This window comes from Apteryx mantelli, chromosome 28 (assembly GCF_036417845.1).
Source record: "Apteryx mantelli isolate bAptMan1 chromosome 28, bAptMan1.hap1, whole genome shotgun sequence".
Taxonomy (NCBI): Eukaryota; Metazoa; Chordata; class Aves; order Apterygiformes; family Apterygidae; genus Apteryx; species Apteryx mantelli.
The window spans coordinates 2,379,096-2,492,225 of record NC_090005.1 but is presented as its reverse complement, the minus strand read 5'-3'; the positions used below and the strand labels follow the sequence as shown (position 1 = coordinate 2,492,225).

At 68.3% G+C, this 113,130-nt stretch overlaps 12 protein-coding genes across 16 annotated transcripts; 6 read left to right on the top strand and 6 right to left on the bottom strand.

Moving 5' to 3' along the window:
* Nucleotides 1-6,852: 6,852 nt before the first annotated feature.
* Nucleotides 6,853-11,926, bottom strand: CDK5RAP3 (CDK5 regulatory subunit associated protein 3). Its single transcript, XM_067312095.1, has 14 exons — nucleotides 11,887-11,926; nucleotides 11,566-11,611; nucleotides 10,961-11,092; nucleotides 10,605-10,705; nucleotides 10,473-10,521; nucleotides 9,980-10,158; nucleotides 9,498-9,634; nucleotides 9,168-9,312; nucleotides 8,524-8,640; nucleotides 8,344-8,419; nucleotides 7,991-8,079; nucleotides 7,640-7,845; nucleotides 7,251-7,422; nucleotides 6,853-7,094 (listed from the first exon to the last, which is right to left on the bottom strand). Exons 1-14 carry the CDS (start codon nucleotides 11,890-11,892, stop codon nucleotides 7,029-7,031), a joined length of 1,521 nt encoding a protein of 506 aa, XP_067168196.1. The 5' UTR covers nucleotides 11,893-11,926; the 3' UTR covers nucleotides 6,853-7,028.
* A 708-nt stretch (nucleotides 11,927-12,634) lies between these two features.
* Nucleotides 12,635-16,200, top strand: PRR15L (proline rich 15 like). The gene is made up of 2 exons (XM_067312094.1): nucleotides 12,635-13,000; nucleotides 14,670-16,200. The coding sequence occupies exon 2, from the start codon at nucleotides 14,709-14,711 to the stop codon at nucleotides 14,997-14,999; it is 291 nt and encodes a 96-aa protein (XP_067168195.1). The 5' UTR covers nucleotides 12,635-13,000; nucleotides 14,670-14,708; the 3' UTR covers nucleotides 15,000-16,200.
* Nucleotides 16,201-19,863: 3,663 nt separating this feature from the next.
* On the bottom strand, nucleotides 19,864-22,929 carry PNPO (pyridoxamine 5'-phosphate oxidase). The gene is made up of 7 exons (XM_067312093.1): nucleotides 22,802-22,929; nucleotides 22,405-22,529; nucleotides 21,896-21,995; nucleotides 21,382-21,435; nucleotides 20,903-21,031; nucleotides 20,676-20,746; nucleotides 19,864-20,434 (listed from the first exon to the last, which is right to left on the bottom strand). The coding sequence occupies exons 1-7, from the start codon at nucleotides 22,844-22,846 to the stop codon at nucleotides 20,269-20,271; spliced, it is 690 nt and encodes a 229-aa protein (XP_067168194.1). The 5' UTR covers nucleotides 22,847-22,929; the 3' UTR covers nucleotides 19,864-20,268.
* Nucleotides 22,930-22,981: 52 nt separating this feature from the next.
* On the top strand, nucleotides 22,982-26,437 carry LOC136994397 (uncharacterized). 2 transcript variants are annotated; one of them, XM_067312091.1, is made up of 7 exons: nucleotides 22,982-23,145; nucleotides 24,023-24,194; nucleotides 24,299-24,762; nucleotides 24,898-24,968; nucleotides 25,050-25,289; nucleotides 25,709-25,955; nucleotides 26,244-26,437. In XM_067312091.1, the coding sequence occupies exons 1-7, from the start codon at nucleotides 23,031-23,033 to the stop codon at nucleotides 26,351-26,353; spliced, it is 1,419 nt and encodes a 472-aa protein (XP_067168192.1). In that variant the 5' UTR covers nucleotides 22,982-23,030; the 3' UTR covers nucleotides 26,354-26,437. The 2 variants fall into 2 exon arrangements, with proteins under 2 accessions (XP_067168192.1, XP_067168193.1); XM_067312092.1 differs by lacking the exon at nucleotides 22,982-23,145 and having other exon boundaries at nucleotides 23,988-24,194.
* Nucleotides 26,438-27,390: 953 nt separating this feature from the next.
* Nucleotides 27,391-41,620, bottom strand: SP2 (Sp2 transcription factor). Of its 4 annotated transcripts, XM_067312088.1 has the most exons (8): nucleotides 41,559-41,608; nucleotides 38,314-38,478; nucleotides 34,006-34,082; nucleotides 32,522-33,475; nucleotides 31,600-31,900; nucleotides 29,262-29,436; nucleotides 28,974-29,167; nucleotides 27,391-28,516 (listed from the first exon to the last, which is right to left on the bottom strand). In XM_067312088.1, the coding sequence occupies exons 3-8, from the start codon at nucleotides 34,066-34,068 to the stop codon at nucleotides 28,416-28,418; spliced, it is 1,788 nt and encodes a 595-aa protein (XP_067168189.1). In that variant the 5' UTR covers nucleotides 34,069-34,082; nucleotides 38,314-38,478; nucleotides 41,559-41,608; the 3' UTR covers nucleotides 27,391-28,415. The 4 variants fall into 4 exon arrangements, with proteins under 4 accessions (XP_067168189.1, XP_067168188.1, XP_067168190.1 ...); XM_067312087.1 differs by lacking the exon at nucleotides 38,314-38,478 and having other exon boundaries at nucleotides 41,559-41,620; XM_067312089.1 differs by lacking the exons at nucleotides 38,314-38,478; nucleotides 41,559-41,608 and adding an exon at nucleotides 41,216-41,239.
* Nucleotides 41,621-51,835: 10,215 nt separating this feature from the next.
* SP6 (Sp6 transcription factor) lies at nucleotides 51,836-52,928 on the top strand. Its single transcript, XM_067312151.1, has one exon. The coding sequence runs from the start codon at nucleotides 51,836-51,838 to the stop codon at nucleotides 52,910-52,912; it is 1,077 nt and encodes a 358-aa protein (XP_067168252.1). The 3' UTR covers nucleotides 52,913-52,928.
* A 4,814-nt stretch (nucleotides 52,929-57,742) lies between these two features.
* Nucleotides 57,743-60,834, top strand: SCRN2 (secernin 2). The gene is made up of 9 exons (XM_067312133.1): nucleotides 57,743-57,775; nucleotides 58,118-58,283; nucleotides 58,401-58,582; nucleotides 58,667-58,866; nucleotides 59,094-59,309; nucleotides 59,448-59,613; nucleotides 59,786-59,963; nucleotides 60,128-60,297; nucleotides 60,390-60,834. Exons 2-8 carry the CDS (start codon nucleotides 58,119-58,121, stop codon nucleotides 60,284-60,286), a joined length of 1,266 nt encoding a protein of 421 aa, XP_067168234.1. The 5' UTR covers nucleotides 57,743-57,775; nucleotide 58,118; the 3' UTR covers nucleotides 60,287-60,297; nucleotides 60,390-60,834.
* Nucleotides 60,810-64,608, bottom strand: LRRC46 (leucine rich repeat containing 46). The gene is made up of 8 exons (XM_013940135.2): nucleotides 64,462-64,608; nucleotides 64,238-64,334; nucleotides 64,027-64,135; nucleotides 63,287-63,333; nucleotides 62,753-62,862; nucleotides 61,866-61,935; nucleotides 61,384-61,562; nucleotides 60,810-61,268 (listed from the first exon to the last, which is right to left on the bottom strand). The coding sequence occupies exons 1-8, from the start codon at nucleotides 64,490-64,492 to the stop codon at nucleotides 60,877-60,879; spliced, it is 1,035 nt and encodes a 344-aa protein (XP_013795589.2). The 5' UTR covers nucleotides 64,493-64,608; the 3' UTR covers nucleotides 60,810-60,876.
* A 424-nt stretch (nucleotides 64,609-65,032) lies between these two features.
* Nucleotides 65,033-67,682, top strand: MRPL10 (mitochondrial ribosomal protein L10). Its single transcript, XM_067311971.1, has 5 exons — nucleotides 65,033-65,110; nucleotides 65,424-65,593; nucleotides 66,062-66,226; nucleotides 66,350-66,494; nucleotides 66,846-67,682. Exons 1-5 carry the CDS (start codon nucleotides 65,074-65,076, stop codon nucleotides 67,115-67,117), a joined length of 789 nt encoding a protein of 262 aa, XP_067168072.1. The 5' UTR covers nucleotides 65,033-65,073; the 3' UTR covers nucleotides 67,118-67,682.
* Nucleotides 67,683-70,773: 3,091 nt separating this feature from the next.
* On the top strand, nucleotides 70,774-77,021 carry OSBPL7 (oxysterol binding protein like 7). The gene is made up of 22 exons (XM_067311870.1): nucleotides 70,774-70,941; nucleotides 71,158-71,280; nucleotides 71,444-71,497; nucleotides 71,626-71,739; nucleotides 71,845-71,970; nucleotides 72,069-72,189; nucleotides 72,275-72,378; nucleotides 72,461-72,553; nucleotides 72,666-72,795; nucleotides 72,895-73,019; nucleotides 73,256-73,363; nucleotides 73,445-73,576; nucleotides 74,188-74,259; nucleotides 74,339-74,638; nucleotides 74,952-75,089; nucleotides 75,194-75,257; nucleotides 75,337-75,415; nucleotides 75,495-75,639; nucleotides 76,040-76,184; nucleotides 76,282-76,408; nucleotides 76,524-76,646; nucleotides 76,751-77,021. The coding sequence occupies exons 1-22, from the start codon at nucleotides 70,849-70,851 to the stop codon at nucleotides 76,857-76,859; spliced, it is 2,625 nt and encodes an 874-aa protein (XP_067167971.1). The 5' UTR covers nucleotides 70,774-70,848; the 3' UTR covers nucleotides 76,860-77,021.
* An 880-nt stretch (nucleotides 77,022-77,901) lies between these two features.
* On the bottom strand, nucleotides 77,902-86,623 carry TBX21 (T-box transcription factor 21). The gene is made up of 6 exons (XM_067311788.1): nucleotides 86,115-86,623; nucleotides 79,810-79,964; nucleotides 79,539-79,660; nucleotides 79,264-79,422; nucleotides 78,668-78,729; nucleotides 77,902-78,568 (listed from the first exon to the last, which is right to left on the bottom strand). The coding sequence occupies exons 1-6, from the start codon at nucleotides 86,621-86,623 to the stop codon at nucleotides 77,902-77,904; spliced, it is 1,674 nt and encodes a 557-aa protein (XP_067167889.1).
* A 16,031-nt stretch (nucleotides 86,624-102,654) lies between these two features.
* TBKBP1 (TBK1 binding protein 1) lies at nucleotides 102,655-112,678 on the bottom strand. The gene is made up of 9 exons (XM_067312035.1): nucleotides 112,457-112,678; nucleotides 112,253-112,375; nucleotides 112,057-112,161; nucleotides 111,713-111,866; nucleotides 111,078-111,247; nucleotides 110,891-110,940; nucleotides 104,056-104,174; nucleotides 103,063-103,850; nucleotides 102,655-102,828 (listed from the first exon to the last, which is right to left on the bottom strand). The coding sequence occupies exons 1-9, from the start codon at nucleotides 112,676-112,678 to the stop codon at nucleotides 102,700-102,702; spliced, it is 1,860 nt and encodes a 619-aa protein (XP_067168136.1). The 3' UTR covers nucleotides 102,655-102,699.
* Between the last annotated feature and the right edge of the window lie 452 nt (nucleotides 112,679-113,130).

Genomic DNA, 113,130 nt, shown 5'->3' with positions numbered 1-113,130 from the left:
CTGGGCACCCCCGGACCCTGCCCATCCTGGTGATCCCCCCACCTGGGCACCCCCGGACCCTCCCCACCGTGGGGACCCCCCACCTGGGCACCCCCAGACCGTCCCCACCGTGGGGACCCCCCCCCCACACACCTGGGCACCCCCGGACCCTCCCCACCGTGGGGACCCTCACACACACACCTGGGGACCCCCGGACACTGCCCACCCTGGGGACACCCCCCCCCATCTGGAGACCCCAGGTTGGGACCCCCCCCCCAGACCCTCCCCACCATAGCTGCTACCCTGGGACCCCCCCCCCCACATCCCGTCTTGGGACCCTCCCTTTGCCCTAGTAACCCCCAGCTCTGGGACCCTCCCCACCTTAGGGACCCCCAAAACCTTGGGATGCCCCATCCTAGGGATCCCCTCCCCAGATCCTCCACACCATAAGGAACCCACCCCCCCCCCCCATGCTGGGACACCCCCCCACACACACATCCCACCCTGGGATCCCCCCTCAACCTAGTAACCCTCCAGCTTTGGGACCCTCCCCACCATCGCCCCCCCCCCCCCCGGGACCCCCTCCACCTATAGCTCTCACCCAGGGATCCCTGCCAGCCTGGGACCCCCACCTGGGGGCAGCCTACCCCAGGGACCCCCCCCCCACCCAACACACCCCCTTCCTCACGGCGCTCCTGGCTGCCCCCCCCCGCCCCCTTCCCCTAAAATACCCTTCCCCTGCCCCAGCCTTTTCCCCAATTGCCCCAGCCCCTCCCTGCCTCGCTCCCCTGCCCCATGGCACTGGGACCCTGGCGTCACCCCGCTCTGCCCCACGGCCTGTCCCGGCACTGGGGACCCCAGTGTCACCCTGCTCTGCCCCATGGCCTGTCCCGGCACTGGGGACCCCAGTGTCACCCTGCTCTGCCCCATGGCCTGTCCCGGCACTGGGGACCCCAGTGTCACCCTGCTCTGCCCCATGGCCTGTCCCGGCACCAGGACCCTGGTGCCACCCTTCTGCCCCACAGCAGGTCCCTGCCGTGGGTCCCCCAAGGGGTGCAGACATGGGGGACCCGGGCCCATCCGGCAGGACGGGGGGCAGGACGCACCTCCCACCATCCCCAAACCCTCCTGGCAGCGAGCAGCGGCCAGGGGAACCCAGCAAAGCCCCTGGCATCGCTGGCCGCAGAAGTGGTGGCAGCTCGGGGCCACTGCCATGGTGGCGGGTGGCAGCCTGATGCCCCCGAGCTGCAAGTGCCCTGGCTGCACCCAAACTGCTCAGGGGTGCAGGGATTTGGGGGGGGGGCTGCAGCCTGGTCCCCTCGGAGGGGCCGGCTGGGAGAGTAGCTGGCAGAGCCACCCCGGGGACCCTGGCACTGGGGGGTGGCCAGGGCAGAGGTCCCCATGCAGGGGACACCCCGATGTTGTCCCCACGGCCACCTGCCCGGCTCCGGGTCCCCGAAACCCCTCGGCAGCCCTGGGGAGGCAGGGCAAAGCCCCAGGCAGGTGCCTGGATCCCCCCCCCCCCGGGACCCCACAGCATCCCCCGTCTGGCCCAGCTGCAGCCAGGGGGGGTCGGGGAGCCCCGGGGGGGGCCGGGGTCCTTCTAGCTCCGGGCGTCCCCGCGGCGGGGATCGGCGCTGGCCAAGCCAGGTGCCGGCACGGGAGGTGTCGGGATGCGGGGACTGGCCGGCCCCAGGAAAGCGGGAGAGGAGAACAAAGAGGAGGAGGAGGAGGAGGAGGAGGAGAAGGAGGAAGGCAGCGTGAAGGGGCCCAGCCAGTTCTGCTGACAGCCGGTGCCCCCCCAGGGTGACATGGGGACAAAGGCGTCACTGCAGCCCAGTGGCCCCAGGGCTGGGGGGGCAAAGGGGCATCGTCCCTGGGGGACAGCAGGGCCGAGAGGGGCCACCGAGCTGTCACTCAGGCGGGCGCCGGGGGGGGGGGGATGGGACGGGAGGGGACCGGGCACGAGGGGCTGCTGCTGCGCCGCTGGCGGGGCTGGGGGCCGCCAGGGCAGCCCGGCCCCACATCCACGCCAGCCCCGCACCGACTGCACCTCCACGCCGCCCCGAATCCACGGGGGATGGCGGCCAGCATCCCCGGCAGCCCCAACCCCACGGCAGCCTGCAGCCCTGAGACCCCTCCACCTCCCCCAGTCCCACGGTGGCCTCGGGCCAGGCCGCCCCACAACCTCGCCAGCCCCTCACCACGCTGCCCCCACGTCTGTGCAACCCAGACCCACGGCGCCTTGCACCCTCGTCATGCTGCACCCTCGCCAGCCTGCACCCACGGCACCTTGCACCCACGGCACCTTGCACCCATGTCACCTTGCACCCATGTCACCTTGCACTTATGTCACCTTGCACCCGTGTCACCTTGCACCCATGGCACCTTGCACCCGTGTCACCTTGCACCCGCGGCACCTTGCACCCGCGGCACCTTGCACCCGCGGCACCCTGGCAGCGGTGGGGGCTGCCAGGCCGGGGCCGGGGGGCTCAGCGCTGCCGAGGGCCGGGAAAGGGCTTCATTAGCGCCGGGGAGAGGTGGTTCCAGCGGGCGCCTTGATTGATGGCCTGGCCTCCATCTTGTCAGGCTGGTTTTGTCTCCTGGCTGGGGGGGAGGAAGAAAAGAGAAAGGGAAAGAAAAAAAAAAAAAGCAGGGGGGGGGACGGGGGGGAGCAGCAAAGCGTCGGGGCTGCTAATGGGAGCGGGGCCGTTTGCGCCTCTCCCCGGGCTGTCGCCGGTGATGGATGGCCGGGGCTGGCGCTGGCCGCCGGGGCCGGCTGCTCCTCCGCCGCATCCTCGGCGCGGGGCCAGGGCCCCCGGCCTCCCGGAGGGGAGGGTTTGGGGGAGCAGGTCGCCCCCAACAGCAGCCGGGGTGTGGGGGGGTGATGGGGGTGCGATAGCCCCCACGGGTGCATCGAGGCTTTGCAGGTCTCTGGCACACCATCAGCTGGCAGGCAGACCAAAGGGTTGGCTGAGCCCCGTCCAACTCGTGACACCTGTGGAGCAGCAGGGAGGCTCTGGCCGCAGTGCCGTGGGGCTCCCGCAGCCTCTGCAGGGCTGGGGGCGGCTGGGGGCTCCCGGTGCCGCGCGGCTGGGCTGCACCGCATGCATCCCTCGGTGCCGCGGGGCAGCTGCCGCTCCGTTATGGATCACTTTAAGGGGAGGATTTAGAGCTCTTCCGCCAGCTGCCCCGGAGAAAGCGGAGCCGGAGCGAACGTTTCCATGAGGGCTCCACGAGCAGGGCTGGGGCGAGGGGGAGCAGGACGGGCGCCAGCCGCAGCCAAGGCGCCAGCGCAGCCCTGCTGCCCTCCCGAGGGCCCGGAAAGCTCGGCCCCGGCCTCCTCCCTGCCGTGCCGGCGGCTGGGAGAGGGGATGGGGAGATGGGCAGAGCACCTTGCGCAGCGGAGAGGGGACAGAGGGATGCAGGGATGATGGAGGGCTGCAAAGACAGAGGGTGGAAGGGTGCAGGGATGCAGGGATGGAAGGATGCAGGGACAGAAGGATGGAGGGACAGAGGGACAGAGAGGTATAGGGATGGAAGGATGGAGGGACATAGAGATGGAGAGACTGAGGGATGCAGGGACAATGGAGGGATGCAGGGACACAGGGACAGGGGGATGGAGGATGGAGGGGCGTAGGGATGGAGGGACAGAGCGATGCGGGGACGGAGCGATGCGGGGACGGAGGGACGCGTGGGGCAGGCGGCGACAGGGATGGTGGCAGGATGGGCAGCGAGGCGGAGGCGGCGGCGGCGGCGGGCCGGGCACCCAGATGGTCCGGTGCCCCCGCGCCGCCTCCTGCTGCGCTTAGCAGCTAATTGAGCGAAATGGTTGTCAGCGATGTAATTAAAGGGGAGCGGGAGCTTTCGGGCAGGCCTCAAACAGATGGAAGGGCCTTTAATTGGTAATTAAATTCCTGGCTGGCAGGTGAGCTGGAGCAGCAGCCGGGGCCCCGCAAGGCCGCCGGCAGCCGAGCCCCCGCGGCCGCGAGGGGGGAGGCAGAGCCAGTCCCAGGCCTCCCCGGCGGAGCCGCAGGGACGCTCGGGGGCCGGGGACACCGGGAAGGGGTGGCGAGCCCGGGCATCCCCGCGGGTGCCGGGCTGCTGCCGGGGGGTTTCCCAGCTGATACAGCAGCCTGGAGCTCATCGGGGGCCGCGGCGGACAGTTGCCCCACACGAGCTGGGGGCCGGGGTGGGGATGCGGTCCCAGGGTCCGGCGTCTCCTTGGGCACCTGCCCACGAGGGTGCCCGGAGCAACGGGGTGCCCGGCGGAGTGTCGCGGGGGCACAGACGGTGCTGGGGCCCCCGGTGGGGTCCTGAATGCAGGACACCTCTGTCCACATGTCCCCTCTGGCCACATGTCCCCTGATCCACGTGTCCCCTCCAACCACGTGGTCTCCTCCAGCCACACGTCCCTCTGATCCATGTCCCCTCTGGCCACATGTCTTCCCAACCCGTCTACGTGGTCCCCTCCATCCACATGTCCCCTGCATTCACATGTCCCCTTTAACCACGTGCTCTCCTCCAACCACACATCCCCCCGATCCATGTGTTCCCTCCTTCCATACATCCCCCCAACCCACATGTCCCCTTGACCTGCATGTCCCCTCCATCTACATGGTCCCCTCCATTCACACGTCCCCCCAATCCATGCGTCTCCTCCATCCATACATCCCCTCCACCCACACGTCCCCCTGATCCATGTGTCCCTCCGTCTACGTGGTCCCCTGTATCCACACGTCCCCTTCACCCCACGTCTCCCGAGGTGGCCCCGAGGCGAGCGGGGCCGGGGCTGCGCGGGCGCCAGGCCGCTGTGGAGCTGGCGGAGGGCGGGAGGGACGAAGGCAGCCGGGTCGCCCGCTCCCATCTGGCCGCCGCTCGCCCCTGTCCCCGCGGTCCCCGCTGGCGCGGTGGCCGCTGCCGCCCCCCCGGCCCGCCATGCTAATTACGGCGGGCTGGGGAAGGGGCTTATTTTATTTTTCTGTCATTATCGCCTGGTAATGTTGGAGATAATGGGAACAGCGATCGGCGTCGGAGGCCAATATTTCATGCGCGACCAGATCTCGGGGACGGTGCCCAGACAGTGATATTAATAACAGAACCGACCGGCGGGCTAATAAAGCATCGCGCGCCGCCTCGCCTCCCCTCTCCGGGCCGCCGAGGGCTGGTGCCGAACGGGACGGATTGAATTATAGCGGCGGGCGGGCTGCGGCGGAGGGGGCAGGAGGCGAGCGGCTCTGTCCCCCCCTCGCCCGCCGCCGCGCGAGCCCGGCCCGCCGCCGGCTCGTTTAATTCCCCATTAAAGGCGGCGCGGTGCCGCCGTGACCCCGGCGGGGCGCCGGCCTCTGCCCCAGCCCCCGGCAGGGCCCGCGCCGCCTCCGGGCCGCCCGCCGCGGATAAAGGGGCCGTTATTGAGCGGGGCAGGGGGAACATCCCCCTCCCGGCGGCGCCGGATGCCTTCCCCGCTGCTCGCTATGGAGACGGGGACGGCTGCCCCCGCTCGGTGCCTCGGTTTCCCCCGCAGCTGCCAGGCGGGAACGGGGCGAGGGGGCAGGAGACTCCCCGGGATCCCCCAGCCCGGAGCGGGGACCTCCGCCGTTGCTGGGCTGGTTCCCCGGGGAGCAGAGTTACAGGCCCGGGCAGAGCGCTGCCACCGCGGCCGCCCAGTTGGACCAGTTGGAGGTGCGGGATCCCCCAGGGCCCCAGGCCTGGCGCCCATGGGGATGAGATCCCCCCCAAGCCCAGCGGGAAGGGGATCCCCTATGGCCCCATGCCTGGCCCTGGTGGGAACAGGGGGTGGGATCCCCCCAGGCCCCATGGGGACAGGATCCCCCAGGGCCCCGCACCGGTGCCGGAGGTGGGGGACAGGATTCCCCCAAGCCCCGTGGGGCTGGGATCCCGCAGGGCCCCACGCCTGGCCCTGGTGGGGCCGGGATCCCCCCCCAGGCAGGATCCCCCACGTGGCCCCGGGGGAGGGGGGGGGGAATCCCCCCTAGAGCCCTACGTCACACCCCACCCTCGGGGGGGCGGGCCCAAGGCAGAGCCAAGCCAATGAGCTACCGCAAAGCAGCAGGAGGCGGGACAAGAGAGGCACAGGGACCAATGGCTTGCCCTGTGGGCGTGGCCAAAGCGTGACGTAGATGAAGGCAGTGGGTGTGGCAGGGACCTCCCAGGAGGCGCCAAGGGGGGGGCGGGGGGGGGCTGCAGCCTGGCCCAGCCCCTGCGGCCCAGTGCGGCCCAGTGCAGCCCAGTCCGGGCTCTCCCCTCCCGGCCCGGAGCCGCCGGCTGACGGGAATTGATGGGGGCAGCCGGCGCCTTATCTGGGCGCTGCTGGGGGGGGCGCGCGGCCGCGGCGGTGATTAATGGGGGCCATCGCTCACTGTCCGGCGGGGGGAGGCCCGGCCCCCCCCGCGCCGCGATAACAAGCAGCAGGAATAATGAGCGGTGTCACTCCACTTTTCATTGTGATGGAAAGTCATTACAGGAGTCACCGGCGGCGACAACGAGCCATGAATCAACTGCTCTGCTATGAAATTAAAATCGAATCGCCCTCCTCCCACCCCCCCCGCCCCCCCCACCCCCACCCCGCCACAGAGGGAGCCGGGCTGGGCCTGGAAGGGACGGCTCTGCCCGCCAGCGAGGCTGCGGGGCCCACGCCGAGGAAGGGTCACCAGGGAGGAGGGGAGGCCTCCAGCGTCCCCGGGTGTCCCCCTGCCACCCAAAACCCGTGGGACTGACAGCGGCAGGTTCAGGGGCTCCTGCCTCCTCTCCCCAAGCCAACACTGAGGCTGCATTAACATCCTGCAGGGGAGCAGTGAGAGCCAATGCTCGGGAGCATCTGTCCCAAGCTCCGAGCGGGACACGGAGAAGATCTCTGCACGGCAGAAGGGCCTCGGCTTTATTCAACAATGCCAAACCCACAGCGGGGCCACGGCTGCATTACCAGCTCCTGCCGGGCTCGGCTTGCAGCGAAGCAGGTTGTCCCGGGGAGCAGGGCTGCAGCGGGCCCCTCTCCATGGTGTCCCGTCCTCGTGGCATCCAGGAGCGGCTCACAGAGAGACACCCATCAGGTTCACCGGTCGCCCGCTGTAGCGCTTGGAGACATCCGCTTCAATCTAGAAGACAGAGCCACAAGATCAGGGGGTGCATGGATGCAGCCTGGAGGCAGCAGCAGATGCCAGGGAGGGTGACCTGGCTCCAAGGATCATGCCAAAGGGGAGGCCCCAGGGTTAGCAAACTCCATCCCAGGACAGTCCATCTCTGTCCCTCACCAGCTTCCGGAGCTCCTTCGTCTTCTCCAGCAGGCGGTCAAGTTTGGGCTCCAAGGCGCCCTGCTCTGCCAGTGCCTCCTGCCGCTTCTGGCTCATCACCTCCTTCTTCACCACCAGCAGCTCTGCCTGCTTCAGCTTCTGCCGGAGCAGCTCACTCACGCGGTCCACGTACCTGTGGCAGGAGAGCCAGGACCTCCGTCACTCCCAGGGCCAACGTTCCCATTGCCCATCAGGGTGTCACCCCTGCCCCGGGATATCCGGCACCTCCATCCCAGCTCCCAGGAGAGCCAGGACCTCCAGATGTGCCCCCCAGAGCCCCAGGGTCCCCCCAGCCCCCATGCCATCCCTCACCCAGCCCTGACCCCCCTGTCCCCACCAGCAGCCCCAACCTGGGGGACGCGAGGATCATGAAGAGGTGCTGCATGCGGCGGGTGCTGAGCTGGCCGATAAGGGCCTGGGTGGCGGCCAGCAGGGAGCCCACGCGGGCGCTGGTCTGGCCCTGCAGCATGGCAGGGGCCAGCTGGAACTGGCTCACGGCCAGGACGTCGGCCTCCTCGCCCATCTCCACCAGGCGCTGCGACAGGAACAGCTCCAGCTGCAGGGACAGGGGCAGGGAGTCAGCGGGATGCTCCAGGTACCGGATGTCCCCTGCATGGGGCCCCGGGGGTGAGGGCATGGAGGGACACAGGTATCAGGACTCCTGGTGTGAGCCAAGGGGACCAGGGCCGAGCCGCACTCACCTCCATGAGCTCGTCGACGAACTGGCTCCGGGTCTCGGCATTCTCCAGGAGCGTCAGGGCATCAGAGCCACAGGCGACCCCCTCCGGCACTGGGGGACAAGCCAGGGGTGAGGGGGGCAGGAAAGCAGCAGGGAAGGGATCTCTGCAGCTGGGACAAACACCAGTCTGGATCCCCTGGGCACCCGACTAGCACCCTCGCGGCCTTTCACTCCAGGCCCAGCTAGGCCTCCTTGCACAGCCAGGGCACCCAGGGTCACTGGAAGCATGGAAGGGGGTGTAAAGGCAGGGAGGGTGCTGCCTGCTGGTCCCTGTGCCCATCGGGATCCCCTGTGCCCCTCCGCGGCCATGCTCACCCTCGGTGCCAGCCTCCAGCACTGTGATCTGCACCCCATCGCTTTCGCCATCTCCCCAGTCGATGCCATCATCCTGCTGCAAAAGGAGGGTGTCCTGTGAGACGGGGGTGCCTTTGACACCCCCGTGTCCCCAGCCCAGGCCTGGAGCAGCTCCAGGGTGTGCAGCTGGCGGTGACGCACCTGCGGGCTGGGCTCCAGCGCGATCCCCCAGTCGATCTCCTCACCCTGGGCTCCCCCGTCTGCAGCGGCACCGTCACTGCCTGGGGTTGGCTCCAGTGTGAGGTCTCCCCAGTCAATCTGCAGCGAGAAGAGCAAAGAGACCCCGAAATAGCCTTGGCCACATCCTGGGGCTGCAATGCCCGTCCCCAGCTGGAAACCTCGGCCATTTCCTCTCCAGCTCTGGAGGACGCTGCCTCAACATTCCCACTGTCCCCTGGCCACAAGCTGCCCGTGGTCTCAAGAGGCCTTTGCTTTGCTGCACAAACGGACACTGCAGAAAGGCAGTGAGACCTCCCAAGAGAGACAAATCCCCACCAAAAGATGCAGCTACCTCTGGGCTGCAGCACACGCCCACTGCCCTAACACTCCAGAGCCAGCTGGGGCAGAGAGAAATTGCCTTTTGGGGGTCCTCCACACCCAGGTGACTCCCAAGGCCCCTCCTTGGCCTGGGAAGGATCAGAGCTGAAAAGCAAACCCAGGAATCAGTGTATGCAGCTTGCTGGGCAAGGTCAGGCCCTTCACTGCTGGTTCCCCAGCCCCTGTATTCCAGCTCTCCCAGATGCCACCCCAGCAGCACTGCTCTGCGCCAGCTGGCCAGCACGTACCGCGTCCTCCTTTGGCTGCTCCGGCACCTCCTCCACCTCCGGCCGCTCCACCCGCGTGGGCTCGAGCCCTGTCCTCCACTCGTAGACGGTCGTGTTGCCTCGCTTCACCACGTGCCGCAGCAGGGGCACCACCTGCTCTGCAGAGCTGGGAGACACCACGAGGACATGGGTGCCGGGCCCGGAGCAGGGAGCCCCCAGCACCCTCAGGGTGCCTCTGGGAGAGCCCGAGCCCGGGCACAGCTGGGAAACCTCCCAGCCAAACCTGCTATCACAACACGTGGGGAAAGATCGGGGCCTGCCCCTGCGGCTCGGCACCCAGCCCGTGCCCACCTCTCGCACACGAACTCCACGCAGGCCTGGTACAGCTCGATGGCCTCGGAGAGCGCACTGGCTCCCGCCCCGATCTCGGCTAGCAGCGACGGCAGGTCCTTCACCAAGGCCAGCAGCTCCTGGCGCACGTTGTCCCCCTGCGGAGCAAGAGCAGGGACAGGTCAGGGTGGCAAGTGGGGAAGCCCGGGGCGGGGGGCACCCCCTGGAGCAGCCTGTGAAAAGGGAAAGCGGGCTCTGGGGTCTCCCTGCAAACCCCAGCTCTTCCCACAGGTAACAAGGCACCGTGGGGACATTCTCCGGGACAGGGGGTCCTGCAACAGGGCTGGGCTCTGCTGGGACCCTTGCAGGTCGGAGCAGACGACAGGGGGCTGCCTCGGGGAGCTGCGTGCCAGGAGAGGGTTTGGTGCCCGAGCGGGGAGGTGGCACAGCAGGGGCACCCCCACAGCAGGGCTCGTCCGGGTCGGGAGGCCACAGGAACTCACGGTGATGCCGTACTGCTTGCAGGAGGCGTAGAAACGCTCCCGCAGCTCGGCCACCCCCAGCTGACACTCCTCCTCGCGGCGGGCGAAGTCCTGCTGGGCCTGCTGGCACCGGCTGATCTGCTTCCTCAGCGAGGGGATCTCGTAGCTGACGCTGCGCACCAGGAGGCTGGCGAGCTCGGCTGCAGGAGGGGCAGCGAGGGCCCTGAGACGCCGCCGCCGCGGCCCCCCCGTGAGCTCCCCAGCCGCCTCGGGCGCTCTGCTGGCTGCACACAGCCCGGGGCGAGCGGAGGAGGGAGCTGGCAGCCGTAAGGCAGAGCTGGTTTGTGGTGCTCACTCTGGAGCAGCCGGTGGGACTTCTCAGCCCGTCGGGGGCTGCCCACCCCCATCCTCATCCCAGCTGCGAGACCAAAGGCCACCCACACCCTGCAGACACCCCCAAGGGGCTTTCCAGAGCCCACTGGGGAAAGCCGGAGCGGCGAGGGAGCTGCCTTACCCAGGTAGGTGTTCTCCTTCTCGTAGAGGGACACAATCTCCTGCCAGTCCTGGGGAGGAGGAAGCAGGGAGTGGGTGAGGCTGCGAACACACCGGCCGCTGGCAGACACACGGCCCCCAGACCCTCGCTCACCTTCATGCGCTGGGACGAATAGCGCCCAAAGAGGTTCTTGGTGGAGGCCTCAGTGCCTTTGAGGATCTCCACAATCCTCAGGCAGTGGAAGTAGTGGATGTCTGCGGTGGAGGGAAAGATGCGGTCACTGCAGAGCCAGCGATGCCTGTCCGGGTCCTGCCTTGCTCCCAGCCCGGCCCAGGGAGTGCAGGCCTGGGAAAGGGCCGTGCTGCTGGCTCTCCGTCTCCTCCTCGCCCCGGGAAGCTTATTGTAAGAGAAGCCCTTGGGAAAAGGCTCCAGGTCCAACAGCTACCACTGCTGCCCGTGTCCCCAGCTCTCCAGGGCACCCCAGCCCCCCCAAACCACGCTCTACTCACAGGACCCTGAGAGCAGCTCCTTTATCTCCTCGTTCTCCGGCATGTCTTGCATGGCCCCATTGATCTTCTCGCGGATCGCCAGCACCTGGCTCTGCCATTTCAGGTTGCAGTGTCTCCTGTCCACCAGCCAGTCTGCAGGCGGGAGGGAGACGGGGTCCTGCGGGGGGCTGCACACAGCCAGCAGGGGGGTCACCCCCCCCTCCCCAGGGCAGCACTACAGCCCCAGATGTGGAACACGGAGATAAACTTCCCAAACCTGGGAAGGGCCTGACGGGGGGGAAGGGGGGTCTCACCCCGCTCCTGCCTGGGCAGGGGCAGCGGAGGTGCCAGCGCGGTGCCGAGAGGGGCAGCGCCACCACGCACCGCACTGCACAGAGGGGTGACAAACCCATCAGGAGAGCAGGACACGAGTGACACAGCGCCCAGGAAGGGCCCGGCTCCCCCGACGCCCCGTCCCGCACGCCAGGGTGTCCCGGCACGGTGATCCCCCGCCTCCACCCCACACCTCGGGGTGCCCCTGCCCAGGGAACCCCCTCCCCGGTGCCAGCCTAGGAACCCCCCCCCCCGCCCCGGGGGACCCCTGCCCGGTCGGGGGGGCGCCGTACCCAGGAGCTTGCTGGTCTGGATGTCGATGGGCAGGTTCTGGTAGTCCTGGGAGAGAGCGGCAGGGTGAGGAGGGCACGGACGTGGCACGACGCGGCGGGGCGAGCCCTGGCCCTGGCTCCGGCCCCCCCTGCCTTAGCCTGGCCCCACTGCCCGGGCCGGGCCTGGCCTGATTCCCCCCCTTCCCGGGCCTGGGCCTCACCCCAAGCCCCCTGCTTGGGCCTGGCCTGATCCACCCCCCTCACCCGGGCCTGGCCTCATCCCCCGGGCCCGGCCCCGTTACCGCCCCCCCGCCCCGGGCCTGACCCCACTCCCACCCCCACCTGCATGCCGCCCCGCCGGCCGCTCCGCTTCCGCTTCCCTCCCCCCCCCCGGCCCTTCCATCCGCGCCTCGGCCCCGCCTCCCGCCCCGCCCCCACCGCCAATCCCCGCGCGCGGCCCCCGCTCCCCGGCCAATCGGAGCGCGCCCTCCCGCGCCCTCGCTCCGCCGCCGCCAATCAAAAAGAAGTGAGGGGAGCTGGGGGAGGGGCGAGGGAAGGAAGAAACAAAGCCACGTGCCGGCGCTTCGATTGGCCGGCGGGAGTCCGGGGGAAGGAGAAAGGCCAGCCAATCAGGGTGGGCCCCGACGGGCCGCGCATGCGCGGTGCGGAGTCCCCGGGAGCCCGGCCCCGGCGCAGCGGCGGGTCCGGCACGTGGCACCGGCGTCACCCGCGTCGCCCGCTCCCGCGGCCCCCCCCCCCCCCCGCCCCGCCTCGGGCAGGGCCGCGAACCGGAGCTGGAGCCGGCGGCGGATGGGCCGACGCGGGGGGCTGCGGCGGGCCGGTGCCTGCGGGACCCCGGGGAGGGGGGACAGAGGCCTCCGACCGCCCCCGGGGCCCGGCCGGGAGAAGCCCGGGGGAGGGGGGCAAAGGGAGCGGGAGGGAGAAGCGGGAGCGAGGGAACCGGTCCGGCGACAAGCTGAGCCAGGCTCCGGTTTCGCCTAATCCCTCACAGCCGGAACGGTGCGATCCCCCCCTCCCCCCCCCGGAACGCGGTCCCAACCGGGGCCCCTCGGTGCTGCCCCCCACGGCGTGGGGAGCGGGGGCGAAACGCCGCCGGGGACCTGCCCCCGCCAGCCCGCGGGCGCCGGCGGCGAACCAGCGCGGTGGCGGCGAGCGGAGCTGCCGCGGGCCCGGCAGCAGCCGTCGGGGCTCGGTTATGATTTGCCCCGTCATGAATATTCAGCGCTGCCCTGGCCCGGCCCCCGCTGTTTGCTCAGGCAGGAGCGGTTTGATCTCGGGTTAACCTTGACTCAGAGCAAACAGGGCAGCGACAGGTACGCGGCACCTGCCCGCCCGCGCGCCTGAGACGGGGGGCTGCGGCGCCCCGGCCCTCCCCGCGGCCCCCCACCGTCCCTCGGGGCCGGCAAGCCGAGCGGCGAGGGGTCCGGAGACGCAGGTACGCTGCCGGGGTGCTGCCGGCGCGGGGAGACCCGGGCGTCGCGGCTCGGCACCTCCGCCAACGTTGCATCGACGGCTCCCGTCTGGGTCCGGAGAGCGAGGAGGGGGCAACCGGGGCCTGGGGTGGCCCTGACCTGGTGGGTCTGGCCACACCAAGCTGGGCAGCCCGGCTCTCGGGGACGGGGAGCACCGGCTGCGGCCCAGCGTGTCTCGCCGTGGCTTTTAACGGTTTTCCCCGAGCTTTAGCTGCAGCCAGGGGTGCCGGCGCTGCCCCCGGGGCTGCACCGATGCGGTGGCCCTCCAGCCCCGGCAGGCCGAGAGCGATGCAGGCACCCCTCTCCGCCGAAGACGCTCCCCGCGAGAGCGGGGCCCGCGTGTTGGCAGGGATCAGCGAGGCAGGGGATGGGGAAGGGGGTCCGGCCGCCCGGATCTGCAGGGTCAGTCACTGGCACCGCATGGGCACGGAGCCGAGTTGCCCCCTTGCTACCAGGGCAGGGATCGGAGCGCTGGAAATCCCCTCCCTCCCCGCTCCTGGGGAAATGTTTAACTCTGTGGAGCGCCTGGGAGCTGCCTTCCCCGTCCCTGCCCTGGAGCGACGCTCGACGCTCAGCACAAAGCCCTTTCCCAGCTACAATCGCGCAGCGACAGCGGCCGGGGCCCTGCCAGCTCCCGGGAGCGCCGGCGCTCCTTCCCTTCCCTTCCCTGCAGCAGGAGCAGGGTTGGGCGAGTGGAAAACACCAAGCTCCGGGCTGCAGCATTACCGCTGCCACGCGGGAGGACCTACATGACAACCGGGCAGGGAACTTGAGCACCTCCCTGGTTCTCCCTTGACTCCCAGCCCCGTTCCCGGCTCCCGTTTGCTTACTGGGATCATTGGGTACAAGAGCATCGTCTCCCCCGATACCTCCCAGGTCCCGCTGCCCTGACCCCGCAGCCAAGGACTCTCGCGCCGGGCGGATCGGCAGCTCCGGGACCACAGGCCAGGCTGGAGCCCGCGGCAGGAGCTGGAGGGAGCTCGGGGTCCACTCCCAGCCCCACAGCAAAGCACATCCCACCCTGCCTCAGTTTCCCCAGCGGTAAACGGGGAGGGGGAGAACAAGGCCTGAGTGCAGACGGAATCGGGCCCAGGAGTCCTGGCGGGGCCGTTCCCCGCACCAGGTACCCAAGGGAAGACACAGGTTAGGGCTACCTCGCTCAAGACGAGCAGCACCAACGCGTGCCGCAGGGCAGGAAGCAGCGAAGCCCAAGGGACCGGCGGCGGCACCGACCGGAGCAGCGGCCCCGCGCTGCCAGCAGTGCCAGGAGGTGCCGCCTGCCTCGCGGCAAACTGACGCAGGCACGAGGGGAACCGCGGGCCCAAGGGCATCAGGGCAGATCTGGGCCGGTTTTGCTCACGGCCGACGGGAATTCCCAAGCGATGGGAAGGCAACAGCTCGGGAAGCTGGCTAGGGAAATGCTGCAGGGCTTTGTGCACACGGGGGCTGTAAAAGGAAGACTGTGCCCTGCCAAAGCGGACAGGGAGCTTGTCACTTGTCCCTGCTCCAGGGCACGTCCCCATAAGCTCTGGGGCCAGGGGGACGCATCAGAGAGGAACCACCCCGGGAAGGTGACTAGGAGGGAGAGCAAACCCGAGAAAGGCTCGAGTAACATCTCCATCTTCCTTTTAGACGCGAGCTCTTTCTGCCGGCGGCCGTGGAGGGGCAGAGATGGCAGAGAACCACAGCTGGTGGAAGCTGACCTTCCTGAGGAAGCGCAAATCCATGCCCAAGGTGCTCTACGAGAGCCCGGACATCTACGCCAGCGAGACCCAGGAGGGCTCGGGCAGCGAAGGGCCGCCCGACTTCGCCGCCCGCCTGGAGAAGATTGTGGATAAGAACAGCAAGGGCAAACACGTAAAGGTCTCCAACTCGGGCCGCTTCAAGGAGAAGAAGAAAGTGCGGGCCACGCTGGCCGAGAACCCCAACCTCTGTGCGGCCGGCGAGCGGGAGGAGAAATGAGGCTGCGAAAGGGGTTGTGGAAGGGGGCAAAGACCCAGAGGACCGATGCCCTCCTGCCACAACCACGGACTCCCAAACCCAGCTTGACTCTGACCCATCTGCGGACGATGGACCAAGCGGGGCAGGGGCTCGCGCTGCAGGGCTGGCAGGCCTCACCCCGCCGGGCACTTAGGAAGGAAAAAAGGACTTGGATTGGATTTTATTTAAGGAAATAATAATCCTATTTAAACTCAGCCCCACGGGGTGATCACTGTGGGCTCACAGCACTACAAGGGCAAATGGACAGGGCGGAGGGATGCGGCTTCTCGCGGCGCAGGGAATCCCTGTGCCGGGAACGAGGAGAAAGAGCCGGTTGCAGCAGGCAGCCGCGCTGCAACGGGCCGAGCAGGGGAGCAGAGCCAGGGAGCAGCCGGGCAGGTGCCCATGGCTCGAGCTGGGGCTTTGCCTCCGCGTGCCTGAGCAGAACAGACGCAGGTGACAAATTCTCTAGGGCAGGACAGTCTAACCGGTTCCAACTGGGATGAGGACACTAGTCCCAGTTTGGCCGCTTGCTGCGTACCACCACAGCCCATCACTCCCCAGCTCCGCCCAGGTCCCCCCACCCTGAACGCAACGGCCCCGGTTCCTCTCCTGCCTTTCACTCCTGCGGAGGTGAGACCCCCGGGAAACCCGCTGCTCGTCTCCAGCCAAGGTCACTGCTTTAGCGGCCATCTGCGTGCGCTTGGGCTCCGAGGAGCACTCGCGGAGTCACCGACGCCACGTCCTCCGGGGCGGTCGCACCCAGAACGGGCCTGTTTGCACGGATCTTTGCACTGCTGAATTCAGCCTGTTCCCAAGAGACGCCCCAGACCCGACGCTGCACGTGCCACTTCCCTCGCCTTGAGGAAATAACTGCAGCTGGCAAACGTCCCCAGGAGCCGCTCTGCTGCAGTGACTTCAGAGGGCTCTCGTCTTCCCGGGAGGTGCCGTATTCCCCCTCGTAACCAGCTCTAGGAGCAGGCTGCTAAGCCGGGAATCGCCCTCTGCTCCCAGAAGGGGAGAGCTGATCGCTAAGTGCGGCAGTGGAGACGGACCCAGCCTGGGAGGGCTGCAGGGAGCCGCGAAGGCTCATCTCACAAGCCCCTATTTTTAGTAGTTTCTTGGAAGCCAAGTCTTTTGTAAGCTCTCGCTACTGTTCTTTGTTAATAAACCAGGTCTGGAAACAAAGGGAGCTCAGTGTCTGCTCCGTGCGGTCGCCCCGGGCACAGCACAGATGGGAGAGCTTTGCCGGGGGAGATGGAGGAATCCCAGCCAGTCTCTCCCGCCCTGTCTCCGTGCCGACCTCCCGGCCTGGTAGGGGACTGTGACGGCCCGCAGCAAGCAAGCACAGCTCCCCGGCTTCAGTGCCGCCTCGCCGGCGGCTCCGTGTTGTCATTGGAGGGCCGGCTCCGGAGCCAGCTCGGCCCAGGCCAGGCTGCTCTCCTTACAGGATCTCCAGAAAAGGAGCAGCTTTGGAGACAGGCTGTGGGTCTGCACCGCGATCGGCACGGGGATCGGTGCCAGCTACCGCCAACGCATTCATGCAGGGAATCCCCGACCGCGCTGCAGCACACACACACACAACATGCACCGACCTGGCGCTCTCCTCCCGCGCCCGGCGCTGCCTTCTCCTCCCGCCAGGAACTGGGGGCAGGAGGGGACAGGCAGGGACAAGAGGGAGGTGGCTGTCACCAGCACCCCCAGCCCGGGGACAGGCCTGCACCAGGAGCCCCCCCCAGCTCGCTCTCTCTCTCCGGAGCAGGGTGCGGCCGCACCTGAAGTCAACAGAAAAAGCAGCAACTTTCCAGCTATTATAAAAGCTGAATTGTGCCAAGTGCTGTGATTCAAACCCCTCTTCCCCGGGCACAAACCCTGCGCCAGGGCAAGCCGCGGCTGCCGGGCTTCCCAGCAGCCCCCGCCCTCGGCTCTGTTTGCTCACCAAACACCGGCGGGTTCACAAGCTGCTCTTTGTCCCGCGCTGGCAACGCCAGAGGGTTCCTGCCCGAAAGGGAAGGGAGGAAGAGGGGGAGGAGGAGGAGAAAGTTGAGTGCTCTGAGCCGTCGGACAAGGAGGAAGTGCAGCAGGCGCCAAACCGCTCATTTACATCCGTCCCGGTGGCATCTGGGCTCCGGTCATGCTCCTAAAGCCGCGGGGGTGTCGGAGACCCCAGGCTCTGCGACGGGGCCGGGCTGCCCTCACCCACCACAGCGGGTTACGGACGGAGCTGAACCAGCCCTGGAAAAGCCCCCAGCGCCTTAACGGGACGTCGCGCTGCCGGTCCCAGCAAGCTCCCCGAAGGCAGCACAGTCCCGACGCGCGGCCCGGGGACGGGGACGGCCACCTCTGAAGCAGTGCTCGAGCTGCCCTGGCACGGACTCTCCCCACCAGCACCAGCCCCACGGCCTCCACCCCGGGCTCCTGCAACGCAGCCGGTGCCCAGAGCCTCTCGGGGCTGCAGGGAAACCCCGCGAGGCCAGAGCCGTGGGGCGGGACGCGGTCAGCTCCTCCGGGCCCCACGGGGTTACCCCGGGCGCGAAGGACCATCGCTGCACAGGGACCCAGCTTTTCCTGCTCCCCCCGGCAACAGAAAGTTTGGTTAAAGAAGAAAGATAACTACAGCGTTTCCTGCTGCACGCTCCTGAGGAGGTTCTCTGCTGTCTAATACCATGGCTGAGCTCACGCTCTTGCTTTTCTCCAGCGAGACACTAACTTGTGACCACTACTGCCCTGCCAGAACGCAGCTAAAACCAGCCGGGGGCTTCGGCAGCCACGGGCAGGGAGGGAAGCGAGCACCCTCCGGCTTCTCTGACTGCAAATTGTGTTTCGATAAGGGACCAAGCTAAAAAGACCATGGCGCAGCCCTCGCCTAGGCTGATTCGTGGTGACCAGCATGACAGAAGCGGAGGACAGGCGCAGAGCGCTGCTTTCTATCCGAACCTCACGCTGTAATCTCGACGTGACGCCTCCCAGCGTCCCCACGGCGCCCCTCCTGTCCCACCCCAGGCCATCGAGCGCTAGGGCAGCTCTTAGCGAGGGATGAACACAGCGGGGAAGGACCAAGGTCGCCGAGTGAGTCAGCGTGACAGTGGCACATAGGGCAGGCGAAGACGCCAGGGCAAGGTCAGCTGGCTTCCCGGAGCCAGGGAGCCACCTCGGGAAGGCACCGTGTCACACATGATGCCTCCAGCCACGGCAGGGGACACGCCACTGCAGTCGAGGGAACGGGCCCTCGTCACACGAAGGGAGTGACGGGCCATGGGGGCGGCCGATGGCAGGCTAACCCGGACCTCCTCCGGGCACAAAGAGCCACACGGCTCCCCTGTTTGGGGTCTCTCCCTGTCACCACTCGCTGTCACCCGCCGCAGGGGTTTGCCATTCCTGCCGAGTTTGGCAGAGACTAGGTGGGTTTCCGGCTATGGGACGCCGCAGGTGAAGGGCACAACGGCGCAGGCCTTGCTCCCAGAGAGCGAGCTAAGCCCAGACGCGCTGAGCTGAGCCCATCCGGCTACCGGCTTCGTTTGCCTCATGGACAGGGGCCACGCAAATCCAGCGCAGCCAAAGCTACCTCTTCCTGCACACCCAGGCCCCACACGCCTGCGGAGACACGGAGCAGCCCTGGCCCCTGCACTGCCCACCTGGGCCTGGCCCAGCAGGGAAACCACCGACGGGGCAGGAAAGGTGCTGGGTGCCAGGAGAGCCGTCCTGCGCAGGGCGCTGGGGCAATCCCCTTCGACCTGCCTGGCGCTAGCACGGTCCTAGACAAGGGGGGTTTGAGCAAAGCCTTTCCTGGGCACAGAGTCGGGATCCCAGAGGCCTGCTGCGAGGGAATATGTCCGTGTCCCCTCCGAGGAGGCCAGAGGGGGAACAGCACCACCTGCGAAAAGATGAGGAACACAGAGGTGCAAAACTTCCCACAAAACCAGCGCTCGCCTCCCCTCCTTGCCATCCCAGCAGCGGGAGGTGCCGCCTCTGCTCACCTCCCAGCGCGGCTGGCTGCACCCTGGCAGGAAACCTGGGTCCCGGACGCAGCAAGGGATCCAGCCCTCCGCAGCGGGAGCGGAGCGGGGGCGCTGCGTTCCCTGTCACATCAGAGGGGAGGGAACGGTCTTTGCCCGCTGCGAGGTGGCCCGACACGTTCGCACGCGCACCCTGGGGCTGCGCACATTAGGAGGACGCGGCCGGGAGGCAGCAGGGCCTTTCTCGCCGCGAAGGAGAGCCCCAGGCTACGGGAAACCCGTGCCAATATCGCGAGAGTCAGACAGGTCCGGGGATCCCGCGGGCCCAGCCTGGCAGCAGCCAGGCTCCGCCACAGCCAGCGAAGGCCAGAGTGCAATCCTGCCCCGAGAGCAAGCGATTGAGAGTGTAAACATGTGCGCGGAGCTGGGGGAGGACAAAGGTTATCAGGGCCCAGTTTCACTGGGACATGACCCAAGAGAGCGAGGAAAGGCAGCCAGCGGCTCCCACCGGAGTCCGCGGCGGCAAGCTGGGCCGCCAGCACCCTCTGCCGGGGTTTACCGGGCCCGGATCCCCGTCCCAGCGCCGCCGCAGGCAGCCGGCTCCCTCTGCCGGAGAGCGCAGCCCGGCCGTTCCCGGAGCCGGCTCGGCACACGCAGGTTAACATTAACCCAAACCCAGCACACAGCTCCGCTCCGATCGGGCTTTATTTTTTCCAAGCTCATACACTTAGCCGGGGAGGACAAAGAGCAGCGCCCAGCCCGCAGGCACCGGTCTGCCGCCGGCCCCGCCGGTACAACCAGGCCGAGGACTGGGGTCCCACCGCCCTGCGGAGATGGGGCGCACCAGCGACAACACGCACAGCCAGCCGCGAACACCAGCAAGGCAGCGGTGACGTTAAAGCCACAATTAAATACGTTATTGCACAGAATGAACAAATCACATGATTCTAGCTAAAAAAAGTGAGACGCGATATGGTCCCAGTAGCAGGGCATGACAGGGGGACAGATGGTTCCCTGACAGAGGATTTTCTGGGGTCTCTCATGATACCTCCACAATCATTAACATGATTAATTAACTGCCAGCCGCACTGGGAGCTATCGCTCCCCTCATGCTGGCGGGGGGAAGCCCACCTCAGGGAGACGAGGATCCTTGGGGCTGGACTTGACATGAATTTCCCGAGGAAGGGCAGAGCGAGGCCAACCTCCTTCCCCAGGGCACGGAGGGCGGCACGCAGGCAGGGGCGGCACAGGTAACGCTCCCGATCGGGCTAAAACATCCGGAGACCCCCGCGGGCTCACGGGGAGAAACGCTCAAACACCCAGCCGCCCTCCCCCCGGTGCGTCATGTGTCCCAGGGGGGCCGAGCCGTCCCGCAGGCGCCGGAAGACGATACGGTCGTGCAAGCGGTTGGTTTGGCCCTGCCAGAACTCCACAACGTCTGGTTGCAGGATGTAGCCCCCCCTGGGAGAGAAACACAGGCCGTTAAAGAGGCCCCGCAGGCGGCCTCGGGACGGACCGTCCGCACAACGATCGGCGCAAGGCAGAGGGGGAGAAGCGCGAGGAGGTTGCCAGGGGCAGGACAGAAGCTCCCGGCCTCTCCTGGCCCCCAGGGCGGCCTCCAGCCAGAGGACACGCTCCGGATTTTGAGAGCGAGGCAAACCCCCAGCCCCCACGATTAGCGACGACACGACTCATGACTCACCAGTACGCCGGCTTCGGCACTGCCGTCTCCCTGTACTGCTCCTCCAGCTCCGCGTTCTTCTTCCTTAGATACTGCAGGGGAAAAGGATACGTGGTGAAGCCCCAGAGCACCAAGCACGGCAGGGAGGGAGCCCTTGGCCCTGCCGGTCCCCTTCACACATGATCGCTGGGGAAAGCTCGGCCATGGGGAGAAACCGGCGCCAGTCCCGCTGCCCTGGCGCTCCTCACCTCCCTGTCCGGAATGACGGTGCTCTGCCGGCTCACAACAGCCCCAATCTGGCTGCTCTTGGGGCGGGAGTGGAAGTACTGCTCCGATTCCTCCTCTGACAGCCGCTTCACCGAGCCCTCGATCCGCACCTACGTGGGCAGGGTCAGACAGGCTACGGCTACCAGGCTCTGAAGAACCACGCGAGCTCCCAAGAGAAGCATTGCTCTGTTCCCCAACTCTCCTCCCAGGAACAACATTCCCTGTCCTGTCTCATCCCCAGAGCCCTGCATTTCTGCCACAGCACAAGGAAGGGAAGGGCAAAAGGGAGCCAGGACTCATCCAGTGTCCAAAGCCCCCACCTGAATACACGGACCCTGAAATCCCACCCTGTGTGGGGTTGGCCGTGGCCGTGTAACACTGCGCCAAGGAATTGATTTGTTCCCTCTGCTGCCTCCCTGGTCCCCCAAGCACCCTGCCAGCACCAGGGGAAACTACACACCTGCCGGTTGAGAGGCTCCCAGTAAAAGACGACTGAAGCAAAGGGATTGGAGTCCTGAGGTGCAGAGCAGGGAGAGGGAAGGAAAAAAAACAAGGGAGTATCAGCAAACAAGCAGCACTTCAGACTTTAAAAACCTAGAAAACTCATCTAATTTGCCTAGGCCAGGCCTGCCACGTGCTCCGGGCCACAGAGCAAGGCAGAAAGGAGCAAGGCAGGTCCAGCCCACGGTGGGAGGTAGAGCCTTGATCAAAGCGGGGGCTAACAGAGGCGCGTCCAGCCCGCTCCACGGCACTGAGGCAGCCCCAGCCCTCAGTGCAGAGGGGGCTGGAAAGCTGCTGTCATGGCCCTCAGCCGAGTTAAGTCTCCAGCACACACAGAGCGCGGCTCGGTGACTCGCCTGCACCCGTTCCCAGCAGCGCTTGCTCCCTGGCATGGCTCCGACCAGTGCGCGACCCCACTGTGACCCCCCAGGCCCTGCCCTGCGGGGTCCGGAGGCCGCAGCGGCACCACTCACCAGCTCCTTTCCCTTACGGCTCTCGTGGTTGGTGAAGAAGCGGAAGCCGTCCTGCCCAAAGCCCTTCAGCAGCACCATGCGGGCCGAGGGCTTCCCATCCCTGCGGCACGAAGGAGGCAACGCTGAGAGCGAGCACAGCCCAAACGTCACCCCAGGCCACAGCCAAGGGAACCCCCCGGCTGCTCAGTGGCAAATCCCACTGCCGTGGGGCAGCTTTGCCCCTTTCACGCTCCCCCGTGAGCCATCACCTGGGGGAAACGCGTCTCCAGCCAAGGCCACTCGAGACCTGCCACAGTCACAGGCAGCAAAGAAGCTGGTGAGGCCAAGGCTGAAGGCGCCGCAGGCCACGACCAGGCCAGCCTCCGATGGCCCGGGCAGTGCTGGGGAGCTTCAGGGCACCTCCTGACGCTTTAGAGAGGTGCCAACATGCCCGGGGTGTCACAGACCCCCCCTTCGGAGCAGCCCAGCCCCGCGGGAGGAGGGAGCGCACGGAGCCTCGCCAGCCTCACCCGGTGCAGGTGGCCAAGCACATGGCGTTCGCCTCCCCGACGTCCGGGCACTGCACGGCCTCCTCGAACCAGGCCCTGAACTGCTCGATGGGGTCGCGGGAGGCCAGGTGCTGCTCCTCGAAGGCCTGGGGACACAGCCAGCACCGGGGGTGGTGGTGTCACCCTGGTGCCCGGGGACACAGCCAGCACCGGGGGGGGGGAGGGGGGGTCACCCTGGTGCCCGGGACACAGCGAGTGCGGGGGGGGGGGGGTGTCACCTCTGCCCGGGGACACAGTCAGGGCCGGGGGGGCCTTAACCCCGGTCACCCCCGAGCCGGGCCCGTCCCCCCCCCCAGTGTCGCGGCTGGGCCCCCCCTCCCGTGTCCCCCCCCTCTCCAGCCGCCCCCGGCGCCGCCACCTCCTCATCCCCCCGGTAGCTCTTCCTCAGCGCCCCCAGGTCCATGCCGGAAGTGCCCCCCGCGCCCCGCGGCCGCCGACGGGTGCCGAACAGGGCCAAGCTGCGCAGCCCCCTCCCCACGGCGGCCGCCGGCATCGCCCCGCCCCTCCAGGGGGTGAGGCCACGCCCTCGGCCACGCCCCCGCCGCCTCTCCTCGGCAGCCAATAGGGGGCGGCGAGCGGGCCCCCCAATGGGGAGGAGGCCGAAGCGCGCCCCCAGCCAATGGGAGAGGCGGCGGGGGCGGTGCCCGGAGACCAGGAAATGGTGTCAGGGCTGTAAACAGGCACATGGAGGGGCCCTTAAAGGTACAGTGTCCCCGGGGGGGCGGACGGGGCTGGGGCTGGAACCGGGGACCGGGGCAGCGGGGGGTTGGGGGCAGGGGATGGGGGGGCACTGGGGGGACAAGGGCTGGGGTTGGGGACAGGGGCTGGGGACAAGGGGACACTGCGGGGACAGAGATGGGGTTGGGGACGGGGGACACGGGGGGATGGGGTGGCGACAGGGGCTGGGAGGCCCCTGGGGGGACAGGGATGGGTTTGGGGACAGGGGGACACTGGGGGGACAAGGGCTGGAGTTGGGGACAGGGCTGGGGAACAGGGCAACACTGGAGGGGTTGGGGGGACAGGGCTGTGGTTGGGGGCAGGGGGACACTGGGGATGGGGTGGGGAAAGGGGCTGGGGGGACACTGGGAGGGACAGTGATGGGGTTGGGGACGGGGGGCACTGGGGGGACAGGGCTGGGGTTGGGTATGGGGGACACTGGGGGCTGGGGTTGGGGACAGGGGCTGGGGGGAACAAGGGCTGAGTTTGGGGACAGGGGGACACTGGGGGGACAAGGGCTGGGTTTGGACACAGGGGCTGGGGACCAGGGGACACTGGGGGGACAGGGATGGGGTTGGGGACAGGGGCTGGGGGACAAGGCAACCCTGGAGGGGTTGGGGGGACACTGGGGGGGGGGAACTGGTGAGGACTGGGCCAGCCAGGCAGGGGGCGGCAGGGGACCTGCTGGGGGACACCGGGGGCACGGAGGGGCACAGCAGGGTGGCCGGGGGCTGGCAGGGGACAGCAGCGGTGGGGGGGGGGGGGAGGAGGACAGGCAGGGCGGCCTGGGGGGCAAACCCCGGGACCGGGGTCCCTGGCGGCCGGCGTCTCCCCGCCAGGTCGCCCTGTCCGCTGCCGGCAGGACGGCCGTGCCTCGGCCGCGCTCCAGAGGGATCCCGCGCCCTGACGCCCATGGCCGACGGCGGGGCCGAGCCGGGGGCTGCCCGGGACCCCCAGCCCGAGGGGAGGCGCCCGGGCGGCCGCTCCCGCTACCCCCGCGCCCAGGACCCCGCGCCCGGCCCGGGACATGGCAGGTACGAGGCCGCTTCGACGGTGGCACCGCAGGCGTCCCCGAGCCGGGGACGGCGGCCGTGCCCCGAATCCCGCGCGCGGGCTGATGCCTCCGCACCCCCCCCAGGACCCCGCTGCGCCCCGAGGACGCCGCCGGCCGCAAGAGAGCCCGGCTGTGCCCCGGCGCCCGGGCCAGCCCCAGCCGCCCGCGGGTGCCCGACAGCCCCCGGGAGCCACCGTGGCCCGGCCCGCAGCCCCTGGTGGCATCGGTGTCAGCGACGACCGCCAGCCCCGGGGCCGGCGCGGAGGGCTGGACGCCGCGGGGCGCCCGGCTGGCGGGGCTCTACGCCGAGCTGCTGCGGGAGCTCGAGGCCCAGGCGGCCGAGCTGCGGCAGGCGCTGGCCTTGCGGGACGAGGCCGCCGCGCGCCGCGACCGCCGCCTCCGCGAGCTGGAGCTGGAGAACCGGCAGCTCAAGAGCCACATCCGCCGCCTGGAGGAGGAGAACGACCTGCTGTCGGCTGGCGCCGGCCCTGGGGCGCCCGCCGCCGCCACCCCCAGGACCCTGCTGGCCTCGGGCTCCAGCTGCATCGGTAACGGCACCGGCACCGGCACCGGGGGGGAAGTGCGCAGGGATGGGGTGGCAGCAGGAGGGAGCGGGGATGGAGAGACGGAGGGGAGCAGCCGGGGTCCCCGTGCCGCGGCTCAGCCCCGTCGTGTCCCCGCAGGCGTCAGCGACAGCAACGTCCAGTTCCTCAAGGGCCTCGTGGGGCTGCTGGAGAGCGGCGCCGCGGCGCAGGTGGGTCCCGGCCGGCGGCGGGGCGACGGGTGCCCCCCGCCGGTCCCCTTCACCCCGGCCGACCCCTCGCTGTCCCCGCAGGTCGGGGGGCTCCAGCCCTTCTCCGGCCCCTGGGAGCAAGGCTGCGCCCCGGCCAACGTGCCGCGGAGCCCCCCGGCCCGGCGGCTGCGGGCAGGGCTGCCCGGCGGCTTCGCCCCCTGCCTGGGCACCGAGGAGGGCGCCGGGAGCCCGGCGGCGCTCACCGACACCGCCTGCCTCTGGGAGGAGGGCGGCAGGGACACGCTGCCCGACGGCACCCCGCTCTGGGCCTCGCCGGTGGAGGTGCGCGGGGACCTGCCGGGGCTCCTGGGGTCCCTGGAGGGTCCGGGAGCTGGAGGGGGGTCCAGGTACCCAGGGCGAGGCCCAGGGATGGAGGGGGGTCCCTGGGGGGTCCGGGAGCTGGAGGGGGGTCCAGCTACCCCGTGGGAGGCCCAGGGATGGAGGAGGGTCCCTGGGGGGTCCGGGAGCTGGAGGGGGGTCCAGGTACCCCGGGGGAGGCCCAGGGATGGAGGGGGGTCCCTGGGGGGTCCGGGAGCTGGAGGGGGGTCCAGGTACCCAGGGGGAGGCCCAGGGATGGAGGAGGGTCCCTGGGGGGTCCGGGAGCTGGAGGGGGGTCCAGGTACCCCGTGGGAGGCCTAGGGATGGAGGGGGGTCCCCAGGCTGCGGCCGGGCCCCCGACGAGAGCTCTCCCCTCGCCGCAGGAGAACGGGAGGCCCAAACTGGAGCTGGTGCCCAACTCGGGCGTCTACATCACCCACCCGCAGCTGGACGACCTCTCGCAGGTCTCCACGGACAAGCCCAAGCTCATGACGCGGCGGCTCCTCGACTACTTCTTCTCCCGGGAGACGCTGGCCCGCTCCTCGGCCACGGGGCAGCGCATCGCCCACAACAACACCACCATGGAGCGGCCCCTCCGCCTCCCAGTCGCCGTGGTCAACGCCATCAAAGGTAGGGACCAGAGAGGGGACAGGCAGTGGGATGAGGTCCTCGTCCCCTCCCAGTGCCCAAGGGGATGTCGGGGCAGAGCACGAGCCAGGGGTCAGCTCGGCACTCACCGGGGTGGCTTAGCCGGGGTGGCCGCAGGATGGGGCAGAAAGTCCTGGAGAGCATCACGGTGTCATAGGTCCAGGGCAGAAAGTCTTGGAGGGCGTCACGGTGCCGTGGGGCTGGAGTCACCATCTCCGGCTGCCTCCCCCCGGGGCCGCGGGTGAGCACCGGTCCCCGTCCGCCTTGCAGAGTATGTCACCAAGATGTGCGGCCGGGGCTGCAACTTCAACGCCGTCATCAACAGCAAGTGCGGCACGTCCCGGCGGGCCGTCAAGAAGATGGGCGTGAAGATGGACTGAGCCAGGACCGTGGGACGGCCACGGCCCTTCGGCCAGCTCAGCCGTCAGGAGGGACGAGTCCTCCGGCGCAGCTGCTGCGGACAGGGGACGGGGAGGGACGTGCTCTCCCTCTGCTGGTACATGCCGGCGACGAGGGAATCAAGCAGACGGCTCCAACCACGGCTATTGCTGAGTGTCACCAGTCTGGATGGAGGATTCACCCCTCTGCTACCGCGCCGGGGACCGGCGGCTCACACAGTGCCAGCACGGGGCACCCTTCCCACCCTCCGCCCAGCAGAAACCACAGCGAGCGACGTCTCCCCAGCTGGCCCAGCCCCACGTCCCCATCGCCGAGGGATCCGGATCCAGGTGCCAGCGGCGCATCCTGCTCCGTCGTCTGTGGGGAGCAGGGGCTGGCAGGGCTGGAGGGCGCTCGGAGCAGGGCGCTCCTGGGCTCCCGCGTCTTACCAGCTGGGGACGGAGGCGGTGTCCTGCCACTGGAGCGAGCGGTGTGCCCTGGAGCACGGAAGCAGAGCCGGGGTCCAGGCAGCGGAGCTGATCCTGGCTTGCTGGAGCTCCCCGCATTCAGCCACGGCCCGGGACTGTTTTCTTGTAAAGAAGTTGGGTTCCAACGACTCTTTGGTTTCTTGTAAATAAATCTCCCTTTCTCTCTCTCCCGGTACCGCCGTCAGCTCTGTCCTTGCAGCCCTCGCGCCTGCCCAGCGTTTCGGTTTTGGCTCTCGGCCGCCACGGGGCTGGGCTTTGCTGCGCGTCCCGCAGCCAGGACGGCCCCGATCGCGGCTGCGCGGGGGCTGCCCGGCCTCGAGCCCAGCTCCCCGGCCGGGGGGTGCTGCCCCGTTGGGCTGCGGTAGCCGAGGGAGAGCACGTGGGGCGGGGAGACGCGGGGGCAGCACCGTGCCGGCTCCGCAGGGTTACGCTGGCCACGGTCGCCCGCGCCGGTCACTCGCTCTGGTGCGGGAGCCTCAGCTCGTCCCGCGGCTGCTCCGCGGGCACCGCGCTCGGGAGAAAGGACCCCAGGTGGCACACGCGGCACTGGATTTGCCTCTGGTGACTAAATTTATTTAGCAAGAAAAACTCTTGGCTGACTCCACACTGGCCGGCCATTTACAGATAATAAAGTATAACAGATCTGTCACGTAATCCAGAAAACAACCTTGGGCAGTTACAACTAAAAAATAAAGTGGATTTGTTTAATTTAAAAGCTCAAAAATAACAAGCCATATGTTTTTAAACATGTAGTAAACACAAAAGCAATATAGTCTATGATACAATGTACACTATACACAGTGGGGATGGCGGGCAGCACACGGGGAAGGAAAGGGGGGGGGGGTTAAAGTCCCAAGATTCAAAAGGAAACGCCACATCACTTGGAAACAGAAAGGGGGAAAGAAAGAAATCACTGGAGAGAGAGAGAGAGAAAAAAAAAAGAAAAACTTCATTATTGGAAAAGAAACGTTAGGAGAAAAGGGGCAATGGGATGGGCAGCATCTTAAAAGGGAGCAATTAAATAAAGATTAAAAAAAAAAGCACTCACAATACACAGTGTTCATAATCAGGAGCGGGGAGCATAAGGCAACGATCTCCATAGAAAAAAGGGACCTTCCAAAGGGGTTTATATAGATATTTATAGCTATTTATAGATTTTAAATATAAAGTAGGAATGTGCTGTGGAGCCTCTCCTGGCCTGTCCGCACCGAAGTGCCCTGTCGCCTCCGTGCCTGACTCCTGTGTGCCCACGAGGACGTTTCGCCGGCTCCGGGCCACGGCCAGGCCCTTCTGCGGAGGTCGCCTGGGGCGCTCTGCCCCACGGCCCCTGGGGATCCGTAAAGACGTTCGGCCCCTTGTGCCCTTCAGAAAGGGCTTCTCCTGTGTTGGGGCCCGGTGGTGGCGGAGGAAGGGAAGGAGGACGTCCCCGAGGGCTGTGCTGGCGGGGGCACGGCCCCTCTCCGGGGGCGCGGGGACGCCGGAGTGCTGCGAGGGCCGTGGAGTCCCAGGCTGGCGCCCGGGCGACCCTCGCGGGGCCTGTCTGCACGGCCAGGGAGCCGCGGGGCAGCTGCCGGCCCTACAAGTTCTTGGTGACCAGGTGGGTTTTATAGTGCTTCGTCAGGTGGTCACTCCGCATGAAGCGTTTCTGGCACTGCGCGCACTCGAATCGCTTGTCACCTGCGGGAAGAGCAGCAGCGGTCAGGGCTGGACAGCCGGCGCGCCTCGGCACGGAGGACACCCCCGCGCTCCCAGCCCCACTTTCGTCCCTGCATTCCCCTAACCGGCTGTGGTCACAACTGCGGGGACCTCCCAGGGCTGCAGTGACGTGCCCATGCCGGGTCCTTTCTGCAGCTGCTCACCCTGGCCCTTCCACAACACCTCTGTCACCACCTTCACCCGGAGCAGCCTAAAGGCAGCAGAGACCCCCCCCTTGCTTCCCGATCCCTCCCCAGTAATTCAGCCAAATGGCAAGGACAATATTGCGGTGGCCGAGTTCATCCCAGTCCTCGGCTCAGCACGTCCCTTCGGCTCTGACGGGGCCCAGGGCCTCGCACGGGCTGAGCCCTGAGGCCGCCCAGGGTGGAGGCAGGGGGCCGCGCGCCGGTGCCGAGCCGTGCCCCGCGGGGCCGCAGACCTGTGTGCGTGCGGGCATGCCGCTGCAGCTCGTCGCTGCGCGTGAAGCGCTTCCCGCAGAAGACCCAGTTGCAGACGAAGGGGCGCTCGCCCGTGTGCAAGCGCACGTGGGCGCGCAGCAGCGAGGTCTTGCGGAAGGTCCGCCCGCACTCGGGGATGTGGCAGATGTGCTTCTTCTTCCCTTGGTCCCCCGGCCTGCGGTGGGGCAAAGCAACAGGGCGGGCGTTAGCCTCGGGGACGGCCGCGCTCGCCCGCGGGACCTGCCCTCTCCCCTCCGCGAGCCGCTCACCTCTTCTCCCCGTCCTTGCAGTTGGGGCAGGTGCACGCCATCCGCCGCCTCTTCTCCCCTGGCTGCATCTCCCCGGACAGGGCTTGCTCCATCTGGAGCTGGATCTGGGTCGGGCTCAGCCCGCTGATGGTCAGGTTGTTGCCAGACACGTTCTGCACCGTCAGCTGCTGCTGGCCTGCGGGTGAAAAGGGGGGGTTGAGGCTCTGCCCGGGGCCTTGAGGCGGCCTCGGCTCCCGCGGGGCCGCGCGGCGCCCTGCCTGCTGCAGCCGTGCACATTCATCCATGCTCCTCGCGCGGCTCCGGCTGAAACCCTTTGGAGGCGGCTGGCCAAAGGGCCCTAGCGCGGGGTGGGACCGACCCCCGGCAGACACCCCAGGTCTCGACACCCCCAGCCCCGCATGCAGCACTGCCACGGCCCCTCTGCCCCGCCACGTGCTGGCCCCCAAGCGGGGCAGGTAAGTCCCTTTTTTCTGAATATACTGTGCGGTTTTTCAAAGTTTTCGGTTCGACCCTTCGGGGTGGGGAAATGACCAAAGAGGAAACAAAAAAGAAACTTTGAAAAAACGTGCAATATATTGACCAAAAAAATGGGACTTACCCCGGACCCTAAGGGCCGCTCCACGCTCGGGCGCTCACAGACGCGGCGGCCTGGGCCATGCCAGGGCCTTGCACAGCACCCGGCAGCCGTGATGGGGGCTGGAAAGAAGAAGACGGGGTCAGCAAGCGGGATCGCTGCTCTCGGGGCAGTGGGGAAAGAGGAGAAGTGGGACCTGATGGCTGAGCAGAGAAAGGGTCACTGCAAAGAGGGAGCTGTGGATAGTGGGCAGGGGCAGAGCAAAGGTGCTTCCACATCCACCAGGAGGAAAGGCACTAAGCGGAGGGTGTGGGCAGCTCTTTACCAAACACGCTTTCAGGAGGTGGACGCATCCCGGGTAAAACCAGGCTGAGATCTGCCTCAACTCATTTCATTCATGGAGCAGCAGCAGCCAGCAAGTCCTACGAGTCCCCTTCCCAGGCCAGGGCTGAAGCAAGGCCCCAGCCAGCTCTGCGGCACGTTGCAGGGAACGGCGCAGGCAGCAGCAGCATCTGCCTGTGGCATCTCCTCGACACTCATCGCAGGCCCCAGATTTACACACAAAGCAGCAATTAAAAACCCCCTTAAAAGCAACCCCAGCAATGACGGCAGCCCGCTGCGGAGCATTAAACCACACCGGCCCGTATTTTATGCTGACACGGTTTAGTCAAGCAAGAAAGAACAGCTTCCGACTGCAAAACCGAGCTGGGACTCCTGCCGGTTCTTGCTGAGAGAGAAACCACTGAACACCAGCAGGTCTTTCTGGATCAGAAAGCAGATAAACTTCCCCCAGACACGACTTCCTTCCCTCGGCTCCCTGCAGCAAATGCCACCAGGTGTGGGCTGGGGATCGCTGAGCGGGGACAAGGAAGGTTTGCCAGGGCCAGGAGGGGACGGAGCAGCCGTAGAGACGTGCCATTCCCTGTACAGGAGCTGTCTGGGGCTCGCAGACAGCTCCAAGCGCAGGCCAGGGGGTGCGTCTGGCTATTTTCTGCAAGAGCTGAAGGGACACGCTTGTCCCACAGAGGAGGCACAGGGCTGGGTTCACTCTGAGCAAACGGCGATCCCTCGCTAGCTGTTACAGAGCTTGGAGGAACACAGAGGTTGTGAGGGCACCTCTCCTGGCCTGGCTATCAGAAACCCACCGCCAACAGCCTCATCCACCTGGCAACACAGCGGATGCAAGGAGGAATGTCCCAGCCCCGGAGCTGGACTCCAGCGTCCCGCAGGACTCACTGCTGGTGTCAGCACGATTTGCAGCAGAGAGGCTGAAGGAGGGAAACCCCCTGGAGCACCGTGCCCCCAGCCCGGCTGGGTCCCAGCTCTCCCAAAGACACACATCTCACCCCGCAGGCCTGGCTATAGCTCAGCCTTCATCCGCTCACAGAGCTCAGGAGCGAACGGAGCTAGTCCAAGCCCTCAGAGATGTCCTGCAGTTCAGCACGACCACAGCCTGACTCCGAAGGTGAGCTGTCTCTGTTACCTGCCCTTGCTGACAAAGCTTACCAGGACGGGCTTGGGAACACCCAGCAGAGCCACCAGAGCCACCCTACGAAATGCTCGGGGCCTCCTGGAGCGAAGGGAGCCAGAGAAACCGATGGCGTTTAACACTCAGCCTCGGGTTGCCAGGGATCTGCTTACGAAGCGGCAATATCCCAGCTGCAAAGCACAGCTAGCAGGGGCTTTCTGTCCTCCGGACCGGGGAGCTCCCCATGTCCTGCTGCCCTGCCCGCCCGCCCCGCCGCAGCGCAGCGCGCAGCCCACCTCCGGTGTTGGTGATGGTGACGGGCACGCCCTGGACCTGCACGCCGTTGATGTTGATGGTCTGCATGGCCTGTGCTGCAGCCGCCAGCTGAGCCGTGTTCAAACTGATGATGCCTCCGGCGGGGGCGATCTTTGGCAGAGTGCGCTCCTTGCGCGTGGCTGGTTTCTTGCTGCTGCCCGCCGTGCCGGAGCTGCGGGACACGGGGCTGCTGCAAGAGGTCCCAGATGGAGCCACCGTCATGGCCGGGGCTTCCTGGAGCAGCACTGTCTGCAGCTCACCCGAGGGCGTTTTGAAGTAGACCTGATGGGAGGAGAGGAATCAGACCAGCCACCGTCACCAGGGGAAAACGTCTCCTTCCATTGCGACAGTCACCCTCCCTACGCAACCCAGAAATCTGGGCCTGCAACAAGCCAAAGAAAAGCAGAAGTCGCCCAAGCATCTGAAAATACTGGGCCTCCTGCAGAAAGGTCCTGGCCGTGCACGGCAGCAAAGGACTGCTTTGCCCTTGTAGCCAGGTTTCCGAAGGCAACACCGGTTACGCAGTCCAGCAGCATAAGCCCTGCTCCCCCCCCCACCCACCATTTCCCAAGAGCTTCTGAACCAGCTGCCTAATCCCAACCCGACCTGGAAGCACAGCAGAGGTTTCAGGGACACTCCATTCCTACAAGTCCTAGAAAAACAGGCAGCCAGCAAGAGAGAGAGATTTAATAAAGCCCCACTGAAGGAATGGCGACATTCCCAACCCTTCTTAGACAGCAGGGAATCCACACAGCCACTCTGGAGGGCTAAACTGGGTGCTAGGTAGGGATGGTTTGGCAGCTCACAAGCCCCCTAGGCTTTTTAAAGCCTGGGTCAGGGCTTGATGATGGAACAGGGCAGAGGAGGAACCTCGCAGAGGAGGAAGGGCTCAGGACATGGTACCTGGGTGGGGGCGGGCTCTGTTGTCTGGATCTGGAAGTTCTGGTTGGATTTTTGGGGGACGGTGGGGAGCGTGGCGGAGGCCGCCTGGACAACGCGCAGGGCCTGCTGCGGGATCTGCACCACCTGCGGCTCCTGCTTGGGCTGCACCACCTGCACCTGCTGCACCACGGCCGGCTGGCCGGAGCCCGGGCTCTGCACGATGAGCAGGTTGTTCCCTGCCTGGATGATGTTCTCCGCCGTGGTCTCTATTAACACCGTCTCCACTTGCTCAGCCACGGCCATGGCAGCAGGCTGGGCTGGCGACATGGCTTTCTTTCGAGGCTTTTTGCTGGGCTTCGAAGGGCTCTCTGCAATGATCTGGGCCGGCGTGCTGGGCTCAGCAGCGTTCACCAGGTTGTTCACAGGCAGGGTAAGAGTCACGTTGCTGCCGCTGGTTAGCTTGACAACGTTGCCTGCGCCCTGCACTGGAGAAGCTCCCCCTTTCTGTGCCGGAGCCGGCTTGATGGGCACAGGCTTGTGAGAAGAAGAGGAAGGCGTGAGGATCGCTTGATTCGTGCCTGGAATAATCTGGATCTGGTTGGTGAGGTTGGGCTGGACTTGGATAGTCTGTCCTCCCGCAGCCTGGATCTGGGGCACGGCCTGGTACTGGATGTTCGCGGACGAGCGGGTCCCTTTGTTGATCACAGCTGGGTTCTGAATGGCAAAAACCAGCTGCCCTCCGGGGTAGGAGGTGCCAACCTGAGAGCCCTGGATCTGGAAGAGGTTCCCTTTCGACGACAGGATCCCAAAGCTGTTCTTTCCAGAGCCCAGAGGGAGCGGAGCAGGTTTGATGGGGACGAGTTTGCGAGGTGTTGGCTGAGGAGGGGCAGGAGGAGTCACGGCGGCTTCCACTGCTGGGGGACCGATTTTGCTACATGTCGCTGCGAGGAGGGCTAGCGGAGACGGCTGGGAGTCCTAGGGAACCGGGAGGGAGACGGACGCGTTAGAGACGAGGCTTGTGCCAAACAGATCTGGAGATCAAGGCAGTGAAGGAAAGGGTGCACGCTATCAAAAGTAATCCAGTCCATGCCAATGAGGCACCTCATACTAAAGGAGCTACATAATTACCCACATCATGTGTGTCTTTAGCTCACTCTTCTACGCATGTTGCTCTTTACTCGCATTACACACACCCTGGAGTGTTTCATGCACTTTTAATCCAGAGATCCTCTTGTGATATCAACTGCTAACGTGACCCAAGAGGTCCCTAAAGAAAACGTGGCAGGAGGAGGAGAAACAACTCTCCACAGTCTCAGAAAGAGCCAGCATTGGGGCTGGGAACAAATCCAGACTACGGCTCCCCAGTCCATCTTGCAGCCACCCCTCCTCCTGACACAGCAACACAACCAAAACGACGCACCATTCGCAATTCCGCACCCTGCAACATGTCCCTCTGCCCTCGGCACGGCGGGGAGCCGTGAGCTCGCCGATGCCCCAGCGCTCACCTGGGCGGTGGAGGCGGCAGGCTGCAGGTATTCACTGGGGCTGACGGCAGCAGTCGCAGCCATACTGTCCTCTTGATCTGCGAGGAGGAAGCACAGAGACGGAGGGGTAAGGCCAGCAGCGAGAACAGAGACCGCAGCTCCTTGGTGCGCCCAGCCCGAGGCCCCGATGCCCAAGGGACTCTCCCAGCGTCTCCCTAGACCAACCAGAACATTGAACCTCACCCTGCGCCTTCAGCACGGGGTTAATAAGGGGCTAGAGAAATCTCACCATTTCATCACCTCCTCCCCAAACACCCTTTGACCTTTGTTCGCCACCACAGAGAAACGCCAGCTACTGTGGGCAGCCGACCACAGGGCCGGGGCGCCTGGCTGGAGCCCTCCGTCTTTGCCCGTGTTTCAGTACGGGGCTGAGTTGAAGCCGTGGCCTCCCCGGGCAGACAGAGACCATCGCTGCTTGCAGAGCCCCGCGGCAGCCCGGCAGCGGAGACGGCCTCCCGGTTCCCTGCCCCGCGCGCCGGCCACAGCCCACACTGTCTCCTAGCCGCCGCTTGTTTTTCTAACTTTGGGGATTTCAGAGGACAGAGTTTTGGTACAGAATCATGTTTTTTCAAAGCTGCAAAAACATTGTTTCAATTATTTTGGTATGTTGTTGGTGCTGAATGTTTGTAAGTCGTTATGTAATTAAAAGGTCACTTCAGGGAATAAAAGGCCGCTGGAGCTCGCTGGCAGCAGGGTCCGGGGAGGCTGAGAAAAGCTGCTGGTGAGCAGGGAGGAGAGAAGAGCAGCAGCACAGGAGGGCCCAGAAGGGAGAGGAGGCATCCGCAGGAGCCAGAGCCGAGGCTGCAGAGCCTGCAGCATTTGAACCAGAATTGTGCACCGGGGAGACAAACTCGGGGAAAGGATGAGGGCAAAATTACAACTGAGAAGCCACGTTGTTCAAAGGCCCTGGCAGGCCCACGCCAGGCTGGGAGGAACCAGCTCGAGCAGCTGCAGCTCCTGGAGAACCAGGCGGGTCGTGCGGCAGGAGCCAGGCGCGAGGCAGCGCCGCGATGGGGGGCATCCCGGCGGAGAGCTGCAACGAGGGGGCGACTAACTACCTGTACGGCATTCGCTGCCTTCTCATCCACAACTGTCCTTGGGGAGGTGGAGCAAGTTTGCAGCCTCCGACACTTCTCTTCTACTGCCCTGCATGCCGCCGAGCAAAAATACCAGGGATGAGGCTGTGCCTGCCACTGGGACAGCTAGAATGATTTCTTTTTAAAGGCTTAATACAGCGAAGCCAGGGAGAGAGACTCCTAAATCCTCACAATTTGCTAAATCTTTTGTGCCAGACAAGAAAGACATTTCATCCGTGACATTTCCTTTGGCAAATTCCCCAGTTACCCCCATCTAGCATTTGCTGTATGGCTCAATAGCTTGATAATATTTGCCTAGACAAGGTGCCAGGGAGAACTTGTCTGAGCTCGAACTCTCTTTATTACCACTGCTGACAATGTCCTGGTTTCAAACGGGGAATTACGGCCATCTGAGGAATACGGATGTTTGAGGTTTTCTTAGGGCGTCTCTGAAATACAGCTCCAGCTCTGGCGAGCCGACGGGAGGTGAGTGCTGTGGTATTTGCAAAGATGCCTGGCTTGCAGGAGTGATGAGAAGCACTGGCAGAGCACGATCAAGATACGAAGCCCCATATGGCTTATAACACAATGTACCAGCCAAAACAATAACTGTTGCATAAGCACAGCAAGTGGCTTTTTGCTGCTCAGCAGGGACCAGGCAAAAGCCGCGTCTCGGGACTGCTGCGGAGGGCTGTTTTCTGGGTTCCACGCAGGTGGAACGAAGATCTGGCACAGGCAGAGCCTCCGCTCAACAACCTCGCGCTCCTGCCCGGAGAGCTGCAGGAGGCCCTGGGTAAGAAGAGGGGCTAAGCAGATGGTGGAACAAACACATTTGGGGAAAAATAAAGGCAGGTTTTGTTCCAAAGTTGAGAAAGGCGGAGAGGCGTCAAGGGAGCAAACTCCACGCTCCAGAGCCCGCTGCGGCAAAGGCTCGTCGGCATCACTTGCAGGAAAGGCAAGTGGCATCGGTACAGGCTGGGTGCGAGTTGTCAGAGCCAGCACTCAGCCTCGACAAGGCAGACTCGAACCTCGCTTAAAGAAGCGTCCACTGTCAGCATGTGGCTGCGGGAGCCCCAGCCAAAAACACATCTGCGTTAGGAAAATGAGGATTTTCTGTTGTTTTGAAACTATGCTGGCTAACAGGCGGGAAATGCCTAACGCGGCCAAGGTTGTGAGCTGTCTCCCATATATCTGACCTGAGTGGGATGCATGGTTTAGCTCGACTAGCTGAATACGCACAGATACAGCCCTTGTCTCAGGCACGCAGGGTACCAACGCACTGTGAAAACATCCTCCTGCCCCACGAGGACTAGACACGCGCCTGGGAGGAGGCAAGTCTTTGCTGACACGGCAGCGGGCAGTTTTGCAATCCAGTCCACTGGTGTGAGCGAAGGCAAGCGCTGGCAATTGAGGAAGAGAAGGGTGCCCACGGCACGGCCCAAGGCGAGCTCGGCAGGGCAGGCAGGACGGGAGGTCAGGGCAGCAGCACGCATCCAGGCACCGCATTCGCGCCCCCAGTGCAGAGCCTGAACCTCGAGGCGCACGCCAAGGCGCAGCGGTCGCGCAACGCCAGAACAGCATCCGATACCCCCCGCGGGGTATACGGGAGGCACCGAGACTGCGGAGAGACATCTGGGAGGGTCAGTGTGTCCACACAGCGCCGGGCACAGCGGGGCCGAGCCTGCGCGCAGCACTCCCCGCAGCGCCAGCGAGGCAAACACCACCCCACAGCAATTAACCAAACGGCCTCAAAAGTGCATCAGCTTCGCCGGACGAAGCGGTGCTGCGTTTCATTCCGTGCACGGACAACGCAGGAGCCGTATGCGTTTCTGTCCAGTGCAAGAGCCAGTCATCAGATCTTAATGCAGCCTAGGGCTGGCAGAAAAGCTATTTAGGCATTTTAGATACAATCAATGCTAACAAAAATGGAGTTTCAGCAATGTCAATGCCCTCAGCTCCCTCCTGTGCCACCTTGGCTGTCCTGTATGGCACTAACTGGTCTACAAAAATAACGTGGGTCATCAGAGAGACAGACAGCTCCTCCCTGGGAACGCAAAGCCTTTTGCCAAACAGAAAGTGGCTAAGAAACAGAGCGATCGGGCCACAGGCCAAGTCACCAAGGAGCCCGCTTCCCAAAGGCAGGCAGTTCCCACCAGGCAGCGGACTCCACGGCTTCTCTCAAGGCAACGCGAAGGCTCTTTCACAGCCTGTCGCGACCAAGCGCATAAATCCCCAGAAAGAGTCAGCTCAGGGTTCCCGGCGCCTGGGACAGCACTGCATGGAAATTACTTGCGCCGTTTTTCAGAAAAGGGCATCCATTCCCTCTGAGCCACTCACTCTCACTCACTGTGGCAACCTCTTGGAGACTAAAGCATCAGACATTTGCAGCCGGCTAGCTGGCCTGCGCTAAAAGGACGCATTCTTCCCAGAAAGCCAGGAGCTTGTACGGCTGCCCAAGCTACACGGCTGCACCCTCCCTTTCAGCAGAATTAAGACACTGTTAAGGATTAACAGCCCTGACTACAAATAAGAGCAATGCTGACCTGGTCAAAAAGAGAGAGACGTATCGCAGAGATCCTATTAGCCCACACAAATAAATTAGGGTAATGACTGGGGGAGAAGCCCTGTCTCTCCACAGATGCAGTGTAATCCCTGAGCTACACATTTATTCACCCCATGGAGAATTTGCTCAGCAATTCAGGTCCAGTTTGCCCCTCTGTAAACCCCCAGCCAAACACCAAACGGCACAGAACAGCCCCTTTAGGTGATTAAAGAGCACTGACTCACAAAATTCATTCATTCTCATTTTTCATGGCCACCCTCTTCTGCTTTTTCTCTGCTTGTCACAAGCCCATTTTTGTATGAAAACCATCTCACTACAGAGTGGAAACAACAGCTGCCTCATCCCTTCCCTTCATCCCCTGTAAAAGGGCAAAGCAACCAACATCTCAAAGATTTCTGGCTTGAGATCTGTTTCTTTTAGCATGTTACGCAAACAAATGTAATCAGGACTTGTTCCTGCCCCAGAAGATGCAGGCCGAGCGCCTCACGTACTAGCTAACCGCCCAGACACTCTGGCTTCTGCTCGATGGCTCTTCGAGGAGCTCTCAAAGCCAGTTGTGAGTTCACGGCACGTGTGAGAAGTGCACAGGGCTGGACTCGAATGATCAAGCCGTAGGAGGAGAAAACTTACCAATCGCGCCAGCCTATGAGACCCCATGTCCAGCCGGTGAAACGCCCGCTAGCAGCCAGCTGGAGTGCTCACACCAGCACGATTGGTAGGTTTGCTCAGAGGCGGCTCCTTCACTTCTCACAAGAATTTATTTACTTTGGAAACTGTGCCATTATCTTCAATATTCTACAAGAGATATAAAGGGAAGAGATATTTTTTTTCTTCCTAACCAGAACAAGCCTTTTCCCTCAGGGAGCTGCCCGGCTCCACTGCTGGACAATCCTCTTTAAGGATCTGCAACTTCTAGCTCAATGGAAGGAGCCTAGGACAGCAGGGCAAATGGTGACACAAAATACCTGTCAGTCCTCACAACCATTATCCCCGTCCTGCAGCCTGAACAGCGCAGGCACTTTTACACAGCTACAGAGCTCCCTTTCAGGAGCTTCTGCACAAATTTGTATGTTTGAGACTGCAATTTCAAGTCCCATCACCACAATATCCTTGTTATCTTTAACTACCTGCTCTCACAACCCCCCCTCTGACACAGGGAACACTGCGCCTCTCTACAGATGAGGCACAGGCTTTGAATCCAGGTCTTCCAGTTTTAGGCTAGTGCTCTGTTCCCTGAAACACCCTTCCCATCTTCATGATGGCTGTATGAAAATCATTAACCTGGAAAGAGAAGCGTTTAGAGAACCACGCAGAGGGCCCAAGGCAGCCTTTCCACCTCTAGCTATAGCTGACTAAGGCCAAACCAAATCACAGCTGTGAGTAAGACAGGCCTGTTCTTAGTGGGGGCAAGGAGCAAAGCAGAAGTTTCCTCTTTTGCGGCTGGGGGAACGTAATCCTACCGAGGTCAGACAGCACATTCAGGACAATTAGAAACAACAACTAAAGCCGCGAGTCAACGCAGAATCACAGAATCACAGAATGGTGGAGGTTGGAAGGGACTTCTGGAGAAATACATTTCATTTCTCAGGTGGCATTTCTCTGAAACGGCCTGATCATGCTTTTGAGACCCCCCCAAACGGGCAGTGCTAGACATATCCCAGACCTGGATCCAGCAGCACCGGGACCAAGGGGCTGCACAGCAGCACCCAGCTCTCCTAGCCATGAGTGGGTACGTCATGCACTGCAAGAGGGACTGATCTAACTTTCAGTGCCCAGATTGACATATCTGATCAAGTTACTGCAGTTTTAATTAGTACCTTGAGAGTGAAGATGAATCAGAGCCCCCTAAAATCGATGCATGACCTCAGCAACTGCAACCAATACTCAAGATTATCAAGCTAAGCACAGTAATAGGGAAAAAACACCCCGATGGCAAGTGCTCACTTTGTTTTTCACAGCCATAAGTGATATTGGTCTATAAATCTTGAGAGTCAGACACAAAGGAAGTGAAACACCTGTATATTTACATATTAACAGCAGGAAATCAAGCAACGTCTTAGAATAAAACAGCCAGGATTTTTGTTGTTGTTAATTCCCTGTTAAAATAATTCAAGAGGACAAAACCTTCTGCACTCTCCAAAAGACACAGAAAGAGCTGTTTCCAAGATAAGACACATGAGAACTTGCTCTAGCAGGAAAGCACTATTATTTTAGAGTTGAAGGGAAAACTCCAGAACTGATTCTTTAACCACTTTCTCTGCCTCTTCCAAGAAGAAAGATTTTGCCACAGCCTAACTCTGAGCACTCCAATACACAGATGTTCCATTCACTTGACAAAATCAGAGTTTGTTTTCTCCTTCTCTGATGTCCAGGGGAAATTCCCTGGCATTTCAGCTGCACTTAAGCAGTAAGAGCGGGAGAACTAGCTTAAATAAGGCAAACCTGGCTAGCAGCGCTGCCGAGGATGCACATGCATGCTGCAGGACCGGCCTTAGGGAGGAGGGAGCAGCTCCTAACTCCGCATATAGAGAGAGGGAGAGGTTTTAATGGCTTGAAAGCAAACACATCGCAGGGCACCCTTGAATGGCAGCTCCCCCAGAGCGATGAGAAAGGCCGGGTGGAAACTTCCAGCAGCATCAATCTATCTCTCGCTTCCTGAGCGGCCCAGATCCTGTTGCGTCTCACATCCCCCCGGGACCAAAGCAAGAACCCCCTTGGCCATTTCTCCCTGCTACTCGCCGGGGCTGGGGGCAGCTCCCTCGGCATCGCCTCGCCGCAGCTCGGCCCTGCCACCCCCCTTGCTGGGAGCGAGCCTGAGCGCCCTCCTTGTCCCAGGGCCCTTTACGGGGGCAAAACAGGGTGGGCTGAAAGGCCCCGCGCTCCCCCAGGCCCTTCCCCACACGGCACCTGCCCCCCATCTCCAGGCTCCTCTCCAACGTGCATCAGCAACGACGCACCCCACGTACCCCCAGCGCCCCACGCCGGACCGTACCTGCCCCCCGCTGCTCCTAGCGCTGGCACCCTGCCCCTCGCCCCTCGCACCCCCTGCGTCCCCCTTCCCCACAACGCCGGGACACTTCCCACACGCACCCTCAGCCACGGGCCACCCGCATCCGCTGCGGGCTCCTCGGCGCCCCAAGCACGAGCGCAATCCGGCAGCCCCAGCGGCCCTTTGCTGGCACCTCCCTACCCCACCTCCCCCTGCACGGGCACCCCCTGCCCGGGCTCCGACAGCCCCGAGCGCCCCCGGCACGGGTGTCTCCGGCCCCGGGCACCCCCGGAGACCCCCGGCACGGGTGTCTCCAGCTCCGGGCGCCCGCGGGCAGCCCCGGGGACCCTTGGACGGGGCTCCCCAGCAGTCGGGGCACCTCCTGCACGGGCCCCCCCAGGGCCGGGGCCCAAAAGCAGCCCCAGCCCCCCCCCCAGCCGGGACAACCCCTACTCCGGGCCCCGCCAGGAACCGGGCACCCGCCGCCCCGGCACCCGCAGCCGCCCCGGGCGCCCCTGCAGCCCCCTCCCCGCCGTCACGTACCGGGGCATCCCCTGCCGACGCCGCCGGCCCCCCCCCAGCCCCGGACCCCCCGCGTAGCCCCGGGGCCGCCCCGCCCCTGACGGCGCCGGCGGCGGGTCCCCGGGGAGGCGGGCCGAAGCGGTGGGCCCGCCCCCTCCCGGGCCCCGGAAGCGCTGCCCGCCCGCCCGCCCGGCGCACGGAGAGGGCGGGCCGGGGCGGGCCGCGGAGGCCGCACGCCCCTTCCGGGCCCCGGTTCCGCCGGCCCCGCCGCCGCCTCGCCTCCTCCCCCCCCCCGCCCGGCCGCCCCCGGCCCGGCGCCGCCGCCCCCCCGGCCCGACCCGCCCCGCGGAGCGCCCGCACAGACCGGCCGGAGCGGCGGCGGCTCCGACCCCCCTCACGGCGCCATCTTCCTCCTCCTAGGCCGCTCGGGCACCGCCCTAGACGGCCCGCCCCCCTCGCCGCCTCGCGGCCAATCCCCACCCTGCTTGCCGGCGCCCTGGCCAACCGGCGGGGGGATGCATTATAGCCGGCCAATCCGCCGTGGCTGGCTTCTTGATGGACAGCGCCGCTGAGCAATGGGGCCCGGTGATGGAGTGACAGTTCCGCCAATGGGCGCGGGCCTCCGGCTGACGGACGGAAATGGGAGACCCAATGGGAGAACAAGTCTCTGATTGGCAGCGCGCTTGGCTAATGAGAGCAAGCCCAGACAGTCGCCATCTGCTGATTGATTGACAAGCGTTCGGGAAGGGAGGAGGCGGTACGGACTTCCTCGTGGGCGGGAGCCATCCCGGAGGAGCCTTGCGATTGGCCGACGGGAGGTCTGATTGACAGGCATATTCACCAAGGCGAACAGCGAGGCGGCCCCGCTCCAGCTGTGATTGGCGGAGTGGCGGGGGAGGGGAGGGGGGGTTCTGGAACGTTGAGGAGCCTGATGACGCCAGCAGGGTCCCCGCGCGGGGAGTCCCGGGGATCCCCCCCCCCCCCTGCGGCCGGGGCTCGGCGCGTCCCGCGTGGGCGCCCCCGGCCCGGCCCGGCGGGGCGGTAACGCTCCCCACGGCGCGGGACCGCCCCCGGCCCGCTGCCTCCGGGCGCTCGAGGGACGCGGGTCCCGCGGGCCCCTTTGCGCTGCAGCCCCCGGCGTGGGCCGTGTCCCTGGTCCCGCGCGTGGGGGCGGCCCCGGGTCCAAAGCGACGGGGCCGGGGACCGCCGCCCTTGGCACCCACCCGGTCCAGAGAGGCCCCGTCGGGGAGAAATCAGCGTTGCTCAGGGCACGGCCCTGCCAGGCGCCCACCCGTGGGTGCCCCGTCCCCCCTCAGCCCCCAGGCGGCGGCCGGGAGGGGAGCGCGTGGGCCCCCAGCCCGCGGAGGGGACGGCGCTGCTGCCCCGGTCCTCTGCTCCTCTTGGCACGGCCCCGCGTCCCGCCGCGCGTCCCCGGCGTCTCTCATTACCGGATCACGCCACGCCGGGCGACGCGGCATTCCTCGTGCCGCGCCGGGGATTTCGGCGGCTAATTGCAGGGCATTATCCGATTATGGAGGTGAATCGCCCCGTGGACGCAGCCGGCCGAGCTGCGGGGCCCCTGCGGGCTGGCGTGGGACGGGGCCCGGCGCCCAGCAGACCCCCTTTACGCATGCGGCGTGGGGACGAGCGCGCAGCCTGGGCAGTGTAGTCACCTTCTGCCCATTCTGCAGATGGGCAAACTGAGGACAGGCAGCAGCAGGGGCCGTGCTGGGAGGAGGCAAACCCCGAGTGCCGCGTCGGTGTTCCCATCCATAAGGCTCTTCCGCGGCGTATAGGGCATCGCACCCCCCTCTCCGTCACCCAGTCGGGGGAAAGGCCCTGGCTCTTTCCCGGGGAGCTGAGCCGGGGCTGGGGGCAGAGCCGGTGCAGGGCGGCTGGGGCTGCCGTCAGCGGGTCGCTCCTGCCCCATCAGGCGCGTTAGGGGCTGCACCACGGACGGGCCCCTGTTGCAGCGGGTGGATTCGGCACCAGAAGCGACCCAACCCACCGCTTGCCCCCACCCCATGTGGGGCTGGGGGCTCCCGGCCGGGGGCTGCCCGGACCCCGTGGCAAGGGGCAAAGCCGGCGGGGCGGAGGGTCGGGGGGGTCCCGCGGCGACTCCCGCCCCCCGCCCCCCGTGTGCCAGGCCTGCCAGGGCCCCGGGGTGCCCAGCTGGCTCCAGCCCCCGTGGGACCAGCACCTCCCACTGGAGCCAAATAATTGCTCGGTGCTTTGTTGTGCAGTGTCTATGGCCCCGGGGCCTCCATTTGTGGGAACTTGCTGTGGCGAGTGCCTCCCTTTTAATTACCTCCCCTCCTCGGGCTCGCTGCTTACTCACCGCCTGGCACCGGCGCGCCTCCGACCCCCTCCTCGGCCCCGGCACCCCCGCGGCGCCCCGGGGGTCCCGGCTGCACGGCGGCGGCGGCGGCGGCGGGAGGGGAGGGGGACGCAGAGGGGCGCTGAGCTCTGCCGGACGCCCGGCTCCCGCGGGACGGAGCGAGGCGGGTGCCCGGCCCCGGCGCAGCAGGTGGAAGGGGAGGGCTCGGCCGGGCGCTGCCCGATTTCGGTGACACCCCGGCGGGGTCTCCCCCTGCCCGGCCATGGCAAAGCTCCCTTCCAAGCCGCTCTGGCTCGCCCTTTGCGTGACGGGTCCCGGGGTGCCGCAGAGGGGACCCGGGTGTCCTCAGGTGTGGGGTGGGGGGCTCGTTTGCAGTGGGGCGACCATGCATCCCACATCCCGGGGGCCGCGGAGCCGGGAAGCGGCGAGGGAGCAGGGGGGGAGCGGGGCGGCCTCGCGGGGGGCTCCGGGAGCGTGGGTCGCGGTGGCAGCGGGGGCCCGCGGCCTGGCCGCCTGCCCACCCGCGCCGCCTCGGCTACGCTCCCGGCTCTCCCACCCGGGCTGCCGGGGCAAGTCCCGGCCTGCCTTTCCCTGCCTCAGTTTCCCCAGGCGGGGAGTGACGCCCGGCACTGCGGCGGCGCGGACGCGGTGGCGGCACGGGCTCCAGCCCCCAGGCCAGCGCCGGGACCCCCAGCCCCGGGGGGGGGCCGCAGACGGTGCCCGGCCCCCCCTGGGCCGAGGGGCCGGGGGACCCACGCCGGCCGCGGGGAGCCCGGGCCCCCCGCTGCTCCCCGGAGCAGGGAGGAGGCCGTGGGGCGCAGGGGCGAGCGCGTCCGTCTGCAGCCGCCCGGCTGCTTTGGGTGTTTCTCGTCCCCTCCCTGCCCTGCGTTTTGTTGCAAAACAGCAAATTATCCTATTTTTCGCCCAGCGGAGGGAGAAAGTTCCCTGGGGAAACGGGGCTTTGCAACCCGCGGCCCGGAGTCGGGCGTGGGGGCACCCAGGGGCACCCGCAGCCCTTCGCCGCCCCCCGGGGGTCGCCCCCGCCGCCCCCGGCACGGCACCTCGTCCCTCGTCCCAGGGCCCTGGCTGGCGCCCGGCTTTGCCGCGGGCACGAAGCTGAGACGGCACCGTGGGGACATGGGGACACAGGTCTGTGCAGCGAGGCTGGGACAGGGACATGGGGACACAGGGACAGGGGGGCATGGGGACAGGGGGACATGGGTCTATGCAGCGAGGCCGGGTCAGGGACACGGGGGCGCAGGCACAGGGGTCTGCACGGCGAGGCTGCCGCAGGGACACGAGGACGCGCGTCCGCGCAGCAAAGCAGGCGACGCGGCCACCCGCAAAGCCCCACGCGAGCCGGCGCCGCGACGCCGGGGCGAGGGCACCCGGGGCACCGCGGCGGGGCCGTGGGTCGTCCCGCGTCCCCGGGGCCGTGGCGCCGGCTCCCCGCAGCCCGGCGGGGCCGGCCGGCCGCCGGGCGAGCGCTCGGCGCGCGATAAGGCGCGGGAAGCGCGCCCGAGCCCACGCTCAATTAGGGCAATTACGGCAGCTGCCGGGCTGCCAGGCGCTCTCGGCGCGCCGGCCGGCATCGTCAGCCCGTTCTTAATGATTTCTTCGAAGACTTAGAAAGTGGTTTGCAGAGCCTCGCACGGGCCCGCCAGCCGGCGAAGGTGCAATTTAGCGAGTGGGGAATGGGGCCCCGGTGCCGTCACCGCCGCCCGGGGGCCCTGACGTCACCCTTGGCTCCCGCGGCTCCCGCGGCTCCCGCTCCCTTTGATCCCGGCCGGGAACCAAACCTGTTCCTGCGCTTGGCTGCGCCGGGCGCTGCGCCTCCCCCCGCGCCCCGGCGCCCGCGCCGCCGCCGGAGCCCCCCGCGCCCGGCCGGCGTCCCCCCTCCCCGCGGCGGCCGAAAGCATCCCGGGATTTTTGCACCGCGGGGGAAAAGCTCCCGGTCCCGGCATCGCCGGCCCGTGCCAGGTGGCTGCTCGCCGCGCGCCCGCCGCGGTGACTGACAGCCCGGCCGGCCGGGCGCAGATAGGCAGGGAGATTACACGGGGCTAATTAAAAGCTGGGCTTCAATTATTCGGAGCTGTCGGCTCTGTCGGGAAAGGGCAGGGGAGGCCGTCGCCGTTGCAAAGGTCGAGTCCCGACAGCGGCGGTGAGAAACGCTGCCTGGGGGCACGTCGTGAACTGGCAGCGACCGCGGGCAGGCGAGGGCAGTCGCGATAATCCCGGCAGATATCTCTGCCAGGCGGCGAGCGCCCTTCCCGCAGGTGCCGGCAGCGCCGCGGCGGCAGCACGGGGGCTGCAGCCGTGCACACACACCCCCCCCCCGCTTTCACGGCCCCAGCCCCATCCCGCAGCTCCGTGCGCTGCTCCCGGGCGCGGGGATGGAGTGGGGATGCTGCAGGGCACCGTGTCCGCGCAGGGTCCCCGGCCCCGAATCACGTGTCCCGGCCCAGGGAGGGGGTCGGGCGGACCCCACGTCCCCAGGACGGGTCACCCCGGGGCGCACGGCGCCGCGTCCGACCCGCTGGGCTCGGCTCGCGGAGGAGGATCCCTTCGGCTCTCGCCGAAGGACGGGCGCTCGCGGGCGCGGGTGGGTGCAGGAGCGCGCGCCGCGCTGTGCGTCGCCGAGTGCACACGCGCACCGCCGGGCATGCGGCTGCTGCCCCAGCCCTGGCCCCCCGTCACCCCCCATGGGCACAGGGGGACGTGCGCCCGGCGGCGACCCCCCCCTGCACACGCACCTGCACACGCGCAGCCCCTGCGGCTCTGCGCACGCACACGTATGCCCGGCACAGGGGTGAGCGCACACACACACACGTGCACACCCGCACGCACACCCTCGCGTGCACGCACACGTGTCGCCCCCCCACGCGCACGCGCTCCCAGCCGGCCCCACTCCCCTTGCAGACACCAATTTGTTTTATGACGGCAAAGGAAATTGCCCTCCGCTCGCCGGAGCCAGGAGCCGTTTGAAGTGCTCTGCCCCGGGGCCGGGAGGGGCCCCTGCCCTCCCCCTCCATCCCTCCATCATCCCTCCATCCCTCCATCCTTCCTCTCCTCCAACTGGGAGGCCTGGAGGGACATCTCTTCCCCCTCCATCCCTCCATCCCTCCATCCCCCCAACATCCTGCTGGGGCCTGGACGGAGGTCTCTCCTGCTCCATCCCTCCATCCCTCCATCCCTCCGTCTGTCCACATCCCCATCCCTAGTTGTAGCCAGGACAGACCGGCCACGGGGCAGGCCGGCAGCACGGGGGCAGCGGGGTCCCCGGGGCAGCGGGTTCCCCCCCCAACACACCGTGGGGCCTCACGGCCGTGCCCCACATCCCTGCGCCAGCCCCACGTGGGGGTCCCGGCGCCCCATCTCGCAGCACAGCACCGCATGGCCCGAGCCCGAGCCCGAGCCCGTCCCGCCGCCGGAGCACGCGGGAGGCGCTGGAGGCGTTTGCCTCTCGCCCTGTAATTCGTGCGAACGGGCTCTGTAATTAGCCGCGCTGCCGAGGCCCCGCGCGGGCTGCGGACGCGCCGCGGCGAGGGGCTGCCCCCGCGATCCCGCCGCCCTTCGCTGCACGCAGCGCTCCCGGAAGGCCCCGCGCCGCTCGGGCAGCCCCGGCCCCCCCGGCCCCGTGCGGCTTCGCGGCCCCGTCCTGCCGGCCTCGTCCCTCGGACGCCCCGGCTGCCCCGGAGGACAAGACGGGCTCGGACACCTGGGCCCTCTCCCCAGCCCCGGCTCCTCCCGTCCGTCCGGGCAGTGTCCCACCGTCCCCCCGCCGCCTCCCAGGACCCGGCACCGAGGCAGCCGGCAGCCTCCCCCTTCCCGCGGGATTGCAGGGACGTGGCTGCCCCGGGCGCTTCCCAGCCCTTCCGGGATCAGACAACCCCCCGGCACAGGCAGTGCTTGGCAAGCCCCAGCCTTCCCCCGCCTCCTCCTCCTCCTCCTCCTCCTCCTCCTCCTCCCTGAGCACCTGGGACCCCCCGGGCTGGGGACCCGTCTCTCCCCCTGCGGCACCAGTCCCCGAAGCACTGGGGAGACTGGGACGAGCCCCAGAGCCAGCAGCCCCGGGAATCTGTGGGGCTGGGAAAGCCGGGCTGCAGCACACGCCACCGTCACGGGAAGCACACGGGAAACACGTCTCCGCCGTGTGCACGACGTGCAGCGAAAGGCTCTTCCCTCCTCGGGTGGCCAAGGGGGGGACGGGGACCGGAGCGAGGCAGGAAGCTGGAAGCGTCTGGGCCGGCGTTCCCCGCCGCAGGGACCCGGCTCCTGGGGCGGCCGGTGCCCGGAGCTGTACATGCAAAGCGCCCGAACTGCTCCCTGCCCCGGAGAGCTCCTGGCAGCCCAGATAAGCAGGCTGGAGAGGCAGCAGGGAGCTGTGAGTCACGGCGGCCCGGCCCCGAAAGGGCCCAGGCGTCCTAGAGCCGGAGCATCCCTGCTCCCCTCCGGCCACGGGAATCCCCCCCCCCGGCAGCCGGCGGCTCCCTGTCCGGGCCCTGTGCGCATTTGTGGCAGTGTGAGAAGGCCCAAACCCTTGCGGGCGGCTCGTCCGTGTGTCTGCCCTGCCTCTGTCCATCCGCGCAGCGCCCGGGTGCCCCGTCCCTGAGCCCGGCGGTGGCTGCGCCTCGTTCCCGCGCGCCCGGGACCCGCGCGATGATGAAAACCCGCGGAGGTTCCCCCTGCCCCGGCGAAGCAGCTCCTGGTGCCGGGCGCTGGGAGAGCACCGGGGCGCCACAGGGCCGGGTTCCCGTGCGTGGGAACGCCGCGCTCGGCACCGCCGGCTGGGGTCCCCTGCTGCTGGCCGGGGTGTCCCGGGCTCCCGGGGGGTGCCGGGGGCCGGGGGGGAGGCAGAACCCGGGCTTCGCCGTGGGATGCGCTTTCTCCGGGGCCAGGAGGGTCCCTGCAGGGCTGCGATCTCCCGGCGCAAAGCGGCATCCGGGGGAAGGCAGCCCTGCGCCGGCCCGGGAATTTCAGCTGTGGGAACGGGGAGACGTTTCCCAAGCAGCAAAACGGGTCATTTGGCCGTGGCGTTCCCGTGTAGGGCAATTCCCCTCTCCCGGCCGCGTGGGCAAAGCTCCTCAGACGCAGGTGGGCAGGAGCCGAGCGGAGCCGGGCTCAGTCGGGACCTCCCGGCTGCTTTAGGGCTGGGTCGCCGCGGGATCCCCCAGCGGCATCCCGCTCCCTCCCGCCCCGTCTCCAGCTCCGACCCCCGAGCCGGGCGCGTGCCCCCGGTGTGTGCCGCGGCACGGGGGCGCCGGGCGGCGCGGCGGGGCCGGCCGGGCGCGGGAGGGCGGGAGGAGGAGGGCGGCCGTGGGCGCAGGAGGGAGGTGGTGGCTTCTTTCTTCTTTAATTACCCCCCGCTCGCGGTGTCTGCTGCAAACTTCCCGTCCCCTCCCTGCGCTTTCATGCGCCGGATCCCGAGACGGGGACGAGACGCCTGTCAAGGGCGCGCGCGGGCTCTGCCTCCAAGGGTTAAAATCACCTGGGCCAGGTAGGCGTGGAGCTGGGAAGGTGGAGAGGGAGGGAAGAGCCCCGAGCGCGGCTGGGACCCGGCCATTCCTGCTCGCCCGGCCCAGTGGGTGCCCCGTCGCTGCGGAGCCGCGCGCCGGGTCCCGCGGGGTCCCTGGGGAGGCCAGCGCCGCCCGCCACGCCGATGAGGACGGAGCCGCGCGGAGCCCGCCGCCGCTAGACCCGTAGGTACCCCGCGGCGCTGCCCTCCGCCGCTCCGACGGGGAGCCCGGCCGGGACCGGGGCTGCAGCTATCCCGGGGCTCGTGGCCGGGAAGGCGCCGCTCGCCGGCTCCCCGGGCAAGTCTTTGCACGCCGCCGCCGCCGCCGTGGCATCCGCTGGCCACCGAGCCCCGGGGCGCCCCGTGGGGTGGTCCCGGATCGGGTCCGCATCCGCATCCCCCTCCTGGGCATCGCTGCCGCCGGGAGGCCGGGTCCCCTCTGCGAGGGACCCGTGCCGGTGCCGAGTCCTTGTGCGAGGACGCGAGCGGTGGGCGTGCGAGGTGCCGGCGTGCGAGGCCCCTGCGTGCCGCGGGGCGCCGGGCGTCCTCCCCATCCCGCGGCGCCCGCGCCGGCCCCGGTGGAGCCGGCAGAGCCGCGCTCCCTGCCCAGCCCTGCCGCCGAGCGAGTCACCGGCGGCGCTGGGAGCCGGGCAGAGCCGCCTCTCTGCCCAGCCTGGACCGTGACTCACGGGACACCTCACTCGCCGGGGCCTCAGTTTCCCTGCGGTGAAACGGCCAGCACGTCGCGCAGCCCAGCCAGGGAGGGGGCAGCTCCGGGCCCCCCCCCCCCGGCATTTCGTCGGTATCTTGGGAACCTTCGGCACGGAAAAACGCCCCGGGAGCTGCCTCGCTCCTGGGACGGCTGGGCCGAAGGCGTCCTTGGCAGGGAAGGACCAACCAGAGCGTTTCCGTCCAGCGCTCCGGCTGGATTTTTTGCCCTCTTTCCCCCTTTTCCGGCGGCTGCTCAGCAGCTGCCACCAGCTTTGATTGAATGTGCAAAGGGAGTAAAAACGGGAGTCGATGCTAAGCGGCCTGCGGCGTCGGGGAGGGCCGAGGTGCCCGGTGTGGCCGGGGCTCGGCGTTCGCGGGGCTGCACTGGCCGGGGGGGGTTGGGCTCTCCACCCCGGACCGAGCCGAGCGGGACGTTCGGGAGCACGGTGTGCCGGGAGAGCCGTTGCCCACCGCAGGCACCGTGGTGGCGGCAGGGCCCCGTGGCAGGTCCCCTCTCCTCCCTGCTCCCCGCTTTGGGGGTGTCAAGAGGGGAGGCACCTGCCCGGTCCCCTCTGTCCCCGGCTCCTGGGTGGCCCTCGTGCCGGGGGGCTGCAGTCAGGGTCCCGATCCGGCATCCTTGGGGAACAGGAGGGTCGGACGCGGGAGGCTCAGGGCCCTGCCGGAGCGGCGCTGGGGACCAGCGCTGGGTGGCTGGATGGGAGCGATTTGCCAGTGCTGACCCCGCTCCCTTCTCCGGACACGGCGGGGAAGCAGCCGGCCCTGACCCGGGAGCAGGGCCAGCCCTTGGCCACCCCAGCTGACATCCACTGGAGCCGGAACGGTCCCCGATTCCCGTGGGAAATGGGTGCCGAAATCCCTTGGGGACTGGGGCTGAGCCCACCCCGGGGAGCAGCACCCCAAACCTTCCCTGGCCGCCGGCTCGTCCTGTCCGTGCCAGCCCGGCCGTTGGTGCAGCCCGCAGCTCCGCTCGAGGCCGAGGGCGCTTTGGTAGTGGAGACGGAGACGGGGTCCTACCGGCGGGATTGGGGCACCCCCGGCTCCCTGCTGCCCCTCTCCTTGGGGTCCCCCTGCCCTCCCCGCTGCCGCAGTCGCTCTCCCCATCCGGCTGGGGGCCCTCGGTGTTGGGGACCCCCCTGGCTGCCCTGGGCCAGGGGTGCTGGGGGGCTCCGGGGGTCCGACCCCTTGGGGCAGGGGGCACCAGCCCTGGTGGCCCCCGCGGGCGGGCGGGCGCCGGGTACCATCCGCGGAGCCGCGTGGGCCGACGTGGCTCCGTGCCCGGGCTGCTCCCAGCACCGTGGGCTGAGCAGGGCCGGCGGCAGCGGGAGGGGACGGGGACGGGGACGGGGACAGGGGAGGCGGCGGGGACGGGGTCTCGGGGGCCCCCCGCCGCGGCGCCGGTGGGAAGTCGGGGGGCGGGAGCTGGTGCCGGCAGGTGGATTTCGACACCGGGGTGGGGCCCGGCCCCACTGGGGTTTTCGCCCAGCTCCCGGTGAGTCACGGCGGCGATGCCGGCGAGGCAGCGGGCACCCGGCAGCCCGCGCGCGCGGGGCCGGCGCGGTGGCACGGCGGCTCCCCCATCCCGCTGCCAGCCGGCCCCCGGTGCGGCCCCCCCTCCCCAGCCGCGTTTCATCCCCCAAAATGGGGGGGGCTGTGAGCAAGACCCCGGCGGCACCGGGTCTGCACCGGGGGCAGGCAGGAGGTGGCATCCGCAGGGACCGGTCCCTACGGGTCCGTGTTCCCCCCTGCCCGGCCGACCTGGCGCCGCGGTGGGGACGGGGGCATCCCGCACACCCTGGGCGGTGGGGGCGATGATGGGGGAGCCGCGCCGGCGCTCACGGTGCCTCGGTTTCCCCGTGCGTGGTGCAGGGAGCTCGGCCTTGCGCGAGTCTTTGGGTCAGGACGGGAATCGGACCCAGCTCCCCCCCCCGCCCCGGGACGCGTGCACCCCGCTCGTCTCATGGCTCTTCCTCTCCTTCCCTCCCTGCTTCCCTCCCTGCCCGTCCCTCCTCAGCCCTGCAGGTCCGCGTGAGCCACCGCCCCGCGCCGCCGTTCGGCAATGCTCACGGCCGTCTGCGGCTCTCTCGGGAACCAGCCCTCGGACGCGCCCCGCGCCTCCCCCAGCCACCTGGACCTGCAGCCGCTGCAGCCCTTCCAGCCGCCCGGCAGCGCCGCGCCGGGCGCCGACTTCGCCTCCCCGGAGCTGCCGCTGGCGGGGCCCGAAGCCGGCTTCCCGGCCCCCGGTGCCTACGAGCCGCATGGCGCCGCGCGCCTAGAGCCGCCCGCCGACGGCCCCGCCGCCCCCGGCCCCTACGCCAAGCTGCTGCAGGCGTCCCCGGACATGGCGCACCCCTACGAGCCCTGGTTTCGGCCCCCGGCCCCCGGCCCCGCCGGCGAGGACGGCGGCGTCGCCTGGTGGGACCTGCACGCCGGCGCCGGCTGGATGGAGCTGCCCCACGGGCAAGGGGGGCTGCAGGTTCCCGGGCACCCGGCGCTGCCGCCGGCGCTGGCGGGCTACGGCGCGGGCGACCCGCAGCTCTGCGGCCCCCCGGCCCATCTGCTGCCGCCCGCCCAGCACCTGCTGGCGCCCGACGGGGCCAAGGCGCTGGAGGGAGCCGGCGAGGCGCGGGGGCCCGAGGCGGAGGGCGGCGGGCGGCCCAAGGGCGCGCGGCGCGCCGTGCCGCGGGGCGCCGGGCAGGCGGCGTGCCGCTGCCCCAACTGCCAGGAGGCGGAGAGGGGGGGTCCCTGCGCCGAGGGCGCCAAGCGGAAGCACCTGCACAACTGCCACATCCCCGGCTGCGGCAAGGCGTACGCCAAGACGTCCCACCTGAAGGCCCACCTGCGCTGGCACAGCGGCGACCGGCCCTTCGTCTGCAACTGGCTCTTCTGCGGCAAGCGCTTCACGCGCTCCGACGAGCTGCAGAGACACCTCCAGACCCACACGGGCACCAAGAAGTTCAGCTGCCCGGCGTGCGGCCGCGTCTTCATGCGCGGCGACCACCTCAGCAAGCACATGAAGACGCACGACGGCGCCAAGGACGGCGCCGAGCCCGAGGCCAAGGGCGCGGGGGACCCGGCGGCCGGCAAGGGAGGCCGGAGGGAGCCCGAGGGGGCCAACGCCGCCCCCACAAACTGAGCACCCCGCGGCCCGGCACCAGCACCTGCCGGGACGCCCCTCGCTGCCGCGCCGCCGCCGGAGCCGGAGGCTGGTGATGCCGGAGGTGGGGAGGTCACCGTGCGAGGCACCGGGAGGGGGATGCAGCCGGGACCCTTCTTTGGGGCTGGTCTCCAAAGGGGCCGAGGGGGACGTGCCGCGGCCGGGACACGGGAACAGCCGGCACCTCGGGGGTGGAAGGACGGGAGGGCGACGGGGATGGGGGGCGGCGGGGGGGCCCCCGTGCAGACCCCCCTCCCCATCCGCACTCACCAGTTTGGGCCCAGTTGGTGACCCAGCAGGGACCGGGCTGGTCACGTAGCCCCCCCCCCCCCCCCCGCCCCCAGCCGCTCCCCGCGCCCCAGCGAAACGCCCCGGTGCCGTAGGGCGCCCGCGGCGGCCGGGCTGGGAGCGCCGGAGCCGGCGCTGCCCTGGGGCGGTTTCACTTGTCACCCTCCCTCTCTCGCTCTCCCGCGCGGGTTCCCCCCATCCTCCCCCGGCTTCCCAAATCTTTTTTTTCGGGAGGCTGCTGGCAGGCGGCGGGGCGGTTTGGGAGCAACATCAATCGCCTCCGAAGGTGCAGGCGCTGCCCGGGCACGTCCGGCCCGAAAGGGGAGGAAGGCGAGGGAGAAAGAAAGAGAAACCCCGTGAGCCCTCGCCGGGGAAAAGGGCGCTGCTGCCCCACAGCCCCCGTGGGGCGCAGCCGCCCCGGGCCCGGTGCCCCGGCCCCCTCCGCGAGCATCCCCGGGGGGTTACGGCCGGGCTCGGCCCCGCGTCCCAGCGCGGCTCTTTGGCCACCCGCGAGGTTTCGGGTGCTGGGGGGACCGCGGCACCGGTGGGGCTGACGGGCAGCTCCTTGCCCCATGGGGGCCCCGCGTTCAGCCCCCCCCGGGGTCCCGCTTTTGCTGGGCTCGGCGGCGTGATCCTCCCTCCCGTTTCTGGCCCAAATATAGGCCAGAAAAGTGCCGCCTGCTCGGCCGCGAGCCGGGGAGGGGGATGCTCTGCGGCGGGGTCCCGCGGGGGTAGGGGGGGGCGGCGGCGGGGCGCGTGGGGGCTGCGGGGCCGGGCGGGCCCCCGCGCGCCTCTCGGCGAGGTTGCCCAAGACGCACACCTGCTGCTTTCCCACACCCACCGCCCGCTCCGGCCCCCGGGCGGGAAGCGCGCGGCGCGCGGCGGCGGCGGCGGCGGCAGCCCGCGGCCCCGGGAGAGCCAGCGCGGCCGCATTCCTCCGGCTGGCCTGGCACGGCCTCCCGCCGCCACTGCCGCCAGCGTCCCCGCGGACCCCATAGCCAGCCCTCCCCGGGGACCCCGTCTCTCCAGGGGACCCCGGTCCCCATCTCTTTCCTCCCCTGGGGACCCCTTGGCCATCATCGTCCCCTGCCCCAGGGGACCCCCACTTCTGCCCTTCTCCCGTGGCCGACGGTCCACAAAATGCTCCTTCTTTGGACCTTTTGGGTTTTATCCCCTCCAATTTTGGCAGAACCCCTTGGAAAAAGAAGGAGACGATGAACCTGGGACTTGGGGCAGGGTTAGAGCTGGCGGCAGTTGGGGGGGGGGGGCACGTCCCGCTCCCCGGCTCGCACGGGGCAGCTGCTCCACGCTCAGCGCTGCCCCACTGCCTGCCCCAGTTGACACCAGTTGGGAATCTGGGGAGGGGGGAGATTTGGGGGGAGCTGATTTCCCAGGGTGGGAGATGATTTCCCAGCGTGGCCCCAATCCTGGGGGCTTCAGGGGGGGGCGCGTCCAGGTCTGCGCAGGCTGCCCAGGTCGAATCGACCGACTGGGCTACAGGGGGGAAGGGTGGAGGCGGTGTCGAGGGGGGTCCATGCCCAGGGGGGCGCCCCAAAACCTTTGTTTTTGACTGTTTTAGTATTATTATTATTATTAATTATTAATTATTATTATTATTATTTTATTGAGGTGAAGCCAGGCTTTGCCACTCGGGCAGGGTGGATGTTTTGGGCTGAAGCTGTATCCGTGGGCCTCTTTGGTGGGGGGGCAGGACCCGTCACAGGGCGCCATCCCCATCCCGCGTGGGGCCAATAGCCGTGGGGCTGAGCTGTAGGGAAACCAGGCGCAGGGAGAAGTCTCGCGGGGGGGACCGCAGAGCCGCGTCCCCGGCCCCGACACGGCTGCAGACGACCCTTCCCGGGGGATTCGGGTGACCTGGGCTGCCCGCAGCTCTCGAAGGAAGTCCCCGACTCCGGCATTTACCTTTTCCAGCACAAAATTCCCTACTTTGCGCACCCCAGTGAGACTTCATCCCCGTGCCTGCAGTGTTTCCAACCCCCCCGAGCCCCGCGTCCCCAGCTCGAGGGTACGGTGCAGCCCAGCTTTGCGCCCAGCTTGTCCCAAGACGATTTACGCCACAAACCCGGGTCGGGAGCCCGGTGCTGGCCATGGGATGGGGGCTACGGGAGCTGCTCCGGCGTGGCGGGTCCCTCACAGGGGGCTGGGACCGGCTGTCTCGCCCTGGTGGGGGGACGCCACGTCGGGCCGCGGCCAGGGGCAGGTTTTAGCAGGGGGGTTGCTGCACCGGGGACAGCGGCCGGGACGGTGAACGCGGATCCGGGGGGGTCCCGGCGGCGATGCTGGGGCTCAGCAGGGCTCAGCTCCCCCCCCTCCAGGCTGGATGAGAGCCGGCGGGGGGGTGCTGCGTGCTGCGCCCCACACCTCCCCGGGGCCCTGCCTCCCGCCGATGGGGCAACGCAGGCTGTAAAACCGGGCGGGGAAGGACCGAGGCCGGCTCCCACCCGCCGAAACCAGTCCAGCCTGCTGCGGCACGGGGATCCCAGCCCGCTGCCCCGAACTGCCTCTGCACCGCGTCTCCCACCCCCGAGCCGCCTCCCCGGGGCAGGGAGAAACCAGCCCAGCCGGGCCGGGGCCGCGGGGCCGGGGCCGCGGGCGCCGAGCCCAGCCCCGGCGGGGGCGGCACCGCTGCGGCCGCGGCCCCCCCCCCGGGGTGTCCCGGCTCCGGGGGGGCCCCGCCGCGGCCGGGGTGTCGCCGGGAGCCCGGCGGCCGCGGGATGCTGCAGCCCCGCCGCCCGCCGCCCCCCTCCCCGTCGGGGCGCCCCGGCCCCGGCCCCGGCCCCGGCCCCGGCCCCGGCCGCGGTGGCTCGCGGGCGCCCCGGCGAGGGGGCGGTTGTAGGAGCGTTTTCTGCTGTGAAGAGCATCGGGGCTATGGGTTTGTGGGGGGTTCTCGTGTTTTGTACTGTAATAAACGCCGTGTGTTTTCCACGCCCCGGCTCTCCGTCTCCGTCTCTGCCGGGGCGCCGGGGAGAGGCCGCGGAGCCAGCGCTGCGCCCTCTCTGCAGGCTGCCAAAGGGCCCAGGTGTCCTGGCACCTCGACCCCCCCCGCCCAGCCCCGCAGCACAGCCTGGGGGCTCCCCACGTGGCAGGGTGCTGGGAGGGGTGGGGTGGGCGCCGCGGGCGACCCTGGAAAAGCAGCCGGGGCTCCATGGGTGCACGGTGCTGTACGTGCGTGCCACCGTCCTGCCCAGGCGCTGGCGCCCGGCCCGCAGCAGGGAGTGTCCGGGCCGCAGGGAAACTGAGGCGGCCGCGTGTCTCACCGACACCAGCAGACTCGGGAACACGAGCCGGGGGCCTGGCAGCACCCTAGGGCGGGCCGGGCGCGCCGATGACCAGGGAAAGTCGGGTTCCTCCTCTCCCACCCCCCCAAACGTTTTCGCCAGCCGCGCAGTGACTCACTTGGCTCCCTGACCCGGGGATGGTTGCAACCACCAGGGCCTGCCTGGAAAACACATGCGGGACCTGGTGACTCCCCGGCCGAGCCCAGGTTTCGCCCCGGCGCTGCTCCACCGAGCCGGGGTCCCGGCAGGCCCCCAGCGTGGCACTCCGAAACGCGGGGGCTGCGGGGTGGAGCGCGCCTGGCGCCGGGTCGTGGCATCCCGCGCCAGCCGCCGCGGGCCTGCCCGTGAGCCGCGCGGCCCCGGGGGCAGCGGCGGGCGCCGTTGCACAACGGCTGTGGGGAACGGCCCCCCGCCCCGGCCGAATATTTCCAAACCCGAGCGAGGGAGGAGGGAGAGGTGTTTGCACTGCAAACGTTGCAGCTCTGCTCCCTCCTGCCCACTCACCCGGCCCGGCCCTCCCCTCTGTCCCCCCCTCATCCAGGGACGTGCAGCACCGTGCACGGGGCCCGTGGGTGCCCTGTGCCCCCCCACGAGGCCTGTGGGTCCTGGGGCAGGGCAGGGGGGCTGCCACGGGGGGGTTATGGGGCTGCGGCAGCCCTCGGGGGGGAGGCTCTGCCCCATGGGATCCCCCCACGGCTCCTCGGGGCTGAACCTCCTGCCCCCCGTGCTGCCCCCCCGGGTCCGTGCTAGGCGACCTCCGGGACCCCCATCCCTGCCCCCCGGGGTACCCAGGACCCCGTCCCTGCCCGGCTGGGGGTATCCGGGACCCCCATCCATGGCCGGAGCAGGACCCCCACCCTCGCCCCGTTGGGGGTACCCGGGTGCCCTGCCTGGTTCGGAGGTACCCGTGTCCCCGTCTGTGCCCCATGGGGGTCCCCGGTCCCCCTCCCTGCCTGGAGGGGGGTATCTGGGGGGGGGGGTCCCAGTCCCAGTCCCGGTCCCGGTCCCTGTCCGTGCTTGGTGTCGGCCCCCGGTGGGGGTCCCGGTCCCCATCGCTGCCTCACGGGGGTCCCGGTGCCCTTCCCTGCTCGGTGCCGATCCCCTCCCCGCCCCACGGGCCCCACTCGCCCCGAGGCCGGTGCCGGTGCCGCCGCCGTGCGGCCTCCAGCCACGGGGCGCCGCCACCGCCGGGCCGGACGGGGCCGGACGGGGCGGACGGGGCGGGACCGGGCGGCGGCGGCGGCGCAGGGGGCAGGTGCGCGGGGCCGGGGCCGGGCTGGACGGGGCTGGCGGGGGGGTTGGTTCTGTCCCCGGTCCGTGCGGGGGGGCCCCGTCCCCGGTCTCTGCGGGGCTGCCGGGCTCCGGGGCAGGGAGGGGGACGTGTCCGCCCCCCCCCCCTCCGGGTCCCCGCCGTCCCCTCTGCCCAAATCGCAGCCCGACCCGACCCAGCTGCCCCGGGCGGGGGGGGGCGGACGGACACACGGACTTTCCCCCATCGCGGCCGAGCTCCTGGGGCTCCAGGCGCCCTTCGGGGGTCGGGACACGGGGACGAGGGGTTCCCGAGCGGGACCCCCCCCTCCTTTCCCACCCGCTTTAGGATGGCGGCGCCCGCGCCCTCGTCCTGCGACTGCTTCGTGGCCCTGCCGCCGGCCACCGCGGCGCCGGCCGTGGTCTTCGGCAAGAACGCCGACCGGCCGCGGGACGAGGTGCAGGAGGTCGTGTACGTCCCCGCCGCCCTCCACGGCCCCGGGGAGAAAGTCCAGGTGAGGCGACACGCCGGGCACGGAGACGCGGACGCAGCTCGTCCCGGTCCGGGTTGTTCCCTGGGGACGGTGCGCCGAGTGCGCCAGGTCTCAGCCCCGCGTCCGCCCCCTCCCCAGTGCACGTACATAGAGATCGAGCAGGCGGAGCGGACGCACGCCGTGGTGCTGAGCCGCCCGGCCTGGCTGTGGGGCGCCGAGATGGGCGCCAACGAGCACGGCGTCTGCGTGGGCAACGAAGGCGTGTGGACCCGCGAGCCTGTTGGCGAGGAAGAGGCGCTGCTGGGCATGGACCTGGTGAGGTGAGGTGAGGTGAGGGCGGCGGGGACGGCGCGGCAGCCCGCGCGACGCCCCGCGGCCAACCGGGTGCCGTATCTCCGTGCCAGGCTGGCTCTGGAGCGGGGCAGCTCGGCGCGCGAGGCCGTGGAGGTGATCGCGGCTCTGCTGGAGCGGCACGGCCAGGGCGGCAGCTGCAAGGAGGAGCCGGCGCCGTTCGCCTACCACAACACCTTCCTGCTGGCCGACCGCGCCGAGGCCTGGGTGCTGGAGACGGCCGGCCCCTACTGGGCAGCCCAGCGCGTCGGAGGTGAGCGGGCGCTGGTCGTACTGGGGGAAAAGTCCCGCGGAGCCGGACGGGCTCGGGAGCGCGCGGCGCCACTCTCCTCCCGGCGCCACGCCTGGCTCCGTCACGATGCTGCTTGGCGGGGCTGCGCGTCGAGCGTGCCGGGTCTCAGCCTGGCTCACGTCGCCCATCCGCCAGCCGATCCCTCCGGCAGGGATTTCCCCGAGCTCGATGCGCTCTGTCCGTTCCAGAGGGGAGCCGCAACATCTCCAACCAGCTCAGCATCGGCACGGACATCACGGCTGAGCACGCGGGGCTGCGGCAGCGCGCCCGGAGCCAGGGCTGGTGGAGCGGGGCCGGGGAGTTCAGCTTCGCCGAGGTCTTCTCCCTGGCGCAGCAACCCGTCCGCATGGAGGCCGCCAAGGCCCGCTACCGCGCCGGCCAGGAGCTGCTGCGGCAACACGCAGGTGGGCACGGGGACGGCCCCGGGGTCTCCCTGCTCCCGCGACGCTTCGTGCGGGAGGAGATTGGCGCTGCCGAGGTTGGGGCCGAGCTCCCGGGAACCCGGCCCGGCGGTGACAGTGGCTCTCCGCCTTGCCCGCCAGGCCGTGTCACGGCGGAGACCTTCATGGCCATCCTCCGGGACAAGGCCAGCGGGATCTGCGTGGACTCGGAGGGCTTCCGCACGGCGGGCAGCATGGTGTCCGTGCTGCCCCAGGACCCTGCCTTGCCCTGCGTCCACTTCTTCACGGCCACCCCCGACCCCTCCAGGTGAGGACGCCGGGGACATGCCCATCCCGCGGGACACAGTGCCGCTCCCGGCACGACGGGGAGGTGGGGATGAGGCAGAGCCATGTCCTGGGTTGAGCATCGTTGGGGGAGCAGGATCCGTCCTCGCGCTGGTAGGTGCTGGGGCCCCGATGGTCTCTGCTCCTCTCCGCAGATCCGTGTTCAAACCCTTCGTCTTCGCGGCCGGCCTCAAGCCCGCGCCCCAGGTGAGATCTCCCAGCTTTGCCGATGACCCCGCCAAGAAGATCCCGCGGTTCCAGAGCAGAGTCGATCGGCGGCACGAGCTCTACCGCCGGCATCAGGCGGCGCTGGAGCTGATGGAGAGAGACCCGGTACCGGAGACCCCGCTCCCCCCGCCGAGCCCTTTCCCAGCCGCCGCCGCCCCACAGGTGGCCATTCGGGGCTCTGGCCCTCACGCTCTCCCTCTGATTTGGGAGGCAGCTGAATGTCCTGAAGACGCCAGGTCTCAGTTCTTCTCTCTCGCTGATCCTGCCAGGAGCAGGGCGAGAAGCTCCAGCAAACGCTGCGGGACCTGGAGAGGCAGGGCCTGGAGGCGGTGAACGCGCTGCTGGCGGGGACCGTGGCTCCGAGCCCCGAGGAGCTCGCCGAGCTCTTCTTCGACTGCGTGGACGCAGAGATGAAGTTTTACAAATAAACTCCGTACAGGTGGGTCGGGAGGGGAGAAAGGGCCGAAGCTGGGCCCCGGCTCAGCCTCTGGGGAATCACTCCCGTCCTTCCTTATTCCTTCTGTCTTTCAGCTGGGAATGTTGTATGGAGACGAGAAAATGTTCCTCCCTCTGCCATGTCCCCGTTCCTCGCCTCCCGCTGCACATCTGCTGCCCCATGCTGGCCACTGAACGGCACGGAAACGGCTCAGCCGGCATCTCCCAGCCCTGCCCAGGGACATGGAGTCCCAGCCCCGTTACTTGTCCCGTAGGAATCAGCACTTTCAGGGGTGGCTGTGACCCTCGAACGCAGGTGCAGGGGGAAGGAGAGGGACCCGCCACGTGGAGGAGCATGTGGTGGCCTCTCCCTGCCTGGCCTGTCTTTTCCCAGGGCTGTCCCATGCTGTCCTCCCCTTCCCAGCCCGGCTGTAGAGGGCCCCAGCTGCTGGCTGCAGGCTGGCTGCAGAGGCTGGGTACGAATCCGTGGCAGACAGACAGACAGACAGACTGATGTAGGAATAAAGGGGCTTTAATTCCACCTGCATGCGGTGCTGTGCTGGTGGGGGATTTGGGGTGTTGCCTATTTCTTCGCTTCCCTGGGCTGGGCTGTGGCACGAGTCTCCCCTTGCAGGGCCTTGATCCGGCCCTGGCTCCCGCTGGGAACTCGCTCTGGCTGCGGGCAGGCGTGCTGGCTGCCAGCTCCCGGCACTGGTGACTGCTGCGTCCCCGGCTTCGCTTGGGGACAGGGCTGGGGCCGCCCGGGGCCTGGGGCTGTGGTAAAAGCCGCTCCTTCCGCTCCTGGGCTCGGGGCTAGGCAGGTCTCTGCGTCCGCTGAGCCAAGCGGTGGGGGAGGCAGCAGCAGGCCCCGACGCTCCTCCAGCTCCTCCAGACGGGTTTCGTGTTTGTCCAGTGCCTCCCTCTGCCTCCTTTGCGAGCGCCTGGCCAGCTCCCGGTGCAGATCCATGAAGAAATCTGCCAGGGATGGAGGGAGAGAGAGAAGAGTTACAGCGAGTCCCTCTCGAGCAGGGGAGCCTGGCATGGCCACGCGAGCCCAAGTGTCAAACATGTCCTGTTTCAGTCTGGGCACCTTTGCCTGCAGTGAAAGGGCCGCTCGGCTCACAGAGGGACTCGTCCTCTTCGTCCTCACTGCTGGAAGAACTTCCTTCCTCCTCCTCCTCCTCCTCGTCTGGGGCAGGGCCTGGGCAGCCAGGGACAGGCTGGGCGTCCAGCTGCAGGAGTCGGGGCAGGGCTCCCAGCACCAGCTCTCTGCAGGCACCGAACAAACGGCGAATGTTCCCCTGCCCCCCGGCATCGCCTCGGGTCTCAGAGCAGGTGGGGCGACACCGTGTCCCTGCGGCACCGCTCCGTGCAGCTCTCTCCGGGCACAGGGCAGCACCCCACACGCCCTGAGAGCAGAGGTCTGGGCTGAGATTTTGGGGGTTTGGGTGAGGGACTCAGACTGCATTTGATACTGTGGAGAGGCGATGGGTGTAACCTTGCTGAGCTGCCTGCATGCCTTGGGGGCTTGCTCTCCCCCTCTGCTCGCCACCGGAGGTGCCTGCGACCCACCTGTATCCGTCTTGGTGGGTGCATTCGTTTCCTGTTAAGTCGAGGAGACGGAGGCTCCGGGGCAGCTCGTCTGCACAGATCAAAGGGAAGGAAGAAAGGTGCTGAGAAAGGGCCTAAGCCCCACCTGCTCCATTAAGCTGCAAGTGCAGCAAACCCCTGCGCTCTGCTCTCTCCTGGAGCTCTTCACACGCATTCCTGAGGCAATAGCCCTGCCGTGGGAAGGAGCCTCTCGTTTCACAGCTGGGGAAACTGAGGCAGGCAGGGAGGGAACGTGTATTCCACAGTCTGACGGTGAGAACAGAGGATTTTCCCAGGCCCTCACTGTTTCCTTCCTCATCTCCTTCTTCAAGCAGAGGGCTTGATGCTGCATTAGCAACACTACAGAAGAGGAGAGTGGGATATTATCCCTCTGTCCCTTCCCCCCCCGGCAAAAATCACCCATGGGAGAAGCTGGCTGAAAGGCTGAGGCAGCGTGAACCCATCTGTCTCCTCTCTGCCTTGCAAGGGCAGGATGTGGCTCCTGAGACGAACACGGGGTTGTCAGGGCTGGAGCAGCTTTGCTGCGAGCAAACCCCTCTGCAGCACCCAGGCTGAAATGCCTGGGGCTGATATGAGGCACTTAAATGTTCTGCCGAAGCAGGACACAAGGTGGAAGCAGATACCTGGAGTTTGCTAGCGAAAGCAATTGCTCAAACAGGGCTCCTCTGGCAGGACGCTCACATACCTCCCTGGACAGAGGACGGCTCTGCTGGAGCGTCTGTTACCAAAGTACCAGAGGCCCTGGCAGACCCCAGTCATGGACCAAGGCTCTGCCAGGGCCTCTGACACCAGGGTAACCTCTCTTGGGCAGACCCAGGCCACGTCTGCATCTGTTCCTGCCTCCCTACCTGCGTCCAGCCTCTCTATCTGGTTCTGGGACAGATCCAGGAAGTGCAGGTGTTGCAGGGGCCGCAGGTTTTCCACTTTGCGGATGCGGTTTCCAGCCAGAGAGAGGAACCTGCAGAGCACAGAGAGGGGAGAGGCGGAGGCTGCGTCAGTGAATGAGCAAGCAACGCAGGCAGGGAGCGCCGCAGCCCCCAGGGTCCGGCGCAGCGCGGCACCGTGCTTGCAGGGGCTGATCGCCAAGGACCTCCTCTCACACCCGCAAGGGCCTGTTGTTTCCAGATGGGATGAGATGGGATCGGTCTGTCTTTGAGCCCATGTGGCCGGGGAGGAAATAGTGTTAGAGGGAGAAGTCGTGTGTGCAGGGCCAAAAGCGGATGGCAAGGTCTTAAAAACAAACTGCTGGGAAGACGTCATGTAACTCGAACGCCCAGCTCCAGCAAAGGAAGGAGGGAGCCCCGCTCGCCTCCGACCATGAGCCAGGGCCAGGGAGAGCCATGGGAAGCCTCTGCAGGGGCAGGAGCAGGAGCCGCACGTACCGCAGGTGGGGAAAGCAGCTCAGGTTTTCAATCTTCTCGATTCTGTTCTGAAAAGAACAACACAATTCTCTAGTGCGCGAAAAGACAGACTTCAAGAACAGCCCCAGGTCACTCCAAGCACACGTGGGCAACACGACACCCCCACCACCACCAAGGGAGCTCTGCAGAGAGGGTGCAGGGCTTGCTACTGCTTGGGGAGCCCAACAGAGTACAGAAAGACCCTAAAGCTCCCCGTGTGGGTTTAAAAACCACCAAATATCCCCCCTTTGTTTTCAGAACTGCTGTCCTCTGGTTTGGTAGAGACAGACCCTGAGGGCAGCAGTGTCCAGCCAGGGTGGGGAGGAACCGCTGGCCCAGCTCGGCTGGGGGCTGAAGCCAGACTCGAATTACATCAGCGGCACCATCATAGGAAGGGAGCTGGTGTTTTCAGCCTGGGTAATTTTGCTGATGGAATTGGTAATGATGACACAGTAACTGCCTCAAAACACAGGGATTAGAGTTAAATGCGCTTTTCCTCACTCCCAGCTCTCTCCCTCTTCTGTGTTCACCCAGAGCAAAGTGTCCTCAGGCCCTGGGAAAGGGAACGGTGCTGCCAGCCCCTCTGCAAAGCATCTGGCCATGTGGGGAGGCAAAAACACTGGAGCAGATCTGGGAGATTTCTTTGTACTCTCACTCAGGCAGTGTTTACCTGCAGGACCAGCACTTCTCCCTGCCACCCCGAGCCTGCTGTAGTGCCTTACCTGCTGCAGGTAGAGGCTGTGAACCTCCTGCAGGCTCTGGAGCCTCCCGATAGCACAGATGTTCTCCCGATCCAAGCGGACAGTCGAGAGGGCCATCAGCTCCTTAGATCTAGGCAGAGAGTCACTCCTGGGAGAGCTCTTAGCGCCTGGAAGCCTCCCCCTGCCGCCTGTGCGGCCACAGCCAGTCCCGCATCCCTGGGCAGGTCCTCACCGGCTCTCGGGGCTCTGGGTCTCCGCCGGCCGGGGCAGGTTCCTGCTGGCGACGAGGGTGTCGGTGAGGGTCACCCCCAGAGGTGTCTGCTCCAGGCCTGCAAGAAACCCAGAGTCCCTGTTGAGCCCGGAGAGCCGGGGCCGGGCCCAGCAGGGTCCAAACCCAACGGTCCCACCACAGCCCCGAGCCCCATGACTCCCCAGGCCCCGCAATGGCTCACTCACCCCCCAGCAGGGTCTCCCCCAGCCCAGCCATGGGGGGGGGAGGAGCTGGATCCCTGTCCCCCCTCCTTGGGTCCTTGGGGGTGGCCCCCCTGCCCGACGCCAGGGGCAGGGGCGCTGGGGCAACCGGGACGGGAACAGGAGGGCAGAGCTGGGGGGCTGCGACCTCCAGGCTGGGGGGTGGATTGGGGCTGGGACCCCCGCTGGGGGGGTACAGGGGGGTGGACTGGGGGGAGGACGGGACTCCCGGGCAGAAGGGGGGATCAGGCTAGGACCCCCGGGCTGGGGGGGATTGGGGCTGGGTCCCCGGGCTGGGGGACACCGGAGAAGGGACCCCCGGGGCTGGGGGGCACCGGGACCCCCGGGCTGGGGGGGGCGGGGGTCAGGGCCGGGGCCGGGGGACAAGGCCGCAGGCGTGCCCGTTGCTAGGAGACCGGCAGCACCGGAAGGGGCGGGGCGGAGCGGGGCCGCGCGCCCCCTGCCGGCGACAGCCAGGGCGCGGGGGCGGGGCCAAGCCGCCGCCGGGCCCCTCGGCTCCCCCTCCTCCGCGCATGCGCACCCCGGGGCGGGTCTTCCGCCTCCCCACAATGCTTTGCGTCCGCTTCCGCGGCGAAGATGGCGGCGCTGAGCGGCGGCGGGCTGTGGCGGCGGGGTGAGGGGCGCCTTCTCCGGGGCGGGTGCCGCCGTCCGGGAGCTCCCCCGGGCCTGTCCGCTCCGCGGCGCTCGGGCAGTCCCGTAGCCGCCGGTAGTGGTCCAGGTCCAGACTCGGGGGCGAGGAGGGGAGTCTGGGCCTGGCTCCGCTCCCCCGGTTCCATCCCAACTTCTCCTTGGGCCGCTGCCCCCGCCCCGGGCCCGGCCTCCCCTCAGCCAGTCCCCGCCTCTCCCGACTCTTCTCCGGTCCCCACCGGGGGGCCTGAGGCCGGGATGCCGGCCCTGACCCCCGCCCCTGTGTCTTCTCTCCGCAGGCTGGCTGCCCGCCCTGCAGCTCGTCCGCCACGGCTCCAAGGCGGTTACTCGCCACTGGAAGGCCATGCACTTCCAGCGCCAGAAGCTGATGGCCATCACTGAGTACCTGGCCCCGAAGCCGCGCATCCCGGAGCGGTGCCTGCCCACCAAGAAGGAAGTGGTCGAGGAGGTAATTCTCTCACGTGGGGCTGTTGTGGTTGTGCAGCTGTAGGCCTGTCTGTTCATGGAGGTCTAGTAGCTTCGCAGGCCCTGTGTTGGCTGGGCTCTGGGGGTCGCTGATGCTGGGTTCGCAGCCCCTGACTGGGGGCTGTACATACCTTGGCTGGCACAGCCCTGCTAAGGTAATTAACCTGGCTGACAACCTGCACAAGAGCTTTCCTGGGTACTTACGGCCCTTCTCTGTCATGTTGTGGGTGGCTATGAGAGGCCCCAGGGCTTGCAACCAGGAGCAGATCAGGTGAGTCGCTTCCATGGCGGTATCCCCTGTCACCGGAGCAGAGGATCCGACTGCAGGGTTGGAGTGGGGGGAGGCCTTTGGCTCTTCTCTGCCCCTGTAGCTGATCAGGCTGGAGAGACCAGGCACTCTCACTCGTGATCCTGGCAGTCAAACCCTGGCCTTGCTGCTTGCTCCCTTCAGGATGACGGCTACGTCAGGCTGTTACGGCGGCAGGTAGTGGAGGCGTTCCGGGACAACAGGATGATTGTGGTGTGTCAGTACAACCCCATGTCCAACGAAGACGTGCTGCTCACGAGACACTACCTCCGGAAGCACAACATCGAGGTCAAGTTCTTCCTGAACGAGGTACGGGCAGGGCTGCAGTGCGGCTGGGCACGTTGTGCTGCAGTGTGACCCTGCGTGATGCCTGCAGAGTGAAAATGAGCCTGTTTGCTTCCCCTCCGCCTTCTGAGAGCTTTCTCCCCTCAGATCGTCAGACCTGTGCTGTCCCAATCCAAGTACAAGAATCTCCTCCCTCTCTTTGTGGGACGCAATATCGTGCTAGTGAGCCCAGAAGCCAAGGCGAAAGAGATGCTGCGGGTCTTGAAGGGTGTGCCGCAGATCAACCTCCTGGGTGAGAGCCACCTCCGTCAGCAGCGCCGAGGTCGCGCCGCTGGTGCGCTGGTTGGGGGCAGTGGGAGACGGTCCCTGCTGCGAAGGTTTGGACTGAAATGGGGGCGGGGGGATGAATCGGGGGGCTGCAGCTGACTTGTGGCAGAAGGCAGTGGAGGATCGGGTGTCTGGCTCGTGGGTTGGTATCTGTTCCCCTGGTCCCGCTGTGGCAAGTGTCTAGTGAGATTTAAGTGCCTGGAGCTTTGACACTAACAAGCCTTTCTTGATGCACCTGCGGAAGGCAAAATGCCTCCAGCTTTGGTGCCTCTTAGGCAGTCGCTCATCCTCAGCGGAGTCTGCTCCTCTTTTCCAGGCGCCTGCATCGACGACACCATCCTGAGCAAGAAAGGGGTGGAGGACTTTGCCAAACTGCCTTCCCTGGAGGCTTCCCAAGGGCAGACAGTGGGTGCCCTGGCCCTCCTGCCCTCCCAGACGTGCTCCCTGCTTCAGCGTGGCTCCGTGCGCCTCGCGGCCCTGCTGGATGAGTACATCAGACAGCTGCAGGCTGGGGCTGAGGCGACGCCTGGGAGCCCGGGAGGGAGCCCAGCAAAGCCGGAGCCTTCCCAGAGCTCTGAAGCCCACTGACGCTGGCTCCCCAGTCGGGTCCTGCACACATGGGGGCCAGGAGTCTGCTCCTTCACCGGGCTGCAGCTGGGCGGTTGGGAATTGGAGGTCTGGTCCTGTGTCACATCCAAGAGTGGGACCGAGGACGATAGTGTGGCACTGTGATGCCACCAGCCTGTCTGGGGAGCCCCATTTGCGCAGCCCTTCCCTCTGCTTCCCGCTACCCGCACTGCTGGTGCGAGGGAGTGACCTGGTGTGTTTTGGGTGCTGCGCTCTGGTGTGGGGACACGGTTGGAGGGAGGGAGGGAGCGCGGCGCTTGTATTGGAGAGTCCCAGGAATTGGCTGGAGTAGGCAGAGCATGGAAAGAGCCTGTGGCTGCTACTGGTGTGAAAGACATCCAGCCTGTATGCACAGAAATGCTCCGAGCGGTCCCAGCCCGGAGCTGGGGAGCCGCTGTGCCCCGGCATCAAGGAGGAGGTGTGCCGTGACGCTCCCCGGGAGCCGGGAGAGAGGGTCGGTGCTGATGGAGCTGTGTCTCTGTGGGAGCTGTCTCTCTTCCATTAAAGTGAACCATTTTGGTGTTAACAAGCGGTCCTGAAGGCTGGACTTACCTTAACGCTGGAGGGCTGGGAGGGGAGGGGGGCTCTTCCTGCCCTGTGTTGCCATCTCTGGGAGAGGCTGGGGGGGGGGGGGTCCTGCTGCAGGGGTTTCTAGCTCACCTGTGGTGGAGGGACAGAGCTGCTGAGTCAGGACAACTTCCACATGGGTGGTGTCCTACCACTGCCCTCAGTGCTGGGATCCGGGGCGGGAGGGAGAAATCCCAGAGGCCTAAAGCAGAGCTCTGAGCATCAGTGACCGCTGGAGCCTGCAGCGTGCGCCCTGCGATCCCTGTGTGATGGTAGCTCACATCCATCCCCCGTGGGCTACCAGGCCTGGGCTTGCCAGCGAGCTCCGCTCTCAGAAGCGTTGCGGGGGGTGAAGGAGCTTGCCCAGACCCAAGGGAGGTCTTGGGCCCTGACGCTGTGCGCCGGGCTCCAAGCAGAGGGCTATTTCAGAAGTTTGCTTTTCCAGCAGGCCTTTTCCTCGGGGCTGGACCACCTGGAGGAGGGGACTGGTGCAGGCTTGGCATAACAGAGCTCTGGGGCCAAGCGGCTGTTTCTGGTGCCCAAAATCTCCGGTGCAGAAAGGCAAAGCAGAAGAGAGGAAGGATGTTTTAAGGGACGGCCTGGGCCACGTTCCCTGGGGCTGGTCCCTGGGCCAAACCCCCGTTGCTCAGGGCTGCTGTGTGCAAACGCCTGGCGGGGAATGAGCCTCCCCCGGGGGCCGGGAGCTGCCACACGGTGCCCGGCGGCCTGCGCGGAGCCTCCCTGGAGCAGCAAGCGCCGGTGCAGCGTTTCTCCCCTGGGGCAGGTGGGCACAAGCTTGTTCAGTGCCGTGGGGGCGCCCGGAGGGCTTCACCCGGGGGTGGTTTGCGGATCCCCCCCCCCCCTCCGTGCAGAGCAAAGCCCCGAGGCCCCGGCGGAGGGTCCCGTCCCGCCGCCGGGGGCTCCGCCGCGGGCTGGAGCTGTCCCAGGTACCGGCGGCGCCGGGTGCGCGGCGGGGCCGCGGCCGGGAGCCCCTCGCCGGCGCGGGGGGTCCCGGTGTCCCCGCGGCACCGGGCGCTGCCGGCTCCGGTCCTCCACGGTGCAGGGGGCAGAGCCGAGCGGCTCCGGCCCGGCGCCTCCGCCTCCTTCCGTGTTCCGGTTCCTGCAGCCGCCGGGCAGGATGCGACCGGTCCCGGCGCGCCGCCCGCCGCCCGCACAGGTGAGGGCCGGGCACCGGGCACCGGGCACGGGGGGGTCCTCCAGCCCCGCGCCCCTTTGCAAGGGCTTCTCCTCTCCCGCCGCCCGCGGCAGCCGGATCCGGCCCCGCCTGCCCCCTGCCCCGGCGGAGGGGGGGGGATGGACGCCGGCATGGGGCAGACGGGGCGGCCGGGCTGCGCTTCGCCCCATGCGGGGGCGCGGAGGGGGGGTGGTGGCGGTGCCTGGGGGGGCGCCGGGCTGGATTTGCCCCATGCGGGGTGCGCGGTGGTGGGAGCGCGGCGCCGTGCCCTGCCCGGGGCAGGTGGAGGCTGCGCCCCCGTGATGGGGGGCTGCGTGGGGACAGGGGGCGGCTCAGCCGGCGGATCCCCCCCCCCCCAACCCCAGGCACCGGCCCCAAAAGCCCCCTTGCAGGGGGTCAGCCCTGCCCCTCTGCCCCCGGCACCCCCCAGGGCTGCGGTGGGGCTCCGCGCTCCCTGCCAAGCTAAGCAGGTTCAGGGGGGATCCGGGCTGGGATGGGAGACCCCCCTGGTTCTTCTCTATAAGGGTGCGGGGAGAAATCCGGTCTGGTTCCAGCAGGGTCTCCCCACCTCGGAGAGCAGAGCCCTCGGGCTGTAATTATTCCCATCTCCAGGAAGAGATGTGTGGTGTCATTTTTATTTGTTCTGTGGCTTGGCCGCCGACCCGGCAAGGTTATGCTTGGACTGGTAGCTACAACAGAGGCCAAGTGGCCAGGACACCTGGTTTCTCCGTGCAGCCCCGAGAGGCAATGCTGAAGAGGGGCTCAGGAGCAGGGGAAAAGCTTCCCCGTGCCTCAGTTTCCCCCTTCGGTTAATGGGAGGAGCAAACGGGCCATAAGGAAATGCCCTCTCCCGGAGGCAGCCGCACTGGGGGGGAGCAGCTAGGCACGGAGCGCTTGTGCATCCCATCGCTGCACTTCAAGCAGACCCCTCCACGCCAAGACAGGGGAAGAAATAAAAGGAAGCAGCTCTTCACAGCTGGGGTATATTTAGCAGCGGGGCTGTGACAGCTGAGTGGGTGTGCAGAGCTGCCAGGTACGGAGGTACCAGGCGGAAGGGATGAGCGTGACGGGGAGAGGGAATCCTGCCCGGCTCTCTGACCGGCCGTGGGTCATGCCATGGCTGGAGGAGCCTGTGTGGGAGACAGGAGCATTGCTGGGCCTGGGTTTTGGGGCAGGACACACGGTGATTTCACCCCAGCCCAGCAAGGTTTTGCTGGGGGATGCGACCTCCACCGTGGCTGGGGTAAAAGTCCTGTGCAAACTCCCCCACGCAGGGCTAGTCGGGACCCCTGCATGGCACCGGACGCCGGGTGCCCCCTTGCGCGTGGGCACGTCTTTGCTCCCCGACCAGGGTGACGGGACGGACCGGGACTGAGCCAGGCGTATGGACCCCAGCCGTGCTGCACTGGCCGGGTGGCAGGGCCAGGGCTGTGCCCGCCGTGGGGCTGCCCCATGGCACCCAGTCCATGGGATGGCGGGAGCGGAGCCGCGGCGTGGCGGAGGCTGAACTCTGAACCCGCGTCTCCAGCACCGCCAGGCGGGCAAGGGCCAGATAGCAAAGGCGAGATAACGCTGGGTGGGTCCAAGTCTCCACCTCAGGGAGAAACTTCTGGCTCCTGGTGTCGGAGCCACGTGCATGTGCCCTGGGGAGGCAGGAGGATCCCTCAACCTTTCCAGCAGGGGAAACTGAGGCACGGGGCCAGGTGAGGCACCGCTCAGACGCTGGTGCCCAGATTTCTGGTCAGAGCAGGAAAAAGCGCTTTGTGCAAACAGGCGAGCTCGCTGCAGGGGGCCCAGCTGCCTGCTGACGTGACGTCCCCTCCTCGCAGCGGGTCCTGCCGCCCGGGCCGTGACAGCCCAGCTCCAACGCGCCAGGCGAGCGCCCGCGTCCTGGCCCTGCAGACCCCCCGATCCCCTTCTCTCGCCGGCCATGGGCAGCCACGAGAAGGACCCGGCTTCTCCGAAAAGGGCCCCGTCGCGCTCCAACAGCACCGTGTCTTCCAAGCACAGCAGCGTGCAGCAGGTCGGGGGGCTCCGGGCTGGGGGGGGCATGGCAGGATCCCGGTGCTCTGGGAGGGTCTCTGGGCATTGCCCACGTTGTCCCCTGCATCCAAGCTGGCGTGGGGTGCCGTGGGGCCCCAGGGGGCTTCACCCCACCTTAGTAAGGGTGGAGGACCCCTCCGGTAGCGCGCTGCCTCCAGGGCCAAGGGCCACCCCGTGCTGACACCCCTTCCAGCAGGGCTCGGAGAGCTGGGAGCTGGTGGATGACCCGCGTGCCCGGGGCAGCCCCGGCCAGGAGCCGGAGCGGCACGAGGGATACCTGCTCAAGAAGAGGAAATGGCCTCTGAAGGGCTGGCACAAGGTAACAGGGCTGGTGGGCATCCGGGGACAGGCATGGGGCAACCAGCCAAAGCTCCCGGCACAAGTTGTCCGTGGGCACCGTGCCCTGGGCCATTTGGGTGCTTAGATGGGACGTGGGGACCAATTTCGGTCTCCCTCTAATGATCTGCCCTCTCTGCCCCCAGAGGTACTTTGTGCTGGAAAAGGGCATCCTGAAGTACGCCACGACGCGCCAGGACGTGAGTATGGGACCGGGGCGCCCGTCCAGCCTCCCCGTGGGGCTCAGGGCAGGGGGACCCCATCTCCGCCATGAGGATGTCCTTCCCGTCCCCCTGCCCTGTCAGACGGGCTCTCCGGGCTCCCCCAGGTCCTCAAGGGCAAACTGCACGGCTCCATCGACGTCCGTCAGTCCGTCATGTCCGTCAACAAGAAGGCGCAGCGGGTAGACCTGGACACGGAGGAGAACATCTACCACCTCAAGGTACCTGCTCGGGATGCCGGCTCGGAGCCTGGAGCTGGGACTGGGGCCGGCAGTCGGATGGGGCAGCTGGATCATTCCTCCCCCAATTTTCCCTCTTTGCCGCAGATCAAGTCGCCGGAGCTCTTCAGCAGCTGGGTGAGCAGCCTCTGCTCCCATCACCAGGGCGAGAGGCCCGACCCCCTCGCCGGCCCCAGGGGGGGTCCCGCGGGGCGAACCCCCACCGCCGCGCAGGTCAGTGTCAGCTCGAGGTCCCCGTCCCCCCGGGTGGGACACAGCGTCCGTGAGCGGCGTTTCCGACAGCAGCCGCAACAGCAGCCCCTCTCCTCCAGGGCTCCTGGACCCGGATCCTGCCCTCCGGCAGCGCCCCTGCCCTCTCCACCCTCGCCAGCTCCCGGGACAAGGTGAACGCGTGGCTGAAGGACAGCGAGGGGCTGGAGCGCTGCTCGGCAGGTGAGCGGGGCGGGCCGGGGCGCGCGGGTCCGGGGACACCCTCTCCCTGCTCCCTGACGCTCCCCTGCTCCGTCTCCGCTCCCAGAGCTGTCCGAGTGCCAGGCGAAGCTGCAGGAGCTGAACGACATGTTGCAGAGCCTGGAGTCCCTGCACCGCATCCCCTCGGCCCCCCTCATCTCCAACAGCCAGGTGAGCGCGGCCACGCAGCCGGCAGCCCAGCCCTCTTCCCGGCGTGGGATGGATGGCTCCAACCCCCTCTTCTTCCTCGCAGCCTTCGGCCGCCACGGAGAGGCCCAAGAAGGGGAAGCGGACCACCAGGATCTGGTGCACCCAGAGCTTCGCCAAGGATGACACCATCGGCAGGGTGAGGCGGGCGCTCCGTGCGGGAAGGGGACCCGTGGCTTTAGCCAGCCCCCGTGGGCCGGGGCGGGGGAGCCCCTGGGGGCCGCGCTCACCCCCCCGGGGTCCCCTCCCAGGTGGGCCGCCTGCACGGCTCGGTGCCCAACCTCTCGCGCTACCTGGAGCCGTGTCAGAGCCAGCTGCCCTTCAGCCTCCCGCCCGAGTACAGCCAGCTGCAGAGGAGCTTCTGGATCCTGGCCCAGAAAGGTGGGATGTGCAGGCCGGGCCGAGCCGAGCCGGGGGCGCCCGCCGGGGCCGGGGTGCCGCGCCGGCCAAGCCCGACCGCCCGCCCGCCTCTCCCCGCAGTGCACGGCTCGCTCAGCAGCGTGGTGGCCGCGCTCACGGCCGAGAGGGCCCGCCTGGAGGAGATGCGGCGGGCGCTGGACCTCCAGCGTGCCGCTCCGTGCCCGGGCGGCGCCAGGAACGCCGGGGTGAGGCGCTGGGGCGCAGAGCTGGGGCTCAGGTTTCCTAGAGCCGGGGGGTGGTGCTTTTGAGTTGCCGGTGGGTGAAATGAGTTGGCACGGTCTCAGCCTGATGCTGAGCTAACAGCTGGGTTGAGCAGCCGGCAGTGGGTTTTCTCCTGGGTCCCCCCCAGCTGGGGGGACATGCTGGGGGCGGAGGGGATCTCTGCCCCCCAATTTATCCCAGCCTCTCCCTGTCTCCGCAGGCTGCTCTGCCGAGCCTGGAGCCCCGGGATGGCCTGCGCCGCTTCCACTCCCTCTCCGTCTCCTCCGATACCACCCTGGACTCCTTCGCCTCGCTGCACCCCGACGAGGTCAGGGGGGGCCGGGGCGGGGGCGAGGGGGGGACACAGGTCCACGGTCCCCAGGGATGATGCGGGTCCGTGTCCCCGCAGCCGGACGCGCTGCCGGCCAAGGGCCGCGAGCAGCAGCTCTCCAACCGCAGCATCGTCTCGCTGGCCGACTCGCACACCGAGTTCTTCGACGCCTGCGAGGTCTTCCTCTCCGCCAGCTCCTCCGAGAACGAGGTGGGGGGTGGGGCTAAAGCCAGGGGGTGGGGCTAAATCCAGGGGGCGGTGCTGCACAGAGCCCCTCCCCATGGTGCCCACTCCCCCCCCCCTTGCTGGGGCTGCTGCTGTTTCTATCGGTTCATCTCTCCGTTCTCTCTCTCTTCCCGTCCCCCTCTCTGTTAGCCGGCCTGGGAGCCACCGTCCCCGCCGGTCCCCATGTCCCCCCCGGACCCTGTGTCCCCCCCGGACTCCCACAGCCCCCTGCTGCAGGGGGCTCGGGGGCTCCCGTGTCTCTGAGCCCAGCGGGTGGGGGCCGTGGGTGCTGCCCCTGCCCTCTCTCGCCATCCCTGCTCCCTCCGCTGTCCGTCCCCCCCCCCGGCCCCCTGCTCCGTATAGACCCCTGCTCCTCCGTCCTACCCGCGCTGGGCGCCCCGGCCCGGACGCCTGGGCCCCTGCTTGCCCTCCCTTGCAAGGTGACCCTTGCTTGGTAGCAGACCCTCCTGCAGGCCCCCGTGGGGGCTAACCCCCAGCCTGCCCCCCAGCACGGCCCCGCGCCCCCTCCTCGCCCCCCCCATGCCGTCTCCCGCCCCGCTGTTGCCAACGGGCCCCCCTGTGCCGCCGTCCCCCAGGCCTCGGATGACGAGTCGTGCGTCAGCGAGGCCACCAACAGCATCTCCGAGGAGGCGGCCGAGGCTGCGGGAGCCTCCTGCTTCCAGAGAGGTACCGGGAAGGGGGGGGGGGGGGCTGGGAGCGGCGCATGGCGGTTGGGGCGTCCCGGAGCCGGGGCCCCGACCCGCTGCCTCGTGTCCGGCAGGAGCAGGGGAGCCGGAGCTGCCGCCCCTGCAGCTGCTGGGGCCGGGGGCCCCGCGCCGGAGCTGCCTGCCGGCGCCCCACGTGCACGCGGGCGACGTCAGCCTCTGGAACATCCTGCGCAACAACATCGGCAAGGACCTGTCCAAGGTGTCGATGCCGGTGCAGCTCAACGAGCCCCTCAACACGCTGCAGCGCCTCTGCGAGGAGCTCGAGTACAGCGCGCTGCTCGACCGCGCCAGCCGCTGCCCCGACCCCTGCCAGCGCCTGGTAGGGCCCCGGGGGAGAGGCCTGGGGTGCCCCGCCCCGGGGGGAGGGGCCTGGGGTGCCACACCCCTTCAATGGGTGGGGTCTAGGATGCCACACCCCCTGTGGGAGGGGCCAAGGGGGGACCCACCCCCAGCAGAAGGAGTCAATGAATGCTCTGCACCCAATGGGTGGAGCCAGGGATGCCACACCCCCAATGGGAGGAGCAAGGGATGCCACACCCCCAAAGGGAGGGGTCATTGCATGCCACACCCCTCAGTGGGAGGAGCGAGGGGTTTCGCCCCACATGGGGTGACGGGGGTCTCCCCACGGCCAGGTCTACGTGGCGGCCTTCGCCGTGTCCGCCTACGCCTCCACCTACTACCGGGCGGGCAGCAAACCCTTCAACCCGGTGCTGGGCGAGACCTACGAGTGCGTGCGGCCCGACCGCGGCTTCCGCTTCATCAGCGAGCAGGTGCGGGGACGGGGACGGGGATGGGGATGGGGCGGCCGCACGACCGTGGTGGCCCTGGGACCGTGGTGGCCATGGGACCCTGGCACTGCCTTGTCCCTCTCCAGGTGTGCCACCACCCGCCCATCTCTGCCTGCCACGCCGAGTCTGACAACTTCATCTTCTGGCAAGGTGAGCGACGCTGGGCGGGGGACGCGGAGCGGGGACGCGGGCAGGGGCCGTGGCGGTCTCACCTCCTCCCGTCCTCCAGACATGAAGTGGAAGAACAAGTTCTGGGGCAAATCCCTGGAGATCGTCCCCATGGGCACGGTGAACGTCCGGCTGCCCAGGTGAGCGGCCGTCCCCATGCCCCCGTCCCCGTGTCCCCACGGCCGTCCCCGTGCCCACGGTGCCCCGGCTGCCGCCCAGGTCCGGCGACCACTTCGAGTGGAACAAGGTGACCACCTGCATCCACAACATCCTCAGCGGCCCGCGCTGGATCGAGCACTACGGCGAGGTGCTCATCCGCAACACCCGCGACGCCTCCTACCACTGCAAGATCACCTTCTGCAAGGTAGGCGGCTCCCGCCCCCTGGCCACGCCCACCACACTGGCCACGCCCCTCTGCCTGGCACAGGCTCCGCCTCACACTGATTATGCCCCGCCCCCAGGTGCATCCTTTCGTTCCCTAAGCTCCGCCCACCACCATAGCTCTGCCCTCAGTGCCCCTCCCCTTTACCCCCTCATATACCATAGCCCCACCCACTCGCCTTGGCCCCGCCCCCATCTGGCCCCGCCCCCTTCACCCACCCAGGACTCTGCCCATCCTTCCGACTGCCTCTTCCCCATCCTGGTGGCCCCGCCTCTTCCCAGCGGCCCCTCCCCTCCTTCCAGGCCACACCCCCTCCTTCCTGGCCCCGCCCCCTGCCGGCAGGCCCCGCCCCCTGCCGGCAGCCCCCCGCCCGCTCCCGCAGGCCCGGTACTGGGGCTCCAGCGTGAACGAGGTGCAGGGCGCCGTGCTGAGCCGCAGCGGGAAGGTGGTGGAGCGCCTCGCCGGCAAGTGGCACGAGGGGCTCTTCCGCGGCCCGGCCCCTGGCGGCCAGTGCGTCTGGAGAGCCAGTAAGGAGCGGGGGCTTCGGGGGGGGGGGAACCTGGGGGTCCGGGAAGGGCTGGGACGCTCAGGGCTGTCCCCCCCCCCCCCCAAACCCCGCCGCAGACCCCATGCCCCGCGACCACGAGAGGAACTACGGCTTCACCCAGTTCGCCCTGGAGCTGAACGAGCTCACGCCCGAGCTCAAGCGGGTCCTGCCCTCCACCGACACCCGCCTGCGCCCGGACCAGCGGTGAGCAGCGCCCGCCACCCCCCCCCCCCCGGGGCCCCCCCCGGCTGCAGCACGGCCCTGGCTGGGCGTAGAGCTGAGGCCGCCCAGCTCGTCACAGGGGTGCTCTGCCGCCCAGGTACCTGGAGGAGGGCAACGTGCCGGCGGCCGAGACGCAGAAGCGCCAGATCGAGCAGCTGCAGCGGGACCGGCGCCGAGTCATGGAGGAGAACAACATCGCGCACCAGGCCCGCTTCTTCAGGTTCGGCACGGGGTGGGGGGGGGGACACCCCGCGCGGGGGCCGGGGCCGCCTCCTGGGCACCCCAGCCCTGACCCTGTGTCCCCCCCACCCACCCCCGGCCTAGGCGGCTCACGGACGCCAGCGGCAAGGAGTCGTGGGTCACCAACAACACGTACTGGAAGCTGCGCCTGGACCCCGGCTTCGCCCACCTGGACAGCGCCGTGCTCTGGTAGCGGGTGGCGGCGCTGAGGCCGCCCAGCTCGCTGCAGCAGTGGCACCCTCGACCCCCCCCCCCCCCCCCCGGGGCGTGGGCTGGTCCCCCACGCCGGCATCGCCGCTCCCCCCCCCCTCCGCTGTCTGCTGGCCAGGCAGCTGGGGGGGGGGGAACATCAGGGCCCCCCCCCCTTTGCCTGTATTTAAGCAAAACTGTGGGGGGGTGAATTTGGGGGTGGGGGGGTGAAGCACAGCACGTTGCCCGGGGCAGAGCCTTGGGGGTGGGCTGGGGGCCTTGGGGCAGGGGCTGGCAGTGCCCCCCCCCGGGGTGCCCGCGGGCGGGCAGCCCCCTCCGTCCCCAGCCCCCCCCCCCCCCGGGTTGTGCGCACGGGGCCTCGCGCTAATAAAGGGTGCAAAGAGCTCGGGTGTGCCGAGAGCTTCCTTCCCCGCCGGTGCCCGGACGCCTGGGCTCCCTCTGCCCTGCAAGGGTTGGGGGGGGGGGCTGCAAGTTGGGCTGCTCAGGGTCCCTTAGCCCAAGTAGCCCCCCCCCCCCCGTGCCTCAGTTTCCCTCCCTGCTTGCCCCGGGGAGGCGAGCAAAGAGGCGCCACCATGATCCACAGCGTCCCCTTTATTGCGAGATATGCGGCTGCCCCTGCCCCCCCCCCCCAAGACCGGGCACACGGGGGTTCAATAAATACTTCAGCATTAACCCCCCCACCACCACCCCGATGGCAAAAACCTGAACAGGAAAAAACAACAAAAAAAACAAAAACGAAAAAAACCAACCCCCCCCCCCCGCCCTCCATCCCTTGCACTGATTGTCTGCCTGCAACCCCCCCCCCGTCTCCGCTCAAGTCATCCCAGGATACGGGCCTTAAATAGGGAGGGGGGCATGGGGGGGGGGTAGAGTCTCTGCAAGGGGCTCGGCCCCGGCCCCGAGGGTGCCTGCAGCCAGGGCAGGGTGCATCGGCTCCCGCGGCCAAATTTGCACCCCTCCGGCACCGGGGGCCTCACTGCCCCCCCCCCCCCCCAAAACCCCGGGCAGCGGGGCCGAGCGGCGGCTCAGGTGCCGTAAAAGCCGTAGTAGCCGTGCTGGGCGCCGAGGTCCTTGTCGTAGAGGTCGCCGTTGCGGGCGGCGGGCGGCGAGCTCTCGGCGCTGGAGGGGTAGGGCGACACGCGCCGCCGCTTGCACTCGCCCTCGTAGAGCCCCGAGTCCGGCGCGTCGCCCGCCTTGCTCCCCACCACCGCCGCCACCGGCTCGGGCCAGCCCGCCGCCTCCTTGCCCTTGTCCTCGCGGGGCTCCCGGTACCAGCCCAGCGGCGCGGGGCCGCCCTTGGCCGCGGCGGCGGCGGCGTATTGCCCGGGGCTCCAGGCGGCGGGCGCCCCGAACGCCGCCGGCCCCTCGCCGAAATAGGGCAGCGGCGGGTGGGCGGCGGGCGGCAGCGCCAGCGGCTTCACCCCGTAGGGCACCAGCTTGCCGCCGCCGTAGCCGCTCTCGTAGGCGCCGTAGTCGGCCGGCGGCTGCTGCGGGGCGAAGTACCAGCGCGGGGCGTCCTTGGGGGGCAGCGGCAGCGGGGCGCCCCGCTCCCCGTTGTAGTAGCGGCCGGGCGGCAGCGGGTATTGCTCGTGCAGCAGGGACTGGAAGCGGGCGCCCGGCAGCAGCTGCTGGCAGCCGGGGCCGTCCGGCGGCGACGGCGTCAGGCGGTCGCCCTCCGAGGCCGCGTACATCCTGGGGACACGGCGGGGCTCAGCGGGGCGGGTTTTGGGGGGGGGGGGTTCCCCCCCCCAGGTGCTGTAGTGCAAGCGGGGAGGGCAGGGGGTTACTCACGAGTCAAAGTTGTCCCTGAAGCCCTTGGCGAAGGGATTGTGGTCGATCTTCAGCTGGGTGATCTGGAGGGGGGAGGCACAGAGGAGGGATGTGGGGCGCTAGAGCTGCTGCCCCCCCCAACCACGAGCCCCCCCCATTCACCCTCGAGCATCCCCTGCCCCACATTAGTCCTTTGCTTGTCCCGGGATCCCCCATCAGACCCGACCTGGGGGGCTTTGCCACCCCTGGGGGGGGTCCTGAGCTGTGCTGGGGGGCACTGGGGGGTTGCTGTGATGCTGCGGACCGGGAACACCAGTGGGGTACCGGGGTTGCCATGATGCTGGGGGCTACGGAGGTACTGGGAGGGGTTACTGGGGCTGCTGGGGGGGGGGTACTGGAGATGCTGGCAGAGGGCAACCTGGGGATGCTAGTAGGGTACCAGGGGCTTCCATGATGCTGGGGGGATGCGGGGAGAAGGTACCTGGGATGCTGGGGGATGGAGGGGGGTAGATGGTTTCTATGATGCTGGGGACTGCGGGATGCTGGGGGATACTGGGAGGGGGTACTGGGGTTTCCTGTGATGCTGGGGGGTGCTGGGGGGGGGGGGTCATACTCACGTCGGCGTTCTGGTAGGCGGTGACGGCGATGAACTGGGTCTCGGGGAAGGTGAAGGTCTGGGTGAGCGGGGACTGGCCGGCCTCCTCGCCCTCGCCCTCCTTCACCTCCGTCACGTGCAGCCGGGGCTGGTACTTGTGCAGCGACTGCAGCACGATCATCTGGGGGCAGGGGGGCACCGGGCGGTCATGGGGAGGGGGGGGCCTGGGCTCTGCAGGCACGCACCACAGCATGGCACGGCATTGCACGACACGGGATGGCATTGCACGGCCCTTACCTGCCCGACGTTGTTGCAGGCCCCCTTGTTGTTGGTGAGCTTCAGCTTGCCGAAGGAGACCTCCTGGCGCATCCAGTGGGCGCCCGTGTTGGGCGAGTCGGGGTGCAGGTAGAGGCGGTTCCCTGCGGCAGAGCACCCCGCGGTCGGCGCCAGGCTGTGCTCCTGCTGCATCACACCCGTCCCCGAGGTGGGGGGGGGGGACAGGCAGCCCACGGGGTCAGCTGAGGACGAGGGGGTGCCCCGGCCAGCGGGTGCCGGGAAGGGGCCGTACCTGGCATGTTGCCCTCGGCTTTGCCGCACTGCACCCACTTGCCGCCCTGGTAGCGCCAGTGGTGCTGGTCCACCAGCACGACGTCCACGCAGACGTTGTAGTGGGCCACTGGGTTGAGCCCCGAGAGGCTGAAGCTGAGGAACGGGAACATGCGCCTGGGGGGGACGGACAGAGGTGCAGCGAGTGTCACCCATGGGGAAACTGAGGCAGAGCGAGCTCCAGCCCCTCCTGCTGCCCGTGAGGTGCTGACTGACCCTGGCAGCTGGGGGATGCTCCGCGGGGCCGATCCCCCCCCCCCGGCATCTTCCTCCCCCTCCCCGAGCACCTTCCGCTTCGGAAACCAACACCGCTGCTATTTCGGGCTGAGCACCGGGCTGCGCCAAGGGCAGGAAGGGGACGGGACAGGACGGGGGGGGCACTGCGCAGCCCCGGGGCTGGAGCTGCCCCGCGCAGGCACCCGTGTGCTGGAGCAGGGGTGACCCCAAAGCCAGCCCTTGGGGTGGGACATCTGCCCCCAGCTCCTTCCCTCCTCCCTTTCCACCGCCAGCCCCAGTAGCCCCAGCTGGTCCCAGTTGCCAGCTCAGGTTCGCAGCTGGGAGAGCAGGACCTCGGGCCCCGGCCGGGGATGCCGATTCGGAGCATTCGCGCCCCCACACCAGCGCGGGTCATCGGCAATTCAAACTGGGTCGTTTTGGCACCCGCCGGAGTCTCTGGTTTTTGGAGACCAAGGCTGGAAACCAGCCCCCCCCGTCTCCTGGTCCCACCAGTCCACGCAGCACCCGGTGCAGCGGCTCCCGCACTGTCACCAGCGGGGAGCAGCACCGAACACCCCGGACGGATGGATGGACAGCCACACACACGGACGGACACGCACCCCGGCAATGCCACATCCCAAACTGCTCCTCTAAGCTTTGCACGGGCGGGAAGCGAGCACGAAACGCCGGGGCGACGGAGATGGGGATTTGCCCTCTGCAGCAGCAGCCGCGGGTTGCAGCGCCCCGGTGGCAGAGCCCAGCCGGGGGCCCGGGGCGCCCTCGCCCCACGGAGCTGCTCCCGCCGGATCAGCGCCTTCCCACTGCGGCTCCGGGCGAGGCCACCGTTTTACACCTGCCCCGGGGCCAATCCCCCCTTCACCTTCCCAAAGCAGGGACCAGGCACGGCCCCAAGCCCCGGGCAGGGGCCAGTCCTGCTCTGCCCAGCTCTGGGGCTCAGCACCCTTTAAACGCTACGGGGGAACGTGAGCATCCTCCCTGCTCCCCGTTACCTTTCCGAGGACAAGGAGCTGCAAAGGGAGAGAAGCAAGGACTAACTCCCGCTGCACCCACGGCAGGAGAGGGAAACTGAGGCAGGGAGGGAAGCACAGAGCACGGGCAGACCACCCTGGCGTCCCGGCACGGCCCCCTCACCGAAACCCGAAACAGAGCCAGTCCCTGCTCCAGGCTTTGGAATACGGCTCAGGAGTCCTGCAGGGACCCCCGGCGCCAGCATCAGCCCTTCCAGCGCTAACCACGAGGCCGCACACCGGGAAGGGGCTTTGCTTTGCAAATCCAGCCCCGCACAGAGACCTGAAGCGCTGGGGGATGGGAGGGCTCCCAGGAGCGGGTCCTTCCCGTCCCCCAGCCTGGGGGGGCACCAGCGCCCCGGCGCTGCCGGACGTCCGCAGGGTCCCCGGGGCGTCGCGGTGCTGCCAGCGGGAGGCAGGCAGCCTGGCGGCAGGAAGCCGGGGCCGCTCGTGCCGGGGAAGGCGGCATTTAAAGACGAGCGGAAAGAACGTGTTCAGCCAGAGCCGGGTGCTGGTGACTCAAAATTGCCCTCGCGCAAGAGCGAGGCAGAGAAAAAGAAAGCAGAGGCCGGGACGAGGAGCATGTGCTTCACGTCGCGCTCGAACATCCATGGTGAGCATCCCAGAGAAAGGGATGCAGGCATCCGGGAACAGCCGAGCCCTCGCGCCCCCAGCCACTCATGAGCCGAAAGTGTGTGGCCTCAGGCTCCGGCAGGTGCTGCGGGGTGCCTGTGTCGGGAGCCCTTGGCATGGGGACCCCGCAGCCCGGGACGCCTACCTGCTCCTGCTCCCTGGGGGCTGAAATTTCACCGAAGGCAAGCGAGAAAGCAGTGGCCTCTTTTGAGGGAAGGTGGTTCCTGCCGCCGATAAAGATTCCAGCCGCATCAAAGGGCCGCGCTGAAGTGACCTGCGTTACCTCGGAGGCCGCCGCCGCCAGCAAACGCCCGACGGGGAAAAGCCCTCCGCAGCGGCCGACCCTCGGCCCCCCGCGCCCCCCCAGAGCCACCGCGGCTGGACGGCAGTGCAAACCCTCGCCCGTCCTGCTGCCGAAGGCGCTCGGAGCCGAGCCGGGTATCGCGCCGAGCCGAGAGCGGGGAGGAAGGGAGCAGCAGCTCCCTGCAGCGCTCCCGCCTTGCTCCGCTTCCCCGGCGGCTCCGGCTCCCGGGGACTCACGCTGGCTGAGAGGGAGGATTAAAAAAAAATAAAATAAAAAGAGAGGTTTATATTTTAAATGCTGACACAGTGCAAACCACAGGGCTCAGCCAGGGCACTCAAGGGTGGAGGCAAGGCCCGAAACCACGCACACCTCGCAGTTATTTTTAAATCCGTTGGTGCTCGCGCTCCCGGGGCCGTTTCTCAGGCGGGACGCAACCCCGGGCTCGGCCCCCTGCTCTGGAAGGTGCCGTGTCGGGGTGTGGGGGGGCCCCCGGCCCCCTGCCCTGCCGGCGAGCTCAGCCCCGCACGCGCCCCAAAAGCTGGCAGGCAGCTCTGCTTTCTCCCCATTTGCATTTTCATTTCTCGGCTCCTCGGAAGAGGCTCCCAGGCAGCTGGGACATGGGGTCTGGGGCAAATCTGGGCAGATTCGGGGACCAGCCAGGGAGGGGAGGCAGCGCAGGCGAGCCCAGCTCAGACACCCGCCTGCAAAGCCTGCGTGGGGCAGGGAGCTGTGTGCCGGCGGCACCCCCCGCGCCGAGCCCGGCTCCCCCAGGCAGCGCGCCGGGGGGCTGCCGGCTTCCTGAGCCGCCCCATCTCCCCCCGCCAGCCCGGCGCGCCCCAGCCCCAGCAGCCGCAAGAACCACGGCCGCGTAGGAGATCGGCGCAGCCACCTGCCCCCCGCCCCCACGGCACCGCTGCGCGGCACCGCCGCGGCCTCCGGCTCTGCCGGGAGGGGAGCAGCGGCGGCGCTGGGGACGGCGTCCCGCCGAGCCGGGCAGCAGGCACCCGCCCGGCCCTTCCGCCGCGGGAATGCTGGCCCGTGCAAACCAGCCCCTGAAGGTAAAAGCAACCTGTGCATCCCCCAAATGCTAAACCAAACCCGTTTCCCCCAAATGCAACGGCACTTCCTCCCGAAAGGCAAAACCAACTCTTATGTCCCCCGAATGCAAAGCCAACCCGTGTCCCCCTCAAATACAAAGCCAAACCCTGCGTCCCCCCAAAGGCAAAGCCGAAGCCAGCTCCTGCTTCGCAGCACAACGCAGGAATTCCCCAGGCCCTTCGCCCCCGACCGCCCGCGCATGACGGTGAGTCCTCGGGGGGTTTCCGCAGAAATCCTGCCCCAGCGGGGCAAGCGGAGCCTCGAAGGCTGCGGCGGGGCGGAGGAAGCATGGGGGGCCTGGGCGAGAAACCGGGAGGAAACTTTTTTAGCCCCAGGAGGAGCAGGCGAGGGAGGGCGTGGGCATCGGGGACGGCGGCTGGGGGATGCGTGGGTCGGAGCCGAGGGGGAGAGGGAAGGAGCAGGGCAGGGAACGCCTCGGTGCAGGGGGCCGAGGGGGTCACGGTGGGAAGAGGCAACCCCCCCCCGCCAGGACCCGCAGCATCGCCTCCCTGCCGCAAAGCCGGCTTTGCCCCCGGAGCCGTCTCCGTGCTTTCAGCACCCCCGTCTAGCCCCAGCCCTCGCTGCCACCACGGCCCCGGCCAGGCCGCCCCGCGCCCCGGCCCTGCCGCAGCAACCCCCAAATCCCCGGCGCGGGACTTCCCAGCCCCACGGCGCACCCCGGGCGAGGGCACAGCACCCGCTCCCCAGCCCCGCCACGCGCGCGGGCCGGGCCAGCCTCTCCCCGAGCCCTCGTTCGGGGTTTTTCCTGTGTCTCAGCGGTGCCACAGCCAGGCCCTGTGCAGAGGTTTTTGCAAGCAGCAGCTCGGGGTCTGGGGAAACGGATGTTTTGTGGCTCTGAGTTTGACGCCTCCTCGGGGCTGGGTTCGCTCCAAGCCCCCCACAAGCCTCCCGCGGCGCAGAGTCTCCTACCCCCACTCTGAGCCCCTCCGCAGAGCCCCGGCTGGGCCGTCGCCCGGGGACGGAGCTGCAAAAACACCCTGAATTCGCCCCGTTTCAGGCTGGGAGCTGGTGGCAGAGCCCAGACGTGCTTCGGGGCAGAGAGGAGGGATTTCACCAGACCCCCCCAGTCCCCACGTCCCCCAGCCCCAAGCCGCCCCAACACAGCCGGAGATGGGCATTGCCCCACTGAACCGCTGCCCACCGCTGGGGAAGGCGGGAGGGAAACGACAGGGCGAATTTCAGCTGGTTTCTGCGCAAACTGAGCGACGGCAACACAAAGCACGCGAGAAACAACCATTTTGGGTGCCGAACGCTCCTGGTACCCCTTCCACCAAGCCCGCGGCACCGGCCCCGCTCAGCCCGGCCGTGGGGCCTGGGGTGGCACACGGCCCCCTGTGTGTGGACATTTCCCCCGTCCTTGACAGTGATGGCTTGCTACTGAAGGGCCCCGAGTCCGGCAGCGGCGGGGAGCTGCCGGCAGAGCCGTCCTGGGAACGTAACGTGGCAAACGAACCGGCCCTAACGCGTTTAGACTTCCAACACATTAAGCAGGTTGGTTTCAGCATCAAAGTGACACCGTCTGTCTCGGCCGAGGAAGGCAAGAGGGAAGGATGGAGGGGGAGAAGGGAGAGGAGCGCGGCCGGCAGCCCCCCCCCGAGCCACCTCGCTCTCCTGCGCATCGGCCCCAAGAGTGCCGCAGGCGTGGGAAAAGCTGCTGAGAGCAGAAAGAGCCCCTGGAGCAGTGGGATGGGGGGAGGGGGGGAAAATCACTCGGGCAAGATGAGAGCAGGGGTGATTTTTGCCAGCTGGAGGACGCAAGCTGAGCCCAGCGCTTGCAGCACACTGGGGTGTGCGGGAAGGGCCTCCCCGGACTCCAGCCCCGGGACCGGCTCCCCCTGCCCCACGTCGCCCTGGGGGCCTGAGGCCGAAGGAATGGCGCCGGCATTTCGGGCACCCAGTGTTTCAGTGGTCCCTTGTGCTCCAAGTTGGGGGAACTCCACAAATTCCCGCAGGTTGTTATTACACCCGATCCCCGGCCCCAGCCCGCTCTGGGGAGGTTAATGCAGCAAGGCTGGGAGCTGCAGACCTGGTTTTCGGGTGTGCTAAGCCCCAGCCGGCGGTGACCCCGCACGCGCCCCACCGGGGACCAGCCTGTTTACGGACCCTGGCACACGTTCAGTTCCCTTCTCTGGTTCGGGGAACTCGCAGCCCACGAGAAGCCGGGGAAGGAGGCGGCACAGAGGGGACCAGCAGGTGCCTGGCCTGGGGTGTCACCGCCAGCCGTTTTGGCACCTGAGCGCTTGCCGAAATGTCCCCTGCCAGCTGCACACAGGGGACACCAGACCTCTGCCTGCCTCGGCTCAGCGCCAGCGGCGCCTGAGCAGCCAGGCTGTGATTCGGGGGAGGTTGTGGGGTGCGAGATCTCCCTCCCGGGCCCCAGCTCTGGGCTCTCACTACTTGTTGCTGCGCCGAGCTGTGGATCCGGCCCGTGGGTTGAGGCCGGATAAAAGCTGCCTCCGGGCCGCCCTACGCGAGCACGATATCCGAAAGAGCCTCCCGGCATGAGAAAACCCCACCAGCATCCGCGTCCCAGCAAGTGACTGGGGTCCCCCAAATCCTGCCGGGACCCGGGGGGGGTCCCGACCGCGACATACAGCAGGGACAGCCCCGTCCCGAGAGCCCCGGACACGTCCCCCAGCACCTGCCCTGGACGCGGACTCCCTGTGCCCCTTTCTCCTCGCATCAAGCCTCAACTCCCCCGGGAAGGCAGCTGCGCTCCCCCACCCGCGTCTCCCTTGCGCAGCAGAGGGATCCCCCCCCTCCGCCACGCGCACACGGGGATCCCCAGCGCTGCCCCCTCGCACGGATCCCCCCGCGACCCCCAGCCTCTTTTTGGGGGGAGGGGGGGTCTAGGCAGGACCGGCCCCCAAAGCTCCCTTGGGCACAGCGGCGCCTCGGTCCCCCCGGCCGGCCGAGCCGGTACCGCCTTTCCCCGGTGCCCCCGGCGCCCGCGGCCCCCCGGCTCACCTGCCCTGCTTGGTGATGATCATCTCGGTCTGGTGCTTGTGGAACTTGGCCCAGAGCGGGTAGTTGTTGAGCATCACCTGCACCTTCCCGGCCGCCCGGTAGCCGGGCAGGGCGCAGAGCGGCCCGGCGCGGGGGCACAGCGGCGGCGCGCCGGGGGCGTAGGAGCCTTCCGCGCCCGCGTACAGCTCGGCGCCCGCGTAGCCCTCGCCCGCCGCCACCGCGTAGCCCGGAGCCGCGGCCGGGGCGGCGGCGGGCGGCGGCGGCGGCGCCCGGTAGGGCGGGCAGGGCCCCAGGAAGCGGCCGCCGAAGCCGGCCGGCACCGCGGGAGCGCCGTAGGGCAGCGGCGGGGCGCCCGGCTCCGGTCCGCCCGCCTCGCCGTAGTAACCGGCGGCGGCGGCGGCGGCGGCGGGGTCCCGGGGGCCCGGCGGCTCCTTGGCGAAGCTGGCGGCGCCGCTGAGCATGGGGACGGCGGCGCTGGGGGCTCCCGTCGCCGGCTCCAGCGCGCCCATGGACGGGCGGAGGGGCGCCCGGCCCCGCTCAGCCGCTCATGGGGCCCCGGCCCCGGCGGCGGCCCCGGTGCCCCGCGGCGGAGCCCCCCGGAGCCGGGCGCGTCTCAGCGGCGCCCGCCGCGCTGCGCGCCCGCCGCCCCCTCCATGCCCCGGGCGGCCGCGGGGGGCGGCGAGACGGGGCGGAAAGGGGAAAGCAAGGCGGGGGGGGGGAAGGGAAAGGGGGCAAAAATAAAAATAAAAAAAATCCTCAAACGGAAAAAGTCCCAAAAGTGCCGTCGGGGGAGGGGTGTCGACAGCGCGGGGGGGGGGGAGGCGCCCTGCCCCGCTGCTGCTGCTGCTGCTGCTGCTGCTGCTGCTGCTGCTGCTGCTGCTGCTGCCGGTGCCGCTGCCGGCGCCGCCGCGCTCACTGCACCTGCCCCATCCCCGCCGCCCCGCGCCTCTTATCCAAAGAAGCGGCTCCGCGCCCGGAGCCCCGCCCGGCCCCGCCGCTCCGCCCCGCGGAGGCGGCCGCAGCGGCCCGGCCCGGCCCCCGGCGGCGGCGGCGGCGGCGGCGGCGGCGGCGGCGGCGGCGGCGGGAGGGGGGGGGCGCGGGGCGGGGCCCGGCGGGGCCACGGGGTCACCGTAGGGGATGGGGACACCGCGGGGGGGGGGATACGAGGACACAGGAGGGGACAGAGTTTGCATGCACTGCAATAACCGGGAGGGGGGACAGAGCGGGGACCCCGCTCCTGCCTGTATTTCGGGGCAATGGGGTAGCACTGAGCGCTGGGGTCCACTTAAAGCCCCCCCTCCCGCTTCCTCCCAGGCCCCTCAATTAATCCATTCATTAGCCACCTTGTCCGGGAGTGCCCGTGGGTGCTGGCTGGGCCCCGCGCACACAGCTAGCCCCCAGGCCCGCTTCCTCGCCCCGGCACAGCGGCAAGCAAGGGCAGCCAATGGACCCAGAAAGGGGGAGAATGTGGCCTTCACCCAAACTCAGTCGCCCCTGCCTCTGTGCAGGTTTTGGGGTGCGCCCGAGGCCTCCTGCGCAGCCACGTGCCAGTTATTTTGGGGTCTCCATGCACGCCCCCGGCACTGCAGCAGATGTGCTGGGGGCCCTGCTGCCCTGCACCCACGTGGCCCCCACGCGTTTCCCGCAGCCAGGCTGCACCACGGCTCCATCCCACCAGCCATAACCACCTGGGGGTCACCGGCCCTGTCGGCATGTGGGCAAAGTGCCCAGGGCATAATAGAGAGAGGTAAAACTGAGAAGCATTTGCCCTCGCCATGGTGTTTGTAACCACCACAAGATGGAAATGCAGAGACTGGAGCTTCCCGGTGGCCTTTTGAGCAAGTTGATGGCTTTATTTTGGAGATTAGCAGAAGAAAGAGGGAAAGGACCAACCCCATCGCTTGCCAATGAAGGAGAAACGTCTGCGACTCGGCCTGGGGCGTGCAGGACCTGGGCCATCCTTTAGGCTGTGTGGCCATGCCGGGAGAAAGGCAGGATCTCTCCAGGCTCCCTCCTGCCCCGTGTGGGAACGGGGGCTCTTCCCAGGGAAGAGGCCTGGGTTCGGGGTGGTTTCAGCTCCCTGGGAGGCTCGGCATGCCGGGAGCCCCTCTGGGTCCTAACCCCGGCGCCGTGCCCACCCCATCCTAACCCCCCTGGGCACCTGTCCCTGCCTGCTCCCATGTCCCTTCCAGAGCCCCCCCCCAAGGCCAGGTCTTTCCGGCACCTGCCCTTGACCTGGCTGTGCCCAGGGAAGTCCCCGTGTCCCCTAGAGCCATCACGAAGGCGTTTTGCTCCAGAGAGGCTGCTTCCCTTGGCAGCATTCCAAATCCGTGCTTGTCAATACTTTCCATTCCCTGTGGGACACCGGCTGCAGGAGGGCGGCTGGGCATTCAGCTCCTTCCTCATTGCTGCATCGTGAGCTACCCCACAGCACACCCGAAAGGGCCCTAAAGGAAGAAAAAGGACCCGGGAGGGGGGGGGGGACATGTGGGTCTCTACCAAACCTGTTGGCCTCTAAATCCCCTGGGCTCCGTGGCCCTGGGTTTGCAGGTGCCACCTGGCCCAGGGGAGAGGGACCAGGTGGGGACAGGGATGGAGCTGCTGCCCCTCGGAGGGGGCTGCACCCAGGGCCTCGGAGGGGTCGGGTTTGTGGGGCCAGAGGAAATGGGGAGTTAAGGATGTGCAGGATGGGGGCAGCGGGCCGGGCCGGTGGGGGGCAGATGGACGGGACCCCGGTGTCCTGGCGGTGAGTCACCTCCGGCCGCTGGACCCAGCGGTCTCTATAGGGCGTTGTGTATTGGCCCATCAGACACAGCTTAACAGCCATCGGGCAGGCTTTTCACCAGCCTAATTGTTTAGAGGGGTCCCCAGGCTTCAATCTCTATGCAAAGCCTCCCTGCTGTCCCCCCCCTGCCCTTTCCGGCTCCTCCCAGCTCCGTAATCCCCTGGGAATTAGGAGGGGGAGAGGGCTGAGGATGGGGCATTGCAGCAGCTGTTGGGTCGGGGGATTTTGCAGGGAGTAGCCCCCGCCCTGTGCTCAGCCCTGGCCTGGTGTGCACACATGCACACGCATACACACATGCACATGCATGCACACACACACGCACATACATACACACACATGCACACACCCGAGACATGCATGGCTGCACTGGGCACCCAGGTGCTGCCGGGGTGCAGCCAAATCCCTTCCCTGAACCCGCAGCCAGAAATCACCTCACAAAGTTTCCAACAGTGAAAAAGAAGGAAAAAAACAGAATTTTCCAGAAATTTTTTCTAGGAGGAAAAATAAAGGCCAGAGGGGCAAAGGCGGGGGGGGGGGGGGGGAAGCGACTCATTAAAAGGAGAGAAGAAAGTGCTGCAGCACATGTGTTCCTTGACGTCACGACGTGCTAATTCATTCCTGTTTTACCATCGCCGCCGAGGATAAATTCACAGGCACACCCCCCCCACTGCGAGATCAGCCATCGCGGCCGCCGGAGAGACGCTTCCCGGGCTCACGAGCTTCCCCGCTGCGCCTGTGTCCGGGCAGGCGCTTGGGCCAGGGATGCAATGCCACTGCCACCGCCCCGCGTGCCCCAGGCCCCGGGGTCGCAGGCCTGCATGGTGCCCGGAGCGCAGTCCAGCAGGGTGGAGGTGGCTCTGTCCCCGGGGATGTCACGTCCTCCCTGTGCCTTGAGTCCCCCCGGGGGGTAAAACGACACCAGGGCCGCTGCCCTCCCTGGGAGACGCAGCAGGACTCCAGGGTGATGGTTGTCACCGCGGTCACAAGTGTCCCTGCCAAGGAAGGGCTTGCTCGGGACCGGGAAGGGGAGGAGAGCTGGGAGCCGGCAGTTGCCCATCCCGACCATCACCCCACGCAGCCTCCAATGGCCCTGGGGACAGGGGATGCCCACGAGCATCTTTAGCGCCGTGATTTTGGCTTGGTCCCCTCCGGCGTGGGGTCCCTTGGGATGGGACCATCTCTGTGCTGGGCCTGTGCTCAGCCCAGCGAGGTGGGGGTGAGCAGCCCCAAAACAGCGCTTTTGGGGCTCCCAGGCCTTCCTGGCGATGGGGTTTCAGGGATTTTGAGTCCAAACCTGCCTGGGAATGGCTCAGCACCAGATTTGCTACCAGCCCCGCTGGGCTCTGCAGCAGCAAAGCTGCCCGGGACAGTCCTCGTCTCCAAGGACCTGCCTAGAGGACAGGAGACCTGGTATCTCCTTCAGGTCCACCCTGCCCCGTGCCTCAGTTCCCCCCTCTTGCTCCCCTTCGGGGTGTGCAGGTGGCTGGTGCAAGGCGGCAGGCGCCCCGGGGGGGGGATGGAGGGAGAGGGCGAGCGGGAAAGCCCGGGCCGCGGGCGCTGGCGGGGGTGGGCCGTGCCCCGAGTGCCCGGTCCCTCTTTGACGCCCGCCTGGTTTCCTGTGCTCACCGAAACGCCAGCGCCCGCGGAGGGCCGCCCCGGGGGAGGAAACGGCTCATGCTGCAGGATATGCCTTGTGGGCTCAGGCCGCGCGCGCTCGCTGCATCTCACACCCTGCCCAGCACCCCGCAGCCGCGGGGCCTCGGCCGGACCCGGCAGGGGCTGGAGCTTCGCTTCCGAGACTGGCCACGGCATCAGCCCTGCCGTCCCGAGGAGGCTGCCGGGTCTTTAACCTTCCCTTTTCCTGCTGGGCTGCGGGCACGGCTGCAGATCCCCACGCCTGGCTGTCCCCAAGGTGTGCCGTCTCCAAGCCCTGCTGTCCCCAAATCCTGCTGTCCCCACGTCCTGCCATCCAGGCCAGCACCCAGGTGGATGCTGCTCCTACGAGGCTGCTGAGGGGATTCACTTTTCCAGCAGGAATTTGCCCGCTGGGGACGGAGGGGAAACTTGGGGGTTATTTTCTTAGTAAATCACATTGTTCCTGTTTTCATTATTGAAATGAGCTTGAACGCGCAGGGCACCCACGGGGCTAAATTTGGTCTCAGGGAAAAAACAAAAATCCTCCCCCCACCCCGGAGGAATTTGCATCTCGCTGCTGCTCGAGGGCAGCACGTTACTGAGAAGTTCATGGAGGCATGAATGCAAACCGCAGCCCGGCGAGGCCCGGCCGGCCACCTGCCAGCTGCCCGAAGCGGCCGCCGCCGCGGCACGGGCGCAGGGACCCCACCGTGCCCCCCGCGCCCGGCCGTGCCCTCCGGCGGAGCAGCACCCGGAGGCCCTGGCTCCGCGGATGCAAAGCGGATGCGCTCCCGCGAGGCAGCACCCAGCGGGTACTTTGAAGTCAAGGGGCCGGAGCACACCGGGGCGTGAAGAGCTCTGGGTGGCCCCCGGACCAGCTCCGCGGTGGCGGGGAAACGCAGAGCCCTGCGAAGCCCTGGATCCGTGCGCGGATGCTGTGCGCTCCGTGCGGCGCGGGGCTGCACCGTGGTGCCCGGGGAGCAGCCGGCCCCGTGGCAGCGGCAGGCTCTGCAGCGTCCCCCGAGCCACGTCGGGCAGGGGAAACTGAGTCGCGGAGCGGTGACGTGCCCCGGGCTGCTGGAGGAAGGGGCAGAGGGCCCGGGGTGCCCGCGGGGGCCGCTCAACCCCGGCCTCGGGGCTTTCGGCTGCCTCCTCCGCGGCCTCCGCCCTGCGCCTCCGCGCCGCCATCCCTCCTCCTTCCTGTCCCAAACCGCGCGGCAGCACCGCTCGAGCCGCTGCCGTGCTCCACCCCGGCCGCAGCTGCGTTTCGGCGGCCCCCGCGAGAGGCAGAGCCCTGCCGGGGGCATTTTGGGGTATGGGCGGGACGGAGCGGGGCGGCCATGAGTCCGTCCTGCTCTAGGGCTTCCCCGGAGCCCCTTGGAAACCACCTCACCCCCTCGGAGGGACAAATCCTGACCGGCGCTGGAAGGATGCTCCGGCTGCTGGTCCTTGCTGCTGGGGCAGGAGCTCAGCCCCGGCCGCCCTGGGCTGCAAAGGGAAACTGAGGCAGGGGGGCACTGGCGGGCGCGGGGTGGGGAGAAGCCTGGTGCTGTGTGTGGGGGGGGTCTCTGCACCCGTGCCGTGATCCCGAACCCCACGGGTGTGCGGCTGCACACACGCGTGTGCATGCACACCCTGGCACGCACATGCCCCCGGCACCGCCGTGGTGCTGGCTGCGCCCCGCGCCAGCCATTCGGACGCTGATCCTGGATTATAAATCCGTGCCGTCCGGGGGGGCTGTGTGCCTGCCAGCGCCGGCGCAGGGCCGGGCTGCCGGCGGCTCCTTAATCTCGGGGAAGGAAGCGGGCTCCGGTTACCCGCTGCCCTCGGTGTAAGCGGAGAGGCACAGGAAGAAAAGTCATTAGCATGGCTTCACGCCGGTGCCATCCAAAAGCGGCGGGGCGCTCGGCGCCTCGCCGTTAACCCCCGCGCGTCTCCCGGACGGCATTGCGGGCACGATGCCCGGTGGTGGCAGGCATGGGGCCGTCCCGTCCTCGCCGCCCGCCCCGGCTCAGTGCTCTGCCCTCCCGAGAGCGGCCGCAGGAGCCCCCGGGACGCCCCAGCCCGGGGTCACCTTTGTGCAGAGGCGGCTCGAAGGAGGGTGGCTCCGGGGCGGCGGGTGTTTGCCCTGCATGATGCCCCGGTGCTCAGAGCCGCCAGACCCTCCTCCGTGCTGCTCCCTGGGACCGTGGGAATTGCTGGGTGGGAGACGGCGGCGTCCCTCACCTGTGCATGGGGCAGCTGCAGGGCATCGCCCCCGGTTCTGCCCCCCGGGCTGAGCTGCTAGGGTGCAGGGAGCAGGGACGTATCTGTGAGCACGGGGGCTGCCGTGGGTGTGCAAGGAGGGTGCAGCGTGCATGCATGAGTGTGCAAGGGAGCTGCTCAGAGTGAGAGTGTGCAAGGGGGCTGCAGTGTGCATGCACGGGTGTTGCAAGGGAGCCGCTTAGAGTTCATGCTTGCAAACAGGCTGGGATGTGTGTGTGTGCACAAGTGTGCATGCTTGCAAACAGGCTGGGATGTGTGTGTGTGCACAAGTGTGCAAAGGCACCGGCGTGTGAATGCATGGATATGCAAGGAGGCAGGTGTGTGTGTGCGTGTGTAAGGGAGCTGCTGTGTGCATGCACGGGTGTGCAAGGCTGCTGGTGCAGTCACACGTCCGCACACACGAGGGGGCCGGGTGCGCGTGCACAAGCGTGCCAGGACGGGGGGGGGGGCGCGCGGGCCCGCGGGGCCGGGGGGAGTCCGTTTCACTCCCCAGCCGCCTCTCCCTGACCTCTCGTCCGATCCCTGTACGCCGCGATTTGCTTCAGAGGGAAGCAGATTTCCTGTGAAAAGCCGCGTCTCCCTCCGGAGCGCTCGCGGCCCTCTGCAGCCCCTGTCCGCCTGGCTTAGCGTAAGCGCGCGGCGCCGGGGCCCGGGGTGCCAGCCCGCCGGCCCCGCGCCTCCCCGCGCACCGTGCCGGGCGCCGGCTGACCGCGCAGGGGGGCCGCCGAGCACGACGTGCGCGACAGCTTCTGACAACGCGCGGGGTCAGGGCGCCCGGCGGAGCTGGCGGCGGCATCGGCCCCCCCCCGTGCGCACACGCGTGTGCGGGAGCGCGGGCACCGGCAGGGCAGGGGCCAGCACCGGGACTGGGGATCGACCTCCCCGGCTGCGTCCAGCAGGACCCAGGGTGGTGGTGGTGGAGGGGAACGGGAAGGCTGCAGGGCGCTGAGAGCCCCCCCGGTAAATAATCCGGGTGGCAAATACCTGCTGCGGCCGCGGAGGTTTGCTGCAGCCCCGCGGGAGGTGGGCGAGAGGACGGGGACGTGGCAGGTTCCCGGCATCCCTGAGATGGGGTTTGGGCTGCTCCGGCCCTGGAGAAGATATCGCAGGGTCTGATCCTGCCCTGGGGGGTCCCGTCCTGCCCCACTGGGTCCCGTCCTGTCCCAAAGGGTCTGACCCTGCCCCGGGGGGGGGGTCCCGTCCTGCCCCAGAGGCTGGTGCGGGATGCAGGAGGCAGCCGGAGCCAGGGCAGCTGGGGGGGGGGGGGATTTGCAGCATGCCAAACGGAGGAGCCGGGAGTTAAAAATAACGCGCACGGCCCTGCCAAACGGAAGTGGAGGTGTCAGCGCCGGCTGCTCCGGGAACAGGGCCGGGAGCAGCGCTCGGGTGTCCCGGCCTCCGCCGGGGAGCCCTCCCGCGCAGCACCTGGGCCCCACAGGAAAGGGCTGGGATAGCAGCGCCGGACAGCTGGGTCTCCCCACAGAGCCGGCAGCGCAGCTTGCAATGGGGAAAAAAAAACTCAAATAATAGGAAACTTCCCCGGAGGAGCATCACTGCACCCCACTGCCCCGGCAAGGGCACCGGCCTCCGCCGAGGGAGGGGAGGAACGTAAAACTGGGCAAAAAGGGAGCCCCAAATACCCCCTCCGCGCACACCCGTGCGCCCGCGGCCGGCCCAGCGCACCCCGGGAGACCCGGCCGGCGAGCGTGCTGCGGCCACCGCTAAATAAATAAGCGGCGCGAGGCCCCAGCCCCGCGAGCCGCCCCGGCTCCTGCGCGGCAGAAAAGGCCTTTTGGAAATGCAAAGTGACAAATGATGCCTCGCGTGCATTAATTGATGTGACGCGGGGCTGACACCGCAGCCCCACCAGGGGCCGGCGCGCGGGAAGAAAATCCAATCAAATGTTAAAAATAGGTCAGAGGAAAGGAGAGAAAGCCGTTTTAATTTCAGCAGCTAGTTAAAAGAACCCGCCCGCGGCTACAGACTGCTTAGCGCAAGCCCAGGCAGTGACATGGGAGCCAAAAAGGAGTGAGGGGCACGAGACGGCGGGTGCGTGGGGCACCCCGGTGGGCCCCTCTGCCCGGGCAGACGGGGGACCCCTGCCCCAAATCCCAGCCTGGCCAAAAGCAGGTCCCCAAATGGCTCTTTGGGACCTGCTCCTGGGGTAAAGGGGTGCATTTTGGCGTCACCCACTGCCTGCCAGCGTGGTTGCCCGTGCCAAGGCTCCCCGAGCCACGCTCCAAACTGCCCAGGGTTGGCCTCGAACCGGCAACCTTCCCTCCAGCAGGGCCAGACTTCCCCAAAAAGCCACTTTCCTGGGAGGTTTTGCCAGCCCCGAACAACCCTGTGGATGCTGGAGGGCTTCCGGCGCTTTTGCACGGGGAGAAGAGGGATTTCTGCAGCCCCGGGCAGGGCTGGTTTGATGGCAGGTTGGCTCTGAGCCGGGCGCAGCATCCCGGCGGTCACGGGGAGTTCAGGCCGGCAGCGCCGCGTGGATGCCGACAGCCCCGCGCTGTATTTAGAGCCTGGGATGGGACCGCCAGGTTGTCCCCAGGAGGCACCGGGGGACACGTCTGCCTCTGCCACCTCCCTGCACGGGTCACCCTTGCTGCTGGGCGCCGGCGAGGGCAGGGAGCAGCATCGCCCCTGAATCCCAGCCGGCTGCTCCGCTCGCCCTGGCTGCGATCTGGGCACAGCGGCAGGCGGGTGGGCGTCCGGCAGGACCGGCACGTCGTGGGTGGGCGCAAGCTTGTTGTTCTCCGATAGACCAAAAAAAAACCCCCCCCCCCCAACGCTCGATACGGGCGACCCCGAATTTAACCCCACTTACGGCGTCAGAGATGCGGCCCCAGACGCCGATCGGTTGTGACAGCCAAGCGCTAACCCCCCTGGCAGGCGCTGGCCGCGGCGGGGGGCGCCAGGCCCTGCGTGTGCCCGTGTCACCGCGTGCTGGCTCCCGTCACCTCCCCGCAGCGCCGGCGCCGTCCCTGCAGCCTGCCGGTCCCCGGGGCTCCCAGCGGCACTTGTCTCTCCGCAGCATCCGTGCGCCGGCGCTGGGCACATGGCAGCCGGGGCCGGCCAATATCCCCCCCGCACCGTAATTCAGGGTCGCTGCCCTCCTCATCCTCGCATTAGCATCCCGTGATGCCTGGACGCAGAGAAGCGGCGTGCGGCCAGCGTCGCTCCCACCAGGCTGGGTGCTCCCAGATGCGCTGGGGTTCGCCACGATGCCCCTGAGGCCGCCGGCACCCTGCAACCACGCTGGGGCCGGGGGGGACGTAAAAGCTCCCGCATCGGTCCCCAACCAGGCCCCGCTGCCGGTGCCGGGCGGGAAAGAGCGGTGCCCAAGCAGCGGCGCCGCGGCACCCGGGGAAAACGTGAGCAAAAGCCTCTTTCTCTCTCCAGGAAGAACATCTGCGAGAGGTCGGGCAGCTGCCGGCGCACGTGCGGGCCGGGGGCGCTGCGGCGAAGCGAGCGGCCCCCGGCTCCCCACCAGCCGCCGGAGGCCGAAGCCGTGGCAGCTCCAGGCACGGGGCGGGAATGCGGGACGCCGCACCGCCGGGAGCACTGGTCCCGCTGCCCGCGGGGCGTTTTCCCGCAGCATGGACGGAGGTGAGCAAAGCCCCCGGCCGCGGTGCCTTCCCCCTCGGCCCCTCCATTTCTTATAAATGCCGCCGCCGGTGCTCCCCCGTGACACAGCAGCTCTGGGGCTTGTGGTTAAACCCCAGGGCTCCGGCTTTGACTCACACCGGATCCGTGGCAGAGAGGGGCCTTTCGGCGCCCACGGCTGGAAAGAAACGTTCACCCGGGCAGCAGCGCCGGGCGCTTCCTCGCAGCGCGCCCCGCGCCGTTTCCTATAAAGGGGCCGTTTCTCCGAAAGACGGGGTCCCCCCGGCGCGGCAGGTGCTGGGTTCGAAGGGCGGCTGCAGCCCCGGGCGGGCGGCCGAGCCGAGCCGGGGCGCCAGGGTCCGGGACAGCCCCGGACGGGGGACCCCGGGCTCCCCGCGCCGCGGTGCACGGTGCTGTACAAACTGCCCCAGGGGTCGGTCCCTCGGCTGGGGCGCCCGGCTCCGCGCCCGCCGCAGGAGCAGGGACAGCCCCGCGCCGGCTGCGTGACACAGACGACCCGAGGGGGCTTTTCAGCCGTGCCGCAGCCCATCCATCCCCCGCGTGGGGGCTTTTGAATCCCATTTTGGCCCTTTGAAGTGGCCGAGGTCACCGAGGCCTCGCAGCCCCACGGGTTTCATCAATGCGGGTGGCCAGGCGGAGGCGAGGGAAGCGCGCAGCCGGGGAAGGACTTCAGCTCAACCCTTATTAGACATCAGAGAATCCCCTCCGCGGGGCACAGCCCAGGGGAAGCAGGCCTGGCAGGCCCCACGGCTCGGCACCGCTGCCCTCCTGCTCGGAGCGAGGTGCGGATGCCCGGGCTGCCCTCGCCCCCCCCGAGCCCCAGCAGCCGCCAGCTGCTGGCAGGAGAAATAGAAAACCAAAGTTGAGAGAATTGCTTCATTTTTCCCCTTACCGAGAGAAACACCGAACGAAAAGAAAAGAAAAAAAAAAAAAAAACCTACTGGAAAAAGAAACGTTTCAACCGGCCCAAAATAAGAGGGGGGTTTTTGTCAGGAAAAAAAAAAAAACAAAAAACGAAGGTTGCCGCATAGGAAACGCAGAGCTGTGAATCAGAGCGAGAGCGGGGAGGGGGCGCGGGGCCGGCGTCGCCCCGCACGGAGGGCGCCAGCACCGAGCCCGCCCGGCACCGAGCCACCGGGGCTTTGGGCTGTTCCGTCCCCATTCCCCCGGTGCTCCGCTGCGGCTCAGGCAAGGGAAGGGCTGGGAAGGGTCCGCAAAGGGGGGGGTCCAAGGAGACCCCCGGGAACAAATCCCCCCCCCCCCCGCCCCGGAGAGCTGCTCCTTGCCGTCCCCTGGGCTGCTGGCAGGATGCGGCCCGCGGGAGGCCCCGCGCAGCTCAGCCCTCTCGCGGCGGGCACGGGAACGGCTTGTCCCTTGTCACCGCAGCCGGCAGGGCTGGGCCGCCGTGGGGACCCCCCCCCCCGTCCCCCCGCCCCCGTCCCTGCACCCGCTGCCCCGGTTTAGGCACCATCCCGACGCCCGCGGGAACCTGCCGGCTCGTCCCACCCTGCCGGCAGGTCTCTGCAGCCCGGGAGCGGGATGCGGCGCCCGCGGCGGGGAGAGCCGCTCCCGGACACCCCCGTCCTCTCCCTGCCTGGGGAGCAGGTGCATTGCCCCCCCCCCAGGGCTTTGGGGGTGGCTCTGCAGCAGAGGCACCCGAAGGCAGCGCGGGGACAGGGGGCGGCAGCTCCCAGCGCCCCGAAATGCTGCTCCCCGGAGCACAGAAGCAGCAGGAGCCCGGCGGAGCAAAGGGCCGTGCCGGGCTCCCGACCGGCTCCGGGGGCTGCCGAGCCCGGGGGGGCTGCCGGGCGCAGGCGGTTCGGCCGGGCCGGGCCGAGCCGCGCGGCTGCCTCGCATGAAAGCCCTGCAGCGCCGGAGGGGGAGAGGGAGAGACCAAAACCGCAAGCCAGCGCTGCGGTTTCCAGCTCTCTTCGGCGAGCTGCCGAGGAAGAGGAGGAGGAGGAGGAGGCGCTGGGGGGTGGTCGGAGGAAACGGGGCCGCGCACGCCCCCCCCCCCGCAGCCCCGCATCCGCCGTGTGCGGGGGAAACTGAGGCACAGGGCTCCCGACGGCGCGCAGGCTCCGGGGGGCTGGTTTCCCTTGCAGCAGGCACGGGCACGGCTCGGGGTTTCTCCGCCCGGAGCGGGGCCGGGGTTAAGGGCATCTCCTGCCCCCGGGGCAGAGGCGCCACGTGCCCGAGCGGCGCTCGTGAGACGGGATGGGGCGAGAGGTGACAGCCGGGCCACGGAGCGGCACCCTCGTCCCGGGGCAGTGCCCGCCACGGCCCCCGCCGGCACCTGCACCCCGGTAGGGTGCAAAGGGGAGGCGGGAGCCTCCTTGCCACCTCAACCCAGCGGCTTCAGGGACCGCGCTCCGGGCAGCCGGACCCAAAACTGATCCGAGAATGGGGTACTCAGGACGGGGGCACATCTGCTCTGGGTGCGAGGCGTCCCGGACCCTCGTGCACCCCCCAGGAGGGCTCGCGTGGGCTCCCAGCAGCCCGGGCGGAGGGGACCGCGGCTCCCCGAGGGACGCGCTGCCCTCCCGCGGAGTGGCACGGGGCGGCGGGCGACGCGGCCGCGGGGGCTCACCGGGCCGAGGGCGGCGGACGGGGACCCCCCCGAGGCCGGCACCTCCGGGAGGCGCTTGCAGCCTCCTGACTCATCGGCAGCCGCCCCCGGAGGGAAGCGGCGCTCTGACTCGGCCGGCGGCAATGAGTAACCGCGGGGCACCCGGCGCTTGAAATTTATCACGTGATTTAGAAAAAAGAGCGAGAAGCCCGCGGGGAGGGTGGGTGGGTGGCAGGGAGGGAAGGGGGCAGGCCGGCCCCGGCGAGGACACCCGCCAGTGTGCACCCGGGCAGCCCCGCGCAAGCCGGCGCTGCACAGCCCCTGCTCCGAAGGGTTTGGAGCCGCCAAGGCAGCCCGGAGCGGAGCAAGGAGCCGGCTCGCGGCGGGAGCGATGCCGAGAAGGAGGTGGCCCGTGAAAAAGCCCAAAAAGGAGCCTGGGGCTGGGGGATCGGCCTCACCACGGGTGCAAAGAAACCCCCCCGGCTCGCTCCTCCCGCGACCCTTCCCCGGAGGAGCGGCAGGAGCCAGCTCGGCCCCCGGCAGGCGCTGCTCCCCCTTTCCGCCCCCTCCATCGGGCGCGGAGATCGGCTCCCGGCAGAGCGGAACCTATCTGCTTCGCACCATCTCGCCGGCCCTCCGCTCGCACCCTGCCTGGCAGCAGCTGGCTGAGAACTTGCCAGCTCAGCACCCGGGGACGGCACCTCGCCCCGGCGAAGCCGCCGCTGCCACCGCGCGCGGGCCCCGGCGATGGGCCTCCCCCGCCTCCTTTCTTCCCATTACGGGCCTCCCCGAGGCCGCCCTGCTCTGCCTGCGTGAGGCTGGAGGCCTCCATCAGAACGGGCGCAACTCATCACACAGGTGTTCCCTGCTACGCCAAGCTGGGGGGAAGACGGTGTTTTTTTAAGATAAGCTGAGTTTTGGGGCGTTTATATGCTGTGCCAGTGCCGTGAGCAGTGTGGGGGGTGTCGCGGGGGGGTTATGCTTTGGAGCGCGGCTGAGGCCGCCCTGGAGCATGAACATCCGCGCCAGGAGGGACAGAATCCCCCCGTGCAAAGCGCAGACCTCTCCTCTGGGCCTGGGATTCGCTGTCGACAGCCACTCTGCTGCAGCCAAACCGGGTCACAGCCCCCTCCCTCGTGAGGCACCCGAAAAGGCCTCCCAGCCTGGGGCCCCGCCGAATTTCTTCCCTCTCCTCGGGGCAGGTCGCAGGCTCGTTATCGGGGCGACGTGATTCCCGTTAACGCGTCTCATCGCCAGCAGGTGATGCTCAGCCCGAAGGCGCCTCTGCTCAGCACTGCTCACGGGGGGGGGGGGCTGCTGCCCATCCGTCCAACCATCTGTCCGACACGAGCCTGCTGCCGTCACCCATTTCAGCACCCATCGGGGACGCTCTGCATGCCCCCGGACCCCTATTCCCCCCCACCTGGGCTCCGGCACAGGCCGGGCCCATCACCGAGGCGTCGTGCCCCAGGGCATCCCTCCCTGCCCGGGCGCCCCCGAGGCCGGGGCTGGCTGCGGCGGCCGGGCCGCGGCTGCGCCCTGCCTCGCTCCTCGGGGCTCTCCACCCCTCGGCGTTTCGCTTACCCGACACCTCGCTCGCTGTTTGCTTCCTCTGCGGTTTCAACCCCGCTGCGTTTCGCAGCCTCGCGTCTCTCCCGTGCCCGCGCGCGCGATTTTTTCTCGCCCAGCAGCTCCTCGTCGGCGTCGGGCCCCCGCTTCATCCCCTCGCCCCGCTCCCCAGAATAAAGGGGATGAGGTGCCCTGTGCCGGGGTCCCGGCATGGCCCGGCGGGTCACCACCACCCCCTTTTTATCCCCCCCAAAACTCCCCAGTGCCGTTCACCATCCTGGGAAAGTGCTGCAGCAAGAGGCGCCGGTGCAGAGCAGGGATGCTCGGTGCCGCTCCGACCGAGCTGAGGCCGCGCAGGGCTCGTGCTCAGCCTGGCTCCAGCCCTGAAGACCCCGAGCTTTCCCAGGATGCTGGGCAAGTTCCGGGCAGGATTTTCCCAGGGTGTGAGAGGAGGGAGGCGAAGGGCCCCCACCCTGCTGGGTGCTGGCAGCGGCGCTGGCCCCGCGGTGCCGGCGTTCGCCCGCGCCCCTGGGTTTGGTTTTGCATTTGGTTGCCCTATTTCTTCTCGCCCGCCCCCCCTCCCTCCCTCCCCGCCAGCAGGACCAGTAAACCTGAAACACCCGGCGGTGCTGGGAACGGGGCCGGGCGCCGCTGGCGCGAGCAGGTCGCTGCAACGGGCACCCTGAACCCAGTCACCCGCCTGCTCCGAGCGCCCGCCGCGGGAGCCGGCTCTGCCCGGGGACCCTGCGCTCGCCGCGGCCGGGACCCGGCTCTCGCGCCAGACGCGTCGAAACGAAGCTCTCGCTGCGCAGCCTTTGCACCCTCCCTCCCGCGCCCCGGAGGGGACCCAGGCGTCCGGGGCCCCGTCCTGTCCCGTCCCGTCCCATCCCATCCCAGCCGTGGGCAGCTCCCGCCGCAGGGCTCGCGCGGACCCCGACAGAAGAGGCGGCGTTGGCCCCCGGGAGTGTTTCAGGCGCTGGGGAAGGGTTTTATTGGACTCGGTAGTGTTTGGCAGGGCGCGGGGCCCGGGGGGGGGGGCCGTCACCACCGTCGCGGTGGCAGCACGGAGGGGCCGGCAGCGCCGCAGCCCTTGCTCGGCACGTGCGGACGGGCGCCCCGTCGCGCGGGGGGGGGCATGCAGCACGGAGCGGGGCCGGGAGCGCGGCCTGGGGGGCGGCACGGCACGGCATGGCACGGCGGACCCCCCCCCCCCCCCCGCCCCAGCAGGACCCCCTCTCTCTCGGCTCCCAGCCTGGCGGCTTTGAGGTAGATTCAACGTGGGAGATGTGGGGAGGTGAGGCGGGGGGGGGGGCGACTATTTCCAAGGACTGTTGCAGCCCCAGAGGACGGGAGGGGGGGGCGAGTGGAGCCGGACCCCGGGCGAAGGGATGGGGGGGCGCGGGGGGGGCCGTGCCGTGGCGGTGGAGACGCTCGCTCAGGCCAGAGAGAGGGAGCTTGGATGCAGACCAGTTCCCGCGCTCCCGGCGCTCCGGCATGGCGCCGTGCCGGGGGACACATGCCCGCGGCGGGACGGTGCTCCGGCACCGGGAGCCGGCCGCGACGTGCAGCAGTGGGTTTCGTTTCTCAGCAGCATCGTTGCAGGGAGAAGTGGGGCCGGGGCGGGAAGGGGTGTGTGTGTGTATGGGGGGGGGGGGGCAGCGCTTTTAATGTAAAAGCCTGGAAAGATGCTTGAACCGGTGGGACGAGGTGGCCGGGGGGACCGAGGACAGGCAGCTCCTGCCCTTCGCCTGCTTTCTGGGGCCCGGAGGCAGGATCCGATCCCTCAAATCCTCCCTGAGATCAAGCAGAGAAACCCGAGGGCAGGGGGGGCCCTGGCGAGCAGTGGCCCCGGCTGGAGCATCCGCCCCCTCCGGCTTGCACATCCAACGGTGCCGCGGATCCAGGCACGGGGCAGCAGGGGAGAGGCGGGAGCGGGAAACCCACTTACACGCGAGGCTGGGCCGGGGGCCGGGGGGGCTCCGTCAGTCTTTTCGTAGCTACTGAAGCCTCGGAGGTATTTAGGGAGCCGCGTCGCTCCGCGTGGTTTCATGCAGCATCCAAAAACGGGGGCGGGGGGCAGTCCGGGGCCGGGGGGCACAGCGCGGCACGGCGCGGCGCGGCGAGCGGCGCCCTCAGATCTTGCTGTTCTCCAGGTGCGAGTCGATGTGCTTTATCAAAGCATCGTCCGGGTAGCCGACGGGGAAGGCCAGCTGGCAGAGCGGGCAGCTCCGGATGTCCGAGTCCGCCGTCTCCAGCAGCAGCTGCGGGGGGGCAGAGAGGGAGGGAGGAGCGCGGGGGTGACCCGGCCACTGCTGCCGCTCAGCCCTCGCCGGGCGGCCGAAACCAGCCCCCTTCCCACCCCCGTGCTGTGGGTGGGAGCATCCAGCATCCTCCTGCGGCGGAAGGATGGGGAAACTGAGGCACACGGCAGGGCGGCCGCGCTGCCCGGCCGCCTCCTCCTCCTCCTCCTCCTCCTCCCCGAGCCCAGTGCTTACGTTGATGGAGGGCCAGGACTGCGCGTGCTCGGCCCGGGCGTAGGCGGCCGCCGTCCGGTGCGCGGTGGCGGCGGCGGCGGCGGCGGGGATGGGGAAGCCGGCGCAGAAGGAGGCGCAGCGGATGGCGCCGGCCTCGGGGCTGGGCGGGCTGGGCACGGCCCAGTCGTCTTCGTCCGACGACTGCTTCTCGAAGCGCACGTGCTCCTCGAAGGGCGCCCGGGGGCTCGGCGGGGCGCCGGCGCCGCCCAGGTAGAGCTCGCCGTAGGGCCGCGGCTTGGGCAGCGTGGAGGCTTCGGGCTGCAGCCAGAGCGAGCGGCTCTGCTGGTACAGCGCCACGTTGCTCACCTCCGAGTAGCTCCGGCGCCCTTGGAAGCTCGCTTTGATGTGGCGGCTCGAGGGCTTGGCGTAGACCAGCTCCGGCACCCCCCGCTCGCCGGGCAGCCGGTGCGGCGAAGCGGCGGCCGGAGCCGGGCCGGCCAGCGGGGCCGGCGAGCGCCGCTGCTGCCCGGGCGACTGGCTGGCGGCGGCGGCAGCGGTGGCGGCGGCGGGGGCCGGCGAGCGGCGCTGCTGGGCCGGCGACTGGCCGGGTCCGGGGGCCGGCGAGCGGCGCTGCGGGGCCGGCGAGGGGTTGCCGGCGGGGGCCGGCGAGCGCCGCTGCAGCGCCGGCGACTGGCAGGGGGGTGCGGGCGCCCGGCCCGGCGCCGCGGGCGAGGGGCACTGCGGGGCCGCGGGCGAGCGGCGCTGCTGGGCCGGCGAATGGCACTGGGACAGCGGCGAGTGGCGCTGGCCTGCGAAGAGAAGCAAAGCAAAACGCTTTGCAAAGCTTTTTGCAAAGCAAAGCAAAGCGGGGACGGATGCACCGGCAGCCCGGCACCCGCTCCCGGCCGGCTGGGGCAATGCCGGGGCTGGATGGGGCTCCCCGCTTTGCAGCCCGCCCCCGCAGCAGCTCGGTCGCCCCGTGCCCGGGGCTGCCGGCACCGGGTGTCCCCTTACCGCCGTTGAGGCTCTTCTCCTGCAGCAGCGCGCGCAGGATCTGGCTCTGCAGGGCGCTGAGGCTCCGCAGGCGGCACAGCTCCTCCGTCAGCTCCGTGTAGGCCAGCGCCAGGTTGACCCTGCGGCGGGGCAGCCGGGGGTGAGCGGCACGGCCCCGGCTCCGGACGGCTGCCGGACTCGCCCCAAGCTAACCCGAACCTTCACTTTTTAACTCGGAAAGGAAAAGTTTCGGCCACCGTTTCCCCCCAAATTGCAGTTCAGCGACTTTCCCGTGCCCCCCCGGCAGCAAACCCTGGGGTCCCAGCTCGGCCGCGGGAAAAGCACCGGCTCCATCCTCCCACCGCACACATCAACAGCCTTCAAAAGCCCTGCCAGATGCATCAAGTCTCCCCCAACTTGCGTGTCGCTTTTAAAAAAACATATTCGCTCCGGTGATGTGATGGGAGAAACCCATCTCCCGAGGTTAGCGCAGGGCTGTCAGGCCCAGCTTGTCCTCCACCGCGCGCGGACGAGTTAAGCTGAGAGGTTGTGACACCCCAGGGACCCGGGAGACGCCACTCGTAACAGCAGCCGACAGGTCTGGCTGGGCGCTCCCTTCTGCGGAGCCGTGATTTTATCAGTGGGAAAAGAAAAGAAAAGAAAAGAAAAGAAAAGAAAAGAAAAGAAAAGAAAAGAAAAGAAAAGAAAAGAAAAGAAAAGAAAAGAGAAAAGAAAAGAAAAGAAAAGAAAAGAAAAGAAAAGAAAAGAAAAGAAAAGAAAAGAAAAGAAAAGAAAAGGAAAGAAGAAAAGAAGTTTCACTCCCCAGATTCCCACATCATGTCCCCGGAGGCCCGGTGGCCTTTCCCTGGTGGCAACGAGGACATGAGCACAGGCATCTTCCCTGTCTGGGCCGGACACAGCCCTTCCCCACGGTCCTGACCATCCCTGTCCCCATCCCGTTCCCACTCCATGGCCGGGGCAGCTGTGCCCAACGAGCCACGTGTGACGTTTCCCAAACCCGCTGCGTTTGGGATTCGTCCCGGCCCCGAGGGGGATTTCAGGCCTCCGCTTCGCACTCCAAATCCCTGCTAGAAGCGGCTGCGGACCAGGGCCAGCTCCGTGCACCTGGCTGCCCCGCGGGGACGAGGTTTCCGCGGGCCGGACGGCTCCCACGGCGCTTCCTCCCCCGGCAAACGCCCTGACCGCCCGCGGCCCGGCAGCGCGCAGCCCCGAGCACCGACACCTGCGGCGGGGGAAGAGCCCCAAAGCGGCCGCGGCTCCCCCGGGGCTGCGCCGGGCTTCGGCACCGCCGGGGTCTGCCCCGGCCACCCACCCACCCGCCCGCCCGCTCGCCCGCCCGCCCGCCGCCCCCGCGGCCCCGCTGCAGCCCGGGGAGGAAGCGCGCGAGCCGCAGCGCCGGGGCGGAGGCGCGTGCAGCCACCTCGCTGCCGGCTGCACGGCTCTGCGCGGCCACAAGGCGCCGGCCCCCCCCGGCCGCGGATCCCCCCCCCTCCCCGGCATCCCTCCTGGAGCGGCCCGGCGAGAGCTTTCGCGGGGCCTTTGGGGAGGTTTCGGCGCGGGAGGCGAGCGCGGAGCGGGGCTGGCGGTGCCCGAGCCGCCCCGCCACCACCCGAGAGCGAGACTCGTTTCGGGATAAACCGTGGGGTTTTGATACGTAGCTGCAGATAAGATGTGAGAACAAAACAGCTGCCGAAAAGGCGGCCGCCCACGCCTGCCCGGCCGCGCGAGGGCGCGGGGAGCCGAGCCGAGCCGCGGCGGCGGCAGCGCCGGGAAGGGCCGGCAGCCGATGCCTCGAGCATCGCCGCCCGCTTCGCGCCACGCTCACCTTCCCGGCGGGACGGACAGACCTCCCCGTCCCTTCGCAGCCCCAAAAGGCCCGGACGGGGCACGGGGACGGCTCCCGCCTGCCCCACGCTGGGGTGGTGCCTTTTTTTTTTTTTTTTTTTTTTAGGGTGCATCCTATTTTTAGGGTGCAGCTTCCCCTCTGCAACCCCCAGGTCGCCCCTGGAGGGAGTCGGTGCCGGCCGGTAGTGGAGCCTGGGCAGGGGCCACCTGGCCGGGAAGGGGGTCGTGCACGGCGGGTACCCCAAATCCAGCTGAACCGGGGGCTGACAGGATGCCCACTGGCAGCCGGAGAAATGGCCCAGGGGCTCCGGAGACCTGGCTCCAACCCTGCCCCAGGCCAGCGGCGGGAGGTGCGGGGCAGCGCGTGGGAACTGGGGCAGCGTGCGGGAACCAGGGCGGCACATGGGAACCGGGGCGGCCCGCGGGAACCGGTGCCGCTTCCCCTGCCCTGGATCCCCCCCGCGCAGCGGCACCCAATACTCATCTCCCCGGCGAAGCGGTCGGCGGCAGCCGCCCGGGGTGCGCGACAGAGCGCTGCCGCGATCGGCTGAGAGATGCCAACCACATCACGCCTCTCCCGCGAGATGGGGCCGACCACGGCGCGGCCGGGCTGCTGCAGCCCCGCTGTGCGCCAGCGGGCAGCACGAGGAGGAGGAGGAGGAGGAGGAGGGCCGGGACGGCACCTCCCGCCGGCACCACCATCCCGAACTGCCCCGAAACGCTCAGCCCTGCCCCGGCGGTGCCAACCCCAATCCTGCTGCAGATAACGGCGGGGAGGGATTTTCCTAGGATGGGGGCAGGCAGCTGCCGGTGACGACCGGACCTCGCGCCTATTTTGCCTTTAATCCCCCAGGCCGGCTCTGCGCGGGATGGGACGGGACAGGACGAGCCGTGCTGTCACCCCGTCGAGGGCACCTTGGCCGCCCCAGGGCGGCTTTGCCGCAGCGCTCTCCCCTCCGGCCCCATCCGCAGCGCGGCACGGGGCCGGCAGCCTCAGCACACCGGGGCCCTTCCCCGCGCCTGGGGCCTGCGGTTCCCTGGGGAGGGTGGGGAGAGGGAGGAAGGGGTGACTTCGAGCGAGGAGCGCCTGGTAAACAAGAACGCCAGCAAAGAAACCCTTCAATAAAAAGCACAAACCGCAGGCTTATCTGCTGCCTCCGCGTGGGCAGGGGGACGGGCAGGGGAGAGCGCGAGCCGGAGCCGTGCGGAGGGGAAGCGGCCGGGCGCCGAGCGCAGCCTCGCCGCCCCCCTTCGCCGCCGCATCGGGCACCGGCAGCGAGAGCCGGGTCGCGGAGGCGCTTTGCAACGGAGAGGCTCGGAGGTCCACGAGCCCAGCGACAGCCCCGGAACGGGCACCCGCTGCCGGCTCTGCCAAGGAGACGGTGCCCAGGACGCCCCAGCCCGAGGGAGCCGGCAGCCGAGCGAGCGCCCCGCTGGCGAGCCAGCCCCACCGAGATTCAGTAAAACAGGCAAAAGCCAACCAAAACGGCGCCGGTGGCTGGTGCATCGCGCGGCCCCGCAACGGTGCTGGCAAGGCAGCTCCGTGCATCACCGCCGTGGTCCCCAGCGAGGCCGGGAGCCAGGAAGCGGCGCTTTCTCGCGTCCCCCTTGCCGCCGGCAGAGCTGGTGCCGCGCTGTTATTTTGCCGTTCGCACCGCGGCCCAGATTTCTCGGCCGCGAGGAAGAGCCGCGAGCGTGAGAGACGGCAAAAACCAAACCACCGAAGCAGGCGGCAAGCAGATACCGCTGCCCGGACGGCTCCGCTGAGACCTTTCATTGTCGTGACAGTAGTGATTCCCCAGCACGGATCAAGGGAGGAGGCTGCCGGGCCACACGGGAGGCAACGGCTTGGGTCTGCCCCATTTCGGCAGCATCGGTGTTGGCCTCCGGAGGCCAGCGAGGATGCCAGCGCCGTTCCAGTGCAGTGGCACCGGGAAGTGGCCCTAAAGCCGATTCCTGCCCGAAGAGAGCGGAGATTCCCAGCGGCTGAGGCAGCCCAGCGCCTTCGGGCTTTGGAAATCTCCTTCTTCTCTGTCTTCAAATCAAAAGAAAAATACAGAAATCGAAGGCAGTGAGTCAAATCCGAAATTCTTCTTGCCTTTGCGGGCACACTACAGAGGCAGGCTGACTAATTCAGCAAAAGAAAGAAAGAAAAGTCACCCAAAGATTGAAAACACAGATAATGCGTGTTTCGTACCCAAAAGTGGTGGAAAAGAGCAGGTTACAAAAAAAAGCCTTATTTACAAGAAAAGACAACTCCGGGGAGGTAAATTTTGTTCCAAAATTAAATGTGAGTCCGTCCAAGCCGGCTCGCCGAGGCGGCGGCGTGGGCGCCCTGCCCGCGCCCCGGCCCCGCGGAGGAAGGAAGGGGTGTCCGGCGCGGGCCACATCCTGCCGCCGCGCGAGCCCGCCGCACCTTCTCGCGGGCCTTTCGCCACTGAGGAGGGGGAGGCAGATTGGGGGGGGTCGAAACGCAGCCCCGAAACACGGGGTTTGCTCTTCACGGTGCCTCGGGGCAGAGCGGCGCCTGGCCGGGCTGTGCCTCGGTTTCCCCTGCCCAGCACCTGTTTCCCTACACGGACGTCGGGCTCTGACCATCGAGGGCTTGGGAAGCATTAAGAAACTGTTTTATTGCCCTTTGCAGCCTGGAAATCCCAGGAAGGGGGCCGGGGAGGAGAAGGGCCGGGGCTGCGCTGCCGGTGCAGGGACCCGTGTGGCCGAGTCCGGCTCTCCACTGAACTTTGCTAAAAATAATTAGATGAATTAACGTGAGGGCAAAAAAATCCAGTGAGGGTTATCGATGGACATGATGGGGCCGTGGCGGGATGCAGCCACAGAGGCGATGCTCGTCCTAACCCCGCTACCGCCGCCCGGGGAGGAGACAGCAAGGAGATGGGATCAGGCCCTGCCGAACGCCATACCCCCGGGTGGAAATCACTGCAAATCAGGGAGAGCGAGGCGCTGATTTACGCCGCGGAGACAAGAAACAGCAAAAGCATCCAGCGCATCAATAAAAAAAAAAAAGGAAGGGGGGGGGCGGGAAAACAAAAGAAAAAGTTTCCCGGCGCCTCCCGCGTTCTCCGTGCCCGCGGGCCCCCGCCGCGCGCCGCTTCGCCCCGCTAACGAAGCCGCCCTGCATCCGCGCCGTGCTGCCCCGGGGCCGGGGGCCGCGGCCGAGCGGCACCTCCGCCGCGCCGCGTTAGCGAGCCCGTGTGCGCGTCAGCTCCGATCCGTCCACAGCTCAGCGGCCGGGGCCGCGCGCCCGCCCCGACGGCCCCGTCTCCACCGCGCCGGGCGGCTGCAGAAGACAAGTTGCCTCGCCATGGCTTGACCGAACCCCGCGGGGCTTCAGCATCCTCTGGTTAACGGCACGGGGGGGGAACAGGAATAAACCGGGAGCGCTGCGAACCTCTCTCGGCAGCCCAGCGCCCCTCCTGGGATGCTCACGGAGGGAACCACACGGCCACAAGCCTAAAACTGCTGGGATATCAGGGTAAGGGAGCCATTGCCTAATTAAAAGTTCACGGACAGCTGTTTTGGGGGAAAATCACATGCACCGCTGGGATCATCAGTTCCCCGGCCACGGCGGGACTCTGCCCTGGGCCCAAAGTGCACCGTGACGGAGCCGCTCTGCACCCGCTGATCCCCGGGGTCGGCGCCTGCGGAGTCTAACGGGGCTAATTAGCGCCCTTGAGCGTGGGAACTGCCAGTGCGGGAACCGCTAGCGCAGGAACTGCAGGTGCAGGAACTGTCAAGTGCCCCAAAACTTGGGGGGGGGGGGGTCTTGGCCTGAGACCCCCCAAATTTAGGGGTTTCTTAGCCCTGGGATAAGTCGCCAGCACGCGCAGCTGCAGCAGGGGCAAAGGGTTGAAGCAGGGATCCGCGGGCACAGTGACAGCTCCAAGCCGAGTTAGGCTGTTGCAATAAACCCGCTGCGGGGTTTGGTGCAAAGCCAGCGTGCACCGGAGACGGGGGCACCCCGGAGCATCCCCTCCGCGTCGCCCCGCAGCCCCGGCAGCCCGGCCAGCTGCGCGGCACGGCGGCGGCGGCGGCAGCGAGCCGTCAGTGCCCTCTGGAGGTGGCGGCACGCTCGCCGAGCCCGCGCCGCCCGGCCTGTGCGGTGCCGCACACCGGCCTCCCCGCACCGGGGCCGCCGGAGAGGAGCCGCAGGCAGGCATCAGCCGGGCCGGCGGCACCGAGGGGCTCGGCTGGGACGCGTGCCGGCGCACCAACGCCCGAGGCTGCTTTTGCAACCTGCTCGCACGCCCAGCTCCTCTGCAAAGGCGAGCGGCTCCCGTTTCCTGGCATTTTCCCCCCAAAACCTCCGGGGCCGGGACCGCGTGGGTGCTTTCGGGGTGCAGAGGGCCAGGTGCCTGCAGGGGTCATGGCCAAGGCGAACGCAGCCCCGTTGCACATCTGCGTGGCAGCAGCGGGGCCGGGCTGCCTGGATGCTTCTGCTCCTCCTTTGTGCCCAGAGCTGGAGCAGGGCGAGATCCCGTCAGCTTGTGGTATCCCAAAGGGGGGGAACACCCTGGGGACGGCGGAGCCACCCCGAGACTCAGCCCACGGAGCCGCCTGCGCCAAAACCGCCCCCCTCCTCCCCGAGCCCGGCACCAGCAGGAGGAGCAGGTCGCGCTAACGAGGAAGTCATTAATCGTGGGGCTGGGTGGCAGCGGTGCCGGCGGGCGAAGCCTCGCTGCGGCTCAGCTTTCCGCAGCCGAAAGGAGATGCAGCAGAGCCGCGTTTCCCTGGCCGGGGTGTGTGTGCGGGGAGCAGGTCCCCTTCTCTGGCCAGGATTTGCCACGGCTTGTTCGGATGTAGATGACTGCAAGGACCTGAATCCATCCACCAAGGCGATGGGGACCCATCACGCCGAGCATCCTCCGTCCCGCCCGCATCCCGGAGACCCCCGGGAGCATCTGCACCCGCACGTCCCCTGCCCTCGCCCCGTGCATCCGCCGCCCCCCGGGACCCCCCGCACGGCACTTACTGGTCGTCGCCCACCTTCTTCACCCAGGCCATGTCCCGCTCCGACTGCTCCTGGGGAGGGGAAACATCCCGTGAGGCCCCCAGCACCCTGAGCCCCCGGAGGAGACGCAGCCCCTCGGGGAAGGGGGGTGCAGGGGTGCATCCCGGGTCCCCCCGGCCACGGCTGCCAGTCCCCATGTCGGCCGTACCTGCGCCCGGGTCTCCTGCAGGTGCTTGAGCTCGGCTTGCAGCCGTTCGCACTCAGCTTTGAGGTGCTCCTCGCGGTGCTGGGCGCGCTGGGCCTCCTGCCGCGCCGCCTCCCGCTCGGCCTCCAGCTGCTCCAGGCTGCGGCTGGGCCAGCCCACGGGGCAATCCAGCACTGCGGGATGGGCACGGCTCAGCCCTGCAGCGCCGGAGCGCCCGGCCCCACGCCGCTGCCCCCGCGGCGCAGGGCACCCGGGGCTGCCCCGCGGGGATGCTCGAGGCTGGAGTGCGGCAGGGAACGGGGATGCCCCGCAGGGATGCTCGAGACCAGAGTGGGGATGCTCAAGGCTGGACAACAGCGGGGACTGGGGCTGCCCCCCGGGGATGCTCGAGGCCGGAGCGCGGCAGGGAGCAGGGATGCCCTGCAGGGATGCTCGAGGCCGGAGCGGGACTGCCCCATTGGGATGCTTGAGGCTGGACTGCAGCGGGGACTGGGGCTGCCCCACGGGGGTGCTCGAGGCCGGAGTGGGGATGCTCAAGGCCAGAGCATGGAGAGGACCAGGGCTGCCCTGCAGGGATGCTCGAGGCTGGACCGCGGCGGGGAGCGGGGTGGCCCCCGGGGCGGCGGGTCGCGGCTCACCGTGGCTCAGGCCGGGGCTGCCGTGCAGCGGCAGGAACGGCACCTCCTGGCCCGGCAGCGGGGCGCTGAGGCTGCCGAAGGAGCCGCCGTCGCGCTGCCGCAGCTGCTGCTCCAGGCTCCGGATGCGGCTCAGGTGCTTCTCCACGAGCGACCGCTGGCGAGGGGGGAGCGGAGAGAGGGGTGAGCCCCGTCGCCGGGAATTCAGCGGATCAATCCCCCTCCAAGATTCCCGCGGCCGCACGCGAAGGCAGCGAGCCTGGGGGCACCCGGCTCCCACTGCCCCGGGGCCGGGGGGACATGGGGCCGAGCCGAATCGGGATCGGGATGGGGTGGGGGGCACCCACCATCTCGCTCAGCTCCGACTCCAGGTCGCTCTTCTCCACACAGAGCTTCTCGTAGGCCTGGATCATCTCGTCCAGCTGCTCCTCCCGCTCTTTGCTCTTCTGCAGCTGCAGGGGAGGGAGGCGAAGGTCCGGCCGGGGCTGGGGGGCGCCGGCGGGGACCCCCCCCCACCCCGGGACGCCCCCGGGCGCCGCTCACCTCGTGCTGGAACTGGTTGAGCTGCTGCTGCAGCGACGCCTTCTCGCTCTTGAGCAGCGAGGTCTCCTTGGCCTCGTAGACGGAGAAGATGTGCTCCTCGCCGAACTCGCCGATCAGCGGGTACTGCGGAGCGGGGAGCCCTGAGCACCCGCCCGGCCCCGCCGAGCCCGGCGCCCCCCCCCAACCCATCGCTGCACCCCTCACCTTGAGCTCGTAGGTCTTGAGGCGCCGCTTGAGCGTGGAGTTCTCGCGCTCGAGCCCCGTGAGACGGTTCTTGATGTCGTCGTAGGCCGTGATGAGGGCGAAGTGGGAGGCCGAGCACATCTCGCCCGAGAGGTCCGTGTTGGGGCTGTCGAGCCAGTCCTCGTCCTGCCCCAGCGCCTCCTGCGTCAGGATGCTGATGTCGTCCTCGAACATGGTGTCCATGACGCGGCGCCTGCGGGGAGAACGGCCCCGCTCAGCCCCGCGGCTCCGGCCTGGCCGAAGCCCGAGGATCTCGGAAGCAGCGAAGGGCGACGGAGAGCGGAGCCGCCCCGCTGCTGTTCCCGAAACCGAAGCCTGGCCGTCACCTGCCCGGCTCTAATCCGGCAGCTTTCCTTGGCCCGCACGGATGCCGGTGTCCCAGGATCCCGGCCCGGAGAAGGGCCACCGCGGCGGGACGGGGAGCCAGGAGCTGCCGGGGGACGAGGGAAGCGGAGCCGGCGGCAGAGCCGGGCAGCGTCCCCAGCCGAGCAGCCCCCGGGGGGCAAAGCGACTTTCCCACATCCCCCCGGAAGCAAGCGCCAGAAATAGCGGCCTGTGCCGATGACTCCTACCCTGCCGCGCACCCCGGGGCTGTTCCCGGCCGCCCACGCCCCGGCGGCGGCGCGGAGCCGCTG

Coding starts and splice junctions, on each gene's coding strand:
- CDK5RAP3 (XM_067312095.1), bottom strand. Junction 8,641..9,167: donor AGCAGCCAAAGGAGGACGCG/GTACGTGCTGGC, acceptor TTCTCGCTGCAG/ATTGACTGGGGAGACCTCAC. Junction 7,423..7,639: donor ATGATCCTCGCGTCCCCCAG/GTTGGGGCTGCT, acceptor CTCCTGCCACAG/GTACGTGGACCGCGTGAGTG.
- PRR15L (XM_067312094.1), top strand. CDS start 14,709: ATGGCAGAGAACCACAGCTGGTGGAAGCTGACCTTCCTGAGGAAGCGC.
- PNPO (XM_067312093.1), bottom strand. CDS start 22,846: ATGGACCTGGGGGCGCTGAGGAAGAGCTACCGGGGGGATGAGGAG. Junction 21,436..21,895: donor GCCGTAAGGGAAAGGAGCTG/GTGAGTGGTGCC, acceptor TCTGCACCTCAG/GACTCCAATCCCTTTGCTTC. Junction 21,032..21,381: donor GGGAGCCTCTCAACCGGCAG/GTGTGTAGTTTC, acceptor CTGCCCACGTAG/GTGCGGATCGAGGGCTCGGT.
- LOC136994397 (XM_067312091.1), top strand. CDS start 23,031: ATGGGGAGGAGGCCGAAGCGCGCCCCCAGCCAATGGGAGAGGCGGCGG. Junction 24,763..24,897: donor CTCGGGCTCCAGCTGCATCG/GTAACGGCACCG, acceptor GTGTCCCCGCAG/GCGTCAGCGACAGCAACGTC. Junction 25,956..26,243: donor CGTGGTCAACGCCATCAAAG/GTAGGGACCAGA, acceptor TCCGCCTTGCAG/AGTATGTCACCAAGATGTGC.
- SP2 (XM_067312086.1), bottom strand. CDS start 36,752: ATGTCTCTCCGCAGTCTCGGTGCCTCCCGTATACCCCGCGGGGGGTAT. Junction 31,901..32,521: donor CAGAGCCCGCCCCCACCCAG/GTACCATGTCCT, acceptor TCCTCCCATCAG/GTCTACTTCAAAACGCCCTC. Junction 29,437..31,599: donor CACCATCACCAACACCGGAG/GTGGGCTGCGCG, acceptor TTTCACCCGCAG/GCCAGCAGCAGCTGACGGTG.
- SP6 (XM_067312151.1), top strand. CDS start 51,836: ATGCTCACGGCCGTCTGCGGCTCTCTCGGGAACCAGCCCTCGGACGCG.
- SCRN2 (XM_067312133.1), top strand. CDS start 58,119: ATGGCGGCGCCCGCGCCCTCGTCCTGCGACTGCTTCGTGGCCCTGCCG. Junction 58,284..58,400: donor GCCCCGGGGAGAAAGTCCAG/GTGAGGCGACAC, acceptor CCCCCTCCCCAG/TGCACGTACATAGAGATCGA. Junction 59,310..59,447: donor GCTGCTGCGGCAACACGCAG/GTGGGCACGGGG, acceptor CTTGCCCGCCAG/GCCGTGTCACGGCGGAGACC.
- LRRC46 (XM_013940135.2), bottom strand. CDS start 64,492: ATGGCTGGGCTGGGGGAGACCCTGCTGGGGG. Junction 63,334..64,026: donor ACAGCCTCTACCTGCAGCAG/GTAAGGCACTAC, acceptor TGTTCTTTTCAG/AACAGAATCGAGAAGATTGA. Junction 61,269..61,383: donor CCCTTTCACTGCAGGCAAAG/GTGCCCAGACTG, acceptor CATCCCTGGCAG/ATTTCTTCATGGATCTGCAC.
- MRPL10 (XM_067311971.1), top strand. CDS start 65,074: ATGGCGGCGCTGAGCGGCGGCGGGCTGTGGCGGCGGG. Junction 65,111..65,423: donor CGGCGGGCTGTGGCGGCGGG/GTGAGGGGCGCC, acceptor TTCTCTCCGCAG/GCTGGCTGCCCGCCCTGCAG. Junction 65,594..66,061: donor AGAAGGAAGTGGTCGAGGAG/GTAATTCTCTCA, acceptor TGCTCCCTTCAG/GATGACGGCTACGTCAGGCT.
- OSBPL7 (XM_067311870.1), top strand. CDS start 70,849: ATGGGCAGCCACGAGAAGGACCCGGCTTCTCCGAAAAGGGCCCCGTCG. Junction 71,498..71,625: donor ACGCCACGACGCGCCAGGAC/GTGAGTATGGGA, acceptor GGGCTCCCCCAG/GTCCTCAAGGGCAAACTGCA. Junction 72,796..72,894: donor CTGGATCCTGGCCCAGAAAG/GTGGGATGTGCA, acceptor CTCTCCCCGCAG/TGCACGGCTCGCTCAGCAGC.
- TBX21 (XM_067311788.1), bottom strand. CDS start 86,623: ATGGGCGCGCTGGAGCCGGCGACGGGAGCCCCCAGCGCCGCCGTCCCC. Junction 79,661..79,809: donor AGCCGAGGGCAACATGCCAG/GTACGGCCCCTT, acceptor GCTCTGCCGCAG/GGAACCGCCTCTACCTGCAC. Junction 78,569..78,667: donor TTCAGGGACAACTTTGACTC/GTGAGTAACCCC, acceptor CCGTGTCCCCAG/GATGTACGCGGCCTCGGAGG.
- TBKBP1 (XM_067312035.1), bottom strand. CDS start 112,678: ATGGACACCATGTTCGAGGACGACATCAGCATCCTGACGCAGGAGGCG. Junction 110,941..111,077: donor TGCAGGAGACCCGGGCGCAG/GTACGGCCGACA, acceptor TCCCCTCCCCAG/GAGCAGTCGGAGCGGGACAT. Junction 103,851..104,055: donor GGAGAAGAGCCTCAACGGCG/GTAAGGGGACAC, acceptor TTCTCTTCGCAG/GCCAGCGCCACTCGCCGCTG.